The following is a 144,179-nucleotide window of genomic DNA, read 5'->3' on the forward strand; positions in this document are numbered from 1 at the left end:
CCACGAGTTCTCAGGAATGTCTCCTACCATAGCCAGTCTCTTGATTTTCATCTGTAAAGGGGTCTGGATTGAAAGGAGCTTTGCACCAAAGTTCAAAAGGTCGCCCACTCACATTTTTCCAGCCCACAGGCCGTTCCCTCCACAAACAACATTGTCCTATGTCACTGCAGCGCTTATCTCTTGTGGCTGTAACAATACCCCGAAGACATCGCTTAGATGGTTCAGGAGTTCACATTTTTTATTCAGTTCCTCCTTTGCCACCTGTGTGCTTTTTGGACCGGCTTCACATTCCCCGGGCCGCGAGAATGGGCTTGGCAGGACCAGTGCCTTCCTGATTGGAAGCTAAGGTTCCATGTGTGGTTGTTCTTAATCTGCGTCTCTAATCTGAGGGCCCCTGCCATGCCCTGCAGGAGCCTGCTCCTGGTCCCCCGGGGCTGCAGCGACTTCCTGCCCCCACAGACCTCGGGTCCCCAGGCCCCCCACCGCTGCCCACCCCGCGCTCGCTTCCTTCTTCTCTGTCCCCGGAGCTTGAGCCTGATGGACAAACCCTCGGAATCGGACTCGTTATGTAAGTTTCCTGGTCCCTGAGCTGGGTGACTCAGCATGAGGTGGTGGCCCGCTCTTTCCCAGCCTGGGGCAGCGCTAAGCAAGGCCAGGGCAGCGGCAAACGAATGGAAAACAAGACCAGCTAATGAGGTCCAGCTGAGCAGCCTTCATTCCCAGTGCTGTCTGGTGAGCCCCGGAAACCCACAGGAGCCCCTGGAGGGCTGTTGCCAGCGAACCCCTGGGTGGGATCCTCCATCTCCCTGCTCACTTCCTCTTCACTCCTCTTATCTCTCTGGCTGAAGATTACAGAAGGTTCACATTTGGGTTCCTCTTTGCCCCAAGTCTGCTACTTTCTGGGTCCCTGTTATACATTGAATGTTTGTGTTACCCCAAAATTCCTATGGTAAAGCCCTAACCCTCCAGTGTAATAGTGTTAGGAGGTGGGGCCTCTGGGAGGTAATTAGATTGAGATGAACGAATTAAGGTAGAGCCTCCGTCATGGGATTAGTGCCCTCCTAAGAAAAGGAGGAGACCAATGCCCTCCCTGCATCTCCACCCCCTATATGAGGATCCAGCAAGAAAGTGGCCACCTGAAAGCCAGGAAGAGGGTCTTCACCAGAACCCCGCTATCCTGGCACCCTGATCTCTAATCTAGCTTCCAGAACTGTGAGGACATCGGTTTCTGTTTAAGTCACAAAATCTGTGGTATGTTGTTAAGGAAGCCCAAAGACAGTCTCAACTGACCTCGGGTCCTAGGGAGGCTCAGGCAGGAAGTGAGGCTGGTGCATGAGGGTGTACCCTTGGGTGAGGCTCAGCCTGGACCCAACCTCTCTCTCTCCTCTGCCCCAGGTCCCAGGCACAGAGTAGAAAATCAGTTGGAAGGGCGCCTGGGTGACCAACCGAGGCATAGGTCATAATCTCAGGGTCCTGGGATCGAGCCCCAAAGATCTCAGTGGGCTCTCTGCTCAGTGGGGGATCCTGCTTCTCCCTCTCCTCCCTGCCCGAGCTCTCTTGCTATCTGTCTCTCTCTCTCAAATAAATAAATAAAATCTTTAAAAAAAATCAGTTAGAAACACGGGTTATAGAGAGGACAGACTTTGGCCCTGAATTTGGTCTTGTGCCTGGCTTGCCCTCATTTCTGTCTCCTTCAGGCATGTCGGTGAGTTTTCTTTCCTTTGCAGGACAGGGACAGGTGCTGGCATCCTGCAAATTACTGGACTAGGAGCCAGAGACCTCAGATTCTAGTACAGGTTTGCACTAACCAGGTGTTCAAGGCTAGATGGCAAACTTTCCTCTCTCTGTGTCCCAGGGACTCATCTAAATGAAACCTACCTTAGAATTGTTACTCATTCATTAATAAAAATTGTGTGCTGGCTCTGTCCGGTGTTGGGATACGGCTCTGAACAAGACATCTTGCTCAATAAACAAGCCCCTACCCTCATGGAGTCTGCATTCCAGAGTGAGGAGACAATTAGCCGGGAAACATGTAAATAAGATAATTACCGAATGTGGCAAGTGCTCTGAGGGAGACAAACAGAATTATGAAATCGAGAGTAACGTGGGGGAGGTGATATTTATTTAAGTCTCCCCCCACTAGCTGAGAAAAGGCAGCATTGTCAGCCAGGCAGAAGCTTTCCAAGCAGAGTTATGGGCTAACCAAAGGAAAAACGCTTTACAAAATCTACAGTGCTACACAGATACCCTGTTTAATGTGACTTAAACCACCTTCATTGCCTGTGGCTTTGCCCCCATGTTCCCGGATCAGAGTCTAGAGTTGGCAAGACTGGCTAGTGTCTGGAAAGCAGTGCTAGGACAAGTTAAGTCATGCAGGAGGCCAACATTAGGGATCCTGGTGGGAGAGTAGGGTAGAAAGACAAGTGTCTGGGAGATCGGCTTTCTTTGAGGACGTGATGATCCAGTCTCTACAGAGACCCTTCTCCTCCCACGGCCTCCTGTCCCCAAATGCTTCAGCTCTTTGTCACCCTTCTTCCAGCATGCAGCTGGCATTTATGGAGCACCTGCTAAGGGAAAGGGATCCTCCCCTCCTCTGAGCAGGAACTCAGGAAGTAACACCCCCTCCTCTATGTCTTAGGCCTAAGGAGGTCACTTCTCCCAGCTGTTCCTGTTTGGGTCCATGTTGGCTCCAGTCCATTTCATTTGTTATTTTGCTCTTCAGCTAGATTCCTTTTGGGAGCCAGTGGGGCTCCAAGCATGCTGTGTTTGTAAATTGATGCCATTAACCATCCAGAGGGGCCATCTAGGGGTTGGAATGTTTCAGCGTGTGTGTTCTCTCTCTCTCTGGACAAATGCCCAGAGGTACGTGGAGTGGTCATGCAGCACATCCCCCTCAGGGAATCCCAGTAGCAAAGTTCACTGACTGACCAACTGAGCCATCCTCAGCATGGTGGGCACAGTGCAGCCTCCTGCTTTAGATGCTGTCTGCGCACGTTTCCTTAGGGCCAGGAGCACTGGGCAGGGAGCCACAACATCAGGGATTCCACCTCCTGGGCTTGGGGCCTGATCTGCAGTGTTATACCTGTTAGTCATGCCCTTTGGGCTCTGACATTCTCCAGCTGTGTGACTTTAGGGGGACAGTGGTTTTCAAACTTTGGGCATCAGAATTCTCTAAGATCCAATGAAAGTCCAGAGTTCTCACCATCTGCTGAATCAGTAGCTCATTGATTAGAGGTGCAGGAATTTGCATTATTAACAGATGTTGAAAAGTGTTTCTGATTGCAAGTAAACTACAGTTTGAAAAACATGGCTGCTTAAAGTGGCTACCACCAAAGCGTGATTCGGTTAATTCCTCCCTTACAAGATTCATGGGGGGACACCTGAGTGGCTCAGTGGTTGAGCATCTGACTTTGGCTCAGGGCGTGATCCTGGGAACCAGGATCAAGTCCCACATCAGGCTCCTTGCAGGGAGCCTGCCTCTTCCTCTGCCTAAGTTTCTGCCTCTCTCTGTGTCTCTCATGAATAAATTAAAAAATATATAAAAAACAAAAAACAAAAAACCAAGACTCATGGGTGCTCCACAAGCCTTGAAGCCAGGCTTCCAGGGGGCATTCCTGGAGGCAGCATATATCATGACAATGCCTCCCCAGAGGGAGCCCTGGCACATCACAGGATGCCAGGGCCCAGAGCCTGTGCTCAGTAATGCTGATTGAAAGAATGAAGGGCCCAGTAATTTGGAGAGATGAGAAGGGGAGTTGGGCTAGACTACTAATACTAGTAGATGCCACTAGAATGCAAATTCTAGAAAAGTAGGGGCCATATTCTTATTATTTCCAGGGCCTTAGATATACTGAACATGCTGAACAAATTAACGGCACCACCTACTTCTCTCTCTCCCTTGGGTGAGAGAGAAGGTCCGAAAGCCCATTGAAGTAGACTTACCCTGTTTGAAGGAATTTCCTATTTCCCCAAATACCTAATTTAAATGACGATAGAATCAGCATTGCATGATTAAAAACCAAATTCAGATTAGGACATGAAGGTATTTTTCATACCTAGTGGCTGGGCATATCACCTGGGAATAATAAAATGAATCATATAATTTCTATTATAATAAGAAAGTATGGGGTAATTTATTTCCCTTAAACACCAAGACCAGAACAGCTGGGCCATTTGGAGAATTCACTAAATAACAAAACTCATAAAAAAACAAAGAAACAGCAAATTTAACTGACAATGCAAAACCATTTTACACCCGTTAGATGGGCAAATATTAAGCAATATGACAATAGGAAGTGACAATGATAGCATGTGGCATAATAAAAACGCTGGTAGACTGCTCATGGTTTTACCCCATTGTAAAAGAGAGGGCACCCAGAAGCACACTTGCACACTTTATGACCCAGCAGTTCCACTTATAGGGAGGTATTCAATTCTTGCACATGTACAAGAGACATCAGAAGAATGTGCATGGCAGCGTTGTTTTATAGGCAAAAGCCTAAAACAAGCAACCCAACATAGTAAAATGAAGTGGTAACTAATTGAGAAACCATGAGCATCACTTTTCGGTTGTAATACGATATACTTCATTATAAGTTTATGTAAGTTTTCAAATGCACCATCAACCGTAGAAGAATAAATAAACCACTAAGTGGATACGATGTCAAACTGTATAAGCAGTAAAATGAATGAACTCTAGTTGTGTACTAACAGATGAAATCCAACAATACTTTGCTAATTGAAAAAAAAAAAAAAAAACCCAAGGCCAAGAAGCATACATACATCATATTCCCCTGACAGAAAGGCCAATAACAGAGCAAACAAAGCAGGGTGTGGAATTTGCACAAAATGATGTTTTGTTATCGTTGTAGATTCTTTTCCTGGAATTCCCATCCCGTGCTATTTAACTTGAAAACTTCTCATTCTTTCCTTAGGATAAAACGAAAGTCACTTCCTCTATAATGTCTTCCCCAGTGGCTCCAGGTGACCCCTCCTTTCCTGATACATCTTTGCTTTACACATATATTATCAGAGCACCTGTGACACCATATTGCAAATATGGGCAACGTCCCAGCCACTTGTGTGCTTGTAACTGGTTCCTAACTTGCTCTTCATGGGTAAGGAATAATGTGTATATACATACATATGCACATAAATACATGTTATTTTCTCAATTTTTTATGCTGTTTAGAGTAGCTATAGATAGGACACACTTTGAGTTTTTACCTGCCTTATTAACATTTTCTTCATTAACTTAAGTCTGATAGTCAACAAAACAAATCAAACATTGATTTTTAGTGTTTGCTGATTTCCATGGTATAAATTCTTCCCATGTAGAAAATTTGGGGTTTTAACATAAAATCATTGAATGAGGAGCTGGACAGAGATGCATGGCAACCCCTGTGTCAAGGAAACCTCTTTTATGCTGTTACTCATTCAGTCCACAGGTATCTGCTGAAGGCCAAGTCTACAGTAATGTTCAGGGCAGGCAATGTCCTCAATCAGAAGAAAATTAATGGGGCTAGCAATAAATAAATGGAGGCAGCAAAGAACAAAAGGATCTGAGAGTGTGGTGAAGGAAATAAATAAGGTGGTTAGTGAAATAAATGAGAGGGAATGACCTAGAGAGACCAGTGAGGGCTTCTTTGAGTTGGTGACATCTAAGCGGTGACCTGAAGAATGAGAACAGGTCATCGTTTTAAGGAGCCAGAAGACTATTCAGACAGCAGTGTCAAAGCCTCCGAGGAGACAAAGAGCCTGGAGTATGAGAGGACGACACGAGGGCTGAGAGATAGGAATGTATTTGGTGTTTGGTGTATTTGGATACTGTCAGATTGTGGCTGGATTTTACTCTGACAGCAGTGGGAGCTCATGAAGGGAGTCTTGTAGGCTGGTTTCTGTTTTGGGTGCATGGCAAGAACTAAGGACGTGTTTAGCCATCAGTTTTGTTCCTAGGTCTGACCCTTAAAATAGACAAAATCACACTATTGGTTTCAGGTTGATTTCTTCTAGGGACACATGATCTCCCTTAGTTTTTGCCATGGTATACTGAGAGACCATAGTTTGGGAGACACTGCACAAGACGGAAGGGGTTCTCTACCTGAACCCCTTTAAAGTGCATCTTTTGACAAGTCACAGGGAGGAGCCTAGGAGGAGGGATCAGGTCAAGAAAAAGCAGAAGTTAAGGCAAGTTAACCTCACAGTTACTGTAGAAAAAGTAAAGGACTCCAGGACAATGTTCAGGTCTCTGTCTACACAGAGATGCTGGGCTTCTGAGATAAAAGGCTATTTTTTCCAATAGGGAATACCTGGTGGACAAAGCATTCTCTCCTCGGCTGCCAAAAATAGAGCTAAATGATGGTTTGTAGGCCCCAAATGAATACCCATCATATTCTTAAGTTGCTGTGGCGACCTGTCCTAAATCACACCTGTCTACAACAAACCCAAAAGATCCAAACCAGAGGTTAAAAAGTGGGAAAAAGAGAAATTCTTTTTTTTTTTTTTTTTTTGGAAAAAGAGAAATTCTTATCTTTTATCTAAAGACAGCCTTCCCAAAGTATGTTCTGAGGAATATTAGTCCCGTATAGTCATGTCATGACAAAAGATTTCCATGGTCAAATGGAACAAAAGGACGCCGTATTCCCATCTTGGAGACTCACTGTGCACATCTGAGAAGTCTTGTTGTCAAGACATCAGGTTAATATCGTTGAACTCAGTCTTTGGAAATAAGGCTGGAGAGCATTTTTGCTTATGACATTGTCTGCTGCACATATTTAGGGTAGCACTGCCTTTGGATACCTTCTCTCTTCAAAGGGAGGAATTTTGTTTTGTTCAGGATGGAAACTTCATGGAGGCATGCAAGAACAATCTGATACACACACAGCTGCCTCCAGCCTCAATCACCAGATTGGTAGGAGAGGAAGTATCCCCAGTGACCGTTGCTGTTCTCTTCCCCTCCAGATGTGAAGCTGCCTGGAGGCACAGTATTAGTTGAATGGGGCAGCATGGGAGCTGCTCTTTAATGGGGTGGTCAGGGTGGGGGGAAGAGGAGGAGGAGGAAGCTCTGGGAGTAGGTGATAGGCAGCCAGGAAAGCCCTGGCCTAGGGAGCATCAAGTGGAATATTCCTCTGGAAATCCTTTTGAACTAAGTGGATTTGAATGTTGCACCCCTGGTTGCCTAGATCCCATGGCTAAGTGATTTGGTCTTCATTTTCCAGAAATGATTAACATTGCTGTAGTCACCGCAGGTCAGGGGCAGTTTGTCTAACTGTGGTGATGGAAACAAGGAGGAAGCCTCTCCCTGAGTCCCTCAGCAAAGTCTGCTCTCCACTTCTGACTGTTGGTGAGAAGAGGAGGAGCATTAAAATATTCCTCTGTTTGCAAGGATTGTTCAGCCTTTTCTCTCTTTTTAAAAAAGATTTTATTTATTTATTCATGAGAGACACAGAGAGAGAGAGAGAGGCCGAGACACAGGCAGAGGGAAAAACAGGCTCCATGCAGGGAGCCCGATATGGGACTCGATCCTGGGACCCCAGGATCATGCCCTGAGCCAAAGGCAGGTGCTCAACTGCTGAGCCACCCAGCTGTCCCTATTCAGCCTTTTCTTAAACACTTCTCAGTGTCTTGTATTCTTTTAACGAAATGCCAAGTGGGGGCTAATGGATGATGTTTTCATTAGTCATTCTAATGAAACGGTAATGATGGTATTTTTATATGAGGAAACAGAGGCCAAGAGGCCCAAATCTTTCTGGGGCAGGAGCAGGGAAGAATGTGGTATCTTACCTCCTAATTCACTGGAGACCTCTGATGCCACCTGGCAAGTTGTCTGGGTCCCACATTTCACTTTGAATAAACAAGTTGGCTCTGACAACTAAGTGAGGTTGAAGACTCATGGCCCTGGGATGGAATGCCACTTACACAGCCGCCGCGTTGCAGAGGGGCCACTTTACCCCTCACCCCCACCCACTGAGCCACTCTAAAAGAGCATGGCTTTGTTTGGTGGTTTTAATTTTGTTTGTTTTCAAAAGCTTTTCTTCCTCCCTCCCTCCGTCTTTCCTTCTCAGTGAAAAAGGAAAGGACAACAAAATATCACTCCTTTGAGAGAGGCAACAATAGAAAGCCATCAGAATCTGCCCCTGGGAGTAAGGGGAGAGCTCCCTTTCCCAGGACACTGTGTGCATCACAGAATGTCAAAACAAGGAGCGAACTTCTCTCTCAGAGAAGATGGAGGCCCAAAGGTGAAGCTCCTGCTCAGGACTCTTAACCACAGCACTGCCTCCATCTACTCCTTCATGCTGGAAGTTGGAGCAGTATTTATTATGTGATTTCATGAGTTCGATGGAGCTCTCTCTGAAGCATAGCATCACATGATTCCTTTTGGAACCTTTAGCAGGATCCATCCATCAGCATCCTGGTGAGGATTTGGCCATCCTGGTCATATTCATGGGTTGAAGTAGGGATGAAATGGGCAGCCTGCTGAGAAAGGCTGCTTAACCTAAAACTAAAGATATTAAAAACGTGCTTGATGCTTTTCTGAGCACTGAATCACAATTAGTTTGCCAAAATTAGACTGGCTGAGACTTTTATGATGGACAGAGGGAAACTGAGCAGGGTGTGGAATATTACAGGCTTGGAGAAATGTACCGGAACTTGGACATCACTCAGAGCCCTGTGCAACTCCATGTCTCACGAGCCGATGGCCAGGGGTAAATTCTGGGCCTCCCAGCCATGCTGTGGAAAGTTGTCTCCTACGAAGGATAGCTATCATGTAATTCAGACCCTGCAGCTGAAACCAAACCTATCCTTCTTGTTCCTTCTATAAGGATGATCTCCTTATTCATAGTTTCATGCCATTTCATGTGAGCATGAAAATGTCTGTTCTAGATACTTTATTTCTTACTCTTGTGACAGAGGGATATTTTCTTTTTTTTTTTTTTTTAAATTTTTTTATTTATTTATGATAGTCACAGAGAGAGAGAGAGAGGCAGAGACACAGGCAGAGGGAGAAGCAGGCTCCATGCACCGGGAGCCCGACGTGGGATTCGATCCCGGGTCTCCAGGATCGTGCCCCGGGCCAAAGGCAGGTGCCAAACCGCTGCGCCACCCAGGGATCCCGGGATATTTTCTTATATGGACATTTTTATGATTGACAATGTTATCAAATATCAATTCTTTATAAGCCACGTTCTTAAAGTTTGTATGTAATGACAGAAACTTAATTATACCTGTGCAATGCTGATAAAAATAATGTAGCATATAGGGATAGAGACACAGAGAGAGTATGGAGTATAGAGATGTAGAGGGCAACAGCAAGGAAAGGGAAAGTGACGTGGAGAGACACTTGGAGAAGTTCTGCAAGAGACGGCGTGTGGCTGTTGGGGTTTCTGAAATCTCTAAATCTTGGCCAAGACTTCATGGAATCACATATGTTTTGTTTTCTCTGGATCCAGAGTAATGACTTGAGCTATGAATAGGAATGAGGAAGCTTGGGAAATCGCATTTCCCAGAATAGGGTGTGAGTATATGGTTCACAGCCTAAAAGTGTGTCGCCATGACTGGACACAATCATGCTGGTTAGAACACAACTTGACACATCTCTCACTTACAGTTATAAAGAAGGGTGGCCATCAGAGACATGAGGTTGCTAGGGACATAAAGATCGCCAATTGCTAATGTTGGGAGGATTTCAGAGGTCATCGGGTCCCTTCTTCTGCCTCCTAGCTCTCAGACAATGAGTGAATTGGTGAGGGGTAGGGGGATGGGGTTCTTGCCTCTGATTTTGTCCTAAATATACCAGAAATGAAGATGATATCCTGGCCACCAGGGTAATATCAATCTATTCTAGTGTTTAGTTTTAAAGGAACCCCAGTGTATGGATAAGCGTGACTCAGATTATTGAGGACGCATCATGTTATGTCTGGCACTTGCTGAGCACCTGCCATGCATGCATCTTACCTCAGTTAATACTCATAGAAGCCCTAATGAGTAATAACATCTGGAAAGGAGGAATAACTTTCTCTAGACCACAGTGAGCAAGTGGCAGAGCTAGGGCCTAGCACCAGATTTGTTTGATTTCATACTTTGAGCTCCTAACATACCATTCTATGTCCATTATGAAACTCCTAATATTATGAAACGGTTCTCTATATGTGTTGAATAATTGGTTTTAATTTATTGGTCAAAAGACATTTCCCTTACAAATAATAAGAGGTTCATTATTAGGGTTTCTAGATTAGCCAGTAAAAATAAAGAGTACCAAGTATTTTTGAATTTCAGATACATAAATAATTTTTCTGTTTAAATAATTTTAGTATAAGAGTGTCCCAAATGTTGCATGGAACATACTCGAACACTAAAAAAGTCCTCTTTGTTTTATCTGGAATTCAAATTTCCTGGATATCCTGTACCTTATCTGGTATCTATATTCATAATGAATGAGACCAAGTTGGTGAGTTTATTCCCTTTGGAGGCCGTTTGTGGCTCTGTTCCATGGCTGACCCCTCCCTACTGGGAACCTCTTCATCCAAGGCTGCTGTGAACCCCTTCAGTTCCATGATCCCTCAATGCCTATGTATATCATAGACTATATTCTAATTCGTTTATCTTAAAATACTTTCACTACTCACTGGTTGGTACATACACAAGAATATATATATAACAATTGCTGAGTCAAAGGTTATAGATCTGTTCCGCGTTGCAAGATAAGGCCAATTGTTTTCCAAAATGATGGTACAAAATTACTCTTCTATCCTCACTGCACATAGGGTGTTGTCAGACTTTTAAATTTTGCTTTCGTGGTGAGTGTGACCAGCTCTCTCACTGTGATTTCAATGTACAATTCCCTGATTTCGAAGGAGGTTGAACATCTCTTCACAAACTCACTATTTTTCTCAGATATCTGTTTGAATTCCATGTATGTGTTGGGGTTTTAAAGTCCACTGTTTTAAGGAAGATACTCAGAGATAGTAGCTCAGGAAAAGATTTAACAGAGTGAGCCCTGGACACAGTGTGTACATTGCCTCTTGGCCAGTAGAAAGCTGTGTTTTGTATAGAGCACTACCGGAAGCCTCAAAGTCCCTAGGGGCCTAACCACCACTCAGATCCTCCCTCCTGGCAGCCAAGTGTTGTGGAAAGAATTTACAAGCCAGACAGACCTGGACATAAGTTCTATTTCCAAGCTGTGACAACAAGTTAGTTTCTTTCTCTGAGTGTCTGTTTTCTTATCTGTAAAATTGGTAGCGAAAATGTGCCTTGCAGGGTTGCTGTGGGATCCAAAAAGATAACTGCCAGGTAGCTGCTCAATCAATGTTGCTTTTTTTCAGGCTTTTTTTTTTTTTTTTTTTTTAACTTAAGTAGGCTCCACACCCAGTGTGGAACACAATGTGGGGCTCGAACTCATGACCATGAGATCAAGACTTGAGCTAAGATCAAGAGTTGGATATTTAACTGACTGAGCCATCCAGGCACCCTTCTTTCAGGTTTCTTTGTACTCAAGAACCAACTAGAAGAAAAACACCTGCAGGCAATCAATATTCTGTTCCATTAGAATAAATTGCCAGGAATTTTGCATTTAAGATCTTATTTGTGTCAAAGATAAGCCCCAGGTTTTTCCTAAAATCAAGAGTGACTGGATTTTGGAGGCAATCTGACGGGAAGACTCCCTTCCGGGCAATACTGTGAATAGATCATCTGAGAACTATCCACCATCTCATCCTCCTACACCTTCAGAAGGAGACGCCACCACCATCTAGATATCGGACTCAGGGTTTCACAAGTGTTAGATAGTTCAGAGTTCTTCCTGATATCTTGCTTAGACTCTTGTTTCAGTATAAACTGCGTTCTTTTCTTTTAAGATTTATTTGTTCATTTTAGAGAGAGGGGATGAGCACACATACGCAGAGTGAGAGGATCTTCAAGTAGACTCCCCAGTGAGCATGGAGCCCAACTGTGGGGCTTGATCTCACCACCCATGAGATGATGGCATGAGCTGAAACTAAGAGTCGGCTGCTCAACCACCTGAGCCACTAGGAGCCCCTTTTCTTTTCTTCTTCTAGTGAGGGAGCACTGCTGTGAAACAGACATTTGAACTACACAGCAGCATCCTATTGCTGCATTAAAATCCCAAAAGCTGCATCATTGGCCTGGTTCACAAATTATATTATAGGAGGTTGGGCCTAGGCCTGACCTCTTAATTCACATGAGAGAAAACTAAGGGCCAGAGGGGTCCAGTACCTAGCTGAGAATATCACAGCTAGTCAGGGGCAAGAGCTGGGTTTCAACTCAAGTTTTCTGAGCTACAAATTTAGGATTTTTTTTTCCTGTTCCCTTTTACTCAGGATTTCCTTTCATTGGACATGTGTCCAAAGGTGACCCAGAATCTTTCAGGCATCTCCAAGGGCCAATTTCAAATGGCTTAGTTTGGGAGTCAGAAGACTCTAGTCCCAATCTTGGTCCTTTTCACAATAGCTCTTCTGGAGAATATGTGACCTTAAAGCTTTTGTTTACATGCTCTGCATAGGAAGATTCAATTTATCTGTGTCTATATATATATATATACACACACACGCACACATTATATATATGTATAATGGAGAGAAGAATTATATAGATAAAAATATATATAACATGAAATATAAATATTTTATAAATATTTATAAATAAAAATGTATATTTATAAATATCAATATAAAATAAAAATATATAAATATACTTTTATGGAGAGAGGAGTTCTTCTAACCAATTTTTAAAAAGATTTTATTTACTTATTTGAGAGAGAGATGGAGAACACAAAGAGGGGGAGGAGAGAGGGAAAGGGAGAAGCAGATTCCCTGCTGAGCAGGGATTTGGATATGGGACTTGATCCCAGAACCCTAAGATCATGACCTGAGCCAAAGGCAGATGTTTAGCCTACTGAGCCACCCAGGTGCCTCAACTTTTACCCAATTAAAAAAAAAAGTCCAGCACCTAAAAAAAAGGCTAAGGAATTCATAATTCATTCAGTCAGCAGATATGTTTTTTTAAGATTGTATTTATTTATTCATGAGAGACACAGAGAGAGGCGCAGAGACATAGGCAAAGGGAGAAGCAGTCAGTAAATAATTCTCAATTGCTTACTGTATGTGAGGTACTCTAGTAGGCCCAGAGAATAAAATAGAAATAAAATAAATATAATCCCTACTTTCATGACACATTATAGTGAGAGGCAAATAATAATCAATAAGCAAATAATAACACGTGAAATAACACCTATGACAGACTGAACGAAAAAAAAAAAGCAGGCTAAGAACTACTGATCTAACTAGACTTGCATTTCTCTCTGGTCTTTATGTTTTACCTTTCTTTTCCTGACAAAGTCAAACCCCTCTAGAAACAAACTCAGTTTAACTTCTCAGTTGTAATTTGAAAGCATGTCTTTAAGTCCCTAAGTCCTCTGACCCTCCTTCACTTGAATAGGGTGGCTTTGTGCAGCCAGGCTGATTAGATTAACCCTTCATTCCACCCTGCCTCCCAGGCAGGCAGGATAATTCCAGGTCTCTAGAAATGAAAGGCAAGTCTGTTTGGCCAGGATCAACAATGTACTTTCCCCTTGCAGCATCTCCCTCCTGATTACAGCTGCAGTTTGAGCAAGAATACATGATCTGAAAGCCCCAGAAAGACAAACTACCAAGAAATGTTGGCAAATTTTAGAAATTTGTGAATTCCCATAATGAGGATATTGTTCAGATTTTTATCTCAGATCAGGTTTTTGTCCACTGCTGAGTGGATTTTTATATGTGCACATCTATTGTTTAGACATGCAAGTGATTTATACCACCCCACTGCCCCATTTTCAATCCTTAATAAACTCACAGAACAATGTAACATTGTGCAACTAGAATTGTTGCTATTTTTGAATTGGTGCTGTCCTAAATTCACCCAAGGAGGTGGGCAGTAGTAAGAAGGGGACCTGTTGAAAGATTTTACAACTCAATGGCAAAGTTGAAATTTGAATCTAGGACATCTGATTTCTGGGTCTCTGCTCTCCAGGTACTAGATTAGATCCAACGGCCTTCCTCAGGTTACACATGCATGAGCACACAATATTATCAGAATGCTGTGGGGTCAGCTGATTAGAATTTTCAGTCCTTACTAGGGAATGTACCACACCACCAACTGAAAGGCCAGCTCTGATTTGGAGAAAAACAGACTGTTGATTAAACATGAATGCATGGTTGTCACACTTTGAAGTGAAAACAACACACAAGTAAATGAGGGGAAAAAGGCTATTGGGGAAGGTTGTGGATATCAGTTGTAGGGGGAATAGGAAAGATTAATATACAATTAAGGTTACCAGGTCACCATCTAAAGTCCTGTTGGTTGTCCTAATGGGCCTGAGTAATTTGAACTCAGCTGACAGCTTCTCTCATCCATTCCTTTTCTTCCCATCTTCATCTTCTACTCCATTTCTTCCTGCCATCCATTGGTATCTTGGGTCTGGTGGGGAGGTGACATCCCTTGCTCTTGAGAGACGAGCTCTTGGGGACGAGCTTCAGATCATGGTATTCTATCGTAGCAAGGAATTAGCTTTTGGGCTCTGCTTTGCACAGCATTGCCCTCCTCAGGTCCCCACTGAAGGCTTGGAAAAGTGTCTGAAAGGCTCAAACTGGAGAGAAAATCAGGCTTCCTTCCCAGGGAACTGTTGACTATTTCTGGAAAGCCCAGCCTCAAGGTTTATGCCCATTGCTGAGAAGGTATCATGGCACAGAGCAAAACACATTAGGGGCAGTGTCCTCACATCTCTTAAGTCTGTGCAGCATCAGTGCCTGGGCTAGGAAGTGGAGCAGGGGGCTGTCTTGGGCTAGAAAAGGCTGAAAGCCAGACTGGACAGGAGGCCCTTCCCTTACAGATATTGGGACTCAGTCAATTCCAGGATCAGTCAATTCCAGGATTTGAGCTCAGGCCCCCTTAGGCCTCATATTCAGTTATCTTGGGAAATGCCATCCATTGAGGATGCTTATTCCTAGGCAGCAAAAATGCTATTACTTCTATTTTGTATAGTTGCTATGCCTTCTATCACCCTTGGCCCAGGCAGCAGCGAGAAAGGGTAGGAGTCAGGCATTCGCCATTATCCGTTCACCTTTCTTGTATGCTCTACCTGCTAACGCAGCTCACTCTCACACTCCTCACTCCCCTGGCCCCACCCATATACACTCAAACCCTCCCTTAATTGTCAAGCCATGGCAAGGTTTAATTAAATGCTTATGTGCATTTTCATATACAGTCTGGTCTTTGTATCAAGTGTACTAAGCCTCAACATTTGCCTAGAGTAAATAAGGAAGTGCTGTTAGGAAATTCATTCCTTGTGATCTTAGTGCTTTCTTAAACTGGACCAGTACCTTTTGTTATTACAGTTGTTTTTTAGTGCAGTGCACAGAAGGCTTGCTTTTCTGACTCCTTCTTTTGAATGTGATTCTTTTGACATGCACCCCTAGTATAAATTTCTACCCTTTCTCCAATCAATGGGACAAATTCATGTGCCAGTTTAGGCTGATTCACCTGCCCAGTGCTGTAAGCAATTTAAATAGGGCCGCCTTAATAGCACTTCTTGGGCCCACTCTACTCAGGAATGTGGTCCTGGCACAGAAGCTCAAAATTTCTTTACGGATTTGAGGAGTGCATCAATGTAAGCAGACTTAGAGGAGGGGCGCATCTGCAGGCTTGGAACCCTGCAGACAAATTCCTGTCCAATGCCTAGGAAAGCCTGTTTTCTGGCTAAAGTTTTAGAGAGACCAGAAATTCTTGCAATGTGGGTTTTAGAAGCTGGAGCTAAGGGTAAAGAAGAGGGGAGCAAGCCATGTGCTCAGGAAAAAATCATAGGCGACATTCTTGAGGTTTCCTCTCCTTCTCACCCCTTATAACCAGTCTGTGACCAAGCCCATCAGTCCTGTGTGTCCTGAAGTCCCTTACACCTATTTACCTTTACTATCATCCCCCAGCCACGCCTCTACCTTCTCTCACGTGGTCAACCAGATAACCTCTTCCAGGTAGTTTTTGTGCATTTTCTCTTGCTGCTTTCTTATTCATTCTCCAGGCAGAAAATGGAGAAATCTTTCACAATGGCACACTAGATCGCAGCACTTCCCTGCTTGAATCTCTTCATCAGCTATCCACTGTTGCTGGAATTGCATCAAGTCCTATTCCAAGGCCTGCAAGCCCCACGTGTTTTAGTTCTGCCCACCCCTTGTCTTCCCCCAGCACCCTCTTCCGTGATCATTGTTCCACTGCCACACGGGAGAACATTGCCAGCTAAGCATTTGGATGCCTTGGAGCCTCTACTCCTACTGCTCTCTCTGCCTGGATTGCTCTTGCCCACTCCTTCACCTGGCTGGTCCATTTTTAGGTTGCAGGTATGCACTCGAGTGCTCCTTCTGTGAGAGGCCCCAGATGACTTCCTTATCTAAGTAGCAACACTTCCCATCCCTACTCCTCAGTTGCTAGCTCATCACCATTATTTCAATGCCAGCATTTATTATAATCTAAAGTCACTATCTTTATTAATCTCTTTCCTTATTTTCTTACCTTCCCACTCATAGAGGGACGAGAGACATTTCTATTTAGATCTGTGCTCTCCAGTACAGTAGCACTAGACTTGTGTGGCTGTTGACAACTTGAAATGCAGATAGTCTGAATGGAGATGTGCTTCGAGTATAAAATATACACCAGATTTTGAAGATTTAGTGTGAAAATATATTGATACATGTATGCTGATTGCATGTTGAAATGATAATATTTTGGATAATTAAGTTAAAGAAAATATATTCTAAAATTAATAACTTTGTGTTTTTAGTTTTTTTTTTTTTATTGGAGTTCAATTTGCCAACAGATAGCATAACACCCAGTGCTCATCCCATCAAGTGCCCCCCTCAGTGCCTGTCACCCAGTCACCCCCACCCCTGCCCACCTCCCTTTCCACCAACCCTTGTTCATTTCCCAGAGTTAGAGGAGTCTCTCATGCTCTGTCAATCAGAGAAGGACAAACATTATATGGTCTCATTCATTTAGGGAATATAAAAAATAGTGAAAGGGAATAAAGGGGAAAGGAGAGAAAATGAGTGGGAAATATCAGAGAGGGAGACAGAGCATGAGTGTTTTTAGTTTTTTAATGTGACTACTAAAATTTCTAAATTACTTGCACGGCTCACATGATATTTCTATTGACCAGTATTAATCCAGACCACCATTACTTTCTCCAGTGGGTACAAACATTTGTTTGTATTGATGGTTTCTTTGCTTTCTTTGCTTCCACTTTCTCTGAAATTTACCGAAGATGAGTGGCTTCTAGGATTGTCAACTGTTCTTCATTGTTTTGTTCTATTTATTGTTCTATACTAGGAAAAAGACAAAGAAAAACTCAATACTAGCAACATCGATGGAAGAAGCCCCTCCACCCCTTGGCCCCTCCCTAGCCCCAGCCATCCAGACCCTAGCAGCAAACTGAGGAAGGCAAACCAGGGATACAGTAGACTGTGGAAGGGTGGAATGGGCAAGTTTCAGCAGCCAGAGATCTTTCCTTAGGCCAGGACAGTGACATAAGCAATTCTCCCAGAACTGCCTTGACACAAAAAATAAATCAAGTAAACAAGGCAAAAGGTCACTGGGACCCATCTCCATCAATGTGGGCGTGACTCTCCCATAGCCTAGGAGCCAAGATGCTGGGGGAGGAAGTCTTCTCATTCACCAGTTCACATCTTTCTGCTTGTATGGTGGGAGGAACTGCAGAATTTGGAGAGTCAAAGTGGGGTAGGGGAAAGGATATAACTCTGGGAATTGGAAAAACCCTCGTGATTTTTTTTTTTTCCAGCTTTCTTTTTAATGATTTCTGGGGACAGAAGGGGATTAAAACTTCAAGTTATGGAAGAGTAAAAACTCATAGCTAACTCATCAGTGGAGTTCATCTGATTAATCCTGGGGATCTTAGGTCACAGTTCAGTCCAACAAAATTTGCTGAAGTATGGAGAGTTTAAAACAAGATTTGAGCCAGAAATTTTACCTCCATTCCTTGGATAGTGGGAAGGAATGAAATAGGGCGAGAAAGTGCTTTGTTCTGGGAATATAAAAACTCCCGGGGCCAATGGAGTTGCTCTCTTCACAGATCTGAGTTTTCTCTTAGCCTTACTTCTGGCTCTGCTCAGTCATTCATTCATTCCACAAATATTGGAGCCCTATTACATGTTAGGCCTTTTGTAGCACGATGCATTGAGTACAACATTGAACAAGATATACAAGATCTCCAACTTCTTAAAACTTAACATTCTAGTTGAAGAACAGACTGAAAAGTAAACAAAGCAATAGTGGAATTACTAGATTCTATGGCATTTACCTAGAGAAAATGAAAACACTGATTCAAAAAGATATATGCACCCTATGTTTATTGCAGCATTTTAGCTAAGATATGGAAGCAACCCAAGTGTCCATGGGTGGATGAATGGATTAAGAAGATGTGATATATACACAGTGGAATATCACTCAGCCACAATAAAAAATGAGACTTTGCCATTTGCAATAACATGCATGGATCTAGAGGGCATAATGCTAAGTGTAATGAGTCAGAGAAAGAAATACCATATGATTTCACTCATGTGGAATTTAAGAAACAAAGAAAAAAAAAAAAAGAGAAACAACCAAAAAGCCAGATTCTTAAATATAGAGAAGAAACTGGTGGTTGCCAGAGGGGAGGTGAAAGGGGGGATGGGTGAAATAGGTGAAGGGGATTAAGATTACACTTATCATGATAAGCACTGAGAAATGTATAGAATTGTTGAATCATTATATTGTGGACTTGAAACTAATATGGCACTATATGTTAATTATACTTGAATTTTAAAAAAAGTGAACAAAGCAAATGTAAACTAAGAAGTTCTTTGAAGCAATTAGTAAATGCCAGTAAGCAAGAAAGTCCTCTTTGAGGAAGTGACATTTAATCCCAGATCTGGAGAGAAGGATTACTCACTGCCTCTTTCACATCTTGTAGATTTTATGATGCATTTATTCAGTCATCAAACACTTACTGAATGTCTTTAATGGTCAGGCTTAGTGTTGGGTAGTACCAAAAAAAAGTGAGTAAGTCAGGAACTCTGCCCCAGAGGAATTCATCATCAAGTGGAGGAGACCTGACATGTCAACAAGAAGGTGATTGCAGGGTAATTTGATACAGCAGAGCTAGATGATCCCTAAGGGGCATTCCTATGTCTAAACATTCTACTGTCTAGTAAGTTCTTAACGTATGTTTAGGACTTTCCGGATGATCATTCTCTCCAAGGATCTTGTAATCTAACCTTAGGTAGCCAGCATGCGTATTTGATCATTTAAAATCTCAGAAAACAGGCTGTAGCAAATTATTTGTATATTTTCAGATCAGCCCCTATCTACTCAGAGATCATTAAGGCTTTTAAAAATCCAACAGGCCTAGCACCTCTTCCTTATCCATTTTTGGATCCCATCCAGAGTGTATACTACCTTTTCTTTCAGGGTCCCATTTGAAGGTCTGGAATCAGGATTTGGCCACCATTTATCCATTAAGGCTTGAGCAAGATGCTTCAAGTCTCAGGTACCTTGTCTGTATCTATATAAACTGAGGTCTACTCTGAGTTGCAGGGAAGCTGAGATATATCACACAGCAAAAATTAGTTGATCTTCCAGAAGCAAATGCCGTAGTGAGGTTTCTCTTGCTATGGACTTCTAGAGCTGCTGACTGTCCTCTGAGAAATCACAGATATTGCCTTAAGATCTTTAAGCAGGGAAGAAAATGCTTCATTTGAATCATCAAGTGGGTGGATTCCCCACTTCCTCCTTTTATCTCTTCTCTGTAATAACCTGTCATCCCAATCATTCTATGCCTCTGATTTTCTGCTGAAATTGCTTCCTTTAAATTCCCCAGTGACCTCCATTTTGCCAAATCCATATTCACTTGCATCTGTGGAGTATCAATATCTCTTGAAATTCTGTCTTCCTTTGGCTTTTTTGGGACACCCTTCTTCCTTGGTTCTTCTCCTGTATTTCCAGCCACCCATCTTTTAATCTTCAGATCTTTTGGCTGGCCTTTGAAATGGATGTTCCTCTATTCTCCTTGGCTTTCTCCTTTTCTCACTCTGTTCACAATTCTTGTCATCAATAACCAAGATCATAGGTTCAGCTACCATATAAACATGGACTGGGTTCTCAAAAACTGTATCAGGCTCTTATCTCTCATTTGACCTTTGTTAATTTTATTTTTTTTCTCATTTTCCTTAGCAATCTGTCTTAAGCTGCCTGCTAGAACTGCATTGGATGAACTCAATCCCTAAACCAGTGGTTCTGTTATCCCTGTCTTGGGGATTTGGCATTACAAAGAACCTGTGGGTTATTTGGATTTATGCTCTCTGTAATGGCTTTCATTCAATGGAGAAATATTGATCCCTTACTAGATCCTGGGCCCTGGGCCATGTTCTGGGGGTACACAAGGGACTGGGCGCTTAGAGACAGGTAAATAACCAGAGAAATGCACTGTAGAACATCATCAGATGGATAAGTGCAAGAGTAGAAGTGCATAGAAGATGCAGGACATACAGAAAGCACAGTAGAGGGACTGACTGGGAGACAGAATCTGAAGGGTCTTCCTTGACGTAGTGACAAGGCCTTCTAAGTGGCTTCAAAACTTATCCTTCTATTGAAGTTTTTTCAGGTCAGTTATGTGTGCTGACTAGCAAATTTGCAAAAAAAGTTGTTTAAATTTACAAGTAAATTTGTTTATCCAACTGAGTGTCAAAAACCAAAAGTGAGCATATAAAGCTTTAATATGTACATCATCTATGTTTTTTGGGTCCAAAAGTTTGAGTTTAGCTTATTTCTGGTTTTGCTTGGTAGACAAAGGAACTATTTATTTAATCATATATACCTTACAAATGTGCTATGAAGATTAAAGATATTAAAAATATATTATAACACATGTTGAGTATGTTATATATTAGAATATATTATTTTATATATTATTATATATTGTGTATCAAAACATATATATTTACAAAGATAATTATAGGAAGCATATACAGCCTTTTGTACTATAAAAATGCCACGATTGCCATATTTGCCAAGTTTAGGTACCATTCTTTTTTTAAAGATTTTATTTATTTATTCATGAAAGACACAGAAGGAGAGAGGCAGAGATTTAGGCAGAAGGAGAAGTAAGCTCCGAGCAGGGAGCCCAATGTGGGACTTGATCCCGGAACTCCAGGATCATGCCCTGAGCCAAAGGTAGTCGCTCAACCGCTGAGCCACCTAGGTATCCTTAGGTACCATCCCTTTCGAAAGACAAATGGGAATGGAATCCCTATGACCGACAAGGAAGGTATAGTATTTTCAGCATTGAGAATAGCATGTAAAAGGCATGAATATGTGAACCAAATAGCCTATCTGAGAAAAAAGAAGCAGAATGATATCGATGGGGTGTAAAGTACAAGGCAAGGGGAGATTTGGCAGGAGATGAACCTGGAGTGGTAGGTAGGAGCCCCATCATAAGGGGTCTGTAATAATAAGACCAATAATAGCTACAATGAACAAAGTACACTTTACCTACATGGCCACTAGTGCTTCATGCACCCTGTGTTATTATTCACATACTACAGCAAGTAACATGAGAGGCTACATATCTGGTACAGTTTAGCTGAAATTCAGTCCAAGGATTCTTAGCTTCCACAGCCTCCACACACATACACAGGTCGTTTGCCATACACCCTGCTACATGTGCATGACACTAAAATATCCTTATCTTACGGAGCTCTTAATGTAGCACAGAGTGGGGAAGCCTGGATATGATGGGTTGAGTGGGAAGGGGAAGAAGATGGCCTCTGCACCTGTTTGCAGGGTCAGGAACTAGAACAAAGCCACCTTCACCACAGCTGGTGGTGGGCTGGGTCTTGCCTACTAGAGCAAGCTGCTACCTCTGGGTGGTATGCAGTTCTGAGGTTAAGTCAAAGGAGTTTTTTTTCTGTAATAATTCTGTCCCTTGGCTTCCCACACCCTCCTAATCTATTTCCTTGCTGCCCTCCTTCTCTTTGCAAATCATCTTTAACACCATCCAAATTTGACCTCCTTCACTTCTCTACCTAATAAAATCCTCCTGCAGATCCTCACTGACTTCAGGATAAAGCCCAATTCTTCACACTCCTTTGCTGGCACACAAAATGCTTCCTAGAGAGCGTCTTGCCCACCCACTTTGGCTCTGTCTCCCACCTGTAAGTAGGCTCCCACACTACATGGTCTACTATCCCACACCTCTGTGTCTTGTCTTTTTAGGTCCTGAAATTCCTGCCTCAAATCCCTGCCCTAATCTGCCTGGGACTGTTTTAGAAAGCTGGATTTTCCCCCGAGCTACATACAAAATCCTCTCCCCCCCACACTACCACCACTACAACCGCATTCCTTGAAAATCTATCTACTCTTTAGGATGGTACACATACCACTTCCTCCCGGAAGCCTAGCCTAACTTCCCCAGGCTGGGCTAAAGGTCTCTCTTTGGTTCTCCCAGCATCCCTTATATACACTGTGCTATCTATGCACCTGTTATTACTCTCTTCTAATTGGGAGTTAAGGTCAACTCCTAGACTGGCTTCTTCCTAGTTACTTGTCCTTAGGCAAATTACTAAACTTGTTATTTAAACATGTCATTGTTATTATTCTGCCTATTAGTATTGCCCATCCATACTAGACTCTTAGTGCCTTGAAAGCAGTGATTTATTCAATATTTAGTATACTATCTGGCATTTGGTGGGCATTTAGTAGATATTTGGATCTATATCTCTCCTCTTTTTCATCGTTGATTTTGCCACTTGAAGTCCTCAATCTGATTTTTTTTTCTTTTTAAAAATTGAGTAAGATGAGAAGAAAGGGAAAAAAAGATATTTGCATTTACTTCCAGAGATTTCTCAGCCCTGGGCCGTAGTCAAGTACCCAAGGGACTGCAGGAAGATGTTATTTCTACAGATAAGAGAGCATTGGCATCCACCCTAGTCTTTTCCACTGGTCCACCTCCCTCATTCCTTGCAGAGAACCCTCCTGCTTTTACTGCTTCTCTGTCTACTCTTGGGATCTTTGAACATTTTCAAAGAATATGGTTGTAGCGGTGGTGGTATGGGGAAAAGAGCTTGTATGTAACTTGTATGTAGCTTGGGGGGGAAATCGACTTTCTGAGACAGTCCCAGAAGAGATTAAGAAAGATGAGGTTATATATTTTCCCTAAGGGCCTGAAGGCTTGGAAAGCTTTATCTGAACAGGAATATCCATCTGATCCTGTAAGGCCGAGGGAGTGCTCACTCCTGTTTTTGTTGAGCATTTGAAGTCTGGAGAATAGGGAGTTCATTCATCAGATAAGGGCTCAGGGTGGGTGAGGAGCTGGACTGGATAAAATATTTACTGTGACTATATCTTCTAAGCCAATCTAGTGTTAACTATGGCACAAAAGAATTGTTTAAATCCTGATTTGTGATTTTATTTATATAAAAGATCATGCAAAGATATAAAACAACGAAATAACTTTGAATGAACTGTCTTTATTAGACACAAAAGAAAAAAGTGCAGTTAAAAACATTTTAGATTTCGTTTGTAATTTTGTTTGCAAAATTACACAATAAAAAAGGTTTAGTTCAATATTTTGCCCACTTTTGCATTAACTTATCTGATATTCTTGATTTCCAAAATTTCTTTAATAATTCTGGCTATGATTGCAAATATATTTTCTCACTCAGAAGCTTGTTTTTTTTTTTTTCATTCTTTTTACAGTGTCCTTTGATGGACAGAATGGACATTTTCAAAAAGGCTGTGTTATCACTCTTTTCCCTTATGGATAGTTTTTTTTTTTTTTTAAAGTCTGCCTATTCCATGGTCATGACAATATTCTATGGTCTTCTATAAGCTGCGTTGTAGAAGAGAATGTCCAGATGGTTAATACACCATGAAAAAATACTCAGTGTCATTACTCATAAGGAAAAAACAAATGAAAATTGTAAAGAGGTACCTCTCTACTGGAAGAGCTAAAAATAAATAAATCCAGCAAAAATGTATAACACTGAATGTTAGAGAGGATGTGGGGCATCTGGAATTCTCATGCCCTGTTTGTGGGTGGGTACATTGACATAGTAAGTTAGTACAATCACATGGAAAAAATTTTGAGCATTATCTACTAAAGCCAACATATGCTTACCCTGTGACTTAACAATTTCATAAGTTAACACACAACAGAAAGGTATAGACATGAGCACCAAAACACAAAGGTGCTCACTGCATTTTTAGTCATCAGCTCAAAATTGGAAACAACCCACATGTCTTTCAATAGTAGAATGGATAAATGTATGTAGCATATATATTCAATGGAATACTATCCAGTAATGAAAAAAGACCAAACTATTATTGCATGTAAAAACATAGATGAATCTCATCCACATAATTTTGAGCAAACATAGCCAGACAGAAAAGAGAACACACTGTGTGACTGTGTATTTATATGAAGTTCAAGAACAGAAAAACCTGATCTAAGATGGAAGAAGTTGGGATACTAGTTATCTTTGGTGAGGGTGGGGTTGACTAGAAAGGGGCAGAAGGAAACTTCTAGGGTGCAGATAACATAAGCATGGCTTGATCTTGATAGTAGCTTTATGGTTGTATATATTTGTAAAAATTGATTCAGTGTCATTCAAAGGTTTGGACACTTCATGTCAATGAAAAGAGTTAAGGGAAAAAATGTTAGTTAATAAAATATTTGAGCTGTAACTTTTACTATTCATTGACAATAGAAGTTGAAAGAGTATTATTTTGCTGTATATTTGTGTGTTTGTGGCTTATTCAGTCATTCCAATGTTCACCTATTTGATTCATTTTGATGTTGTCTGCATGAAATTTAGAATTTCTATAAAATGTCAATAATTTATGAGAGCTGGGATATTTAAACTTGATATATTCCCAGAAAATATGAGGAGTAGGGTTAGAGGACCTCCATATCCCTTCTGGGCCTGAGATATAATGATGAATTGTCTGAGATTATGGACAGTAATAATAATATTATCCTTTGATTATAAAGGCAATAGGATATAATACTTATTTGAGGTATGTCTAATAATAATAGCATTGTCCTTGATTATAAAGGCTATCTTATGTAGAATATTTTGAAGTTTTTTTCAGGAGTGTTGATTTGATTTATATTGACTTTACATTTTTCTACATAAAATGTTCCAAATATTTGGATCTTGTGTTTTACCTTTCAAAGAGCTTTTCCATGTATTTGGATCCGCTTTCTGAGGGCTTAATATTCTATAGGAGAAACTGACCTTAAGCAAATATGTCATCATATTTTAGTCATATTTTACTGGAGTGCTAAGAAGGGGACATATAGTCTGATCTAAGGGGTCTAACCTAGCTTAGGGTATGTCAGAGAGTTCACTGGAGCATCTGACATCTAACTTAAGATGAGTTTAAGGTTGCCAGATAAAGTGGGGTAATGGAGGCCATTGAGATAGGGGGTTAACACATTCCAAAGCTGTAAGAATAGAGAGCTACATGTTGCTTTGGAAGGAAAAAGTAATCCAATGGGCCAGATAAGAGAATTTGAGGAGAGATCTAGGAGCTCTTCACTGTGGAAGGCCCTGTTTGCCTTATTAGGAATACTGGACTTTATCCTAGGGTAAGATGAAGCCATTGGAAGTTTTAAGCAAATACATTGATCGTATTTATATTTTAAGCAAATCGAACTGGAATAGGGACAATTCTCTCCTTTTCGTAGGACCTGTGGAAGAAGTAGAGTGGGAGCTAGAATGCAGCTCTCCAGGGGGCTGGTCCCTTACTATCCTAAGTTCTCTATTCTTTCTCAGTCTCAGACTAAAGTGAAAATGGGAACTTGGTATTAGAAGTGAAGCTTAAGTGCACAGCTGGCCTCCCTTGTTTTTTTTCCTGGTTCCTGGTTTCTGTATGCTAGACAGAGAGGAGGGCTGACTTCTTGTGTGGATACATGGCAGACACCTTTGCAGAGGAATCCATTCTACAGGGCTTACCACCACAGCAAGACTTTTTGATCCTTTTTGTTGATTTTATCTAGGAATACTTTTTAGAGAAGAGCTAAGAGCTCAAATAACGGATTCCCAAAAGGCCCACTTGAAATTCTGTGAAAGGATAAATGTCACCTTGAGGAGTTGTAAAAGTCCATTGGTCTATTGCCAGAACATAGTGCCAGGTTAATGAATTGGAAAGCAGAAATATTTTCTAGGACAGTTGGTTTTTGAGAGCGAGAAAAAGAAGGAGGAGGCGGAGAAGGGGTACAGGGAGAGGGAGAGGGAGGGGTAGAGAGAGAAGGAGTAGGAGAAGAAAGAGAAGGAGAAGGAGACAGACGAAGGGGGAGGAAGAGGAGAAGGAGGGGATGAAGAAGAAGGAAGAGGGGGAGGAAGTGTTATAGAAATGTCACTTCTTGAAAATTCACTCTATGCTCCCTGCTCCTACCTCTTCAGATCCACTAACTTCTGAAACCAGACGACTATGCCTGTGTTCCCACTATTCTACTGAAACTGCTCCTGCTCATCTCACCAAGGATTCCCTTTTTACAAACCCAGAAACTTCTTTCTGGTGCTCATCAAAAAGCAATTGAGCTCCCTAAACTAAGAGCTCAGTGTCATGAAGTCCTGTTAACTCTATATCCAAGATCTTTCTTCCTGCTACATCACCCATGTTTTGTTTTCAACCAAGGATTTCTCTATGCCACTGTATTCTTCCTCATAGTTACCAATTACGACTTTTGAAGCGCACATCTGATGAGCTCTCTTCCCTCTTTGAAGTCCATGAAGTCCCTGAAGGCTCCCTCTTACCTCCAGAATAAGGTGTCACCCTTTGGCTGTTGTTCATAGGGCCATCCACAGCCTAGTCCCAGCTTGTCTGTCAAGGGTCTGCCCCGGACACCCCCTCCATTCAGATGGGCCCCTCTGTCTACCTCCCTCTTCTCTGGCCCTTGCTATTCTCCTGTACCTCTATGGCTTCACCCTCTCTTCACATGTAACAAACTCTTCTCCAGTCTCCAAAGCTGTCCCCTCTCTGTGACTTTTCTTGATGTGTCAGCACCCCAATATATTGAATCATTTCCTTTGCTCCCTCTATGCTTTGTACCTACCTCTATTATAGCAGTTACTGCAGGGTTTTATGACTCTTTACCTCACTGTTTGTGTCTTCCTCTCCTAGGATCTTTCCTGATTCCTCATTGTAATCCCCAGGGTGGTGGCATTTGGTAAGGACCCAGTAATGAGTAGGTTTTAATGCTTCCTCCCTCTTTTATTTCTGATCCTTTTCAGTAAACTGGTTAAAGATGTAGACAAAGCTCGACTCATATTTTTCCCAGCTGAGCAAGTGCAAATGGACACAGCAGGCCCTCAGAAATAGTAATGAGAATGAAAGATCAAGGGCTGAGAGAACAAAGAACATGTTGAGTTTTTTTCAGTAGGGGTGACTGGAATTGTACCACCCCCAAGTGCCAGCTCAGAAAATAACAGTGATGCTTTACAGCCAGTCCCTGTCTTACACTTTGCAAAGTGCAGGCCAGCTGGTGTTAACAACATCATGGTGAGGGAGCCAAATGGTGTATGTGTATGCTGGTGGGAATGTTTTTGGTGAAGAGGGGAGGTATTATCTCTGTTTGGGAGGTGAGAAGCACGACTGGAATTGGACAACCGATCCTCTAATGCAGAGTTGACCAACTTTTTCTATCTGCAGATGGTTAAGTATTTTAGGCCTTCTTGTTCATATGCATAAGCAGCCATAGAAGATATAGGAATGAATGAGCATGACAGTGTTACAGAAAAACATATGGAGACTGAAATGTGAATTTCATCTATTTTTCACATGCTGTAAAATATTATTCTTTTTTTTTTTTTTGGTATTTTTGCCCAACTTTTAAAAAATGTAAAAAACATTCTTAGCTCTCTGGTCATACAAAAGCAGGTGTCAGGCAGGGTTTGGTCCACCAGTCATAGTTTGCTACTCCTGCTCCAGTGCCGAGTCCATCACTATACCACCCCAAGTAGCTTTAATGGGAGTGAAGCCATGTGGAGACTGCTGACTTTATGATATCATCATGGCAGCCTAAGCTCCTAAGGGCTTGCTGAGAGCAGGCTCCGTACATCTCCTCTCTTATTTATTTCTTACGACAACTCTGTGAGGAAAGAACTAGGAGCATCTATTTTATGTGTGATCAAACTGATCATCCAGCTTGCAATTGTGAGAGCCAGACTTTAAAGGCTATTTGGTTCTGAGGTGCATGTTCTTACCACTACACCATACTGCTTCCTATCGTGAAGTATCATTGCTGTAGAAATCATATGTGAGGGGTTGTGTTTTTCAAAACACAGACATTTCTATCCCAAAGTGGTTAATTTTCCAAAAGAAAAATTGGAGACAAAGAAGACTGAAGGACAGATGTGCTCACATCCTGCTGTGGGAAAATCGGTTCAGAATCCTCCAAGACTTAATAACTTTTCTGAACTTATCCAATTCTTTCCCCCAGGAGTTTACAGGAATGCGGAGTTAATCTTCTCACTTACCAGAAGGACCCTCCCCTGACTGCCTTCTGCTACCTCACACTACCACCAAAACACACACACACACACACACACACACACACCCCTCTTGGGTATGCATGCGAAACTACTGTCAAACAATCTATTTGGTATTAGTATTTAAAGAACAAATGTCAACCTCTGGTCACTTCCAGAAAGGGCCATGCCAGGTAAGGGCAGATGTGGGCAATACCTCCTGTAGGAATCCCTACCACACTCTGTGTATATTTTTTCTCCTCCTCTGCTTCCATAATTTCTCCTCCCAACACTGAGGGCTGCTCAAGGGTCAGGCCACTGTAACAGTGTAATGGGGGAAAGGGAGGTAGCCTGCAGCTGCATAAGTTCAGATACCTTCTCTACACTTCTGAGAGGTCTGCTCCAAGCTTTTCTTCTCTGCCCCTACCAGCCCCACCCTCCCTTTCCTCCCTGATCTCAAAACTAGTTCTTTAAGAGCTGGGGTGTGACTGTCACCCCCTCCAGTAGGAGCTGCAGGCCCTGGAGTAACAAGGACTCAGATTGTTAGTCCAGACAGAATGAAATCGGAGGTGGGTGTGGGAGCTAGAGGTTGGGCGAGGGAGATAAGAGAAACACAAAAGAGAATGTAAAAGATCTGACAATGAGTAGACTAGGTTGGGGCTGGAGGAGGGGTGGGGTCTTCTTCCCTGAGCTGACTTGAACCTTGCCTCCTCTTCCTGGTTTTCTCCCAGTTCTTCTCTTTCCAGCCTTAGAGGTCCTTGGAAATGTGCCACCTCTTGAAAAGAGTAGTTTCAATTCTTTATTAGAAATCCCCTTCTTGGCTCCTGGGCTCACTTGCCTTCTATTCCTGACTTCCTCCCTTTCATAGGCTAGTGAATCTTTTTGGAGCAAGGCTGGCGTGGGCTGGGGTTTGCTGCTCAGCTGTGGAGCCCATTGGTAGTCTCTAGGCCTATCACTGATCTTGATCTTGGTTCCTACAGAATCTACATGCCTGAGCTACCTCTCCTGGGTTGCTTTCAACTCAGTCTCTGCCCTCAGGTAAGGGTAATGGCCTCCAGTGGACACTGTACTGTGCAGCAGGAAGGAGGGTGGAGCCATGGGGTCAGAAGACCTGAAGGCCTTTGTACTCGGGCTTCTTGATGAGGATGGAGCAAGGTGATCTACATTTGAAAAACAAACTTAAAAAACTATTCCTCTCATCCAACATTACTAGAGCCATATTTGCTGATGGTAAAAAAACATAACAGCAATAGCAAAAAATAAAAATTTGGGGCAGAACAGAAACATACAGAAAAAAAAAAAAAAAAAAAAGCTAAGATCACCCATAATTCCACAACCTGGAAAAAACATCTGGCATTTTGTTTTTGTTTTTTTACTTTTGGCATTTTGATGTATTTCTGATGAAGGGTAGTTGGAAGAAGGCAGGCAGGCAAGGACAACCCCCCCCCCCCCCCCCCCCCCCGGCCCTAAGAGGAAATCACCCTTAAGAGAATCTTATACCACCCAGGAAGGAACCCTCCACCCTTCCCAAGTGATAGATGACAAAAACCTAATTGGATGACAGGCACAGGGAGGGTTAATCACATTAAAACAGTCTACCAACAAGCTCATAAAAACCCCTAGACTTAGAAATTCTGGTAGCAACCCTCCTGGACCCCCTTCCTCTTTGGGAGCTTTGTATTATCACTTTACTATTCACTCAATAAACCTGGCTTTGCTGCCCACCACTCTGCTTGGTCTACCTCTTCATTCTTTGAAGCGGTGTGACCAAGAACAGTGGGCACCAAAGGAAAAGAAATCCTATAACATTTCCTTCTATTCTTTTTCAATGCCTATTTTTGTTTCTGGCTCTGCCTAAAACATATGGTATCTACCATTTGATAGCCTGCTTTCTTACCCCATTGCCATCTTTTTTTTAAAGATTTTATTTATTTGTCAGAGAGAAAGAGCATAAGTGGGGGGAGAAGTAGGTAGGGGGAGAGGCAGGTTCTCCACAGAGCAAGAAGCCCAATGCAGGACTTGATCCCAGGACCCTGGATCATGACCTGAGCCAAAGGCAGATGCTTAACCAACTGAACCACCTAGGTGTTGCCATTCTTTCTTATTTCCCTGATGAAAATTCATTCAATGATTTGTGGATAGATATTTGCCCTCCAAGACTAAGACAGTGTTCTTATCCAGGAATTAGTTTTAAATTTGTATTGATGCTGTTAACATCCCCAGCTCAGCACTATACACACTCACACACACATACACGCACACATCTCCCCTCTGAAAGTTTATCAGGAAGGCGGGTGGATTAAACACCCTTCACAATGAGGGGCAGGCTCTCCAGATGGGATTTGTGGGCTCGGGGTGGGGTGGAAGGCCAGGGGTACAGGGAATTGTAGGCACAGGGGGATTGTTTACAGCTGCTCATTCCCCCTTTTGAAGTCTCCACATCTTGACCAGAGAGTTTCCTTTGGGATAGAGTGTGAACCACTTACCTGACAGCTGGGACCAGGGCTCAAACTATGTGGGTGTATGTTTTGATGCTCAAGCAAAACAATTCAACATGAACTCTGCCAAAGTAAGACTGGATTAGACAAGAGATTTTTAGCACCCGGAGCACCCTGGGAATGCTGACATTATTCTCCCACATTGTGGTTTATTTTGCTGGTTCTCTGGGCTGCTTTTAATCTGGCACACACTCCAGAAGAAATGCACCCTTTCTGTGGAGATGGTGCCAGAACAAAAGGCCACTGGAATAGCTTGTGTGCCCCCCAACATGGCACAGTCACTGGTAATATTTTGGGTTCCTGGGGGCTAGCATAGACAGGAGAATGGGGTATAAGTGGGCAGGACAGCCAACAGCAGCTGTGAACCCACCTCAAAGAAACCTGACACAAGCTGCAAGGGAGAGTTCCTGACGCATGGATGAGGGGTGAGTTTCTCAGCTTTGAGGGCCAGCAGCTGGACTCTACAAGGATTGATACCACTGGGAGTAGGAAAACAGTAAAAATAAGTGTAAACAAAGGAATAGAAGCAGGACCTGATTGCCTGAGAGGCCAACTATCAGTGCTTGGCCATCCAGAAGACTCTTAAACCACCAATTCAAAAGAAAATAGAATTTAATGTTTAATAATTCATTAAGAGAATTCATCTATTGCCTGGTGGATAAAGTGAGGTAGAGAGGAAAAGGTAATTAGGGCCTCAATGAGTGTCAGCTATTAAGGCCTAAATGGGTTCTGAATGAGCAGGAAGGAGACTTGAGAAAGGAAGAGAAAGTGGAGGATAAAAGGAGAGAGAAGAGCAAGGATGGTATCCATGTACAAATATGTATTAAGTATCTATTATGTCACAGGCTTTGTGCTACTGAGGACAGAGAATTGACACTTTCAGGGCACCTGAGTGGCTCAGTTGGCTAGGCATCTGACTCTTGATTTTGGCTCAGGGCATAATCTCAAGGTCATGGGATTGAGCCCCATGTTGAGCTCCATGCTCAGCAGGGAGTCTGCTTGAGATTCTTTCTCTCCCTCTGCCTCTCCCCTGCTCTCTCTTTCTCTCTCTCTCTCTCACACACACGCAAATAAATAAATCTTAAAAAAAAAAAAAAAAAAGAATTGACACTTTCAAGCCCTGCCTTCAAAGGATAGTGTGCCATAGAAGATTTGTTTTCTAAATCTCTATGTAGTAATTGCTTTTAAAGACCTTTGTTGTTTGGATTCCCCAGATGGTCCTAGGCTTGATTCGTGTGGAGTCAGATGTTATATACAGATTCTTGGGCTCCAGATACCATATTGGCCATATCTACAGGCTGGCTTCCTAGCTACTGTTTCTTTATGGTTGCTGGCTCTCCAGGAGGATATCCAGTCTCCATCTTTAGATGGAATGTGTTCAAGAACTTTGGGGAGGTGCTGCAATTCTATGAGGCAAATCAAATAAATGTCCTATATTCATTCCATTAGGGTCTGGAATGTTCATCATTTGCTTATTCATTTATTTGTTCATTCATGTTTTTTTTTTAATTTTTATTTATTTATGATAGTCTCACAGAGAGAGAGAGGTAGAGACACAGGCAGAGACACAGGCAGAGGGAGAAGCAGGCTCCATGCACCGGGAGCCCGATGTGGGATTCGATCCCAGGTCTCCAGGATCGCACCCTGGGCCAAAGGCAGGCGCCAAACCGCTGCGCCACCCAGGGATCCCTCATGTTTTAAACTTAGTAGTTAGACCTTATCCTTAAGGCATGGTTAGAAAGGATATATCTAGCCATTTCTTTTCCTTAGCCCTTTAAACCACAGGGAAAACTGATGACAGTCTCTTCCTGTGGCATAACTATCTGGGAAATAATTTGGACCTTAGACTAGATTAAAAAGGAGGGTAGAACTTGAATCGCTTAAACTGGGGACTTGCTTTGCCTCAAGGGGAAACCCCTTGGTTGAGAGTTGGGGACAAACATGGGAAATCTGCTTGGAGTTTCTTTTTTGGTCTCAGTTGGTCTTCAATGGCTCATGACCTGAGCAGTATCACTGAAGGGATTGGTACCACTATTGAATCAATGCTCTCCATGTTGTTACCTGCCTTTACCATCAAAGACTCTTGGGAGACCATGCTGAATTACAGAGATGAAGAGGATGCACCCTCTGCCTTTGGGTTGCTTACAGCTCGGGGGTGGGGCAGAAGGTAAATGACTGAGTGGAATTTGAAGCTGAATAAAGTGAGTCCAAAATTGTAGAAGAGGCAGTGGGCTATGGGGACTCAGAAAAGGACAATTTTATTATAGGGTAAGATTACAAAAAACTTCATGGAAGGGATATTCGGTTCAGATGGGTCCTTGAAGGATAAGTAGAAAAGACAGAAGGATGTTTTCTGGGATAAAGGAATTATAAGAGAATTACCTGGAAACCTGAAAATACCAATGTGTTCTGGGAAAAGCAACTATTCAGCGGTGGCTTAAAGGGAGGGGACATGCATGGAGTGCTGAAGTGAAAGTCATGGGAAGGGAGCCTGAGAGACCTACAGGAAGAAACTCCGTAACCTTCCCATGGATGTTCAGATGGGAGGCAGTGTGGCACCTTCAAAAGAACATGCTATTCCAAGTCAGGCCTCCCAGAGTCTGCCTCTCAACTCTATCTCATTATTGCTGACTGACCTTGAACAAATTATCTAATATATCTGATCTTTATTTTCATGATATGTAAATTAAAGATAATATTTTTAGCTCTCACCGTGCAAAGTTTAAATGTGATATTCAGAAAGTGCCAAACAAGTACATATGACAGGCCCTCATGAAATGTAGGTTATTCTTATTCCTTGAAGTGGGATAAATCAGGAAATGTAGTTGTCCATCAAAAGGTTTTCTATTCTGTCGTTCATTTCACAAGCAGTTATTGACCACCTCCTATGTGTTAGGTCCTGTGCTGGGTAATGCACGATGTCCAAGGTGCAAGCTCTAAAAGAGAGAAGAATACACTTGGGGAATTATACACAAAGAGGTCAGAGGTCAGGTATAGTCTGAGATAAGAAGTCTAGAGCAATCTTGAGGCTGTCTCAGACTGATGAATGAATGAGCATCCAGACAATGAGTGCCACACATGATATGCTGGTGGACATAAAGCAGGGTGAGGTCACTGAGGGGTGGCAGGGGATGGGGGAAAGGTGTCAAGGACCAGGAGGTATGTGAGCCAGACCTCAAGCATGGTTAGCATTTGGCATGGCAAAGAAGGGAGAAAGAGATGTGCTAAGTGATAAACCAAAACCAAAACCAAAACAAAACAAAAACACAGCAATGGAGCAAGGTGAGCTTAGGGTATTGTCTAGTTTGATTGTAGAGGAGGGATCCTGGGAGGTAAGGCTGAGGTGCAAGTTGAGGCCAGATTATGGAAGGCACTGAAAGGCAAGCTAAGGACTTCAATTTCCATTATAGGCATTGTCTTTTTTGTTGGGTGCGCTGCTCTGCCCCCCAGCCCCTGCACTGATTTATGCCATTTATTTTCTAGTATTTATATATTACCTTGTATCATTTTCTCTGTTAGATATATGTGTCACCTTATGCCCTAAGCAAGATTATAAATTCCAAAGAATAGGTCACATAAGATTTCCTAGCTTGATATGGCTCAGTGTGGTAGCATACCATCGAAGCTGAGAGATAAAGAAGGCTTGGGGATACCCCTGGAGAAGCTAGGAACACACTGTTGTGACAGCTTATAGAAAGTCCTAGCCCCACACAGGCACCATAATCAGCACATTTGGTCTCTCCAATGTTGATTTTAATGCTTTTGGTATTATCTCTAGTTTGAACAGTACCTCTATAGACCGTATTTGATGTCCTTCCCATCCATTAATATAGACTCCTCAAATATAAGTGGAGGGGACACTTTTCTCTTGAAAGATCTTAGATCTTCCAGATTCTTTTAGGTTTTGCCTTGCCCAGCTCCTTGACTTTCCTGAATTAAACAAACCAAAGTCTCACCATTTAATAAGAGCTACTATGTGCCTCTAACTCCCTTATCCTTTAGAGATCCTGTCCTTTGATATTACTGCTGTTCCTTCTCAACTTAATCCAAGGAGGAAATCAACCTGGAACCTTAGGAATCAGGTGACTGAGGGCAGAAAGCAAGTACTATGCAGAGCAAACATGGTTTGCCTGGATGTTTGCTTTAGATTAAAGAGTTACTGGGGATGGTATACTAACCTTTTGTTTTGCAGGCAGCTTTACTTTCCCGATAAATAGCTGTTTTTGAGTAGCAATTCCTCCATGTGACCAGTCAGAAAGATTCTTAAAACAGACTTTTCTTCTCTGTGGATCAACTAGAAAGGCAACAGTGATAACTGAGCCGTTGGCTCCAGTCACATATCAGGACAATGGCCAATCAGGAATGCGTGGGTTTCTTATCTATCCAGTACCCAGCTGTTTGTTCAATTTTCTGTTTCTTGAGGCCACAGACTTTGGTGGCCCAAGTGGTAGGGTCCTCATAAGAGTGTCTGCTGCCCCAGATACTACTTGAGACCCTCACAATGTGGCAAGTGCATGAATGGTCTCACTCATCTGGAGCAGATTACTTTGGTTCTATAGATACTTTTAAACCTGGTTTTCTATGAAACAAGAACATATAAACTGGGGTAGGAGTAAATACGGGACTGGAATGAAGCTATATCTAGTGGTTTCTCTAAGGAACAAGAGCAAAATCTCTCTTTCCCCACAGGAGACTGCTCACACTATTAGGGACTAGCAAGAGTCTGTAGCTGGTCAGTTGATTGGATCATAGCCTAGCCCTCAAGGCCCGGCAGATGCTGACTATCCTCAGATTGTTTTTTCTTTTCTCCTCTCCTTATTTTCCATGGAGTAAGACTAACTCTTTACATACATCCCTCATGGCATATACACGTATGCACCTTATGACAGTTCTCTCCTCTTGTCTATGTTCCCTGTGTTCATACTATTTTGTCTGCATCTCTTCAATCCCTACCATTCTTCAAGGTCGAATGCAATTTACTTCTTCTATGCAGCCTCCTCAGAATGTTCCCTTGTGTTTCCTCACAACTTTGTCTTGCTCCTTGTATCTTCATGCTATGTGGTCAGTTTTGTATGCTTGTGGGGTCTGTGAGCTCCAGGAGGGTAGGCACCATGCTGGATTCTTTTCATGCCTTGCCCACATTACCTAAGATAGCTCTCATTCCCAAGATCACTTATCTCCCCTTTGTCATTCACTTCTGAAATGCCCATGGCTACTTGCACAAAGTTGGTGATACATAGTTACTGATTGGTTGATTTATCTTTAGCCTATATTAAAGAGAAGACCATAATGATTAAAATGATAGAAGGCTTAGCATGATCCAAGAGCCCTATTTTAAATCCTTGAAAGTAAGCATGCGTAAATGCATAATGGACTTTGTGTGCATTTCCTCTTTCATTTAGTTGCTGACAAGGCAGTCTGGCTCTAGCCACTCTTATGCTTAGTTAGAACAATTCAATTAGTAAACATTAAATGAGTATCTGCTAAGTGCACCTCATTCTGTTGGATCCTGGTAATAGGGTCTGTGGCCTTAAGGGTTGAAAAGCCTTAGTTAGTTGCCAGTCACTTATTTCCTTCTTATCCCTGATGGGAAATGACCATGAGAGCTAAGAGCAGTAGCAGCAGGTTGTTCAGGGCAAGGAAAAGATAGGGAAGGAGTTCCAAGGGGTCAGAGCCTGGAATGAAGAATTTCAGTTTCCAAGAGCACAAACTGGTTGATGCTCACAGTAAATACCGTGGTCTGAGGTGACTCAAATGACCAATTATGCAAGTATCACATCAGTCACTAGAGCCAGGTGAGACCTTCAATGAGGGAGTCAGTCTGAAAGTCTTTCTGGGGGTAAACTAAACATTCATCAACCATGAAACAAGGTTAGCAAAGGTCCTTGAGAAAAGCTAAATATATCCAGGTTGAAGTGCTTGAAGGCATGAACTTCACGGAAAGAAAGTGCAAATGAGGAACCACTTATATGCCAGTGAAGGAGACCAGAAAGGACAGTACCCATGGCTGATGAATCACAATAGCAAAAGAAGGAAATCTCTCCAATGCTGATCTGCAGCAGCTGCTAAGCTATATTACAGTTTGTTGGAGTAGAAGGCGGGGTGGGGGTGGGGTGGGAGGGTGGGGGAGGTGGGGATTGTCTTTAACTAAGGCACTTGAGCCATCCTGGGGAATTTGAGATAATGGAAAACTATGAACCACATCAAAATTCTGCTACATCTAATGATGTATAGAAATGTAATGTTTTTTTCAAGAACTGGATAAATAGCTGAGAGTTACAAAAGCATGTCACCTCATACACTGTGATCAGAGCATGTAATGTCCAAGATGCCATAACTTGGTGACATAGCAGAACCCTTTCTACCGATGGTCCAGAGAAAATGCTGCAATCATTGTCAATGTAGATAATGTGTCTAATTTGCAAGGAGTTGAAGGAAGCTAAGATGAAGAGTAATCTTGCCCACTCAAGGGTGGCTCTCAAGGGTAAGATGAGCAGGAGGTAGGAGGTGAGGGAGCACTTATTGAGTACCTATTCATATCTTTTGTGAATACTGTCTCATTCAATACTTTTCAGTAAGTATCACCTCCATTTTATAGGTGAGGAAACGAAGCCTCATGAAATTTACATAACTCTAACAAGGTCATATGATAATAATTATTAAAGACAGGGTTCAAACTTAGGCCCCCTATTTCCAAAGCCTAGGCTCTTTCTTCTCCAAAGTGGTGTTTTCCAGCTCTCTCTATTCCCTTTGGGTATGAAATCCCAGCCAGGGAAAGCTTTCAGAGAGGGTCTAGTATAATTAGGACATAGGGGAAGAGATCAGGAGATCCTTGCTCATAAAACCTCCTGGGTCTTGGGCCAATCCAAAGCTAACAATAAACTAATACTCCTTCTAGGTCAGCTCAACATTTTTCTACTTGGAACTTCTGTTTTTTCCAAATTGGCATTTCTCTGAGAAATATATTGAACTAGGTGAAAGGTGGATGTCATTGCCTTTTTCCCTTTGTTTTTCATATATGATAACCTTTATGGTCACATCTCGGTCTCATTGGTCTTTGCCCTCAGTGCAAAGAAAGTGCATGTTTACCCAACCTTTATTCCACATGGCTCTGAGCAGCACATGCTCTGATCTGGACTAAGTCCACCTAGCAGAGGGTGGGTGGCCTTCAACTGACCCTTCCAGGAAACACCTGTCCTCCCCAGGTTCCCTTGGAGTCTGTGCTAATGGCAAAAGTGCTGGGATGGGGAAGAGTGGGCGGCAGCCTACTCTGCAGGAAGTCCAGAAACAGTCCCACAAGCTTCTCCAGGATGAACCTCAAATGCCTTTGCTTACTGTAAATCTTCCCTCTTCCGTTCTTCGATTACTTCAAGCATTGGCTGCACATGCTTATAACACATTTTTAATACTTGAGAGGAAAACAAGCAATGAGGATCTCATACCTCACCTCAAGACATATGAGACAACTATTTGGAGGCAGATGTAGATTCCAGGAGCAACTTGTCTTCTCCTTTACTCTTCTTGTCTTAAGATTGGTGTTCCTTAGGATTTTGTGTGGAATATCTTCTCTTCTTAGTGTTCTCATCCTCCCTGGGCAATCTCATTCTTGAGTATGACAGCAATCACCACTTATATGTGATGACTCTGAAATCTCTTCTCAGCCTCCGGCACTTACCTGTTCACTAGACACCTCTGCTTGGAAGTTCCTCAGGACACAGTGGCTGCTCTATAAGTCACTGTTGAAAGTATGACTATCTAAACTCTGAAGGTCAGGTAGAGGTAGGCCTCTGACTTTCTGGATTTTACAGCCTCTCTTTCATTGTTGTTGCTGTGTGAGGCAGTTTGGAATGGTGGATGGATTACAAGTCTCAAAACTGCGACTGTATTTAGACTCTGACCTTGCTCTGGTGTCTACATCTATTTATTTATCTGTAGGCAACAGGTCATCTCTGTGGTAGGCAGTACAGAGTTCCATCCAAGATTCCAGATCTGGTTCTGGTGCAAGTAAGCTGGAGGCTTTGGGCATGTCCATCCCTTTGCCTCATTGGGTCTCATGAGATAGTAGACCTCGATGATTTCTAAAGTCTCTTCTAACTTTACCTTTCAGTGTGAAGCATTCTAGCACCTCTGGGTAGAAACTTTTTTTCAGACTAACTAAGCTGATAGCTTTTGTTAGAAGGTGATATTACAAATGTCAGTAACTTGGCAAATTTCATTGTTTGTTTGTTTTTGTCCAGATCTCTCTGATTGAGGTTGAGAATAGTTGTTGGTTTCAACAAAATTCTAAATTCAGACTTCTGTTATAGTAGACGTACACATAGCAGGCTTGAAGAGGAAGGTGAAAAGAGCTCCATCCCACAGATGCTTATTTTTGACTCACTCATCCACTTTTCCTTCTTCCTGAACATGGACCCACAGAAGCATCTGTTGTCTGAGCGCACCTGGCAAGTGTGGGTCTGCAAGGGTGACTGTGCTTAAGGGAGCTGGACCTCCCAGGTTATAAGTGCTTGATAAAATGCCAGAAGCACAAATGATGTATATAAGTGAGTTGTCATCTTTCCAGGTATTCACCTTGGTAGCGGCATAGTTATTCTAAAACTATTTGGGTACTACTACTTATTTCTGAAAGTAAGTTAATTTAAATTTTAATCAAAGTAACATAAGCTTTGAGTTGAAACAAGTCAACTGTGCTATAAACGCTTGCCAACACAGTAGTGCTATAGCCTATCAACCACCTCCCCCATATCTTGCTCCCCAGAGGCAACCACATTCAGGTCTTTAAGCTCCTTCTTATCATATGTACTTCCATATTTTTAAATAAGACACTCATACTACTGTCACTTGATTAATAATTTGACATTGTTTTTAGAATTTTGTCACAGATGAGGTTTTAGGTCTCTTATACTCCCTTCTCCTCCTCTCATGCTTTCACTTCCTCCAACAGTGAATTAGAACTATATTCACTGTTTAGATTATTATGATCACTGAAAGATTGCTTGTGCTAAGCCAGGTAGTGGGCTGTAATTCCAACCTTTTGGTTTTTTCCAGTAATTCATGATTGCTGTTTCCTCTTCCCCACCCCCATCCTCCCTTTACTTCTTCTTTTGTTCATTATCTTTGTATCTATGCCTAAATTTCCCTAACATCTTTCAACATCCTTTCTAAACCAATTTCTACGTGGTCAAAATTGGCATCTGTGGGGGATGGAGATGATTTCTCATTTATCTTGAAGTCCGGTATGTGTACAGCTCCATTTTTTTCCCCCTGCAGACCTTTCTCCAGGGGGTCTCTGTCCTGTAGCTCCTCTTTGGCTTGCTCTTCTGACCCACTGCAAACATGTCCGCATGGGATCTCATTTCATAGTCATCTCTGGAATTTGTGTCATCTTTCTCTTATGTTGCATCCCTTATTTCCTGGATCCCATGCCTTCCCCTTTATCAGTTTATACCTCACTTCATTGGGACATATTCTCTAACAACTCTCTGAGGAAGTGTCAGTGTCCATAGGTAGTAAGTATTTTGAAATCTTGCTTGTATAAAAATGTCTGTATTCAATGTTTGCATTTATTTGGGACTTTTAGTTGAGAACAGATGAAAATAATTTTCCTTCAAAAAACTTTTTTTTTGTCTACTAGCTTCTAGTGCTGACATTGAGAAGTCTGCTGCTATTCTTAGTCCTCATTTCTTTGTAAGATATTTTTCTCCGTAGAAGTTTCTGTCTGTCCATTGTATGTTAAAATTCCATGACTATATACAATAGTGTGAGTCCTTTTTTATTTATTATGTTGGGCACTTGTTGGGCCCTTTCAGTTTAGAACTTTGTGTTCTTCAATTTCTTGTATTTTTTAAAATAATGTTGTCTCTACTCTTTTTCTTTGTTGACTTTTTTTTTTCTTTCTGGAATATCATTGGCCAGAAAATACCTTCCAGATCAATTCTTTGATTTTTAATCTACTTATCCATCAGTTTACACATTTTTATACATTTTGGGACATTATTTTCAACTTTTTTACATCTTCCACTGAGTTTATTGTATCTTTACAATATAAAAATTTATCTTTACAATAAACTTCTGCAATAAACCACTTTTTCTTATTCACATAGTTCCTTTTGTTGTTGTTTTTGTAACTTATTCTTATTTCATGAATATAACCTATATTCTACCTCTCTGAAGATACTAGTTACATATTCATGGAAGTTTGCTGCTTTCTGAATGGCCTCTGCTTCCTCCAGATTGTCTTGTTACTGTTTGTTATCATCTCCATCTTTCATGTTGAAGAGTTTTCTTTAGTGCTGATGTTTTCTTCTTGTCCGTTCTTATTTAAAGAGTGAGGTTTGTCAACTGTTGGATTAAATTTTAGGGTCATCTAGTGGCAACTGGGCTTTTTCACACACAGCTGGTTGTATTTGGAAAGCAGGAAATACAGTACAAAGACCAGGTCCTTGAAACAGGGGGCAATGCATTAGTATGGTAAAGTTCAATGCTTTCCCCTCTTTCATTTAGGGACACTTTGTTTCATTCTTGAACTTTAGAAATCATCAAAGAGATTAATAAGTGATTACCCCTTTGAGATAATTTCAGATGCTTCCCAAAACTTAGAACTAGTTGTGAGGTTGGGACTTTAGCTCACGGAGCCCAAAGAGCACCATCTTTGGAGATGGGCCCAATCAACTGGAAAGGATTAAAATAAAGATTACATGGGTATTATGACTACCCTCATGGAATTGGGATTGATGCAGTTGTGCCAAGCAAGAGTGGGACTCTTGTATAGATATAAAGTCCTGGTATTATATGATCTTTGTGTTTGACTTTCAAAGGAGCAGCTTCTTGCAATATCACTAAATGATTATTGCTATTGACTCTCTGCATTAGGAAGCTCTCTGCATTAGGACAGTCCTGGGCGAATAGAGAAATTACAGAGAGCACTGTCTGCAGATAAATTGAAATGTCTTCTCGATCTAAAACCGAAGAATTTTCAGATTTTAAGTAAAAGTACTAGATATATGTTTCTGCAATTTCAGCCATCACTTGCCATACAAATGCCTTAAAGCCATCCCAGAATCTAAGGGAAACACTTTTCTCTCTTTCATCTATTTATTCATTTATCCATCCAACCACCTATTCTTATCCTATCTACTTGTCAAGGCCAAGTCTAAGAAGCTATATTCAACTATTGAATTCTACTGATTTCTCCTTTTCCTGAATACCTGCAGCAGAGCCGTCAGCATCACACATTCTAGCATGTAGTAATTCATGACTTAGATTGTCCTCAGGTGTGGTCATAAACATACATGCCTCCCAAGCACTGAGCAGCTAATACAAATGCAATCTTCCCCATGAGTCCACTATAGAGAGCTCCGAGGACAAGAGTAAAGGGGAGAATGGGCGCTCTCAGGAATGGGCACCTGTACCTTTGTCCTAGTCAATTGCTGCCTATCAGGAATGCAGGTCAAGGGTCTTAGATCTTCCAGTTTTTGAACAAGAGCCAGATATGCAGATATTTACCTGATTTTAAAAAAATGATGGTTCAATTTTACAAAAACACTGTGCGGCACAAATACCATGGGTGATTCACATTGTAGATCTGTAGCCTCTGACATAAGTTTTCTTTCCATGACACAATGAGCTTCTTGAACTCCTTGTTTCTGAATTCCCCACAGCAGCTCATACAGGAACCAGCATGCAGAGTAGGTGCCTGAGAAGTACTTGTCCAACTTTCCAGAATACCACATCCAAGCCAAGCAAAATTATTGTCTCAACTGACTCTGTAGCCTGTAGGTAATACAAAGAGAATTATTCCTCTAAAACTTATTTATATATTAAAGCCCTCTCTCCTGCCCCTATTAAATCTGGTATGTTTTGATGTTTTGCCTGGCAGGCATAAATGAGATATTAGTGTGTTCTCTACCAAGTTTACATAAAACCACCCGTCAACCTTCTATTCTCTTATGCTGCCACTAATAGTGTATAAACTCTCTACCTCTTTCTTTTCTTCTCATGTGTCTTTCACTCATACTTCCACATACACAACTCGCCAGAAATTGCTGTCAATAATAAGGCCACAAGTAACCTCTTTGACGGCACACGCATTGGTGCTATTCAGCTCTGCCCATCCTCTCATCTGACTTGAATGGGTCTATAGCATTTGATGTTTTTGATTATTTCCTCCTTCTTGAAACTCCTTTGCTCCTTAGTCTTTGGGGCTCCACTTTCTCCTGAATTTTCTTCAATCTTCCTGGACACTTCTCAGCAGCCTCCTTTTTTTGCCCGATTCCTAACACGCCAAGTTTCTGCAGGTTGCATTGCAGGCTGTCTCTCTTCTCCTTCTACACATTCACCCTGGATGACCTTATCCTCTCCCGTGCCTCTTGCCCCACCCCCTTCACCCATGAGTGCTGATGATACCCAGTTCTACCATCTCCGCTCCGGACCCATCTAATCAGCTGCCCTCTGGCAGTGTCTGTCTCCATTGATACTTCACACTCACACGTCCAAGGCTGAGCTCATCATTCCCATCCCATCTCCTATGCTTCTCTTCCTGAATCCCCCCCTTCTCTGTGAGAGGCATGTCATCCATCTAGTGGGCCACACATGAATTCTGCAACTCCTTCCCAGTATCAGATTATCCAATAAGCACAAAAATTCATGCTTGAAACACCAAGAAAACAAAACCGGGGTGCCAAAAAATTGTTTTCAAAGAATTTAATGCTTAGTAAGTGTATCAAAGCAGCCATCCTAGAAAAAAACAGAAACTTTTTGGAATTCCTTACATCTATTTTACGACTAGATGTTACTTTTATTTTGAATGATGTTACAGGAGATGGGCATAACTTTTTCAGGGCTTAAAACCATTAGGTCCATGCTAGAGCTCCGGCCATCCTTACCTACTTCCTCTCCATGCCCAGTTGTTTCCTAAGCCCTGTTGATTTTGTCTAATTGACAACAATTGAGCCATTTCTAATGTTATCTTAGGGCTTTCACTGCCTGCTACCTGGATTGTTATAGCAGCCTTTAACTAGAATTCCCTTCCCATTCTTCCTTCATAGAGCTGTGTATCTGCTTCCTGTATGTCACTCTCCTTGCTAAAATCTTTCTATTGACACTGAATAACTTCAAGGGAAGTTCCAAGTACTTAGGCTAGTTGACAGGCACCTGTGTGCTCTGCTTCTCCCTTGGCCTCCTCATCTTCATGTATAGCTTCACCTCTAACCTTCACACTAGACTTCCAATGCTCACTTCACCTCCTGCAACCCCCACCCCATACCCCGAGGTCTGCATGAGAAATGAAAGAAAAGGCAGAAGAATCTAAACCCGTGGTCTCCAGAGAAGAAATTACCACTCTATCTCCATCTCTTAAAAGCTTTCAAAGGAGGAATAATCAAACATAGAAAGATAGACCCCAGCCATCATTTCCTTCTGCTCCTAGGATTGCCCCTAAGACTTTTGGTCATAGCTCTTGCCCATAAAATGCAGGTAGACTCATTCCTGGAGCCACACATAGAAGAGGGCCATTGTCTTCCTTCTCTCAATGCTCCTCTCAGTGAGAGCATCCTCACGTCACCAGCCACGAGCCAGCCCTCTCAGCTGACTGAACCCGTGTCTGCTGTAAACAGGGCTGGGGAGAACGCTCTGTGCACCTCCGGTTAGAGCTCAACCTTGGCTGGGGAGGATGGCATTACTCATTGGAGCCCCATCCTTTCTTCTCCCCAACATTGTTTGCCCATTTTCACCGGGGGGCTAAAATGGGGATGGAGGGGAGAGGCAAGAGGACACAGAGGAGTGGGGCTATTTGTTTTCTTCTTTGTGTTAACAATACAACATCTGTTCCCCAGCCTGGCAGCTGGACCAAAGTGAAATGATGTGAGTATTCACTGCCCTCTGATCAGGGGGTGGGGAGTGGGAGAAGGAAGGAGGGAGGGGTGCAGCGAGGGCCAAAGCCTTCCTGAACAATAACAGCCCCAACAGTAAAGAGAATATCTCCAACACTACTCGGCAGGCAGCCCACAGAACCCACAGAGCTGAGTAACTGGATGTTCCTGCTGATCCACATATTATAACGACACACTGCACAGTGATCTATGTGCCTTTTAAAAAGAGCCACACAATTAGAAGGCTAGTGTTTACCTGGTAAATACCTACCTTGGCTCATGCACTTTTTTCCCCCACTTGTTTTTATTTAAGTTCGATTTCCAACATATAGTATAACACCCAGTGCTCACCCTCCTCAGTGCCCTTCAGCCAGTTACCCCAACCCCCCCCCCCCACCTCCCCTTCTGCAACCCTTTGTTTGTTTTCCAGAGTTAGGAGTTTCTCATGGTTGGTCTCCCTCTCTAATTTTTCCAACTCAGTTCCTCTCCTTTCCCTTATAATCCCTTTCACTATTTCTTACTTACCTAAGAATAAGGTGGAGAGAGGTGGAGTGAGAGTAGAAAAGAAAAATGAGAGAACAGGACAGGCCACATTCTGTCCTTCCACAAGGAAGGAGCCACATTCTCCTGGTTTTCCTGCAACCTTACTCCTGGGTCCTCTTTTTCTGATGTCCAATGCCAGCAGCCTCCCCTTGTCAGTGGGCTGCGTCTCTCTGGTATCCCTGTTCACCCTGAGTGTTTTCATCTAGTAAACGCCTATTTGTGCCATCTAGATACTGACCCTTCCCAATGTACATCTCGAGCACAGACCTACTTCTTACATTTAGCCTCATCTATCCAACTACCAGCTTGTCATCGCCAATCAAGTTTCAAAAGGTACATCCGGCTAAGCATCCCCCAGATGAAAGACTGATGTCCTGTACCCTCCAAACTTGTTCTCCCATAGTCTTCCTCATCTCAGTTAATGCCAGCTTCATCTTTCCTTGAAAATTTGCCCTCTCTCGCATCCCAAAACAGAGCCATTGGCAAATCCTGTTGGATGTGCCTTCAGAAAGTCTCCTAGAACCCAATCACTTCTCCCCACCTCAACTAGCTATCACCTTGCTGTAAGCCATCATTAGTTCTTATCTAAATTATTGCAATAGTTCCTGACTGCTCAGCTTCCACCTGTGTGCTCCCTCCCACACCATCTACTCAGTTTTTAATGCAACAGTCACAGAGATCTTACAAAACTAATTTAGATCAGTTCGCTCATCTGCATCTGCATTACCCCCCCTCCCCCCCATGACTCTCCTTCTCACTCAGAGTAGAAGCCAAAGTTCTTGCAGTGGCCTACAGAGTTCTCTATAATATGGACTCCTGTTAGCTCTGTGACTTGTTACACTGTTAACTTTGCCTCAGCCTTGCTGGCCTCTGTTTCTAGAATATTCCAGTTATATCCCAGGCCTTTCCCTGAACTGTTCTTCTCTCTGGTTTTTGCTTATCTTACACTCTCATCTTTAGGACTTTATCTCAGAATTTCCTAATCTCCTTTCCTAGTTTATTTTTCTCCGTGACACATCTTACCTCACAAGTTTTATCTTATACTTATTTATTTTGCTGATTGCCTCCTCCCAGTAGTGATGCAAGCTGCATGAGGGCAGGACTTTTGTCTCTGCTGTACCCCTAGCACCTGGAACAGTGCTTGGCACATAGAAGGCACTTGATAAATATTTGAAGAGTGAATGAATTGGTGAATAAACAAATAAGTGGATGCACGACTCTGCTATTGTTTATGACAGAATGGTTAGACTGCTAGCAGCTCATCCCACACCGTCTGAATCAGTGGGAAAGTGTCTGGCAAGTGTTTATTCTAGGTGTAACGTTTCTCCACCCCGGGTAAAATGGCAGGCCAGGAAGGCAAGATAGACTCTCTAATCCTAGGGACCCATTATAGCTCTTAGGAAAGGGATTTTGGGTACCTCCATGAAGTACATGAACAAAGGCTTCCATTCAGGTTTATAGAGCTCATTCCTGTTCCTTTGTATCAACTGGCTGATTTTAAGGACTCTGGGCAAAGCCAGTAGATTACAGATGAAGGTGACATGGGAACAGCTGTCTCTCAGACACAGAAGAGGAGAAAGTGAGAGATGCAAGCTGTCAGGTCAGGGCGACATCTTATTCCTTAGGAAGAGACTGCACTTCTCTCTTGGCTTTGCTTCTTGACTTATCAGCTTTCCAACCTTTAAGGTTACCAGGGCTTGAACAAAGAAATTGTGATACAGTGAGTTTCCTTGTATTAACCAGGGTGCCTTATATTTGCACAGTATGCTGAGAGCTTCTGTCTTCATTCCTTGTGCATTTTCTGAGGCCCATGCATATGCAAGGAAACTGTGCTAAGTGTTAGTGATATTAAAGAGAGCTCTAATGTAGCAGTGTGAGTAGAAAATGTTAATGTAATTAAAGCAACACCAAAAAGCAGAAGACAGGTATTATTCCTTTTTCACAGATTAGAAAACTGATTTAGAGATTAAGTTGCTCAAAAATACCTGCCCAGGTATTAGAAAAGCCCTGGGGACTGGATTTGATTTCAGGTGTTCTGGTGCCCAATCCAGGGCTCTGACCTTTATATTGTATATTATTCAAAGGTGATTTCCCCAACATTGCATTAGCCCACACAAATTGTCACATTGATCTGTGGCCTCCCTCTACATGGTCCAGAAGCACCAAGAAAAATGATGTATGTGATATCTTTCTTGAAGTCCAACGGCTAAGGTTGGAGACAGGACCCTGACTTGTTTGATAATCCACTAGGGTTCTAGGACTCATGAATGTATCCCAGCTCTGCTACCTACTAGTGAGTGACACAGATGAAATTATTTAACCTCTTGAAGCCTCAGGTTTTTCCTTTATATTATGGGGACATAACCTATGTCAAAAAGTTGTTCCAGGGATTAGTGAATGTGTATTTGCAAAGCATTATGTTGGCTTGCTAGGGCTGTCCACACAAAGTACCACAGACCAGATGTCTTAAATAATAGAAATTTATTTCTTGTAGTTTTTGAGACTGGAAGTCCAAGATCAAGGTGTCGGTATGGTTCTTTCTTGCTGAGGTCTCTATTCTTGACTTGCAGATAGCCACCATCTTTGTCCTCCAAAGTCTTTCCTCTGAGCACACGTGCCCTTGGTGTTTTTTTTTTTTTTTGCCCTTGGTGTTTTTATGAGTGTCCTAATCTCTCCTTTTAAGGATATCAGTCAGACTGGATTAGGGCTCACCCTAACGGTCTCCTTTGAATTTCATCACCCCTTTAAAGGCCCTATCTCCAAATGCAGTCACATTCTGAGATCATGGAGGTTAGGGCTTCAACATGTAAAGTTTGGGGTGGGTGTGGGGGACACAATTCAGCCCATAACAAACACAAAAACCTAAAACACAGAACATTAAATCAACTAATTAAACTAAAGTCTAATGTCTTATTTGGATTGCTATTCTCAGCCTTTACTGCTTTCTAGAGTTCTATAATTCATTGTTGAATACGTACAGCAGCACTTCCCCTTCTTGTTTTAAACGTGTCTCTCTCAAGCCTCCAGAATGGTTCTTTGTCCTAGTGTTTTTATACTCACAGGTTTTGGAAGATTTTACTTACTCTCTTCATATCCTTTGTAATTTTCAAAGTTTGATGATAGCCTTGCTCAGCTCTTAGCCTTCCAGATGGAGTGGTCCCATGGCATGGCAGGAAGATCCTGGCCCAGGAGTCATGAGAGCTTGGTTCAAGTCTCCATTCTGCTGCAAGCCAGCTTTGGGCAAGTTTCCTCAGCTTTCGAAACCCCTGATTCTTTGGAGGAAGGTGGGGAACATGGACTCAATGCTAAGGCTTCATGTTCAGTGGTTCCCTGAATGGATCACTGTAGTTGAATCCCACCCCTGTCACTTTCTAGTTGGGTATCTTTGGACAAGTTACTTAACCTCTCCAAGCCCTCATTTCTTCTCCTGTAAAATGAGAATAGTAGTGTGATCTTGGTTCACAGGGTATCTATGAGCCTCATAGGAAATAGTGCAAATAACGATGACCCCTTAGCACAGTCCCCTTCAGTAAAAAACCAAACATATCCTAATTGTGCAAAGCCTCTTCCCGGCTTCATTCTTTCCTTTAGCCATCTTTCCTGTGTGTGTCTTTCCAGACTGCTAGCATCCAGATCCCCATGTCCTCTCTATTCCAGGTATACTAAGAGTTTTGTTTTGTTTGTAAAAAAGAATAATATTCTCTGTTTTGTATTTGGTTCATGATAATGTTCAGCAGTTTGTTTGCCCCTTTTGGCCAAAGCAATACACTCATCTCTGCTAGGTCATAAACAGAGAAGTTCCTCAGCAAATTGAATAAGCACAGCAGTGAGACTGCTCAGGAAGGACTCATCATAATTGGGATTTAAAAGTCAGTGTCTGCAAGATTCTTCTCACTGGGTTTTATTCTCATCCTTTTTATAGCCTTTTACTATAACAAAGTGCCAAATAATTTCTTTGTTTTTACATTTTTGCCTAACTTTCACTATAGTGTTAAAATATTAAGAGGCAGCAATTAATATTAGTTTAATATTAAGAGTAGCAACATTAACCTTGCAGTATTGCAATCATCTTCCTTTCCATCTATAGAGCAAGTGGAAAAATAGGTGCTGTGACCCCTCCTTGCTAGTTTAGGCAAATACTTAAAACTTTTTGGTCCTATGTGAAAGATTGACAGATATCTGATCCCCAAGTCCAAATCACAGATTTTTAAAAAAGATTTTATTTATTTATTCATAAGAGACAGAGAGAGAGAGGCAGAGACATAGGCCAAGGGAGAAGCAGGCTCCCTGTGGGGAGCCTGATACCAGACTCGATACCAGGACCTTGGGATCATAATCTGAGCCAAAGGCAGATGCTCAATCACTGAACCACCCAGGTGCCCCCAAATCACAGATCTTATATCTTAATAGCTCTTGAAACAGTTGCAGGAGGAGATTGTTGAAAGTAGCAGTAATAAGATGCAGACTCTTTTAAATCATTGACTCACTTTCAAACCAAACAAAATAACAGTTAAGATTCAGTTGGGAGAACATTTTTGTTGTTTCAGGTTTATTTTGCTTCAGTTGTTTTAAAAGTCAGAAAGAGTATGAAGAATTAATTCGGAGGGATATGTGCACCTCTATGTTTATTGCAGCATTATTTACAGTAGCCAAGTTATGGAAGCAGCCCAAGGATCCATCTGAAATGAATGGATAAAGAAGATGTGATATACGTGTGTGAACAGCACACACACACACAATATAATATTATTCAGCCATAAAAAAGAATGAAATCCTGTCATTTGCAACAACGTGGATGAATCTAGAAAGTATAATGCAAAGCAAAATAAGCCAGTCAGAGAAAGACAAATACCATATGATTTTACTCATGTGTGGAATTCCAGAAACAAAACAAGCAAACAAAAGGGGAAGAAAAGGACAACACCAGACTCTTAACTATAGAGAACAAACAGATGGCTACCAGAGGGGTGGGGGTAAGGGGATGTTGGAAGTAGGTAAAAGGGATTAAGATTATACTTATCATGATGAATACTGAGTAATATATGGAATTGCTGAGCCACTGTATTGTATACCTGAAACTAATATAACACTATATATCAACTATACTGGAATTAAAGTAATTCTAAAAAATTTAAATAAACTAATTTATTTTTTAAAAAAGGGAAATAAATATCAAAGATTTTAATGCTGCTAAAATGGTTTATCTAAGTGTTCTTTTAAAATTAAATTAAATTTTATTTTATTCTAAAGGTTTTATTTATTTGAGAGAGTTAGTGAGTGAAAGAGGGAGCGAGAATCTGAAGCAGATTTTGCACTGAGCACAGAGCCTGATGCAGGGCTTGATCCCACAGCCCCATGATCATGACCTGAGCCAAAACCAAGAGTCAGACACTTAACAGACTGAGCTACCCAGGTGCCTCACTAAGTGGTTTTATTTATTTTTATTTATTTATTTTCTAAGATTTTATTTATTTGAAAGAGAGCAGAACGAGAGAGAGAGGGAGAGAGAGAGAGCATGAGCAGGGGTGAGGGCCAGAGGGAGAGCAAGAAGCAGACTCCCCACTGAGCAGGGACCCCCCCCCCCCCAACATGGGGCTCCATCCCAGGACTGTGAGATCATGACCTGAGTCAAGAGTAAACACTTAACCAACTGAGCCACCCAGGCGCCCCTCTAGGTGCTCTTTAAAAATACTTTGGGTTGCTTTGTGAAAAGAAAGTATAAGTTTATTGCCTCTAAAGGGATGTCAAAGACTCATCTAAATTTGATTACCAACTGACAATCTGTCATGTATTTGAAGATAGCAGTTATGTCTCATGGAAGTTTGTAATTTTCTTGGCTAAATCTCTTCGCCTCCTTCAGCTATTTTTTATGTGACCGGGCTGCCCAGTTCTGGGTTTTTTTGTCTAGTTGTCATTCAATGTGCTTGTTAATCTAGAAGTGTGGCATCCAGAGGTGATTTTTATCACTTCAGATGTGGATTGACCTGAGCAAAACAAAGTGGTCTTTCTATAGCCCCTCTTTGGAATGCTATGCTTCCTTTGGCCCTGGCGACATCAACCATATCACAGTATTGACTCACAGTAGCTTGTGGTTACCTAAGAACTCTTAGAAGAGCTACTGTTATTTCCTTCTCTTGAACCAGAGTAATTATTTAAGCTTTTAATTTTGAAATGATAGATTCTCAGGAAGTTGCAAAGAGAGTACAGAGAAGTCCTAAGTACACTTCTTCTAATTTCCTCCAATGGTTACAACTTTCTTAAGTATAATATAATATAAAAACAGGGACATTGACATTGGTACAATGTGTGAGTGTAGTACTATGCCATTCCATATATTTCTTTTTTTAAGAGAAGGAAGAGGGGCAGACAGAGAGGGAGAGAGAGAGAGAATCTCAATCAGGCTCCATCCTGACTCAGGGCTCAATCTCATGACCCTGAGATCATGACCTGATCTGATATCAAGGGTCCTTCCCTTAACCAACTGAGCCAGCCAACTGTGCCCCCTACCTATCTTTTTGACTTAAAAACTCTGAGTTCATTAAATAACAAACCTTGTAACTACCTAAGTGTCTTTAGGCGGTATCCTCTATCATTTGTAATTAAATTGTGAGGATTGAATTTTTTGAGACCTTCTTGTTTCACTAGAACATTCCTCCCTTAATGTTTCTTAATACCTCTGGCAAAAAAACCACCTGAACGAACACTCCACACTCAGGGTTCCCCATATCAGTTCGTGGCATGACCACTCACTCACTTACCTAAATTCAAGTTCTTGGAGATGTATTTCCTCCTTCCTTTCACCTACAACTTATTGCCAATTTATTAGTAAATCTTGTCAACTTTCAAAATTTACCCTGAAGCTATTTCTTATCATTCCCACTATGACCTCCTTGGTCTAAGCAATCCTTATTCTGGCCTCTATCACTGACCTCTGGCCTCCTAACTGACCTCCCAGACCTAATCTTGCTACCCTTAAATCGATTCTTTACAGAGAGCATAGAGAGATCCCTTGAAGAAGCAATGTGAGCCATAAGCAGCCTTCTGGCTTTCCATATGATAAGAACTAAATTCTTATTTATACAACATTTATAAGCCAAGAAATCTTGGTGTTTCACATATATTAACTAATTTAATCCTTACAACAACCATCTGAGGCAGATTCTGGTAGGATTTTCATCTTATAGATGAGGAATTTCCATCAGACAGAAGGTAAGTGACTTTTCCAAGGTCATACAGCTAGTGTATGGAAGTCCCAGGATGAGACCTCAGGTAGGTCAGCTCCAGCATCAATAAAACCCTGTTTTACCTTGTGCCTTTTGAAGGAAATCATTATGTGCAGCCCACACTTAAGGGTGAGCGTTATGTTTCACTTCCTCAAGGGAGAATTAGTTACATAAATTATTTGGAATTCCTCTGCATAGGAGATTTATCTCTTTATTTATTTATTCAATCATTTACATATGTCACCATGGATGCAAAGATATGTATTTTATACCCTGGGTTATAAATCAATACTACTTCATCTTGTTGCTAAACTTATTCCAGTTTTTAGGGCACCTGGTGGCTCAGTCAGTCAAGCATCTGCCTTCAGCTTAGGTCATGATCCCAGGGGCCTGGGATCCAACCCTCTCTTGGGTTCTCTGCTCATTTGGGAGTCTGCTTCTCCCTCTTACTCTGCCCCTCCTGCTGTGGTCTCTATCTCTCAAATAAATAAGTAAAATCCTTTAAAAAGATTTTAAAAATTCCAGTTTTGGCCATTAGAAGTGATTTCATTCTATTCCCGTTGACATAGTCCCATTAGTGTGGGATTTTTGGTTTTTGTTTTTAATTTTGAGCACTTCCTTATTTTCTGACGCTACAAGATTGTTTCAAGCTTATCTTATGTATTTCCTTTCCCAGTCCTAGAATCAGCCATTTGTCCAAAGAGCTTTTTCTACTTTTTAAATAACATTTATCACTACTTGGCATTTTATGATATATTTGTGTGTTTGCTTTTTGTTCCTCTCTTCCCTGTCTATACTTTAAGTTTCACATGGACAAGAGCCTGTTTTATTCAATGCTGTAATCCAGCCATAAAACAGTGCTTAGCATATAGCACATGTTCACTTTGTTGAATCAATTTCTGACTGTGGGACCAGTGATCTTTCTGTAGCTTTGAACTTTAATTTGCCCCCCTCCAGAAGTTGGGAAAATGATACTCACCATTTACTTGTTTGGTGAGATTTTTTTCCTAAGATTTTTCTCATCTTTATGATCCTGATGACTCCTTACTTGATCAACAGTAAATCTAGGATAGCACTTCTTTTATTGCCTCTTCAATTTTGTATGCAAGAAAATAATTTAGAGAAGTTCTGTTTTTAGAAGAAAATGAGACTAGTGATTTCTCATCATGTCCATATTTTCTATATTGTGTAAATACAGTACCATTCTGAGCCCAGCCATGTTGCTACTACTGTTACTTTGTCTTTAGAATTCTCCTAAATGGTCTCATAACCAATCCTTCAGTTCATGGATAGCCAGGACTTGCCATGTCTGCTAGGACTTTCAAAACTGCAAAGCACAGGCTTCTGTGGCCATGTTGTAGTTGCCAGACACTATCTGCTAAGTCTAGAAAATCTTTAAGATGGTATTTGCATTCTTACATGGAAATTTCCAGGTAATTTTGTTACTTAAACTGTGGCTTTACTACTGAACTCTATTATGTATGCCCTCTTCTTAGTGATTTTCCTCTATGGTCTTTCTTTGCTACTCCTAGCAGCCTTTATAGAACATGATTTTGTACTTTTACCTAGGGATGTCTCCTCATTCTAGTAGAAAACCTGTTTGTTCACTTAAGTGAGTATCCTTTTGTCACGTTCTTCCTGGTTCTTACTAGATTTACTCTAATTTTAGCCAGAATTTCATCCTCTTTTGTTAGTAATAGGTCAGAATGCTAAATCTTATGGGGTATTTTGTCTTATTTTTGTTTTTAGTGCATTTTCGTAGGTATATTTTCTCTTTCTGCCTTCTGAAATAAACCTGGAACGTTGATAGCAATAAGGGGTAAGGAAAAAAGATAAAACAGGCAAGAAATATGTGAAACAACAGGGTAGGGGTTGACATTTTAGATAACAGCTAGGGAAGGCCCCACTAGAAGGAGACTTTGAGTAAAGTGTTGAAGAGAGGAGAGAGTGACAACCGTGTGGTTCTCCGGGGGAAGAGTGTTATTGACACAGAGAACTGCAAGTGCAAAGTTCTGAGGTAGGAGCAAGCCTGGCACTACCTAGAAATAGCAAAGCAACAATGTGGCTGGTGCCAAGTGAGGGAGAAGGAAATTAGCAGGAGAGGAGATCAGGGAGCTATGGGAGGAAGAGCAGGTCATATAGGTCACAGTATGGACTTTCTGTCTTTATACTGAATGAGTTATGAGAGTCCATTAGAAGTTGTGGATGTGAGTGTGTGTGTGTGTGTGTGTGTGTGTGTGTGTGTGTGAGGGTGTGTGCACATGTCTAGGAGCTTGCAACTGGGATAAAGCCAAAAAGGCAGACTAGGACTAAATTTTGCCAGGCATATCTATAGAAAGAGGTATAGATGATTACGAGACTCGTCCTTTTTAGTGGAGAGCTGGGTCATTAAGCAGAAGAGAGAATGCAGGTGTGCAGTAGTTGCCAGACTACCATTTAGTATTGAGCATACTGTGGGAATATATTGAACTATTGTCAACAGGTTTATTGATAATTTTTAAATTTTGCAGGTAGATAAACAGACACAATCAAAAGTCGTGAGTAAAGCTTGAGTCAGGTCTTTCGATTGCTAGCTCTGCACCATCTCTAGGCACTGCTTTCTTTAGAGATTTAGCTCTGATGAAAATTACTACCGGATCTCTTCACCTGGAGTTGGCATCAGAATTATCCAGAAGACTGGGCAGCCCCAGTGGCTCAGTGGTTTAGTGTCGCCTTTGGCCGGGGGTGTGATCCTAGAGACCGGGGATTGAGTCCCACATCAGGCTTCCTGCATGGAGCCTGCTTCTCCCTCTGCCTGTGTCTCTGCCTCTCTCTCTCTCTCTCTCTCTCTCTCCCTGAGTCTGTCATGAATAAATAAATAAAATCTTTAAAAAAAAGAATTATCCAGAAGAGAGATTTTTTGAAATATGCATATCCCTAGGAATACTGAGTCAATAGTTTTGGGGAGGGACCTACTATATGTGGTTGAGAAAGTTTCCAGGTGATTGTGATGTGCATCCCTGAACCAAAGGAAGAATTAGCCCACTGTAATTTTATGAAACACAAATTAGTGGAATACATTAAAAATCCCTACCTTAGCTATTTATGAGCAATAGAAAGATGAGAGATTCTTAGCTGCCTTTACATATAGTTTCCTCTCACTTGGGGAGAATATTACTATTAAAGATTTTTCATATTCAGAGAACCTGGGGCTAAAAATTGCTTTTGCACTATCTATGAACAATGGGCAAATTGGTCCTGAGCTTCTCTGGGTCCATTTCTCTCAATATATTACTCTAATAATCAGTGCCACAGCTCAGAGTAGTTTTTGGAATGTCTCTCCTGGGATGAATATATTTTTATGTTCTTAGTTTAAAAAAACATACTTGTTTAGGACTTTATAAATTTCAATTTTAGAGGGGAAGAAACAAAATCAGTTTGTTTTTTATTTGTACGTATTGCTAGACTGGCTGATCGATTCTTTGGGTGAACAAATAGCCTCCCTAGAAGGTTCCACATTCTTGATCTAAGAAATAAGGCCACAGAAGCTATTTTTATGTAGCAGCTAGGAGTTCAGGCTCCAGGTTAGATAATGCTGCACTTGCTCTGGCTCTCGGCTATGTATCAGCTTTGTAGACTGGGGTAACTTGCCTTGGCTTCATCATCTGCAGAAAGGGATAATAAAGGTATCCATCCTCTTGTATTTCACAGATAGTGTTTATGTAAAATGCTTAGCACAGTGCCTAAATCACAGGCTTTAGTGAATATTAACTCTCACCATGTTTCATAGATTCTGAGCCATGTCCTGGAATTGAGTCTCACAATGATAATTTCCAGATTTTTTTTTAAAGGATATATGAGCTTAAAATCAGTGCCACATTGGATTTGATGAAATAGGTATTAATACTTACTAGAATATACCATAGTCAGTGACTTTAGCAACACAAATTTACACATAACAGTTTATGAGTTAATCTCTAATGTTTTGTTTGAATAACTTGAATAGATCCAGAAGATATTTATTTGAATTAACAATTATGTCAATGTGTCTATGCAGTAATAATGAATACTTTCTTTTCAAAAATGTTCCAATATATCACCTCTTTATTAATTCCTTCCAAACAGCCCTAAATTGATGGCATTTTTCACATCTATAAAAATAATCTCTTTTTTAGCCGACAATGGCAGCCAAATATTATCTGAATCTACTGAGGATGGCATAATGGTCTTTGGTTGCAGCAAGATAGATTGCAGTCAGAGATGAAGGAGAAATGAGTGGAAGTACAGACAGAACTATTCATGGTGGGTTACCCTTGTCCTCTGCTCTAAGCTGACCTGACCCTAATGAAGAATCCTTGGAGACTCCTTGTAGCATCTGTTGCAAGAATACTGCTAAGGATATATTCATCACATTGCTCAGGGTCCCTCTTTTTATTTAGTTATTCAACAAATATCCACTGAGGCTCCTCCTAAGTGCTAGACTCTATCCTAGGAGGTACAAACCAGGTTCTTGTGCTCACAGACCTTAAATAGTGGGAGAAATACATGATAAGCAAATTATTAAATAAATAAAAATTTTCGTGTAGTGATTAGATGGTAAAAAAAAAAAAAAAGGGTGAAGAATACCACCTTGGAGATGGGGGAAGGAAGAGAGCTTTCAACTGGGCGGTCAAATACAGCTTCTTTTTAAGATGAGACTCTGAGCTGAGGCCTGAATGAGTTAAACATGTAACGATTTGAGCAAAGGGCATTCTGGGAACACACACACACACACACACACACACACACACACGCATTGCACAAAGGTCTTGAGTCAGGCATGCCCCTAGTGTGTTCAAGGAGCAAAGTAGAAACCAGTGTGCTAGTTGCTGAGATTGAAGGTCTGGAGAGGACTTGTGCATCAGGGTTTCTAGGTGGAGGGGGAAGTTGCTAGAGCTTAGAAACACAGTTGGGTTGCTCAGCCATATTCATCTTCTGGATCCCATGAATTGGATATCTGAACTCATTGCAATCCCTTTCTCCTCTGCTGCTCAAAAGCTCAGGGCCAGATCTGTGAGTGCCTAGGAACCTGAGCTTATATTACTTTCCCAGCACCATCTTGCACCCAATCCTGTGTGTCTTTTCTTTGTAACACTTCCTTATTGTACCTTATCCTGGTTTATTTTATCTTTCAGGTAAGTCACTTCAAATCCATTTGTGGATGAAGGTGAGTGTACCGTACATAAGTGCATAAACATGAGTGGAGGGACGGGGGTAGTGACATCTCCTTCATGGAGTCTTCAGAACAGCATAGATTTTTCTTATCCAGTTGATCTTAGAGGCTGGCTCCTCTATCTATGATTTCTGGCTCCTTGGGTTTTCACATGTGGGTATGGGTTTGCAGCATTCTTGTTCTATAAAGTCACAAACACTGAATTGAGGAATATGAACCATTGCTCCAGGGGAGATACACAGGGTGAGGTTGTAGGACCTCTGGTCACAACATTCTTATCAACCAATCAATACACATTCCTGTTTTGTGTGTTTCTGCTTAAAAACACCTGATTTAGTATATATTGCTGATTCATTTATATAGAATTCATGGCTAATAGCAGCAGAACTCATGCCTGAGCAAAGCTTATCTAACATATATGTTTTCTTTGTAGGGCGCATCCCAACCTTCTTATGCTTAAGAATACCAGACAGCACTTCGGCATTATGCTTGGAGATCAGGGGGATCCCTGAGTGGCTCAGTGGTTTAGCGCCTGCCTTCGGCCCAGGATGTGATCCTGGAGTCCTGGGATCGAGTCCCACATCATGGAGCATGAAGCCTGCTTCTCCCTCTGCTTGTGTCTGTTTCTATGTCTCTCTCTGTATCTCTCATGAATAAATAAATAAAGTCTTAAAAAAAAAGATTAATGCTTGGAGATCATTTAAACTGAAATCATTGACAAGAAGGATAAAAATGTGAAAAATATGTTCACTATAAAAACTGCAAAAAGGACACTTGCTTGGTGTAGAAGAGTTGAAGCAACATGACAGAGTATTGCCTAATTCAACCTTAGCTGGGAACATGTATGTCTAGCAACTCCTGTTTTTTTCCAGTCTGCAGGTGTTTGGGAATGCCTGGAATAGTGCTGGTATATTGATTTTGGAAATTACAGATAAATTTTAGCAGGGAGGCAATTTTGCAAACACAGAAACCAATGAGTAATGATTGACTGTAGTTTAAAAAAAAGTTTTGTTACGTTTGATATAGACCCGGATAATCCCAGTATTGAGATGCATGTTAACAAGTCTAAGAGCTCCTGATTCAAGTCCTAGTATGGAGGTTATTTTCACTGCTTGGAACAATACTACTGGGATCCCATACTACTGGAAACATTTGGCAGTTGACTTCGAAAAGCTGTTTCTCAATGGTTTTTCCTAAGGAAGTTAAGGAACCAGGAGGTATGATCTAAGTGGTCTGGTTGGATAAAAAAATTCCTTGAAGTATTGCGGTCAAGAGGAGAGTAAAAAATTCCAGCCACTTACATAGAGAGGCTCTTACTCTCCTGAGAGTCTGGACCTCCCGGGCAGCTGGCCTCAAGATGGTTGCCCAGATGGGGTGGAGCACAGGAACAGGAAGCTAGAATGGGGCTTTTCAGACTGTTTCCTCTTCTTGATCTTCCCCTGGCCCATGTTTGTGGTTTCTACCACTTTTCTTGGTATTGATTTCAGTTCTTCAATCATTCTTGGTGCCCCTTTTCCTCAACCCCCCTGGTCACTAAGTTCCATCTATTCTTGCCCTTGAATCTAGGTCCTGCTTTCCATGATCACACTGTCTTACTCCATGTTTCCTTCATGTTCTCCAAGCCCATTGGTGTCATGCTTAGTGTTTTTCTCCATCTCTGGCCTCAACTCCCTCTAAGCCAAATTCTTCCTAAAAGAATCCCTTACTCAAAAACCTTCCATGACTCCCTACATCCATGGATTTAAACTCAAACACTTTGACTTCAAACTCATCTCCCCCATTCGTTGTTCTTCCCAAAGTTATTACAGATGCTTTTTCTAGTCTTGTCTGTCATGGCTCCTTTACATGTGTTCATATACACTAGGCCGACTGTCTCCTTGCTATTTTCAAAACATAACTAAAATTTCCAACCACAAATGATTATTCATCTTGTACTTTTTATCAGATATACTTTCTTTCTATATCTACTATTTAAAATTATATGCAGGATTAATGACATGTTTCCCAATTTTCCCCAACTGTATACACTTTTCTGCTCCCTGAACTTTTGCAGCATTTTACTTTTGCCTCTAGTGAAGTTTTACATGTTTGCTTTATATTCATTATTTTTCTTACTGTTAGGCCTTTTATAGGAGACAGAAAACTACCTGTTTCCCAACACCCTTAAAGGAGACCTTGCACAGAATAGATGCTCAATAAATATTTATGGAACCTGAAGACTGTTCTTAGTAGCCACCATTCTAGGAAGAAAAGGAGAAAAAATGGAGGAATGCCACCAGGTGTTTGTACCTAGGCCACCTTAAAAAGCACATGATGGGTTCAGATAAAAATAAGGAATGTACTCCAAATCCCAGATATCTAAGAAGCCACTGACCATTCTTTTTTTTAATAATAAATTTATTTTTTATTGGTGTTCAATTTGCCAACATATAGAATAACACCCAGGGCTCACCCCGTCAAGTGCCCCCCTCAGTGCCCGCTACCCAGTCACCTCCACCCCTTGCCCTCCTCCCCTTCTACCACCCCTAGTTTGTTTCCCAGAGTTAGGAGTCTTCCATGTTCTGTCTCCCTTTCTGATATTTCCTACCCATTTCTTCTCCCTTCCCCTCTATTCCCTTTCACTATTATCTATATTCCCCAAATGAATGAGACCATATAATGTTTGTCCTTTTCCGACTGACTTATTTCACTCAGCATAATACCCTCCAGTTCCATCTTAAAATTCCAGAGAAATGTAAGTTAATTCCACAAATGCACTAGAGTCAAGTATCAAAAAACCCCTGGAAGTCTCAGGAATTTCCTTCAAAAGTTATGTAGAACTGCAGCGAGCATCTCTGGGTGTTGTGGTCTAGATAGGCCCTAGGCTCAGTGTTAGTCTAGGTGTGGCAAAGCCCACTAAGGCTTACCATAGTCCCTTTGTCATCTCCAGCCCTTGGCTGAACAAGAACTTGAGGTTTCAAGAAGATACACAGGCCGGGGCCTTACCATATGGTGGTAACCACCCTGTTATTCCTTGTCCAAACTGTCATCTAAGAAAAAAAAAAAAAAGAGGGAGTGAGAGAGAGAGATAGTAAGTACTTGGAGTGGTGTGTGATTGGGGTGGGTCACAGGAAATTCACTGTGAGTTCTCTCAAGTATAGTGAACAAAGAGGAAGGCCAGAAATCATTTTACAGGAAATAAAATAGCATACCTGTTTTATTTTAAAATGACTATCCTTTTCTATGTTAACCTGAGCCAAAATTGTCTCCATTCACTCACTCCAAACTTTATTTATTTATTTATTTTTGATTTTTAATTTATTTATGATAGTCACACACACACAGAGAGAGAAGCAGAGACATAGGCAGAGGGAGAAGCAGGCTCCACACACCGGGAGCCCGACATGGGATTTGATCCTCGGTCTCCAGGATCGCGCCCTGGGCCAAAGGCAGGCGCTAAACCGCTGTGCCACCCAGGGATCCCTTTTCTTTTCTTTTTTTTTAATTCCAAACTTATTTATTTAGTGCCTTTTAGTTTCCAGGCACTTTCCTGGGCATTAGAATACACCATTGCACATGATGATCTTATCCCTCTAAGGTGATTGGGGTCATCTGCCTGTGGTGATCACAGCCTGTCATTGTTGCCTACTGCCCTAAACTTGGTGATTCCCTTGGGAATATAAGACAATCATACTCAATGAACTGCCCAGGGCTTCGTGAAGGAGGGGCTGGCAGAAATCAGAGAAAGAACTTGGATATTAGCTCTTGACTGGTGCAATACTCTACCTCTTAAATGTCTGATCAAGGAGCTACACACCCAAGTGACTAATTCTACAAGGTAGGTGCCACTTTCAGCATACTGTGAGGCTTCTTTTCAGATTTTCTATAAGCCTAAATGTACATTTTTTTTGAGAGAGAGAGAGAGAGTGTGCTTGTAAGCAGTGGGGGAGGGGCAAAGGGAGAGCCAGACAGAATCTTAAGAAGACTCTATACCCACAGCTCAGATCTCATGACCCTGAAATTAAGAGTTGGATGTTTAACTGATTGAGCTGCCCAGGAGTCCCATACATGTACATTTTTCAAGTTATCACCTGTTTCCCCTACACCCTCCCCTCGGAAAAAAAAAAAAGATGGGGGGAGGGTATATATCTTCTTCACTATTTTGTTTTTCGTACTTCTCCTCACATCTGGCTTTTGCCACAACTGGCAGCAGAAATGCTGACCTGTCATGAGAAAGCCTTTCTAGGAGACACGTGGCTGAGCAGCAGCAGCAGCAACAGCAGCAGGAAGTACAGGAAATCTCATGAGATGGTCTGTTCTTGAACACTTGCCAGCTTTCTTCTGCAGTCTCATGAGGGAAAGAGAAACATCCTAGTTACTGGAGATGTAACTAGAACAGAGTCTCAATTCTCAACAGTTTGAGGTTCACCCATAACTGACAGAATGACCACAGAACACAACTGTTAGACTCCAGCCACAGCCTGTGGCCATGGTGCTGTATGTTGAGATACTTTTTATTCTAACGACTCCACACACCCAGGGAGCCCAAGAGTTAATACTGGCAGTGAACGGCATCAAGCAAGGCTTTCTCCGCAAGTGCTGTGATGTGCTGGGTCATGGTAAGATGTTGCTATGGAGTCCTGGGGAGGTCACGTGAGAGGGGAGAGGTCATGGTCTGTTTTTGTGAGGCAACAAGGTAGCTGCTAGTTCTAAGGGGAAAAGGAAAAAGTCTGGATCATAGACCAGAGCTGACTTCTCTGGAAGACTCAGGATGGGGACCCATGGTGGCTTGTGTACACTTTGACAATTTAGCTAATACACACAATGTGCCCTCTAGGATGAAGATATTGTTTCCAAGTCAGGAGCCTTCTGAAAGTTTCATCACTGAGAGAGAGAGAGAGAGAGACAAAAGAGGAAAAGAAGAGAGAGATAAAGAGAAAGAAACTTTCTCTGCCACATCTTTGGCAAGTGTTGTTTCCTGAAACAGCAAGGTCCATTCTAAGAAATGGCTGGGCTTCACTGCTAGGATTTGCTGAAAGCACCCTGTTAAAGCCAGCACAGAAAGACTGGCCGCAAGCCAAATGTTCTGACCTATCTAAACCGACCCAGGCATATGTCCAACAAGAGCACCCTTTCTTTTTGTTTTTGGCCGCCTTTTATCCTCTGGTACATACCTTGAGAACTGGAAATTCTGAGATGCTCTGGTTTTGTCTTACATACACCAAAAATGCTGGGCCAGGCATTTAGATGCTTAGAAAAGCATCTAATAAACCCAGTGGATGACTTCTTCAAGCAAGACTGGCAGTTCAGTCTAATTTGGAGGAAAAATGAGAAGCCGTTTAAAATAAGGCCAGACACCAGCTATGGGCCTTGGACCAACCATCAGTCACCAGAGCCTGGAATTCCAAAAACCCTCTGCCACTTCTCTTACCTGAAGGAGATCTCCTCCCTAGGCTGAAAATGTGAAGAGCAGAGTTGGATACTGCCAGAGGCTTGGTGGATTACAGCCCGGAATGGGACTTGCCAGTCAGAAGACTGGGACTGGGGCCCCAACATTGTGGTCGGTTGAGGATTATCGTCTGACTTGTCTACTGGCATGCTAGTGACATCCTCCACATGCAGGTGGTAGGGGTGAGAGCATTCCTGGGCTGCTGATAATTTGGATGGAAGGTATTAAATAACTGAATTATAAAATGCAATTGAAGATATGTATGCTCAAAACAATTTGTCTTTCTAAAGGAAGCTCAGATATTATTTTAAATGGATTTCCTCCTACCTTCTTCCCACTGCATACAGCTGTCTTGGTGATCTGAACCACCCTGCCCACTCTTGTTCAACCTACAATCAAATTCTAACAGTGAGAATTTCCTTAATAGATGGTTAATGAAGATGAGAAAATTAAAGATGTATTAAAACACACACACACACACACACACACACACACACACACACTATTTCCCAAGCCTGGGAGTGACCCACATACTTACGATAAGAAGGCTGCTCAACTTCTGCTGAGCAGGGGTGGGGGATGCAGGGTTTTTGTCACTACTCCTGGGCAAATGCTAAATATCCACTTGCCCTCCCCACTGCCACCACCTCTGAAAACAGAAAAACAGACAAGAAACCTTGCCACAAAGATTGCTTTCACACTGAACAGACAGATGTTTTCTAGCATCTATTAACCCTAGGGCTATTATTAGAAGTTGCTTTTTTGGTTTTATGGTAAAAGTCTCTTAAAAGTAATACCATAATCATAAAGACGTCAGAATAAAGTAGACATTTCAAGTCCCTCCTTGTGGCCAACATATTTCTAAACAACAACCAAAGTAATAATATTTTCTCCTCAATAATGTTGGCATTGTTTGATTCTTCTACATGCCTTATCTTACCTGATCCTTCGGAGTGGATGAGGTAAATTGGCCTGATTTTACCATCTTCACTTTACAGCATGGAGGAGTGGCAGATATGGAGGTGTGCCTCTCTACCCCCCCACCAAGGAAGGGACCGGTTGAGGGATGGGCAGTGGGTCAGCAGACAGCCTCATGCCAGCTCCTTTAGGGGTCCTCAGTGTCCAAGAGCTGCCTCACCTGAGTCACACTCTTCTCAAGGGGAACTGAGTCTTGAGGAGGAATCTGAAGGCCCAACATTTCAGCCCACCGCAGGATCACCATGATAGGCACTGCTCCTTCCAGAGCTCCCCACCAGCTAAGCCCAGGCTCTGTTACATCTGCCTTGCAGTGGAAGGAGAAGGCCTGAGCCTAACACCAAGTGACCATGAGTCCAGAACTGCTCACCTTGGCCTGGCCCCTGTCATATCTACCAAGTCATAAGTTCTACTGGGCCCAGAAATAATTCATTATAGAATTGAGATGGTACATCCGGGATTGAGCAAAGCAGGGATAGAGGGTTCAGGCTGCAGCACAGAGAGCTCAGCCGTCACTGTGGCACCTACCACCCTTGGGTCAGTGGCCCTCCCTCAGCTCACCTTCACGGTTGTATAAGTGGCTCTTTACAACATGCTGAAGGAGGGTAAAAAAGCTGGAGCATGTCTTATGGATGGACTGGCTTGGTGTTTGTGTGCAAGTTGAATGTTGGTGACAGCTGGACTATAGTCTCACTCAGGCCTGGCACTGAGGAAGAAGGGCCAAGAGAAAATTCTGCTAATGAGCAAAGCTTTGAGCAGTGCACGAGGTCATCCACACAGTGTGAGAAGAAAAGTGGTCTGAGATTAGAATATACATGGACTCACACACTGGAGTCTAATTTTCCCAGGAATGATCTCTGATGTCTCACCCAGACTTAAGAGTGAGGGAGAGAGAGATTCTATTTTCCTTCCCTTGGGGTAGGCACCTTTTGTCTCAGGATTGACCTAACTTCTCTCTGGAGTCCCTTCCTCATCAAAGGGTCCCTCACAGGTTGGGAGGCCACTCTCTCCTTTTGAGATGTGACGGTTCAGGATGATAGAGAGTGCACAGGACACATAGAGAACATTTCAAAACCAAATAGCTTCTGAAACTTTATCCCTAGCTCTGGGTTATGGCCCCTCCAGGCACAGACTTCTGAGAAACCTGGACAAGGTCATGTGATTTTCTGTTCCAGGCTTAGCTAATAATAATACAGACCTAAAATAAACATACCTAGGCATATTTGGACAGTACACTTAAATTTGCATTTATAGCAATACGGTCAAGTTTGGGGAGGGGTTAAGAGGAGAGTCCTCAATTAGCCACTTAATTGGTGGCATAAGTTAAATATTTCAGTTTATTGAATTTATTAATATTGCAGTTTACCCACAGTCAGATAGGGGAGAATGAAAAACTATGTATCTTTCAAGAAACTTATTTTAACAAGGGACATTTCTTTACCAAATAGGATCCCTTTCTTTATCATGGAAAGAGAGATCGGCCTAAAGAAGCCTTGCCCCTTTTGCTCCCTGATTCTGTACCCACCTCAAAATCCTTAAGCCATCAGGAAAACAGTCAAAAATGGCTGAGACACCCAGAGGATAATGCCCTTGTTGCTAAAAAATCCTTACAAAATTAAACTGGTACATCCACATGCAAAATAATGATGACGATCAGAGTAATCCCATTTAAAATAATCAGGCAAAACTGTTACCTGTGGTTTTAAATCTTTTATTTTGATAAGAAACACTTGGGGAGTTTTAAAAATATAATAAGACCTGGGCTCTGTTTCCTGAGACTGAGATTCAATTGTTTTGGGGAGGGAGCTAGGCATCTGCCTTCTTCAAAAAGCTCTTGGGAGGTTTAACATGCAGCCATGATAGGGAACCACTGACCTAGACCTTGACTTAGAACCAGGTATTTTCTATCCCCACAGAAGAACATGCATTTGGCAGGAGGGGGTCCTAAAGAGGCTGAAAGCAATCATCAAAAAGAATTCTACAGAAATCAGGTAAACCAAAGCCTATTTTTGGTGACAACCCACGAGTCTCCATATTCAACAAAAATTCTATGAACCTTTCAAAACACAATATTAAATAAAATCTACATTTCAAGTATTAATGCTGAATTGATTATTAATAATTCGATGATAAAATGTAAGGTTATTGTTTTACAGTGTTTCTGATTTGAATTCTGCAAATGGGAGGGCAAATTCCCTATTGAGTGTGCCAATTATTACAACAAAAAATGTCTACTGTCCTGCTGCTACTGTCACAGAGGGTTCCAAAGACAGTCCAGGCTGCCAATGGACAGACTACAATAGTGGCAGCCCAGTATGGGGAGAAGCATCAATCTGGAAGCTAGGCTACTTGGACAGTTGTCCTGTTCCTGACACAGAGCTAGTGAGCTATTTAACTGAGATTCTTTTTCATCTGTAAAAGGGAGGAAACAATAATTATTTAAATCACAGGGAAGGTAGCTGTGGGGCTAAATCAGATAAAAGTACTTTATAAAGAAGTGAACATTTATGTATAGTATCATTGTTATTCACTATGAGTTTTGTTATATATTTTTTAAAGATTTTTATTTATTTTTTCATGAGAGACACACACAGAGAGAGAGAGAGAGAGAGGCAGAGACACAGGAAGAGGGAGGAGCAGGCTCCATGCAGGGAGCCCGACGTGGGACTCGATTCCGGGCCTCCAGGATCACACCCTGGGCAGAAGGCAGCGCTAAACCGCTGAGCCACCCAAGTTGCCCTGTTATTACATTTTTATCCTTACACCTGTGTGAACCAGTGAGTCTTAGTCTTATTGTACAAAGGCCAGTTTGGGAAATTACCTTTTTAAAATTATAATCTACATTACTAAAGTCTTTATTTTGGTTATCATCCTATTTCAATAGCAAAAAACCCCAAAGAAGTGTCAAATAGGTGACCCCAACAAAATGGCCCTGAAAGTCTAAATTATCGTAAAGCGTCCTTCTCATTTATGTTATCCAACTATACTTCTTCTGACTCACTTCAAGACCCAAGGCAAAGTCAGTGATTTCAGTCCTCATGATCCCAACAGCAGAAATGTCCTTAGAGGGTTGTTGTTAGCAGCGACAAGACAGCGAACACGACAGCACTCTGTGAACTGTGACACTAGGCATGTGTAGGTGATGATGTTAGTGGTAGTCATAGAGATGATAGTGTTAATGACAGTGATACAGACCAATTGGTTAGCCTTGAATACATAGGTAAGGACATTTACCACTGGTCCCTACTCAAGTAGGAAATGTCCCAAAGGAGATAGGGCAGCCTCTGGAAAAAGAATGATATGAAGGCTGAAACTGATTGGTTAGTAAGTCTTATGGCTCCAGGCCTCTACCCCATCCTTCTCAAACCTAAGAAATGCCAAACAACTTTCAGGTGGTCTTCATTGGGTTTTCTTCCCCATATGCTCCTTTCTAGACAGTTCACTTGAAGCTTTGTTATGCCTGTCTCTTGTTCATCTAAGTCCCTCTTCCCACACAATCTCAGTGGGTTCCACTCTCTGGACCATAGTATCAATGTAAACACTGGTCAGAACTTGGAATGCAGAAAGGAAGGGGCATGGTAATGAGGAAGGCCTGTCTACTTGTCCCCAGGGATGTTTCATACATTATGTGTTCTTTTTTTTTAAGATTTTATTTATTTAAAAAAATAATTTAAAAAATATTTTATTTATTTATTCATGAGAGACAGAGAGAGAGAGTCAGAGACATAGGCAGAGGGATATGCAGGCTAATGCAGGACTTGATCCCAGGACTCTGGGATCATGACCTGAGCCAAAGGCAGATGTTCAGCAACTGAGTCATCCGGGTGCCCCAAATTATGTGTTCTTACAGTCCACTGACTGTTCACTTTCTAATGGCTAAGCTCTCCTGAGAAGGCTGCATAGAATTTTCCACTTTGGTGGGGAAGACAGATGTATGGAAGCAATATAAAACTACCCCAGGTTCTCTAAGCAGGTAGTTGCAATTTCATTTTGGTTGGAAAATAAAAAGACTTAATGGAGGAAGAGCAGTGAAGGCACATTGAAAAAAAATTCAATAAAAAACTAGACAAATGTGAGAGATGTATAAACCTTCCAAAGGTGTTCACTTTTTTTTTTTTTCCCCCAGATGGGAGAAGAAAAGTCTCATTAACCTGTGACAGTGCCTCTTCCACATCTTTTGGTTCTCTTCTTCTGGCACTTGCAAACTTCTTTTTCTAGTAGTTGGGGACTTTTTCTTCATGAGAGCCATGCCACCTGCCCATTCCTAGTTGATACATCTAGGATCAAAACAACTGTGTGTAGGACAAACCCTCAGTTTTTTGGATTGGGGTGGGAGATCAGAGGTCAAAGACTATCTACCCGTCCTCCAAGCCCAAGCCATGAGCTGTCTCATTGGGTTAGCACAGAGCAGCAAATGGCCATGAAGTCATGTCCATTGAGATTTGTCAGCTTTGTGGAACTTAGTCAGGGACATAACCGTGCTTGGCCCTGATGCTGATGGCCCCTCTCTTTTAAGGACACATGGTGGTTGTAAGGATGCTTACAACTTGCAGTGGGTAATAACACTCTATTTATCTTCATCATAATACTTGAAACTCAGGCCTTTTACAATAGGCTTTATCAAAATGTTTTTGTTTTTAATCTCTGAAAACTTTCCCAAACTCTATTGAGTTTCATCTTGCTGGCTTCATCTTGCCCTGTGTGTTCTAGCAGTTAGTGTCTGGTACTTCTTTTATAGCAAAACTTTCTCATGAGAGTTTTGGGGTGAAAAAGTAGACATTCTTCATGTTGACTTTTTTTTATAGGAAGATTAGGCAGGAGTCCAGGAATGTAAATAGACAGGCCCAAGAGAATGTTTCGTGTGTGAGCAGATCCCAGAGTGTCCTGGGGGATGGAGCTCCATCAGAAACCCAGTGAAGGCTTATTCTTTTCTTAACCCTCCTGGATCACTGCACAATGAAATGATGGCTCCAAAGAGTCTTTCCCACAGGGTCATCAGGCCTCTTGCAGCAGACTGTTCTGGCTTGCGGATGCAGGCATGATATGAGGCCATGTTGGAGAGAGTCGGCAGAAATAAGTCAAAGACAAGTTCTCATTTTCTTATGGGCACTTGTGAAGGCAAACCAAGAAGGGAGGTGAGGGGAAAGGGTGCATGGGTGGGGTCAGGGAAGTTGAGGAAAAGAGAAAGAATGTAAAAGGTATTTAGGGGTCGTTGGGCCTATTCACAAGAATGCTGTAATGTACAGAGGGATTGGGGGTATCTGTATGATCCTGAAATGGGCTCAGGTGGCCTAAGGACTAAAGTTAGCAGGCTGTACTATAATAAAGGTGAATAACTGAAAATGAATGCTATGAAGTATGGAAAGTTGAGTTCTCTTGTGAACTACTAGAACATTCCATAACAAAAGATTATCTTCATTCTAGCTTCCTAAAAGCCAGTGGATAAAGGAGTTGGGCTGTTTCACTTTGGATAGACTAAGGGAGGGTCAGATTTCATGAAGAAATATAAAAAAAAATAAAAACCTTGTCATACATTTGCTTAGGACAAATTAAAGGTATATGAGATGAAACAGCAGCAAAGAAAATTTTGGTTAAAAAAAGCGCACACACGCACACACACACACACAAACCCCACAACAACTCAGTGATGCAAAAAATTTATTTCATATTGTCCTGGTGGCTGGATTTCAACTCTGTGGGTCAATCTAGTGTTGAATAGGAAAAGCATCTGACCACAAAGGCATAGGTACAGTTACGTAAACACACTGAACACCATGAGATCCAGCTAATGTTGTTTCTATAATGCTACCCTTTCTCCTTTCTAATCTCACCAAGCCACAGCTGAGGCATTACCTTTTTGTAGTAAATGCTACATTTGTGACTGCCTCCTCCTTGGCCTGAGTACGCTGGTCTGGACACATTAAGCATGGTCATGTTTCCTGAGCAGGCTGCCCAAAAGGCCCACACTCTACTCTCCCCACCATCAATCAACAATGTTACTTTTGCCCATGTGCCTGTGTTGACTTACACCAAGTCCTCCCAGCCCTTCCTGCTGGGGGTGTGTGGCTTTGGCTGGTGGCATGCCCCCAATTATGCCACCCATCTTCTCCAGGTGAGGCCCTTCCTGGTAAGCCTGGCCCAGTGACACTGGGGTGGTGGAGTCCAAATAAAGAAACCATGTGAGCTGCAGCCTGGGAAGAAGTACCCTGTGGTGGGGGCTCTTCAAGGCCGTGCCGCTCCAGGTGTCCATCCTCTAGGAGATCAGCAAAGGGCACAACCTGCTCTCCTAGCTTCCTTGGAACAAATATATCCACCCAGATGATGAACTGGTTTTAGAGGGTGAATTGCAGTGTATCAAACTGGAAGGCACCACTGACCTGTCAAAGCTGGTCCCAGGGTCAGTCCTGGCTGTGCTCCACTCTGTGAGAGACAGTGGGAAGTTTCTGGTGGAGGACCACTGCTTTGCAGAACTTGCTCCTCAGAACCTTGCATCTCATCCTGACACAGACAGGTTTATGCTACTGGTGTCTGGTTTGGGCCTGGATGGAGGCAGGGGTGAGAGCCTGCTGGGAACCCAGCTGCTGGTGGACATGGTGACAGGGCAGCAGGGAGACGGGGACAGTGCAGTGCTGCCCACATGTTCTAGGTCATCCTTGCCAGGAACCTCCTAAGCACAACACCCAGAGTAGAGATACCATCAATATGGCCAAGACCTTAACCAAGAAAACCCAGGCATCCAGCATGGAGGCTGTCAAAATGCTGGATGAGATCCTCCTGCAGCTGGGCACCTTGATACCCATGGTCATGGTGCCAGGCAAATTTGACCCAACCAAGCACACTCTCCCCCAGCAACCCCTGCCCCCCTGCATGTTCCCCCTGGCCACTGCCTACTCCACCCTCTAGCTGGTCACCAATCCCTACCAAGCCATCATCGATGGAATCCAATTCCTAGGGACTCAGGGCAGAATGCAAGTGACATTTTCCAGCCCAGCAGCACGGAGGATCACTTGGAAATCCTAGAGGGGACCCTGCATAGTGGTCACATCAGCCCCACAGCCCTGAAATTAGGTGGCTACCCCTTCTACAAGACCAGTCCATTCATCTTTCCAGGGTATCCTCACATCTACTTTTGTGGGAACACCCCTGGCTTTGGCTCTAAAATCTTTCCAGGCCCAGAGGACCAGAGGCTGTTGTTGGTGGCTGTTCCAGACTTCAGCACCACACAGACAGCCTGCCTAAGTCTGCATAGCCCAATCTCCCTGCCCACCCGTTTCTCAGGCTTTGTGACAGAGAAGGACCTGGGGGGCCTGCGTCTGGGCCCCCAACTCACAGAGATCTGGGCCATCTGTTGCCTGCAACATTGACACTGCAGCAGCATTTGCTGTACAATAAAAATCTGTGGAAAAAACAGGTGGGTTGGGGAGAGGCAGTGTGGCACCAGTCCACGTGGCAGCTGAGGTGGAGACTGAGGACGTGGACTGCCAACACCCCAGGTCAGAGAGTGGAGGGACCCACACCCCAGTCGAATGCCGATGCCGCAGGGGAGCCCGCTGTTGCCGTCACATGCCCTGCAGGAGCTGCGGGCCGGGGCACCGTGCAGGTGGAGCTCGTTCCCGAGAAGGGCCCCTTCCTGGAGCAGTGGAATACCAGGTTTCCAGGCAGCACTTCAAGGGCTCTGTGTACAGACGGTACGAGGACTTCGTGGTTTCCCATGAGATGCTGCTGCAGACGTTCCCCTAATGCAGGACGCTGGCCGTCCCCCGGACAGAGTGCTGGGAGCCCACCAGGAGTTCGTCGAGGCACTTCATTGACCTGGTGGCCCGGCACCCCTGTTCTCCACGGGTGGCCCCGATGTGCAGAACAACTTAAGGGAATCGGCTCAGTGTGCTGGACACGAATTCATGCCCAGTAAGCTGGCTCCTCTGGACAAGGGCTTCCTCCCAGCTGACATCCAGACTCAGCTGTTAGCCGGAGCTCATTGGGAACATCTACAACAGCTTCCACGAGCTTCGCCATCTGGCCCATGTGGCCGAGTGGATGGCTTCAGGCGCCACGGACAAGGCTGCTGACCTTCCCATATTCGGGAAGGAGCTGAATGCTTTGGATGGCAGCACGCGGGGTCCCTCCAACGGGCCAACAGGAAGAGAATGAGGTGCTCTGGTCCTGTGTGAGGGCCCACGCAGAGCCCCGGGCCTGACTATGGAGCAGCTGGGACCCTACATCGTGGAACAGGAAAGCGCCACCCCGCCACCCCAACGATGGAGCTTCAGAGCTTCCTCTCCCCATCCTGCCTGCACCGGGAGGCGCAGCTGGTCCACAACTACCTGCCCCTCATCTCCCACATTCTCCTGCCTTTGTCAGCTCTCAGCTCCAAAGACACGAGGAGATAAGCAAGAAGAGTTACCATTTGCTTCTCTGACATCAGAATTATGCTTTCTACATCTCTTCCACTTCCTACATCTCTTCCAGCTTGGAGAACTGCAGCTCGCTTGAGCTTGCTGTGTATCTCTCCCTGGGCTCCAGATGTCCTGGTGTCCGAGATACCCACCCCCACTCCTGCCACATAAATCCCTTCCAAAGTGACTCTTGCCCACGTTTCCATCACACATACCCGGACAGGTCTGAGCTGAAATGGGGGATCCTGATGTGCTATTTAAAGAAAAAAAAAAAAAAAAAAAGAAACAGAAATCCCAGGAATCTTAAAGCTATTCATCTTGAAGACTATTCATGGAAGCAGGGAAATTTAAACACAGCATCCTTGAATATATACCCTCCACACTTAACTAAACTTGGGCTATTGTTTCCTTCATAATGACAATTCACCTCTGGGAGTTGGAGAACAAGCACTCACTACTGCTCAGTACAATCATGTAGAGCTGGATCAGGTACCAGGAGGAAATGAAAACAAAGCTATATTGTCAGGAAGCCTGAAGGTTGACCCAAACAAAGCAGAGCTCCAGAAAACTATTGTGGAAAATATTTCCCCCATAGCTGCCTGTGGTTGTTCAACCCAATCTTTAGTCAGACTGGGCTGGAAGAGGAAAAGTACTTATCATTTAGCAGAGAAGCCTACATGCTGCTGTCCATTTACAAGAAAAAGAACATGAAGAGGAAAGGACAGTGGTGTGAGCCACAGCTCATGAGAAATCCACTCTTCTGCCCCCACTGTCTGCTCTCTCCTTGAGTTGCTTTCCTGAAGAAAACATCCATTCAATGTAAACACACCTTTCTTTTAAGGAGCTCCTATAGGCTCATCTGCTCATTTGATTATCTGGAGGGCCATTGAGGGTAGGAAATTCTAGAGGCAAAAGGGGGCCCCAAGGTAGTGAACCCAGAATTTTTAGTAGTGAATGGTTGGGCTGGAAAAATTGGAAGTCAAAGTGGAATCCAAAATGGGCTCTGTCATCCATAAGATCACTTAGCCTTTCTGCTTCTCTTGATAATCATATGGGTATCCCAAAGTAGATTTCAATGCCTTCCTGGAGGGCCCAGAGGGTATTGTGAATACGTAGAAGCCACAGTTTTAACAAGATTAAATTTTTCTAGAATCTATCAGAGACTTCCTGGTCAGATGTTTTGTGGTATTAGTAAATCAATTCCTTTTCTGAGAATAGCAGGAGCTGTGGAGAAATCCTGCAAAGGGAAAAAGTGAAGATGAAACTATATATGGAATGACAAAAGGGACAGCATTTCTCGTAATGGGCTGGTTAGTTCATACACTTATTCATCCATTTATTCAACACATATTCATGGAACCTCTTCTATGTGCTAAGCACTGCAGCATTAGGGAGACATCAGGGAACAAAATAGAAAAGGTTGCTTCTTTTTTGGAGCTTGTAGCCTGGTAAAGGAGACAGACTAATAGGACAAAATAAATTATGTAACTGTAATTGTGGCAAGCGTCAGGAAGGAGAACAGGGTGCTATGAAAGCAAATAGCACGGGTGGTGATGGGTCAGAAAAATTTCCATGAGGAAAGCTGAGCCCTGAAGGATTAGCCAGATGAAGGGGAGGGGAGGTTGGGGAAATGATCTAAGCAGGAAATAATAGCACGAGTGAAGGGAAAGGCAGGTGAAAAAGTGAATCTCAAAAAAAAAAAAAAAAAAAAAAGAAGCCATCCATAAAGAGCAAATGAGCCAAACTCAACGAAGAGCAAAACAAAATGGAGCCAAACCACAGTGCAGCAAAAAATCTGTTCCAAAAAGGTGCCAGCTGTGGTGGGGAAGTGGGTGCAGGGCCCCTTCCACCCATCCTGGCTTCTGTCTCTCTTACATTGATAGCGAAAGGCATTGTGTGGGAGCAAATGGTCAAATCCTTCCCTACTGCATCCCCAAGACATTATCCTAAGCCAAATGGGTGCCATAAGTTTTTTTTTAATAAAATTAATACGATTATCCAATGACAGAATGGCAAAGGTGAAAGTGGGGATACAGCGAGAATTACTGAGCACCTCTGGTGTGGCAGGCAGCATCTAGGCATTTGTGTGCATTATCTCATTTAACAGTCAAGTAGCTCCACATGGCAGAGGATAGTACACATTTTATACTCCATGAACTGCAGCCCAGAGAAGCTCAGTGACCAGCTCAGAAAGTTAAAGATGGAGATGAATGGGCTCTACTTGGTGTGACTCTTATGTCTGACCATGCTCCCACTCTGCTTTGTGACCTTAGAAGAACTCGTGGAGGTCATCTGGTCCCAGCCTGTTATTTTGTAGAAGGAACTTGAAGCTCCAAAGGTTGAGAGACTCAGTAAGGCCTTGGGATTAGTGGCAAACGCAGGCCCAAACCTCTGGCTCCCATTGCTAATCCATATATCTTCCCTGTCTTTTACTGTTTTATAAACAAAGTAAAAACACACACTTGTGAGTTAACAGGATGCCAAAACTATGTATAATTCATCATCATTTTTCTTGACTTGCACCCTTTTCTTCCCTGAAAACTTTAGTGTTGAAAAATGTAGTGGGGGGGATCCCTGGGTAGCTCAGCGGTTTAACGCTGCCTTCAGCCCAGGGTGTGATCCTGGAGACCCAGGATCGAGTCCCACGTCGGGCTCCCTGCATGGAGCCTGCTTCTCCCTCTGCCTGTGTCTCTGCCTCTCTCTCTCTCTCTCTCTGTGTGTGTGTGTCTCTCATGAATAAAATAAATAAGATCTTTAAAAAAAAAAAAAAGAAAAAGAAAAATGTAGTGGGAACTTCCTCCAGAAAAAAAAAAAAAAGACTACTGAATGGTACAGTTTGTAATAAAGCAATCATACTTTAGTTTCTTTTTGAATTTGGCTGTTTGGATTTTTAACTGTATTAAAACAGGGCATGCTGGTATTAAACAACTGATTTGTGCTTTTTATATTCTTCTATATTCATCTAATAAAATGGAAAGTCTTAAATAAGGTACACTTAATTGATTGGCTGCTCTAATAAAATCTCATATCCAGAATAATATCTCGGTCCATACACTGAGTCAGTGAAACAATACTGAGGAACAGAAGGAGCATGGTAGCCACTGCCCCACCAGAGACTTCTCCAGGGGCAAGGACAGACTTGCTTCTAATTAGTTCTGCCTTTGAATATATTACTTCATTCTTCTGGCCTTGGGGTCTGCATCTGGGAAATGAAGACAGTCTATCTGATAGACTGTAGGATTCCTTTTAGATTTGAATTTCATTGGGTGTTGGCGGTACATTCCCAATTGGCCCACTCTCTCTTTCTCCTCAACAATCCCCAACCATCATTTTCATCTGCCCGTCACTTGACTTTGTGGGGTTTTTTAAAAATATTTTTTAATTTAAATTCAATTTGCCAACATGTAGTATAACACCCAATGCTCATCCCATCCAGTACCCTCCCTCCTTAGTGCCCATCACCCAGTCACCCCATCCTCCCACCCACTTCCCCTTCTGCAACCCTTTGTTTGTTTCCCAGAATCAGGAGTCTCTCCTGGTTTGTCTTCCTCTCTAATTTTTCCCCACTCGGTTTCCCTCCTTGACTTTGATTGCCTGCCCTTCCCGACTGGGTTTTACAAATATCCAGGGCGGGAGTGGGGTGGGGAAATCGTCTGACATTTTCAATTCCTGGGCCTGAGCGCCCCCTAGGCACACAGAGGTAAACTGGCAGCTCTGGGAGAAATCAGGGAAGCTGGCGTCTCAACTGAGGTCAAAGCACCAAATCCCTGCACTTCCCTGTAATCCTCCTGGCAAGAACTGTGGGGGTTTCCTGATTTGGGCAGGGAGGGGGGTTGGGAGACAAGTGTTGGGGGTGGAAAGCCCTAGCATCAGTCACATTTGTTGGGTCAGGGGGCTCTGCAGCCCTGTTACTTCAGTGGGCGGATGCAGAAGGCAAGGGGGTGAACTAGACGCCTAGCAGGTGCCACCCTGTGGAAATAAGTCAGGGGCCACACGGTGAGTGTGTCAGGGCTAACGAGCAGTCACTGGAAAAAATGGACGGTTCAACTAAATACATTCACAGAAAATGATCCAAAGGTTATTAATCATCTGTTATTTGTGTTGCTGGCATTATCTTCCTGTTTCTATAAATATTGTGCATGTGTTTCAACAGACTTTATCCTTTTGTATACACCATTTTTCCTGCTTTTTCCACTTCTGATACTGTTTTGTACACATACCTCTTATACCCGTAGCCCACATAATATTTATTTTAAACCTTTTATAACATAGCTCTACCACAGCGAGACACTTTTTGAGAAGTAGAGTATATTCACACACATATGTATGTGGTGTATGTGCGCCCCGTGTATGTGTGTGTGTGGGTGGTATATATGTATATGTTGTGAATAGGTGTGTGGTGTGTGTGTGTGTGTGTGTACTCTGTGTGTATGTTTATGTATGGTGAGTGTTTAAGAGTGTGATACAGTATGTAGATATGGGTATATGGAGGTGTATATATTTGTGGTATGTGTATTTGTGTTTCTGTGTGTACAGTATATATGTTGTGTGTGCGTGGTATGTGTCCCTGTATGTTTTTGGTGTACATTTATATGTTTACATGGTGTATATTTGTGGTGTTTATGTTTGCTTGTGTAGGTGTGAGTGTGTGAGTATACATTTGTGTGTATATGTACACGTATTTATGGTGTGCATGTTTGTGTCTGTATATGTGTGTATGGAGTGGGCCTCCGTGTGTGTGGGTGCTGTGTGTGTGTGTGTTCACCCTTGTGTGGTGGCTGCAGCCTCGTAGATCTGGGTCCTGGTGCCCTCTCTCAGGCCTTAGCATTTGTGCCAGAAAACAGAGTTCCCAGGTGCCCCGGAGGACTGCGCTTGCTGTGTAGGGAGAGTGGGGAAAGCTCTTCCCGTGGTAGGTGTTTGAAAGCCTGCATAGTCACCATGCCTGGCTGTGTGGCAGGCCAACTGCTTCTGCAGAGGATGAGTGTCTGCGGTTATCAGCAGAGACAGGACACTCAGGAAGCCACTATCACAGGCCCCAGACTGCTTGAATTCACGGAGGTGTGTTTTTTCTCTAAGACCGTATTTTCATTCTCTGTTAAAAAAAGGGGGGGGGGGAGGGAGAGAAAACATCTCTTGGGTGAATCAGTATATCATTCTCATTAGCCCTGTCCATTGATCAACATCTTGTGATCCTCTTCCAGAAGCAGGAAGGGGTGACATACACCCAATCCACCAAATAGCCTTTCCCCAATTTCTGGCCCCAGTTCCTTGTTGGACTTGCACACACAGCTCCACCTCACCCCACACCAGTGGGCACATCTCCTCCGTGTCCCTCATGGTCAGCTTCCTGCCATTCTGACCTGGGTCATACCCAGAAGGTGAAGATGCTTAGGCCACAGCATTTTGGGTCTAATTTTCTGTTTAAACCCACGATGAACTAACTCCTCAAACGTGTACTGTAGTAGGTGTGGCCAGGCACTAGGTTAGGCATGCAAGATAGGATGATGAGTAGTCTAATAGAGTGGTTAAGAGCATGGGCTCTGAATCAGATAGAACCTGTTCACTTCCCACCTTCACCCCTTACTCTGTGACCCAGGACAACCAACTTCCTTTAGGCTCTGCTGCCTCGTTTGTGAAACGAGTACTTGTCCCCCTGGATTGCTCTGGGGCTGGCTGGTGGGAAGTACACAGCAGAGTACCTAGAAGGTGACAGTCCGTACACGTTAGTTGCTGTGTGGACTGGCTCACTCAGCCTTCACGCTAGGCTCCTAGGCGAGGAGGTCTGAAAGCTGAGCACACATTTTCCAGTCATTTTTGCATTTTGAATTCCAGATGCAGACTGTCCTGCACCAAGTCAATGAACTCAGGAGAAGAAATAAAAGGCAGAACCTGTTCCCATTTTAGCTCTTTTTTTTTCTGGGAAGCGAAGTTGTGGAAATGTGAATTTTCTGTGCAATGGTGCTCTAGATTCCGTTTTTAGCCTCTTGAGTACTGAGAGGTAGGGGTAGCCCCAGCTTCTCGGTTCCAGCAGAGCTCCAGAGGTTCCCAGAGATGCTCACTCTCCCAGAGGGTCATTTTCATCTTGTCTGGGAGCCATTTCTGGAGTCCTGGTCAGGAGCCTGCTCCTTCAGCTACTCTACTAACTTTCTAAACATCTGATTCCTTGGTTAAATACGTTCCTACTTAATATAAATACAGCAGTTTCTGTTTCCTACCTGGAATCCCAATGGATGCAATTCTTATTACTTATATGCAAAATTTAAAGTAATAGCAACCATCACATATTGGTAACACCGTAAGTTCAGGTTTTTGCAGGTGTTATGTAATTCCATCCTCTCAGCAAAACCACACAGTCTGTAAGAGGCCTAATCAAGATGGAAACTGAGATCGTTCTGCCACCAGATGCCAGGGGCCTACTCACTGTACTCATTACACCCTCCTGTTCCTTCCCCTGAGGAGCTCACAGTGGACTGAGGATGGCTGTTTGGTAGCATGAGAAACACTGAGAAGAACTGGGGGCTCAGGGCTGTAGAAGCCTGGGAAAGAAAATGTCTAACTCTGCCTCTGGCTTGGAAGCCCAAGATGGCATCTGCTTGCCACCTTAGCAAGAGGTCATCATGACTTCTTATTCCTTGACATGTTGGGGGACCCTGCCTCAAAGGTCTGGTGGCCTGTTTCTCCAGTAACCATCATTTAGGGGTCCCCAGGCTGCATGTTTGCAAAGGGTCCAATCTGTTTTTGTGTCCCGCCGAGTCATGGCAGGTCTTGAAACTTGCGGATACCTTCATGGGACTGATTCCTGCGGGCAGCCTGAAGAGCTCGCTGAGCTGAAGGTGCCAGCGGCCTGGAGCAGGTGTGTGCACTCATCTTCAGCATGGCTCTCTCCTTCCTTGTTTCTCCTGAGACTTCCATGCAGCAACACCTGCTTGCTGAGAGGGTCTCCAGGTCGGAAACCTTGCCTTAGTCAGGTCTGTATGCCTGCCACTTAGCACATGGCAGATGCTCATCGCATGAATGAGTGAATGAATGAAGCAGCACCATACTAGAGCCCCTGCTTGCCTCAAATATGAGTGAGGAGCTGGCTCTATTCTCTTGGCTGGATGTTGGAGCAGGAAGCATAAGCCATACCAGCTTTTTCAGCCCTGGAAGAAGTGTAAGCTGGGTTCTGTTGGGGAGCGGGGGAGTAGCAGGCAGATGTAGGGCCTCTGACTTCTTGGCTCGCAGCTCCTCATTTCCAGGATTCACTACCACTCCTTAATTTCCAGGTTATGGGTCTTGTAAAACCTAATTCTGGAGCACATTTTCTAATTCTTAGCCCCTGGGCAATTGGCTCCTCTCCCTCTGCATTTGGTCCAGCTGCTCATGACCACCCTCAGCAGAGTGCTAGGCAGGGGTGCAGGGAATCACAGGAGATCCTGGCTCCAGGATAACCCGTAGATGCTGTCAGAGAAATAAAGACCACCATAGCTGTGCTCCCACAGAACCTGAAATACCATGGTATTTCATAGGGAGCACAAAAGGGGGGCTTGGGAATAGTGCAGCTTCTAGAAGATGAGATAAAAGGAAGGAAGTTACAGTAGAGATGATGAAGTGCTCTGAAAAAAATACCACAAATTACATGCATACAGTACTCGATGATTTTAAAACCTTTCTCATAAATAGTACATCAGGTCATCTAATTCTCACACTAGCAGCCTCGTAAAGGAGGCAGAGCAGACATTATTATGCCAGTTTAAGAAAACAAGCCTGAAGCTTGGGGTTAGGTCTTCTGATCCCAAATCCAGCTCCCTAGTGAAAATCAGGACCAATAAGACATAAAGTTTTAAAAACCAGATGTTTTAAAAAATCTGTCATCCAAGTTACTTGATTCTGATCCCTACCTGTGTAGGCAGGAGTTCAATCTCCTGAAAATTCCTCCTTGATAAGTTCTGGGAATCCCTAAGGGGCTCTTCACAGGTGTTCAGGAGCAAGGCCATTCACATAAGTTTCCCTCCTGGCAATTGTGCCAGGTCTGTTGGGCCCCACAGAAGCCACACTACCCTGGGCCATGGCCTGGGACTCAGCGACACTACCATCGCCTCTCTGGATCTGTATTCTTTCTACAATTCCCGGGCCTGGCAATTTTTGTTCATACCCATTTCAAGTCCACAGGCTGTCAAAGATATTATTTAGCGGTGAGTAGGGGACACTGGCTCCCTCTTTGTGGAATTACACTTCAGCAGAGGCTCCGAAAGCAGTGTTACTATGACTATGGTGTGATGCAGAAATTAACTTAATTGCTATGTCAGTTTTCATGTATCCAGGGTGACCTTGGGAGAGGTACTTTGAACAGCCAAGCAACTCTACTCTGCTCCATTTAGTAGCTACACTGCAGGGCTTTACTATGAGCCTGGCTCTCAGTCATTCAGGAAGTGAAGTGCATTTTTGGATAAACCCTTTGTAGTTCAAAACTGAGGGATCAAGCAGATTTGATAGCCCATTGTTTGTCAATATCTAAGTGCTCCTATTTGGATGGAGGGGAGCCCTCTGATATGTCAGGCTGTGTAGTTGCAGGTCCTAGAGGTCCAGTGGCAAACAAGACAGAGGCAATTCCTGCCCTCCTGAATCTTACATTCTGGAGGGTCAGGATCCTAGTGCCAGTTTCCTTCTTTATCTAGATGAGTTCTTTCCTGGGAGGCCTCTCTGCATTTTTTTTAATATAAATTTTTATTTATTCATGATAGTCACACCCAGAGAGAGAGAGAGAGGCAGAGACACAGGCAGCCTCTCCGCATTTTTTTCGCTCCCTTCCCACATTCCCATCTTGCGAATGAAACTTTTTTAAATTAATTTTTTATTCTGAGATGATTGTAGATTCATGTGCAGTTGTAAGAGATAATATAGAGAGATCCTGTGTACTACCTAACAGTTTTACAGCAAAACTGTAGCACAATATCGCAGCCAGGATATTGATATTGACACTGCAAAGATGCAGAATGTCTCCATGTTTGTCACCACAAGATGGACCTTTTGTAGCTAATTCCACCTCCTTTCCCATTCACCTCCATCTCTGATCCCTGGCAACCACAAAACTATTCTGCATTTTTATGATTTTTGTCATTTTAAGAATACTATATACATTGAGGGGTACCTCGTGGCTCACTTGGTTAAGTGTCTATGTTTGGCTCAGGTCCTGGGATCAAGCCCCACTTTGGGCTCCCTGCTCAGTGGGGAGTCTGCTTCTCCTCCTGCTGGTGCATGTGCTGTCTCTCTCAAAAAAAAAAAAAAAAAAAAAAAAAAAAAATATATATATATATATATAAATAAGTCGAATCATACAATGTGAGACTTTTTGGAATTGACTTTTTTTTTTCTCAGCATAATTCCCTGATTATTTGCATGTTCATGGAAGTTGTCTTGCTTATCAATAGTTCATTCATTTTTATGGCTGAGGAGTGGTCCATGATATGGTTGTGCCACCGTGTAACCATGGACCTGCTGCAGGGTAACTAGGTTGTTTCTAGTTTTTGACTGCTATGACTAAAACTACTTTTTTACAGGGTTTTGTATGAATAGGAGTTTTCATTTGGGGGGGTACAAATGCCTAGAGGTACAATTGTTAGGTTGTATTATAATCGCGTGGGTGGTATTATAAGAGATTACCAAGTCGTTTTCTAGAGTGCCTATACCATTGTACATGGCCACCAGCAAAGCAGGAGTGATCCAGTTTCTCCACCTGCTCACTGGCAAGTAAACTTCTGACTGACTACCCCACCAAATTGCCAGACATGCCCAGATAGTTCGAAAGCTTGCCAGGGCACAGTTTGAGGTTTTCATTTTTTTTTTTTCTAGCAGGATTTTTATAGTCTTTGTATAAATTTTATTTCTATCCAGCCTTTTCCACCATTTCCCTGGACATATCCAGACATGCCTGAAGCCTCAGCAATGGTCAGCAGAACACTCTGGCTCAAGCTACAAGTCCGTCTGCATAGAGTGAGATGTTTGGGGGTTTTATCCTCATACCCCTTTTAAAGAATGACCTCTCCTTATATCCCCCTGCTGTCAGGTAGTCCCCAGAGACCAGTGTGTATCCACCCACTTGAGGTGAGGGAGGCCCTTTTTAAGTTGTGTAGAAACCATCCCATCCATTCTCTTGGCATCTACGATGTGTCAGGCACTGTTCTAGGTGCTGCAGATAAAATACTGAACAATCAGGTAAGGCCCCTTGTTTTGAGAATTTTATATTATATGAAGGGAAAATAGACAATAAAGACACAAGATGATTTCAGATGGCAATAAATACTACAAAGACTCTAAGTAGAATGATATAGAGGCACATAAGCTTCTCTCTAAGGAGCTGAGCTTTCTTAGCATCAAAATTTCTACAGGCTCCTTTTTTCAAAGCTATTTCCATTTCTTTCACCATTTTTTATGATATTCTCACCATGTTTTCTTTCTTTTTTTAAAGATTTGTTTATTTATTTATTTATTTATTTGAAGAGAGAGCAAGAGAGCCAGCAAGCATGTGGAGCAGTGGGGAGGGGCAGAGGCAGAGGGAGAGAGAGAACCCTAAGCAGACACTCTGCTGAATGCAGAGCCTATTGTTGGGCTTGATCCCTTGATCCCAAGATCCCATGACTCTGAAACTATGACCCAAGCCAAAATCAAGAGTGGGGCATCCAATCTACTGAACCACCTAAGGGCCCCTCACCATGTTTTCTGATCCTAAGATACCATGGTTGACCTTTGCTATCAATAGTTCCTTTTATTTGTTAAGGATTCTTTTATAATTATTTCTTTGACTCAAAAAAATTACTCCAAATATGGAATATATGCCACAGAAACAGTGAAAAGACTTTCTTCCTTAATTTGAACACCAAGTTTCTATGAAAATAGCCAAAGATGGCAGGCCTTTGGAAGGCTCTGTTCTTGTCCATTCCTTGTTGTTCTATGAGTTAATATTCCCAGGTTCTTTCAAGTGAAGACTGTAAAGTCAGACTTCTCACATCTCATACCAATTCAAATAATTTTTTTAAAAAAGGTGTTTACATAGATATGCATCCACCTTGCTAGACTCAGCCTACCAGGAATTTCTTCTACTTGAGTCTACCATTTTATATATATCAGTCATCCCTCCCAGCTGCAGGTCATTTGTGAGTATGATAATGTGCACTTTCACACCAAATTTCATATTTAGGTATAGAAGAGGACACAACACCAATGACTGCCTGGTGTTCAATCTAACATAGTCTACTCAGCCTCTTGGGCTTATTTGTTCAGTGAGTTAGGAAGCCACTTTGGGTTTCCTCATTTTGCCGACAAGAGTATAATGAAAGCGTTGGTAAAATGTTTTGCTCAGATCAAGCTAAGTTACATTACCCGTTTGGTAATCTCACTAAAAAAAACTCAAAGGCGAGTTTGATGAAACTTGTTCTTAATGGTCCCATATAGGCTTCCAGATCTTTAGTACTGTTTGTAATATTACACCTTCTGCCTCAAGCAGTTAGCTTAGTCTTTTCTTATTCTTCCTGCTCTAAACACAACTAAAACAAAAATCTTTGCTGTTCTTAGGCTTTTTGCATGTTTCTGCTTTTTCTGACATTGGTCTTTTGGGTCCTTTTGTTTCATCCTTTGCACTCATCCTTTTAAAGTCTGAGTGCCCTGAATGGCCAAATTGTTAATTTCCATGTATTATTTTCAGCATGTTTAGGCACTCGTGTACACTTGATTGGATGACTTGTGACTATATGAATAAGAATATTTAAAAAAAAGAATATTTTTAAAATAATTTTCCAAGCCCCTTTAGGGTCCTGCCTTTTGGAATCATTGACCACAGAAGTATTCTCTCTTTTCTGTTTATTTTATAAAATTCGGTTTCCTAAAGTTTAGTATATGTGTGGCCAATTCTTTCCAGAATTCTCTTTTTAACTACTTCATCTTTAAAATGGCATAGTTATCTTTCACCAATCTTTAGAGGCCAGGTGTCATATTGGCAAACTTAGACTCTCAATATGCAGATCTACTTGTATATATGTGATTTTTCACAAATGGGGCATGGGTTTGTACTTTATATCCTTCAAGATTATAAGCTTCTTAGGGGCAAGAACCACTCTTCTCTGCCTTTTCTAGAAGAAGCTAGTCTAGTTCCGAGTAAAATGGCTCCTTCATTGGCTACTGGAATGAATTAGACACAAATAAACTCTCAGGAAACTGTATGATTCACTCACCATACGAAGTTAATGGATATCAACCAATTAAGTCTTGGAACCTGCCTCATCCAAGGATAATTACTGTTGTTTTGTTGTGGTTGATGTTTAGCTCCTTTTCCTGGTTAGTATAATAAAACCATGCTGTCTGCATTTGCACTTGGGCTATCCTCTTCAAATAGTGGCCTGATATTTCTAGAAAGTCTTCCTGCCTTGCTTATTTTGGCAGTGGAGTTAGAATGCAGAATTCATAGTCTTATCCAGGGATCTACAATGAATGCTTCTATGGCTTAGTTCACAACCAGCGAATAGGAGGGAGTAATTCTTCATATTAACTGGACTCATAAAAGATTTTCAAAGAATGTGTTGTCTGATTACCTGATTACATTTGTTGGGGGCTCCTCCCCACCAGACATCTGGTACTTGGGATCTTCTACAATACAAATCACATTGTGTCACTCTGCACTCAAAAATCACCTGTTTTCCCATTATTCTTAGGTGAAGTCTAAAGTCCTCGATGTGGCCCCTTCAGCCTGATGTGGTGCTGCCTTCCTCTCTGGCCACCCACTTTGCTCACCATATTCTTAGTATACTAGACTCTCTCATCTTCTGTCCCTCCAGAGGACTTTACCACAGCTGTTCCTGCTGACCAGAATGCTGGACACCTAGCTAATGCTTTCTTATCCTCTAGGTCTCAAGTTAAACATCGCTTTCTAACCTCCTCCCATTTCTAAATTCGACTCCTAGCTACACTCTCTCATAGCGTCTGCACTTTTCTTTTGTAGCATTTACCACAATTTTTAATTATGACATTTATTCAAGTAATTATAGGTTACTAGTAGATGCCAACTTCCAGGTCATCAGAGGCTCATTTGTTTTGTTCAGTGCTAAATGGCCGGGTGACAGGAATTCAGTTAATATTTACAGAATAGATGAAAATTTATAGTGTCATGGTATTGGCTCCCATGATTGTGATTGCTCCACTGAGCATTGTGCTTAATACACACACACACACACACACACACACACACACACACACACAAACATGTGTGCATATGAATATGTACTGTACTCAAATATACACATAGGTTTAATTTTATGGAGTAGGTTCTTAATCATCACTTTAAGATGAAAGTTATAGCAAACTCTCCTTCCTTTACAGCATTCCTTTAATATGCTGCACAGGCCAGCTGTAGGCAAATACCTTCTTCCTTGGATAGTAAAAAAAAAGGTGCAGGTGGGAGTCCAAGTGTGCGATCCAGGGCAGCATGTTCAGGCCTGCTTAGCCCAGTCATTTCCCCTCTCTGGGGTCCTCAGTTTCCTCACTGTGAAGTAAAGGGTTCAGATGACATAATAATTAGCATCCTTTCTATTTCAATGCAATATGATTCTAAAAGAGAAGAGGGGAAGGAAGGAAGGAAGGAAGGAAGGAAGGAAGGAAGGAAGGAAGGAAGGAAGGAAGGAAGGAAGGAAGGAAGGAAAGTTAACTTTTAATGTTGGAGGCTAAAGTAGTTGAATTTGTTTGGCTACAGGTGACAGAAAACCATAAATAATGGTGACTTAAGTAAGTTTCCAGATTATTTTTCTCTTATGTGAAGCCTAGACATTGTCCATCTATAGCTAGAATGGATACCACGCTCCTTCTGTCTCTTTGTTCTGTCTGGCATGGCTTTCATTGCCAAGGTCACTTCATGATCCAAGATGGTGGTTGGCCATCTGCTTACATTCCATTGGTGGAACTTAGTCTTATAGACACACTACCTGCAAGGGCATCTATCAATACAGTTTTTATTCTAGGTAGCTGTGGGGCTCCTACTGGTGAGGAATAAAAAGGGAACATGTATTAGAGGAAACATAACAGCCTTGCTAGTGGGGGCTTCCCAAAAAACGTAAATTAGGGAGATGTCCAAAACTTGCTGAACAGAGAAAATGCTGCCTACACAACATTTTCCAAACCACCTTCTGCCTAGAGGACTTTTTGGAATCAGTCATTTGTCTAGTTGCAAAATTGCTTCTCTTTTGCCTTTCCATTTCAGGTTTCTAAATTCTGCCCCTGGGTCCATTTCAAAACCTGTAATTGGATCATTTGGAGCTGACCTACTGTGGAGTGTCTCAGTGTCCTTGTCTATATTCATCTTGGAACAAACCCATCTTGGAACTCAGTTTTCATTGCAAAACTTGTCTATGCTTCTTATTTCAAAATCACTGTATCTGAAAAATGGTGACCCATCTCAAAGCCTCCTACTTTGTGTTGCCAGTTCAAAATATAATCTGTGTCCGGAAACCAGGATTCTTTGGAAATTGTTTTAAAAGATACTCTGGAAGGTCAGTATAAAACCTTCAGGATCATCTTCCCTCACTCCTCCCCCTTCCCCCAGCTCTCCTTCCTCTCTCTTACTTTGGAGTTTGTCCATAGATAATCTTCCCTATCTGCTATTAGCCTTACCAGAATTAATGTGTCAAATCCCACTGTAAAGTTGACATTGGGGTATTGATAAGCAAAAGTTATTCCTAAATGTTCTTATATCATCTTTTAGGCAAAGCCTAGTGTATTTTTAACTTCCATATAGTTCCTTTTTTAAAAAAAAAATTATTGGAGTTCAATTTGCCAACATTTAGCATAGCACCCAGTGTTCATCCTGCCAAGTGCCCCCCTCAGTGCCCATCACCCAGTCACCCCAACCCCCCACCCACCTCCCTTTCCACTACCCCTTTTTCATTTCCCAGAGTTAGGTGTGTCTCTCATGTTTTGTCACCCTCACTGATACTTTCACTCATTTTCTCTCCTTTCCCTTTATTCCCTTTCACTAATTTTTATATTCCCCAAATGAATGAGATCATATAATGTTTGTCCTTCTCTTAATGACTTATTTCACTCAGCATAATACCCTCCAGTTCCATCCACGTTGAAGCAAATGGTGGGTCTCTATCATTTCTAATGGCTGAGTAATATTCCATTGTATACATAGACCACATCTTCTTTATCCATTCATCTTTCGATGGACACCAAGGCTCCTTCCACAGTTTGGCTATTGTAGACATTGCTGCTATAAACATTGGGGTGCAGGTGTCTCAGCGTTTCACTGCATCTGTATCTTTAGGGTAAATCCCCAGCAGTGCAATTGCCTCCATACAGTTCCTTCTGCTGGCCTGCTCTGTTCAAACCAGCCCTGGAATGTTCCAGTGCTGTGAAAGGAAACCAAGTCATTGGTGGTCAGTGCATACCTAATGTACAGTATCCCATTAAGTCCTCTCCACCCTCCTGGGAGATGGGCTTTACTATCCCAGTGCTTCAGATAAGGAAATGAGGCAAAAGTAGGTTGAGTAACTAAGGCCTCCTCCAAGCTGGCCATTGGAATCAAATTTGCATGTGTCTGACTCCAAAGCCAAAGCTCTTTCTGCTGCTCCAACTAATTAGCTTCCTTATAAGAAGATTGGAACTAGTCAACCATATAACCTTGGATAAGCCAATTAACATCATCTGAACCTTGGGTTCCTTCCCAAATGAAGAAGTAGGTTTAGATGAATGTCAGAGTCCCTTTATCTCTAACATTCTCTCTGTTCCCATAGCTCTCTGGCTGGCTTATTCTGGAGGAAGAACTTCCACTAACCCTAAGTAACAGCAGCAGGAGTAATATCAATAATAACTATTTATTGAGTGCTTACCCAATACAAGGTGAAGATAACTTATTTTAATCCGTTTAACAAATCTGAATTCTGATGATCCCTCTTTCATATATGAGAAGACTGAAGACCAGAGAAGTTATAGATATACCCAAAGTCACACAGCTGATAAGTAGTAAAGACCCAAGGGTGTCTGTTTTCTAAGCCTATGCTCATGTGACTTCCATGCTGTTTGGAGGCGGGGGAGTGATGAGGAAGGAGAAGAGAAAAATGCTATAAGGAATGATCTCTTAGGGTAAGAGACATATGTACACCTGCCAAGATGATCCAAAGATAAGTCAGTTGGGATAAGAAAGGGTGCTTGGAAGAACCAGCTGATTAAAGCACCCCCATAGTCTCCTCAATTTTGTTTCCAACTCTTACCAGACATGCTCCTTACTCCCAGGCACAGAGTGCTGCCCAGGTAGGAACTTAGCTTGGGAGAGCCTGGCTTGGTGCCAGTCTTGCTCACAGAGGCCACTTAGACCCTAAGTCACTAAGCCTTTTATCTCATTGCTTTTTAAAATCTCATTTTATTACTAGGTCCATGCTTTTCTGACCTCTCTGAACTTTAGCCAAAATTGCCAGACCCCCAGCCCAAGCCCTACCATGCCCAGTACTTCTCTGGAGCTGCCTGAGTCTTAGTGTGCATCTGGTAAGGCTTACAAGAGGATGAAATCATCACTAGCCCAAATGGAAAAGGACAATCAGGGGAAAAGAAAAATGGGTTTCTGAAGAGTAAGTGGGGGTCCATTATGGATTAGTCTAAGCTGGTCAGGTGTGTGAAAAGGAGGGGCCAATTATGAAGGAGGGCCTGGGCAGGCTATGAAGGCTGAAATCTATAGGGTCTGAAAGTTCCCCAGCCTCTGAGGAAGTTGGGCAAGTCAGTTTTGCCAAAGCAGGTGCATGGCCTGATGGAGTACAGATATGGGCTTTGGGGCCATGTAGATCTGGATTCAGATAACTCGGCTAATTTCCCTTTGTGGCTTCAATTTATAGCCTCAGTCCCTAAAATGAAGCTGGCTGGAACCTCACAGGTGGCTTGTAAACATTAGAAACAATGTGCATGGTGCTTTAAACACACCAGAGAGACAGGAGGCAGGTTCTGTTATCATATTACTAAGGAAATAGCGTGAGAAAGGCTTTTTTCCTGCCATGAGCACTCAAGCAATCATCATCAGTTTTCATGCTGTTTTGTTTATTCAAAACTTGGGGCGTGACTGGTGAGTAAAAGCTGGCAATACTCAGTTGGGCACTGAAGTTCCAAATGAAGCAAGTCTCTGGAATTGAGGCTGCCAGAACACACCACTCGGAGCATGGGATATATAATGGGATCATACAGCTATTTGCATGGAGAATTTTTTAAACTTGCCTTTTCACCACTTCAAAATAGAGATGTAATTATTGCTTGCAGATGACTGTTATCGAAGAAAATAAAGGAATAATTCCCCCAAACCAGTAAAGGGAAAGGACAAATCAGCCATAGCATAAACAAAACAAAACAAAACAAAACAAAACAAAACAAAAGAAAAACCCAAAACCCAAAACAAACAAACAAAAAACCCAAAAACAAAACTACTCATGAATCAGGGCAGACATGTGAATAGTGACAGTGAATTGTAGGATGAGAAGTTGACCTGCCAAGCTGGGTGTTCTGGTCAAGAGCTTTGTCCCAGAATTGCTTTCAATTGCACCCCACTTAATTCTCAGAGATGTCCTAGTGTGGATAACACATTCTTTGGTCACCTAATCACATGGGCTATCACACACATTGATGTGGGAGGAGAGGGGTTACCTGATTACCCCAGACAACCCCAGGTGGAAGACATTTAGAGAAGGAACTTCTAGAATTTTGCTCTCTGAGCCAGGGCACTCTCCTTCATACTTTTTTACTTAAGCCCATCTGAGCACCATGTTGGCCCACCTGCTGGCTATGGCATGAGGAAGCAGAGACTAGAGAAAATAGGGATGTTTTGGGGGCGAATCAGGGAGGATAGAATAAGACCAAGGAATCAGATGATCGTTGGTCGGTTGTTTTCAGCATGGCATCAAATGGGAGAAATGAACTGAAGGACCGTGCTTGTCTTTCCGGAAGGCAGAAGTATTTCTTAGAGAGTGGACTCCATTCACCAGTGGCCTGGCTGGGTCTGAGTCAGTGTCCACTTTACACGCTCTCCAGGTTCCTGGGAAGTGCCCTGAAGGAAGTCGGCCGTTTCTGATCCTTGCAGAGCAGACCCTCTGAGGCTTTGGTATTTGTCCAAGCTCCACCAGAAGTGAGGATGTGTATACACACGTTTGGTGGACGGTGTGGGTGTGCCTCCCCCATCCAGGAAATGCAGTCAACTCCCTAACTCCGGACCCACCCAGCGGGCCCCCTGTGTTCTATTTTAAAAGCTCTAGGGTAGCCCGATCTGAGGTCTGTCTGGTGTGTCCATCCCATCCCCTCCTTGTTTACTGGAACATTGGGTCACCGCAGTGCAGCTGGAATGCAGTGTCTGGGCGAATCAGCAAGGCCGAGGCGGGCCCTACCAGGCGTCATGTCATTGCACTGTTTTTCCTCCCCTCCCACTGAGTTTTCTTGGAAGTTCTGAGGCTCAGCGTGTATCTCCAGAGATGCATTCCAAATTCTCAGCTGCTTGCAACTCAGCAAGTCTTACTGCCTCTCTTTTTAAAAGCAAGGTGCTGGGAAGCTTAGGAAGGCTCTGCCTTCTGCTCAGGACATGATGCAAGGGTCCTGGAATCAAGTCCTGCATTGGGCTCCCTGCAGGGAGCCTGCTTCTCCCTCTGCCTATGTCTCTGCTTCTCTCTCTCTCTCTCTGTCTCTCTGTCATGAATAAATAAATAAAATGTTTAAAAAAATAAATAAAAGCTAGGTGTCTTGCAAGGTCCGAGATGAATAAGTGTGAATACAAAGGTATTCAAGACTCCATGTGTTTGCTGCTGCCTGCTGTCACACCTAGTTCAACCAGAGTTTGCCCTCTTAAAAAGCAAAGAGGAGGGGCACCTGGGCTGCTCAGTCAGTAAAGCAGCTGCCTTCGGCTTTGGGTTGTGGTCTCAGAGTCCTGGGTTTAAGCCCCATCAGAGGCTCTGTGATCAGTAGGGGGTCCGCTTCTCCCTCTGCCCCTCCCCCACTGCAGGTGCACACTCTCTCTTTCAAATAAATAAATAAAATCTTCAAAAAAAAAAAAAAGAAAACAGAAAAAAAACAAAGAGGAAAATAGCCTCTGTATGAGATGCCTTTGTGACTTGATGTATTTGCCTCTGGTCTGCGCGTCTGTCCCAGCTGAGACCTCTGGGGGTGGCTTTGCCGCCCTTTTCCTTCCTGAGTACACCTACCCTGAATGCCAGGTGACTGATCATGGTCCGACTTCCTGTTTCCTTCCAACCTTCTGGCTCCATTATTTCTTCCCATTAGTCTTTTCTCTCCTCATCATGGTCACTCCATCCCTTCCTGGACTAGAGGAAATGATGGGGAGCAGCGGAGAAATAGCCGAACACATCAATGATGTAAAAATCATATTTGTCTCATGAAGAGTTAAGAAAGGTGTCTGTACCTTTTCTTAGATTTGGTCTTGGTTTTAAATGATATATTACTTTTTTAGCATTGAGCCCTGGTTCTTAAAGTGTGGTTCCTGACCTGCAGCATAAGCCTCACCTGGGAACTTGTTGGAAATGCACCTTCTCTGGTTCTAGCCCAGATCTGCTGAATCAGAAACTTCTGGGGTAAGGCACAGCAAACTGTTTCAATAAGCCGTTTAGGCGGTTCTTTCTAATGCATGCAAAAGTTTGTGGACACCTGGAATAGAGGATTGCCCATGAGACAGAGGAAGGAAAGTTTGAGATTTCTCTTTGATCTCCAGATGTCAAAATCAGTGTGAGAAGGACAGAGCCTATACCGTGCTCCTTAGGCCTGATTCATACACCTTGCCTTTCAAGCTGGGGCAGGTGTGGGAGTATATGCGAGGAGAAGAAGGACCAGGCAGTCAGAGTAGCCCTGGGTCATGCCTCTGGTCAGGGACCTGGAGGTTCCTGATCTTCCTCTTGTGTCCAGCACCCCTCTAACGGCATAAGGCCACCTGATACATGTTATGTAATGGTATAAAGATTCCATCAGGCAGCTTCTCATCTGCTCTCAGGCAACTTAGCCAACCATTAGTTATAGATAGAAATTGTGGAGCTTATTCTTTTCATATTTTTCTTAGATTAAATCAAGCAAATAACTAGAAACATGCTCTTCATCTGCCAATGCTCTCCTTACTATCTGTAGAGCCCCCAAGATTATGAAGAGAGTTGGGATCTATGTGTCTAGATCTGTAATGTCCACTTCAGCAATTCCTAGCCACATGCAGCTACTGAGCAGCTAAAATGTGAGTAGTCTGAACTGAGATGTGCTGTAAGTATAAATATACACCATGTTGCCAAGTCTTAACACACAAAAAAGTGTAAATTATTTCATTAATAATTTTTATACTGATTTCATGTTGAAATTGTAACATTTAAGATATATTGGCTTACATAAAATACATTATTAACATTAATTTTACCTATTTCTTTTTACTTCTTAAAATGTGGCTACTAGAAAAATTAAAATTACAAATGTAGCTTCCACTTATGGCTCGTGTTATATTTCCATTGGACAGTGCTGGTCTGGTTAGTCCAGGACTCTGGTAAAACACAAGGTTTTGAGTAACACTAGTGGGTATGCCAGAAGCAAATACAAAGGAGCAGGTATAAACTATAACATGTCCAGCGTGTCCAGGTGAGGCAATATAGCTAAAGCCTGGCAGCTAATATCCTGAACCTTGGAGCTAGACATACTGGAGTTGAATATGGACTCTACCACTAGCTTGGTGGAAGAACTTAATCTCTCTGAACTTCAGTTCTCTTATCTGTAAAATGGATTTTCTTGGTTCCTAACTCAAAGGGCATTCGTGAGAATTAGTTAAGATAATGAATGTAGGGCACCTGGGTGGCTCAGTGGTTGAGCATCTGCCTTTGGCTCAGGTCATGATCCTGGGGTCCTAGGTTCTAGTCCTGCATTGGGCTCTCTAAAGGGAGCCTGCTTCTCCCTCTGCCTATGTCTCTGCTTCTCTCTCTGGGTCTCTTGAATAAATAAAATCTTTTTTTAAAAAAAGGCAATGAATCAAAACAAAACAAAACAAAAAGGCAATGAATGTAAAAGGCTTATTATTATTCTACTAGTAAGTACGCAATAAATACTAATTTTCCTTATGACTAGAAATTCTAATTAATAATAGATGGTTCCTGATTATGGAATCTTCATTTCAGAGGGCCCTTAATATTGGGATAGATTCTCCTCTATTAGGAATAGTTTGTGGGCTATCTGACCCCAAAGTATGGAGTGTGGAGTATCTTACCTTTTCAGTACTTCTTCAGTTACAAATCCACAGTTAGCTATAGACCCCTCCCCACATAACTTATCATATGGTTCAAGGTCCTCACAGTGAAGAACTGGATTACATAGAAGACTGTCTCTGGACAGAGACCCCTGGCTTTTTATGCTTGCAAAACTCAAGTGTTTGTATGGCACAGATCGAATGGACTCTGAAAGGTAGTGTCCTTACTGAATAAGAAGAATGGAATCACCTCACTAGCAAATGTTCCAGGTGAGTACAGTCAGGGTTGGGCAGGAAACTGGAAGGGAACACTATAATCCTGGCCTTAAGAGTACTGACTAGCCCCTAAAGAACCTTCAGTTGGTAAGATAGAACAGAACATCTAGTTTAGATTTTTCCAAAGAGTAGACGGTTTTCTTGCAAGTTTATGTGTATGAAAGAAATGGGTGATATGTAAGGTAAAAAAGAGATGGAACAAACAAACACATTAGAAAAGGTGCCTGGCTTCATTATGAAAGACCTGAAGAGTGTCCCATGATAGTAGCATCTCTCCAGGTGCAAAGTCTCTGAGCTCCTTGGAGCACTGACGCCATGACAAAACCTGTAACAGTTATTAGCCACACACACACTCAAATACCTTGAGTTTCTGTCCATGGATACTGCTCAAAACAATTGCAAGAATGAAGAAGCAGAGATTATGCAAGGTATTTCCATCCAGGATTGAATATTCTGGATACCTGTTCTGGGCAGTGTTCTACCTTGAAAAAAGAAGAAACAGGGTGTAGATATGACATACTAGACTAAGGAAGGGATTAAAGAGCTTTGGTCTCTTTTTGAATCTTACTACTTAATTTGTCATCATTACCATCATCCTTGTCGTCATTATCGTCATCATCATCAAAACAGTGCTTCCTGCATGCCAGAAACTTTGCTAAGTGCTTTTCAAGGTTGAGCTCATTTAATTCTCCTGACAGATCTATGAGGTAAGCACTATTATTATGCCATTTTTAGGGATAAGGAAACTGAAGCTTACAGACGTTAAGTAACTTGCTCAAAGTTGCACATACCTCTATCTCTGGCCTTGCCAGGATGGCTATGCTCAATAAACAGAGAAGCAAATCGAGACTATTTTATTACAGATCCTAAAGGAAATCCCTAGATCAGAAATTATTTACCCAAATCAACCCTAAATCCCTTTTTATAAGAAATATTTTATAATGATGCATTTATTATCCTGAAATGAAATTTATAAATTATATAATCCACCCAAACACACAATATTTGAAAATCAATTATTTTGGCAGAAAGAGACATGACATGAACGTATATTATAATAAAGTACTATATATTGCAATATGTAAAGTATAATGAGATCATCAGATGCTTGCCCCTGTATATTGAATCACAAGGAAAACTTCAGCTACAAATGCTAATTATTCAAATACCACAAGTCCTGCTAACATTGGTGATATGGTTATAAGACAAGGTAAGCAACTCCTAGTAAAGTTCTAAACATAATAAAGTACAATTCTACATTGATTTATAGTTGATAACGTTCTGGGAAAATTCAGTGTATGCTAATTTAAAAAATGCAAAGAATACTTTGTGTTTTTATGTATGGTGGAGTTGAGTTCCAGATTATATAAGTTTTTCAACTATATCAATATCCACTAGGACATTCAAAAAGTAGGGCAATTTTTCAATGAGCAGGGGAAACATCCTAGGCATTATAAGACATTACAAAAACATCTAACCCGTATATCTGCCAAGAAAATACCAGTAATACCTCTGCCTCAATTATTGGGCTACCAGGAATATCTTGCAAATTTCCAAAATGCCTTAGGATAATAGTTCTCAACCTTATCTTCATATTCAAATTATCTGAGGAGCTTTGTTCAAATACTGACACCTGGACTGTATCTGCACTGTCTCTAATGTATTTGGTCAGGGCCGCTGTCTGGTCATCAGGGTTTTTTAAAACTGCTCGATTGATTTGTATTTAGTCGCCAACATGAGAATCATGCATTAGGGATAGTTCTGCCTCTTTGAGCATCTTTGCCATTAGCGGAGTCATATCACCACACTGTGGACTTTACAGGCTTTCTTTCTGCTTCATGGAGCTGTTGGCAGTTCAGATAGAGCCCAGGGGCTTCTTAACCTAAGGAACACCATCCTTAATTACAAAATGAGGGGGAAAACAAAAACAACAAAATGAGAAGCCCTGCAAAAACCAAAGTGTTATGGGGACCCGTGGCTCTAGAATCTGAAAAGTAAAAAAACCTACCTTCAGGAAACTGCAGGAGTTGAGTAAATGATTAATAATTTATTTCCAAAGGTAGAACAAGCAGAAGAACACAATTTTTAAAAAATCATTTATTTGTTTATTTGAGAGAAAGAGAGAGAGAGAGAGAGGCATGAGAGAGCAGGAGCAGGGGGAAGGGCAGAGGGAGCAGCAGACTCCCTGCTGAGCAGGAAGCCCTTCTGTGGCTCCATCCCAGGACCCTGGGTTCATGACTAGAACCAAAGGCAGATACTTAACTGACTGAGTCAGGTGCCTGAGAGGAGCATTATTTAACTAAATAAAAACCAAATTAATCAGTGACTGATTGTTTAGGAAATAAATTTATGCTACAATATGGCTAAGCTTCTTCTAGAACCTCTGGTCATCCCTTTTTTGGCTTGACTTGGGCCTTTACCTTCATAGGAAAAATAAACCTGTAATCACACTTCCTAGTCTGTTGGAGCTATCTGCTGAATCTTTAAATCAGGAATGGCAGATATATTTTATCTCCAGCACTAACTCTAAATGATTGGATATGTCTGCCAGGAATGAGATTTGAAGCCCAGTCCAGGTTAATGGAAGAGTGCTATAGTGGATTGGTTAGTGATACCTGTCATGCACACTGGATGGGGGAGAAAGGGAAGTGCCCCCATTCATCCCAAAGACCCTAAGGCTATCGTGGGGAAGGAGGCACATTTCTCAAAAATAACAAGTGAGCTGCTCATCCTGGTCAACTTTTGGAAGTTGATTGGATTCTATTCATCATCATCACCATTAGCATCATCATCCAGTGAGGTTTTATTGAGGCATACTTATGCACTTCACAATTATTACCTCATTAATCCTTCCAACAACTCTACAAGGTAGGCATTTGCATCATTCTGGGATCTTACAAATGGTAGAAGGAAGTAGTCTTCAAATCCGGGGTTGCTTGGGGAGCACTAAAGTCTCACAGTGTAATAAATAATATAGAGTGACACGTAGCTTTAGGTCATCCTGGAAAGCTCTAATATTCTTTATCTCATATACAAATCTTCAGGATTCTTGTTCAAATGGGACAAGATTCAACAAAATTCAAATGGCAGTACACATTTTTATATCTCAGCATTTTCCCATCATTTCCTGGTGTTGGATCCTGCCCACACATTTAAATGGAAAACTTGAAAAATATAGTAGAGATGTTCTGTTTAATGAAATTTTCTTTGCTTTGTGTTTTTCTTTGTTGAAAAATTTTCCAAAATGTTCATTTTCCTGCAACAGTTCAATGTAATAGAGTTCACTTCATTGACATAATTCAGCATGAAGAAGGGTACTGGCACATAAATAACATTTTTAAAAAAAGATTCATTTATTTATTTGAGAGAGAGAGAGCATAAGCGGAGGAGAGCCAGAGGGAGAGAGACAATCTTTTTTGTTTTTAAGATTTTATTTATTTATTCATTAGAGACAGGGAGATGCAGAGACATATGCAGAGGGAGAAACAAACTCCTGCAAGGGGCCTGATGGCGGACTCAATCCCAGGATCCCAGGATCATGAATTGAGCCAAAGGCAGACCCTCAACCACTGAGTCACCCAGGTGCCCTGGGAGAGAGAGAATCTTAAGCAGACTCCTGGCTAAGCAGCAGAACACAACAGGGTACTCAATCTCATAACCCTGAGATCGTGACCTGATCAGAAACCAAGAGTTGGATGCTTAACTGACTGAGCCACCCAGGTGTCCCACATAATAGATATTTAATAAATATTTAGAATGAATTAATCAGTACAATTGACATCTTTGTCAAAAAACAATTTTAAATTTTTATTGAGATCCAATTCATCATTTTTTCCTTTTATGGTTTATCCTTCTTTTGTTGGATGTAAGAAATCTTGGACTAATCTAAGATCACAAAGATTTTCTCCCATGTTTTCTTTTAGAAGTTTTATAGTATTAGCTTTTACATTTAGGTGTCTGATCCATTTAATTGATAATAGTTTTGATTATTAAGTTTCTTGTAGATCTTAGGGTTGGCTTTCTCAGCATGTCTGCTCAGAACTGAAGATGCAGGTGAAGGTATATAAAAGTATGGATATAATGTTCTCTGCCTGGAAACACGGTCTGAAAGGTGTTCTTTCAGACAAAATCTCTCACAGCAATGTCATATTTATTATTTCACTCTTTCTCAAGAAACAGAAAACTCTAATCTGGTCAGTGGTGTTATCTGATATCTTTCCATTTCAGAATAATCATGTCCAAACCTGGTAAAGGAAATATTGCTCAATACATTCCGTCCTCCATCCACTTGCCCAGATAACAGCCCTGAACACCAATCTCTAAAGTAAACTCCTTCATTGTCTGCAAAATAATATTCAACTGGGGCTCAAGGAACACACCACCAATCAGAGGCTGAGGTCTGTGGGTGGGAAGGGGAGAGAGGTTAACAGCCCACTTATTCTGGTTAACCTGTAGCTATTTCCGTTTCATGCTATGCATATTGCCTGAGCAGTATCTCTTTGTTTAGGAACCTTGTTGAGGGAGTTGGAGGAAAGAGATGTGATGGGAAGGACTTTTTCCTTTGAATTCATACAGCTTCTAAGATTTCATTTCTGTCTTTTGTTTTGTTTTGTTTTAAAGATTTTATTTATTTCTCCATGAGAGACATAGAAAGAGAGAGAGAGAGAGACAGAGAGAGACAGAGAGACAGAGACACAGGCAGAGGGAAAAGCAGGCTCCATGCAGGGAGCCTGACGTGGGACTCGATCCCAGGTCTCCAGGCTCAGGCCCTGGGCTGAAGGTGGCGCTAAACTGCTGAGCTACCCGGGCTGCCCTAAGATTTCATTTCATTGCCAGAATGGCAACCAAGATTTCTGTTTGTTCACAATTCCAATAGCGAACTTACATTATATTTATACTATATAATATATATATAGGAATATATATACTATAGAATATATAATATGTATTATATATACTATAGAAAATATAATATATACTATTTAATATATAATAATATTCATATATACTATATTTATATATACTATAAAATAAATAATAATATATTTATAAAATATATTTATATATAATTACAATTATATGGTATATATTATATTTATAAAAATATATATTATATATAATTACCTCTCTGACATTTTGGGAAGGTCTGAGGAAAATGAAATGGACTTTGTTGTATTTTTTTAGGTATATGAAAAAACATTTTGCCTACCACAGTTGGGCTCGTGTCCTTTACTGTTTAACAGATTCATGCACAAAATCACTCTCCTGTCAGGAATATCATCCCCCTGACCTTTGAAATTCTACTTACCTATTGATCAGGACTCAATCCAAGTCTTTTGCTATGAAACCAACTACTTACATCTGCTCAGTAATTTTTCTTGTCCCTAGTCTTAAAAAAAGAATGTTATATTCAAAAGAGCCAGGAGCTAGTAGAGATGCTGGGGAACACAGGAAAATGAGACACAACCCACACCTATCAGGGAGGTTATAGCACTAGTGAGGGATTCAGACACGCTAATAGCTTATTGTAACACAGTGCTTGATAAGACATGTGCATCAAGAGCTGTGGGAGCACAAAGGTTGGGTACATAACATAGACCGGGCTAGGCCAGAAAACAATATAGAGTCAAGGAAGATTTTCTGGAGGAGACAATGGCTTTGGTTGAGTTTTCAAATTAAAATGGTATAGAGTATCAATGGGATAGTACCAAGCAAAACTGTCAAAAGTGCAGAGACATGATAACATGGGAAATACTAGGTAGTTCAGGAGCCTGCAAACAGCCCCTCTCAGCTCACTAATTAAACAGGTACCCTTTCAACTGGTTTCCTTTAATTTTGTTTAGAGAGAAGTCAGGAACCCTGCGATGGTTGAATGTGTCTGCTCTTTGCAGTTGTCCCAAGCAGGTCAATTCCTGGCCCCTGACTCAGTTAAACAAATTCTGCAGTTACATGGACATGCTCTCTTTAGAAAGCAATTTAGAAATCTTAAGTGCTCTTACTTAAGCATGGCCCTGGGGGATATCACTCCCCACCCTTAGCAGTTTATCACAGGACCTCACATAATGTCTTCTCCCTGAGGGGTTCTGACAACTCCGTTCTCCATGCCTCGCTAGATTTCTAGTGATGTTAGAAAGCCTTAGAGATTGACTCTCCCAGGGGTCCCTCTTAAACCAGCTCCAAGAACATAGTATGTAAGAGAGAAATGTGCTAGTTGCAATATGAGTGAGAAACCAGATGATGATCTCTGAATACCAAAAAGACACAGAGGGAGCCAGAGCAATGTTAGGCTGTTGACGTATAAACTGAGCCTCACAGATAAAGACACAATTATTCCTAATTGCTTTAAGGTACAAGCCGGTCTGTCCTAGTAAATTACACATATACTTTGTAAGGGCAAAAATCTTGCCTATTTCTTTGGTGTCCTCTATGATTCTAGAATCATGTTTGAGTACATAAGAAGTTGAAAAAAAAAAACATTATGTTGGTTGGTGGGTTCAAATGAGCTACTAAGAGAGGCTGTATAGATTTTTAGAAAAAGAGCTTTTGTATCATAGAGTAAGATTGTTAAATGGCAGGAAGGAGTATAGTCTGTATGTTTGACCCTCTTCAATTCCTCCAGCCTGTTCTAAAGTAGCCTATTCAGTGGCTTCTTTTAATTTTCCACTCTCTCCCACTAGGAGGCAGCATTATTCCCTTTGCCTCTGGGATAGGGATCCTCTGTTCCATGATCCATAACACATGTTATGAATGTATTATGCATAAATACATAACACACGTGTATGTATATATTCCACCAATATGAACAGCTTTGACCTTGATTGACTGCAAAAATATTGCCTGGTGTCTTGGCCAATTGGCACCAAAGCTGAAGACAGAGGGTTCTGGAAAATACAACTCTCTTGACCTCCATCTAATCCAGAAGGAGCTATCCCAATAAAAAACAACTTTCCAAGAAGTATCTGCATGATAAATTGATTCTGCAAGGAACAATTGGCAAGTTCAAAGATTGCAGAATCATATGTCGGGTAAAGAGGGTTTCATTGGAGTTGGGCTGCTTTTTCCCATTGAGCTTTATGCAACCCTGGGTCCCTAGAGAGCTTCCACAGAAAATCAGTTCAGGGTGTGCGGGCTTCTAGGGTTATAGCTTTCTGTTTGTTTCATAGTGGCTGCAATATAGTGGCACTTGTTCTTATGCCAGCAGTTTGAAGCCTTTCACAAACTAAACATATAACACCCCAGTAAGCAGCCAAAATCGGATCCAAACATGTTTTTCCCAAGGCCCATATTTCAAGGATTACCTCTGTCAGAAGCGACAGTAAAACTTTAGGAAAACTAAACTATTTATTTTAATCGCTATTGTCAGTATGTCATTTATATGTTGTCTGGGTGTCTCAGGCTGTCTGGAAAAGATTGGTCAATCGATGAAGTAGAACTTCTCAAAGCTGATTATATTAGAGGAGTTCAGGTTATTTCTGAGTCACAGATGTGACAGCCAACACCAAGGACAAGGTCAGCCTCACTCAGACATACAGCTTCTGTTAAAGTCAAGTCTTGGGCTGGCCTCCTACTTAAGCCTCTTTAAGAAAGATTTGCTTTGACAGGTGACTTGGGTAAAGACCAAGATAATTGGCTACTACATGTGTGTGGGAGGCAGAGACCATGCAACATTTTGGAAGAAATCCAGCTTATCTTCCTTTGAGCCTTGTTGAAGTCCCTCCAGAGTTTTCAAAGGCGAAGTCAGCATTGTTCTTTCAATAAACATGTGTTGAACTGCTGTCTTGTCAGGGCTGAGTATACAAGGGGGTAGACATGGGGTTCAGTCTTGGCCATCACACCTGCTACAAATGGGCTTGTACTGTGCTAAGGGGCATAGGCAAAGACAAGTCATTTCCATATGATGCATTCATGAGAATAAATAATAAAAAGAGAGGAAACACTACTTTCAAAATGGAAATCAACATAACACAAAACAGAAACATTGATTTTTGGAGCTACTATAAGAATGGGAGAGTCACAAATGTATGTAATAAAAGAGATGCTTATAATAATGTAGATAATGGCCCCCATATAATATTGACATTTTAAAAATTACTATGAGATACGTGAAATTTAAGAAACAAAACAAACAAGCAAGGGAACAAAGAAGAGAGAGAGAGAGAGAGAGAGAAAGATAAGCCAAGAAACAGACCCTTAATTACTGAGAACTAACTCCCAGGTGGGGAGGTGGATAGGTGGATGGGTGAAATTGGTGATGGGGATGAAGAAGGACACTTTTTCTGATGACCGGGTGATGTGAGGAAGTGTTGAATCACCATATTGTATACCTAAAATTAATAAAACTCTGTATGTTAAAAATTTTTTAAATAAAATTACCATAAGAATGGAGAAGAAGGAGTTATTGAGCGCAGTTTAACTCTTTTCTCACTGAGAATTTGCAGTACTAATGACAGAGAAGATCTGGGGAATCACCTACCAGGAAAATGGTGGCCTTGCGTCAGGCAAACCTTACTCATTTACTCAGCAAATATTTACCGAGTACCTGCCCCATGTTGTTAGGTTCTTGAGATGCATCAATTAATTAAAGGGGAGAAGATTCCTGTCTTTACGTCCTGGCAATAACCAAGAAAAGCACTTCTTTTTAAGTAATAGGCAGAAATCTAATTGTCTTTTTTTAAGATTTATTTTAATTTTCATTTATTCATGAGAGACAGAGAGAGAGAGAGAGAGGGAGAGACATAGGCAGACAGAGAAGCAGGCTCCCTGCGGGAGCCCGATGCAGGACTTGATCCCCAAGACCTGAGCCGAAGGCAGATGCTCAACCACTGAGCCACCCAGGCACCCCAACATCTAATCGTCTCTTGTTGATGGGACTTCTAAAAGTTATAGGACATTATATCTCTTGATCCTGAAGTCCTATTGAAACAACAGTATCAGACAGTATGTAAAATAATGATTGCCCCAAATGTGTTCTGAAGACAAATTTAAATTCAGTGTGGGATAGTAGCACATCATGTTGGTAAACACTTAACAACTGGAGATAAATAATAAAAAATGAAGCCCTCACTTGTGGCATTTGCTTTTTTTTTTTTTTTTTTTGGTGGTGTAAATACTCACTGTGGCCATTTTAAATTACTGATGAGACGTCACTGAACAGATATAGGAAGAAATGTACACAATGGCTCTTGGGCCAGTGCAAGATGACACCAGCACATCACCTATGGAGGGCCCACAGAATAATGAATCATTCGAAGGAAAGGACCTGGACAGTCTCTGTACAAATGCTCCTTGTTCATGGTGTGTTGCAATCATTTCAGAGAGAGGTGTCACAAGTTGCTACAAATATTTATTTCCTTCAGTCATCTCAGATTCTACAAAAGCTTTTTGTGAAAAAAAGAAAACATTGAATATACACGAAAATTATTTTATTTTCTAACTAAAGCAAGATACATCTTCCTTCACATTTGGTACCGAAATATTCCTCTTACTTTTGGCCATGGGCAGCCATGCAGAGCATTGTAGTGAAAAGCTGATATTTGGGGACCTTTTTTATTTTTGCAGATTTAATATTGATCTTGAACTTGAAGTTTATTAAAGAATGTCTGTGTTTTGTCTGCATTTCCTATTTTATTAAACTGATATTTTTTTTCTTCTTAATTAAAATATTTATTGAGGATTGTTAAACAGTTCGTCTTTAAGATCAGCCAGGAGTTTTTGTCAGGCCCATACTAAGAGTTTGAGACATAGTTTTTCAGATGTGTTGCTTATACCACATTTTTCCACTTAGACTTTTGCTGCCTTTTTTTTTTTATGTGTAATACATTTTTATTCTGTGATGTTTGGCTCAACTACACTACAGCAAAGCTTTAATCTCCTAAGCATACATTTATTTAGATCATCAACTCAGAGACCATATTTGTATTATTCAGATTACTAATAGATATTTGTTTCGTTGTAGAATTTTTGCTGCCTCTGATCCCACAGTGTTACCCAATAACAAAGCAAAACTCTACTCAGGTCTGGAGGACACTTAGTTGCTTTACCAAAAACATGTGGAGGGATACTCACTCCTCTCCTGACAAACTTTGGTTCACTTCTTCTAGGTATCTGACCTTTTGTGCATGGAACATGATACTGAAATGTGGGGTGATATTCTGGTAAAGTAAATTTAGGGAACCATATAATGTAGAATTCAACCAAGTACCACATATATTCTAATTTTGGAAACCCAGTATGCAATCTGGGCTTAGCTTTAAAACCCTTATGCCATGATCTCTCTCTCTCTCTCTCTCTGCTGCTTGGACAGCTGCATGTGCAAGATCAGGGAGAACTCCGAGGGTCTTGTAAACAGCAGAGCTGCTGCTTGCAAAGAACTCTGGAGCTGCCATCTGGAGAAGAGTTGCCTAAGGTTGCTGCCCCAACCAGATGCATGGGGATTAATCCTCTGAGTTACTAGAGTCCATTTTTTTTTGCAGTAGAGCTTCTCTTATCCTAATATTCCAAACCAGAGCTTCTGGGACAATTATTCTTTTTTAAAGAGTTTGATATTTAAGTTTAAAAGAAAAAGATCAAACTATTCTAAATGGGCAAAGTCAAAACTTTGTTGGACTTCCTTGGCCTTATTTTGTAATTTAGTGTTTTTAAAATCTCAAGCTGCCACACAAGAACACTAATAAAATTCCTATTCTTAGAATTTATGAAGGTCTTAAACCAGTTTCACTTTCCTGGCCTCTAGGTCATTCGTAGTGAAGACAGAGAGCTCATGAGTCTCTTATAGAGTCTACTGGCTCTTGCCTAAATATATTCTTTATTCCCGTAGTTTTCTACTTTTGTTCTGAAATTCCCTCGTCCTGGAATATTTACTCTACCACCTTCTTCAAGTTCAGTTCAGTTCGATTTCTTCCAAGAAGCCTTTCTAAATTCTTCAAGGAATAGTCAATCTTTTTACTCTATAGTCCCATGTATTCGTTCATACTACTTATTACATTTGTATCTGTCTCTTCCCCAGAAGGACCCACACATGCACACAATGAAATGTAGCTTCTAGAAGGAAGGTTCTATTCCTTACTGTTGTCTTCACCATAACATAGTGCTCTGAATGCAATAAAAGTTCAATGCATTTGTAAATTTTAGTAAAACCATGTTTGGTTGCTGGAAGAGTTTGTTTAACCAGACAGGACCATCTGGTACCTTCTCACTCCTCCATTTATATGGAGTGAGGGTCCCTACAATATACCTTGTTCGTACATTAAAAAAAAAAAAATTCTAAATGCCTACTGTAAATCAGGAGCTGTGCAGAATGCTGAAGCACTGTGTACCCTGTTTAACTATTGTATGTCATCCACCAGGACCGCTGCAAACCACGTATAGGATGTACCTACTACGTGCCAGGCTTTCTGCAGATAACTCCTATCACTCTGAGTCTCTGGCCAAGCCTTCACTTTCCAGGATTTCTTCCTTTTCCAGAAAATATAACCTCTCAGGATCTGGGCAGCTAATCACTCATTTGCTACCGTTTGTACATCAGAATTTTTTACTTTCACAAACTGGCTGTTCATGTCTCTTTGGCTCGGAATCTGTGTTCCCATACTATTATTTATGATGTAATTTACAATCTATTTTACAGAATTAAATTCAATTCAATTTGACATTGTGCAAGAGATCTACCACACCCATTTTCTTTCCATTAAAATTCAAGAGGAGGTATGTAGAAACAATTTATTAAGGGGCCCTGGGGCTAATCCCAGCCCGTTATTTCACCATTTCCTTAGAGCTCACTGAAAAGGATGGCGGGGGGGACAGGAAAGGGGAGACTTGTTCTTTCCTGAGTGATTGTTTGACCAATCCACAGGGACCCCTACCACCCTACACCCATTAGGGAAGTAGCATTTGGAGGGTCATCGCATGGGCAGGGCTGGCTGTGTCAAGCTGTGATGAATGAGCCAGAGTAGGAGGTGGAAGCTGGCCAACAACAGGGAAAACATGATAAACGATAATCATTAGGACATGAGACTTTGAGAACAGGATCTGCATCTGTTTTGTGTACCCCAGAACTGGCACAATGACACGGCTTAGAAACTGCTCCCTAGTGTTGAAATGGATGTTAAATGAATGATTGAATGAATGAATGCCACATTCGTGCTTCCTTCTCCAAGTACTGTTATAAAAGGATTTCATTCATGTCTCCTCTGTAAATCAGGAATTTGGTGGGGCCTGCAGCCTCCTCCGCTGGAATCATTCTATTTACTCACAAAGGCCTCAAGGGGCTTGGGTAAAGAAACATTCTAGAGCCTTTTCAAATAGGTTAGTGCTCCCTTCTCCCCGTTGCCCTATTGGGTTAGTTTCAGGCTTCTTTGCCATCCTTCCAACATGTTAACAGCTTGATGAGAACAAGGATCAGCAGTATAAAAAAAAAAAAAAAAAAAGGATCAGCAGTATACAACTATGGCTAAGTGCTCTGCTTTATAGAAGTAATTTAGTCTCTTCAGAAGGGCAGGTGATATATCCTACCAAGAAAAAAAGAATTAATGAACTCTATTGAGGTATAATTTATATAAAGCATCCATATTTTTGCATATACCCCTTGTGGGTTTTTTTTTTTTTTTGTAAAACTGAATAATATTCCATTGTATAGATATACCACAGTTTCTTTTATCTATTCACTTGGTAGGTGGGCATATGGATTGTTTCCAGGTTGTGATTATAATAAATAAAGTTGCACTTGTGTACAAGTCTTTTATGTATGTTTTCTAAAAAAGGCTGTTCCATTTTGCATTCCCACCAGCAGTGTATGAGAGTTCCAGTTGCTTTACGTTTTCACCAGCAGTTGATATTTGTGGTAAGTAGAATAATCATTTCCTAAGGTGTTCATGTCCTAATCCCCCAAATCTGTGACTTCTGTGGCAAAAGGGACTGTGGATGTGGTTAAGGATCTAGAGATAGGAAGATTATCCTGGATTGTCTAAGTGGGCCAGTGTAATCACAAGAGTCCTTAAAATATATAAGGCAGAGGCAGAAGAGTCAGAGAAGGAAATGTGAGGATGGAAACAGAGGTCAGTGTGATGGGTTAACAGGCCAAGGAATGATGGTAGACTTTAAAAGTTGAAAAAAGAAAGAAATCACTTCTCCTTAAGACTGTAGAAGGAATGTAGTTCTGCAGACACCTTTGACGTTAGCCCCATAAGCCTCATTTCAGTTCTACGACAGCCACTGTTCATTTGAGGAAGGATCTTTTCTATAGCCTCCTGGGAATTACAGGAACTGCAGGGACAAGACCCTATATGGTAAACACTCTCACCAGATTGCACTCTGGCTCTCACTGACTAATGTGATTTTCAGGCTAAATTCTTAACTTCTCACTGTCTCTCCCCCACCCCAAATTTTCAGTTGCAGCTATAGAAACAACAGAATCATGTTGTCCAAGGGCTAAACTGCTAGTGTTTAAATTCTATATCCCTCATTTACTAGTCGTGTGATTTTGGACAAGTTCCTTAATTTCTCTGTGTCTAATTTCCTCATCTATAAAATAGAGCTTCCAGGACACTGACCCCAGATGATTGTGATAAAGATTTAATGAGCTAATACCAGTAAAGCTTATGAATGCTACCTAGCATATAGTAAGAGCTCAAAGAGCTCAATGTCATCTTTGGTTATGGGACAATCATAAATATGTTTTATTCCTACATTAGTTTTAGTAAAAAAAAGAAAATATTACTCCCTTCTTCAAAAATGTATTTCTATTCCTTTGCTCCATAAATAATGTTATAGTGTGAAAATAAAAGTTTCCACAGGAGATTACCCAATTACTATTTTATTTTCCTGTCCCGATCTGGTAGTTTTAGGTTAAATGGGGGAGAATAAGTCATGATCTAGCAGTATGGAAGGAGACCGAGTATCACTGATTGCATTGTCTTAAACACATGGTTTATCTCACTTATCAGTGGTTGAGCTGAGCCTTTAAACCAAATCTGTCTGGTTTATATGTACGCTCATTTGGCCCTCAGCCTTCTCAGTCCCAAACTGTCAGGAACCCTTCCAATAGTGAGACAACTGTGCAGTTTGCTGGTTGACATCAGGAAAGGGAGGAGAGGGTGACAAAAGGGGTTTCAAAACCAAAGATTGTCTTTTTTTTTTAAAAAATTATTTATTTATTCATGAGAGACACAGAGAGAGATTGGCAGAGAGGGAAGCAGGCTCCATGCAGGGAACCCGACGTGGGATTCGATCTGGGGTCTCCAGGATCACACCCTGCGCTGAAGTCGGTACTAAACCACTGAGCTACTCAGGCTGCCAAAAGACTCTCTTTTTAATAAATTTGACAAGTCTTAGAGAGACGTTTGTGATTCTATCCTTGTGGACCACAGCTCTCTGCACCTCTGTTATGGGACTGTCTTGTCTCTTTTATCTTGATACCTCAGTACCCAGCCCAGGGCCTGGTGAATGGTCAGCGTTCCATAAGTGTTTGTTGAACTGCATTGAATATCAACCACCCTAGCCCTGGAAGGACCTCAAGGAATCTGAGTTGGAACAAAGCTCAGACATAATGGAGCCCCAAATCCTGCTGGATGCGGGAATTCCCTCGATTGTAAATCAGAGGGCCGTCCTTTGGAGCATAGGATCTGGAGACAGACTTCCTGGTTCTGAGTCCTAGCTCCATTATGTCAAATTCTATAAACATGGGCAGATTATTTAACTTCTGAGTGCCTCAGTACTTTATAGAGATATTGTAAGATTTTAACAAGATAATATATGTAGATTGCTGAAAACAATGCCTGGTACAGAGGAAGTGCCCAATAAATGTTGAATATTATTTTTAATTATTATTAATGGCAGGAATACACTGAAGCAAACCTATCTTCTCATAATTTCCACTCATTGATCTCGACCTGTCTTCCCATGAAAACTTTCAGAGAGCCAAAGGCAGCTACTAGGTGCCTCCCGAGGCTTCTCTAAAGTTGTACATTCACACTTTTCTGCAATCATGTTTTCTGATTCTATGGGGCTTTCAAAAAGATCTTGTAGGTCCATTCCCTTGTAGGTTTCTAGTTGCCCATGGGCAGTGCCCCAATTGAACACAATCCTCGTTTGGTTTGTTCAGGAGGAGGGTGGTGTGGGCTTATTCATTCTTCAATCTGGACAGGTTTGTGGGTCTCTTTGAAGAGATGGGAGTTATGAAGCTCTGTATGGTTGCCTACCTAGATACCATCTCCTGTTATACCACACACCCATTCACCCTAAATCTCAGCTCTTCTCACTGAGTTACATTCTGTATGGTGTAACTCCTTCTTCCCCCATCATAGCTCTTGTGACACTCCAGGAGGGAACCAAACTGGGTTCAGGCTATTTTGGGTTTCTGCCAGTGCCACAAAAGCCAACTTCAATATCTGGAGGGAGGTAAGGGTTGTGTATCAGCAGGGCAATCCAGGAAATGCCTCAGACTCTCCACAGCAATCTTCCACACAGTGAACCTAGGGAGACCTGCCCTGCCCACCTAGCAAGGAGAACCTTGGGTAAAGTGGTTGATGTTCATTCTGAAACACTAGTCCCCCTCAGCATTTGCAGCTTCCACCCTGAACTGCCTGCCTATTCCTTTCATCTTGCCTCTCTGTTGCTGATTCCTGTTTGTCTCTCCAACCTCAGCTAAAACCTCAACTAAAACATCTATATTCAATCATTTACTTCTTTCTGTATATTTTAGACTCTACTACTTGACTCCCCTTCAGACATTCAGCACCTTCAATAATATTAACATTTACTGAGCATTTGCTATTTATTAGGCTAAGTGTTTTACATGCAATATGCCATTTAAACTTCACAATGACTCTATGTGGTAGCTAATGTTATTGGTCCCATTTCACAAGTGTAGAAAATGGGGCTTGAGAGGTTTAATATCTTGCCCAAGATCAATCAGTTGGTAGTGGTGGAACAGAGGCTGGTATGAAGTATCTCCGACTCCAGTGCATGGTGCCTTTGCCAACAAGAGCCGTTTAGTAATTAATAATCCCTTCCCACTGGGTATCTCAGGATTCAAATAGGGAAGAACCACTCTGCATTATTAAGTAAGGGATTTATTATGAAATATTAGATCTCACATAATTATAGGAGAAGAAGAGAAATGAAGGTCCAGGTGGGGAGTTGAAAGATCAGAGAGAGTCAGTAACACAGCCAAGCATGTCCCACTGCTGAAATGCAACCACAAAGGGAAGCTTATGGGAGGTCTGTGGGACACTCTGCCCCCACTGCCAAGCATCTGGTGACAGGCTTGGACTTTGGGGCCACTGTTGGTCAGCAAGGTCAGAGCAGAATATGGAACTGGTGACAGAAGAACAAACTGGAATCTGCCGTCGCCTCTCCATCTAGCACCACATTTAATCATGACGATTCAGAGATCATTGTGCTGCTTCTCTTCAGCCTTCTAAATCTCATGCATAACATTTTTTTCTTTGACAATGGTAGAATTGAACTATACAGGGGAGGGAGTTTGGTAAACATGGTTCCAGGTTAGCAAAGTTGACATGTGCAATCACCCCATGTGTCAAAGCCTGCAAACTTCTTCCCATGTACAACCCTTAACAGCAGCAGGGTACATGATCCACTGGGGAGCCCAGACATTACCCGGAATTCTGTGGGTACTAATAATGCTTATGTAATCCAATCTTCCATTGCCTTATTTGTAATTCAGAATTTAGTATGTGACCAAAATTCATTTTCTCTCTTTTTCTTATGTCAGAAGATTAAAAGAGGGCTTGCCATTTCATTTTTGACCACTGGTGTAAAATGAAGAAATGATCAAACAAGTGAATTTAAAAAAATTCTCATTACAGACAGGCAAGGTGATGAAGTTTTCAAGCATTTGAGCATAGATAACAATTGGCACAGGGTACGGATTCCATTTAAAACAAAAGAAAATAAAGTTTTAAAAAATCCTTCAGAAGTTGTATGCCAAGAATTCCAGAATTCCAGTAAAGACAAAACAGCCTTAAAGCACAGCACAAATCATCTCATTTGTTCACCAAGGCTCATCTAGCAAGGGCTGTAGCTTCTTGCAGGGAGAATTCCTGATTATCATTTACCGGTAGCAGCAAGGGCTGTAGCTTCTTGCAGGGAGAATTCCTGATTATCATTTACCGGTAGCAGCAAGGGCTGTAGCTTCTTGCAGGGAGAATTCCTGATTATCATTTACCGGTAGCAGCCACCACCACACCTGTTCACCATCACAATCCATTTGTACAGATAAATGAGAGTGCCCACTGGACAAAATCCTTTTTGGCTGATACAGAATAACCTGGAACCCTGAAGTTCTTGGGTCTTCTGTTTTACTGTACCCATAGCCTTGCACTGAATCCATGCCTCAGCTCAAGATCTAAAATATCTCTCTGGTTTTACTGTCACCAGGCTAACAAATTCTCTCCAGCAAGGATGCTACTTTTTCTCCAATGTGCAAATTGCCAAAGATATTTAGAGGAGAAAAACAGCTTGACATGAGTGCAGGTATATAGAGCAGAAGAGAGGCAGGTCCTAGGGATAGGCAGGTCAGCCTTTACCCTGATGCACCATTCATCATCTCACTAGACAATCATTTATTGAGCATCTACTCTATACCAAGCACCATGCTAGATGATGTGGATGCCATGAAGAATAAGATAGATGACTCATAGCAATTTCCAGAAAATGCTATTTAAAAAAAATGCAGCCATATTTTCCATGAACATTTGTGTCTGTTAAACCTTTGTCTGAGATTGTGAGTTGGGAAAACAGAGTGACATTCATTCCTCTCTATTTGCTTATTTCATGTGCCCTCTCCCCACCCCACTACAGGCCGGATTTGGCTTCAGCAGATTAGTCTGTCAGAAGATTGAAAAACAGTGGTGGCTTATGTGTCATCATCTATTTCCGCGTTTTTTTTTTTTTGCCATTGACTTTCTGAAAGACAAGACTGGGGGCAGCCCTCCCTCCAGTGGCAAAAATTGCATAAACATCAGTCACAATACCAGGTAATAGATCTCGCACATCTTTTTCATAGGCTCAAGTTGTAAGTCTCCTTGGCAAACACCATCCATTTATTAAAAATAAATAAATTACTTTAAAAATCCAAAAACAATAGAGATGATGATATGGATTCAAGGTGAGACAGAAGCTCTCAAAGCCTCTCAGAACCAGCAATTGCACTCAATCCGAGTGATCACCATACTGTTCCATTTTCACTCACACATTACTGAATGCTAGGGCCTTCGCAGCAGAAGTTGCAGCATTTGGGTCTTTCCTGAGGTTCTAACAGATAGTGCAGATGAACGTTCAATTAAATAGGTTTTCCAGCCTCAGCTGGACCCTCAGTGACATTCGACATTGCTTCACAAACTAAGTGCCTCTCCTTTTTCCTGAGATGGCTGTTTTGGGCCTTCTTCATTCTTTTCCAAGGATTGAACCCTCAGTTCCCTCACTTTCTACTTAATAGAAGATATGGAGAAGGAATCAGATGAAAACTCTTCAGCTTTCTGTGCATCCCTGTGTTCCCTTCCCTTCTCCTCCCTATTCTCATGGAAGAAGCTTCCACACCTCCTGTCCGAGCCGGAAGCTGTGTCCTCCATTCCTCCCTGTCCGTTCTGATTAGACACCATGCATTGATCAGCATCCTCTCTGTTGGCTTTCCACTAGTTTTTGACCTTACTTTAATCTCTCCTGTTTATTACCGCCATTTCTATCTATCCTGTAGAATCTTCCAGCTCTCCCTTCTCTCTCTCCTTCTGTCCATAGATGCACTTCTTGGAAATGTGTTTTTGTTTGCTGTGTACACATTCTCAGTTCCTTCCAACTCATTCTGGTCTACTGAAGTCTGGTTTCTGCCTTCATTACTCCACTGAAACTGGGGAAGGTCTGTGTTAATCACACAGGATGTAACTAATGTCCCCTTCCCCTGACAGCCCACTGTCCCTTCCAACCTGCTCTCTGGGGCTGATTTTTCTATACTTTTAGATGGATCTAGAATAGGTTCATGGTTTTTCTGACCACTCCTAAATAATAAGAAAACTTCTGGTCACTCAGAGCTTCACAAATAACTTCATTTCCAATATTAAAATGCCCAGCCCTACTTTTACTTGAGGTTAAATCTTCTCCCCTCTCTGAGCTCAGGGAACATCCAGATGTGAAACTCCTTTGGGTAAAGGAGCTGTAGTTGACTGTTCTTCTTACTCTGTTGACAATTTCATGGTCCCCCTTCCCTACTCCCAGACTTAAAAGCTGCAGGTTCTGCTCCCTGGAAGATTGAAGTACACAAAGCAGGGGTAAGGGTCAGGAATGATATTACTTGGCTGGCAATGATGGATTGCCATTGTTTTTCTCTGGGTACAGCAGGTATTTCAGTCTGGCTCCCTCTCTTGGGGTACCTTGTGGATTCTTTGAAGTCTTCATTGCAGGGCTCGCTAGCTTGTAGTTCCCTTGAATGGACATGTTCCCTTGTAGTTCTGGCTGGCCACTAGAATCCTCTGCCTTCCCTCTGTGACACTGTCCTGGGTGGGGTTTAAGAAACCTGCCTGCCTCTTTCAGCCTCTTTAAGTCCTTGTATAGGGTTGATGAGCTAATCGTCTTTAAAAATAAAATTTCCCAGACACCCCTTTGCAAGCACAATATTGGTATTTAACACTTCACTGTGAAAAATGAATGTCTCATTTTAATACTCCCTTGCAAACATATCTCAGACTTTATCTTATTCCACAATAACTAGTCCTTACTTCTGGAAATGCTTTGTTTCCTTTATTTTGAAAGACAGCACAGTCTCCTGTCTTTCCTTTTTTCTGGCTGCTCATTTTAATCTCATTTCCCCTTCCTCTGGTTCTCAGGGGCCAGCATCAGCACCTGCTCTGTTGTCCAAGCCTCTTAAAGGGCTCCTTCACTACTCCATCTCCCTAATCCTCCCCGATCCAGGTCATTACAAGTGGATCTGAGTTCCCAAACACACACTTCTCTTCATCCCTACTGCCCCTCATGCAAGCCATCATCATTTTCCTATGGATATGGCACCACTGGTCTCTGTTCTCCTGGCTTACCCTCTTCCAAGTGATCTCCATGTTATTGTCATAAAGATCTTTTTATCATGTAAAGGTGATGGTTCTGCCCTTAGAACCCTGCTTTCACAGGTTCCCATGCCCTCCAGATAAAGCTCAGTTCTGGAATGGCTCCACCTCTGTCTCTTTCTCATTGCTTCCTATCATGGTGCCCCATGCTCTGTGCTTTTCTCCTTCTTTGCCGCTCACCAGGTCCTAGCCTCTAGGCCTCCACAACGATTTGCTGCCTCTTCAATTTACGAAGATGCTCACCTCTCTACCCACCCTGTGAGCCTACAGTCTCATCTACCTTTTCACTTCTTCGAGGGAGGCTTCTCCAAGTGCTTTATGCAGGTCAGTTCCTTCTGCTGTGTGTTCCTACCGAGACTGGATGGCTTCCCTACAGAGCACTTACCAGTTTTTCTTGTAACTTCTTGTTGAATTGATTTCTCTGATGCATGGTGCACTTTGAGCAGGCAGGGACTGACTCCCCACTGCTATGTTAGGTAATCCATACCTTATCAACTCAGTGTATGAATTAAAAATGCACAATCACAGAAAACGGGAAATGGAGGCAAAAATCACCATAATTCCATTACTCTAAGAGGAACTTTCTCATTTTTGCTTATTTCTTTCTGTCCCTCACCCCCAAAATTATATATACTTTTAGAAAGTTGCAGTTGGGGGCACCTGGATGGCCTAGTGGTTGAGTGCCTTTGGCTCAGGTTGTGATCCTGGGGTCCTGGGATTGAGCTCCCCATGGGCGCCCCATGGGGAGCCTCCATCTCACTCTGTCTATGTCTGCCTCTCTCTATGTCTCTCATGAATAAATAAATAAAATAATAGATAAATAAATAAATAAATTAATTAATTAATAGTTGCAATTGTTGGGGTGCCTGGGTGGCTCAGTCCATTAAGCATCCAACTCTTGATTTCAGTTCAGGTCATAATCTCAGGGATGTGAGCTTGAGCCCCCTATCAGGCTCTGTGCTGAGCATGGAGCCTGCTTAAAGTTCTCTCTCTCTCTTTCCCTCTCCCTGCATTCCCATAACTCACTTATGCTCTACCTTAAGAAAAAAAAGTAGCAATTGTTAAAAAACACATTCAACTGAGTAAAATTTAAAGATCTTACTGGTTTTATTCAATGATCTATGAATCAAATAGCATCCAATGCAGTAGTTAGAAAGGAGCTCAGAAGACCTATGCAAAGTAAAAGAAAAAGTTGTTTAGGCAGAAGGGAACAGGAACAAGGAAGTTACACTAGGCAAAAGAAACCAGATTGGTTATTGCAAGGTTACTCTCCCTGGAGGGAATAGCAGGGGTTTATCGGGCAGATGACCTACCTAGTGCTGATCAGGAGATTCCCGATTGGCTTGTTTAAGACTCCATTTTTGGGAGAGCTGAAACTGTCATTAAGTCTTAGTGACTTGGGGCTTAGGATAAACAATTCCATTTTGGGTCTGTTGTCTTGTTTTTAACATAGTCATGAGACTCATACAATTTTGTACCGTGTTTCTAACATCAAGCTTTTTTAAAAGTTTTACATAATGAAACTAAACTTTGCAGCACCTTGTCCTACAAGTGGCCCTGGAGCTCTGACCTCTAGGACAATGGTAAGCCAGAGCGAGAAAAAGAATATGTGAACCACATTACTGCATTTATTCTAAGTCATGTCTGCCTTTTGTCAAATCCTAGGCAAGCAGGTGTGGACTTCGTGTATGCAAGAAATTAATCTGTAGATGAATGCAAAAATACGTTCAGCCTAGCAAGCTGCCCTCCTTTGAATTTCTTCTTAAACTCATTCAGAGGATCAGCTTATCCCAGTTAATTTTTGCTACTTGGATTTTCCCAGGAATTTCTATTTAATTGCCTACAGCTGACTCTGTGGGCTTCTCCGGCCCAGAGTTCAAATTCTGATTCAGATTTGATTTGGTATATACTTGTAATTTTTTCCTTGATTGGTCATTTGCTTTCGAATATAGTTTATATGTATTTAGTTTTAGAAAATATATGTGTTACATATTTTTGAGAGGTTGGGTCTGGGGTATTTTATATATTTTTAAAATTTTGACTGTATATTCACAATTTTAAAAATTTGATACTGCTAAGACAAGGTCTTTATGTATGTATATTCATTTTCTGACCATTATCTGATATTATAAGATCTGATATAAAAAGAAAAAATATTTTCTTTTTCAGTAGATTCTTTTTGGTTTTTGGTGTAGATGATCATATCATCTGCAAATAATTTTCATTCTATCTCCTACCCCCATTTTATTTCATTGGCTAGAACTTCCGCTACTGTCGAAAGAACAGCAGGATAGTCACATCCTTATGTTCTTTCTAGCCTTTAAATGTACAGATCCTTATTTTTTTTCAGTGTTGCATATAGTATCAGATTTGGGGTCTATGTTAATGTTCTGTTACTCATTGAAGAGTTTTCCATATTTGGTTTAATAAAAATTTTGGGAAGTAATTTTTACGAAAGTTTAAGTCAAATTCCTATTGGCACCTGTCAAAATGACCATATAGCCTCAGCTTTGCTTTGCTTTTTCTTTTTTTCTAAATATTTAATTTATTTATTTGACAGAGAGAGAACACAGGCAAGAGGAGCAGCAGGCAGAGGGAAAGGGAGAAGCAGGTTCCCAGGGCTTGATCTTGGGACCCTAAGATCATCTGAGCAGAAGGCAGATGCTTAACCAACTGAGCCACCCAGGCACCCCTGTTTTGCTTTTTACTATCAAATAACACAATCCTGCCTGCCCATAGTTCTAATCCACAGACCCCCTTGTGACTTTTATTGCTTAAGTTTCTCATGAAATTTTTTACTTCTAATTTTTTTTTTAGATTTTTATTTTTTTATTCATTAGAGACACAGAGAGAAAGGCAGAGGGAGAAGCAGACTCCCTGCAGGGAGCCCATTGGAGGAACTTGATCCCAAGACCCTGGGATCATGACCTGAGCCAAAAGCAGATACTCAACCACTGAGCCACCCAGGTGCCCTACTTCTAAACTTTTTAACACTAGGATTCACCATAAGTTCTCATCCTTATCCCCACCAAAGATAGCATAAAATAAGCAGAAATAAACAACTTTCCAGTGAACAGTAACAAATCAAGTGCTCTCCAGCTATGGGATTAGAGCATTCTCCCATAGAATAATTTTAAAATTCAGTAACTTGAGTAGGTTATTTTATTCCATGCATAGTTAACCTTCTAGATATATTTTATTTCTGTCATTTAAAGGCATCTTAAAGGTATAAGCTTGCTCTCCTTTCTCTAGTCTATGTTTCATTTTTTTAATAAAGCCTCTATAATCCCCATTGTAATTTTATTCAATATTTATTCAGCAAAAACATTTTGAACACCTGTTTATCATACTATGATAGACTCTGGGAAAACAGGTGACACTAACACAGTCCTTGTTCCCCAAAATGTTGCCCAGCATTGGAGGTAGCCCACAGGGGGAATTCAGGACACAGACAAGAAAATCATGGTGTCAAAAGGGTGTGGTAAATTATTCAATAAAGGTACAAAGAAGATATTTAGGGAGCATAAAGGGGCACAGAATTCTGACCTGGGGTGTCTGGCAGAGGGGTAAGGGACCACTTGCCTGGATGCTGCCACTCAGTTGAGTGGATATCATTTGAGATTACCTGATTACCTACCAAACCACAAGTACTTGAAGGGTAGCCATCCTTTTGCCCCTGTATAACTGAAATAATTCTTCCCCACTGTTTTTAAAAAGCCACCTTAGTTATCTCTTGACGAGGCTGGCTATAAATCCCAGTGTCTCCAAGGTTGTCCTATTTTGTAGCTATTATCCCCAGCAAATTTCTAAGAGTTCCCCTTCATTCTCAGAGGTCCCCCAGCTTGGACAATGAATGACAAGTATCCCTTCTATCTGTCTTCTTCCAGCTTTAATCAACCAAAATTCATGGAGGAGTTGGGTTTTAAAGGCAGATAATAATAATTTTTGTCAGCAATTTCACTATATGCTAAATTTTTAAAAAAGATTTTATTTATTTATTCATGAGAGACACAGACAGAGTGAGAGAGAGAGGCAGAGACACAGGCAGAGGGAGAAGCAGGCTCCATGCAGGGAGCTCAATGTGGGACTCGATCCTGGGTCCCCTGGATCACACCTGGGCTGAAGGTGGCACTAAACAGCCGAGCCACCCGGGCTGCCCACTATATTCTAAATTAAATCAAGTTTATATTTTTGTAAAGGTAATATATATAAGTTTTAAAAAGCAAATAGAATTACAAGACCTGTAATAAAATAATAATAATAATAATAATAATAATAAAAATTCCTTGCCTCAATCCTTCACACCCATGTTTTTTTGCCGCAGGGGCAATATCTTTTAACTCTTTGCTACTCTTTTTATATTTATCACTATTTTTCTAAATAGTATACCATTTCTTGATTTTACCATTTAATATCTTCTATTGACTTCTGTTATGGAATGAATCTAGTCCCTCTAAAATACATGTTTAAGTCCGGAGCCCCAGTGTGACTATATTTGGAGATAGGGCTCTATGTAAGTAACTAAAGTTTACTAAGTAACTGAAGTCATGAAGGTGGGGCCTGATTGATGGGATTAGTGCCCTTGTAAGAGGAAGAAGAGACACCCTGGTGTCTCTGAAAGCCAGGGCAGAGGAAAAGCCATGTGAGGACACTGTGACAACGAGGCCATCCTTGAGGCAACCAGAAGTGGAACTGGCCCATACCATGTTCTGGGATTTCCCAGTCTTCAGAACTGGAAGAAATAATTACCTATTGTTTAAGCTACCCAGTCTGTGGTATTTTGTTATGAAATCCTGAGCAGACTAAGACAACTTCCTACTATGAAAAAGAGACATTAGTTTCTCCCTATAACCTCCTTCCACAAAGACATACCTCACACACATCTCACATACACCCCTTACACCCCTCACATGCATATGGCCATGCACGCACACACACACCTCACATATACTTCACACACCTTGCATACACAGCCTCCCAACACACACACATCATATATATGTATAGAATTATACATCACACACATTCACATATACCGCAAATATACCTCACACACGCCATGTCCGTATTCACATACACCTCACAAACCACTTACACACCACATATACACACCTCACATATACCCCACACCACACATACATACACACTTTCGTAGCTTCCCATTTCTTACCTCATGATGCCTTCTGTCCTATTTCCTTTGTTCTTGATAACTTATGTGTAATGTGGTTTTCAAATCTTTTACCTGACATATTAGTTGTGTTTCAGGATAAAGATCACATGTTTTAAACCCACCATGCTTACCCAGAGGCTCTCATCTGTACCATTATATTTGCCCTGGGTCTACTCTCCACTCACCAGTTGTGCTAACTTGCTGAGATATGGCGCTAAAGAAGCACTTGTGCCACCTCCTTCCTTGCATGAGGGGGTTTCTTATGATCATCAGCTGGCTTCCTCAGTCCTGGTGATTTTCAGGCCTTGAACTTTGCTCCGTGTTGTGTGTGTGTGTGTGTGTGCGTGTGTGTGTGTGTGGCCTCTTTAAGTTTTCCTTAAGTACACCTTAAGCTCAGCGTCTGCAGATAAAACTTCTCTGTGATGTGGATTCACTCCCCACTTTGACCCAGTAATGCTTCAGAGAGGTATATGAAAGTGAGCTTTAAAACTTCCACCATATGGGGGGCACTGTTCAAATGTAAACATTCTTATTATCAACAGTAACAAAGTCAAAAAATGCATAAACTTTTAAATTATGTCATCAAGATACTATTCTCAGCATCTTTAATCATTGGACTTCAGACTGCATTTTCAACTACAACGTCAGGCAGGGAAATGCTCTCACTCTTGGTTTCCAGGATACAACGTAGAGAAGACTTGCTCCGTGTGTTAAATGAATAGATCCCTAGTTCATCTAAGGGTCATGATTTCTTCTAACTCAACTTTCTCCTTCTGTAGTGGTCATATGAGTTCTGAATAGCACCAGCTTTTACCTTTATATATATATATAAAGTTATATATATATATATATAATAAGGCATTTCCAATGGGAATATGAGGTTTCTTCTCAAGTAAAGAAACTAAATGCCCTACAAACTCAGAGTATAATCCCAGCTTCAGAGATTTTCAACAGGAGTGGTATTACGGAATATTATTTAACTGAACTATACAGCAGTGTTACATGGACACAAATGACTTTTCTACCGAATTGATTCATTCATTGAGAAAATTACTTATTTAATACTTCCTAAACCCCTGACATTAAAAGTAGTGGATGAAGTAGCTAACATTATATAATGCTTACTATATTCTATCATGTTATATAACTCATTTAATTCTCAAAATGATCATATTAAAAAAACTAGTAGTATGATTTCTTTTTTACAGATGAGAAAACTGAGGCACAATATTGGTAGGAAACTTGATTAGTCTACACCAGTGGTTTTCAACAAGGGGTGATTTTGACCTCCCCTTACTTCCAGGGGACATTTTGCAATGTCTAGAGGCATTTTAAACTCTCATAATTGATGGCAATGGAGAGCTACAAAATCCAGGGATGCTGCTAAACATCCTACAATACACAGAATGGCCCCACAACAAAGAATAATCCAGTCCAAAATATTAGTGGTGCTGCTATCCAGAAACCTTGATCTAGGTCGATCAGCATATGGCATTCTCCTGGCAACCGTTTCCTGGGTAGTGATGGACACATGACTTACTCTGCCCAATCAGACTAAAGAAGAGGGATTTGGGAAGAAGCTACTTTTCATTCACACCCTCCTGCTGAGTATGAACAAGAAGCCCAGAGCCTGATGTCCAGTGGCAGCCATCTTATTCTATTGAGAAGAACCAACCTTCCAATGAAGCCAGTGCTAAGGATAGCAGAATGGAAGGACAGAAATAACCTCTGTCCTTAATGACATTACTGAGTAGCACAGGAACAAATCTCTCCTGGAACCCAAGTTATCTCTGGACTTTATGTGATGCAATACATTTAAGCCTGTCTGAGCTTGGTTGAGTGGGCATTTTCTGTTTCAGGCAGCTGTTAGGGTCATAGCCAACTCCTTTTGCTAATTTCGGGCAATATCTTGAAAAGTTCTGCAAAGTCTCTTTCAGAATCGTTCAGCTTCCTCCTCAGAAATTTACACTTCTCCCTTCTGGCTGCACTTTGTCTTAGATAGAGATCAGGAGGTATGTTCTTAAGCTTGGTTCTCCTGTCTGAACAAACGTACATGAAGTAGAAACTTGTTGACAGGCAGTTAGAATCCAATGCCATGTGCCAATGAAGAAAAAAGGGAAAGCCTGAGAGGGAAAGTGCACTCTGTGTAGAAATATGGAATACTATCTGCATGGGAAAAATAACAACAACCCAGAAATGAGTTGTTGAAGTGTTTGGTAAAGACAGTCTTTTTATTGATATTTAGTTAATAGAAAGAATGAGCCACAGTGATTTGGAGGAGGTGGGCTTGGGAGTGGAAGCCATTCCCAGGTACCCCAGGTGACTTGTGATGATGTGTTGCGGGAACTGGAAAAAGGTGACCATTAAACATTATATCAGCTTCACATTCTGGCATTGGAAACTAAAGGAGATGGTAACCTACCTTCCCTGTATGGTATCCACACTACACCCTATGGACTCTGATGGTGGCAATTTCCATTTTATATTCTAGAAGCCACAACCTGTTATTGCCCAAGTAGCACTGAGGTACTCACCTCCTTTTATATCATTAGGTACATCTGTGAGAGGGTGAGGAGAGAAGGGAGATAGTAGCTCGACCTTAGCACCCTGAGAACACTGTAAATGAAGTAGGTTGGATGACTTTCTTAAGCACCTAACCACCTTAGGGAGTGTTCTGGAGTCTGTACAGATAGGCATCACTTTTCTTTCTTTTCTTTTCTTTTCTTTTCTTTTCTTTTCTTTTCTTTTCTTTTCTTTTCTTTCCTTTTTTCTTTTCTTTTCTTTTTTCTTTTCTTTTTTCTTTCTTTTCTTTTCTTTTCTCTTCTCTTCTTTTCTTTTTTTTTTGAAAGAAAATTTTAGTTCAGTCTCTGAACCCTGGAAAATGTAGTCATTTCAACATAATCTACCAAAAATAATACATTTTCTTATGGTCCCCAGAACTTGTTGCACATGATATCAATGTGCAATATCAATATTTTCATACTGAAATGGACTGTAACTGGTCAGTAAGCACACACTTTTCCAGGAGGGCTCCTTTCCTTCAGACCTTTCTGATTTGCACAGAACCCCCCCCTCCCCCCAAAAAAAACCATATAAGACAGAGAAGCCAGGCAAGATACTTCAATATTCTGTTTCCCACGCCCCTCCACAACACAGCAAGAAAGATGCAGTCAAAAGCGGGATGGGTCATTGGGTGCTGGAGACTCTGAAAAGTCCTGGAAACACCACATGTGCCCTCCAACGTTACCAGACTTTCAAGTTCCCTCTGGAAAACTGTCTCAGTTCATGGATTCCTCTCCTTACTTAAATGTTTAGCAAGACCCCAGAGTTTTCTGTTTTTGTCTTTTCCTTGATCCCTCAAATTAGATTTGATTTGATAATTCTTTGTTCTGATATCCAGGAAGGGTAGACTTTGCTAACGTGTATATTCACCATTTCTGCTGAAGGGCAGACACATGATCCAAACCTCTCCTGCTGAGCCTTGCCTCTGGCCTGTGGCCCATGCACACTCATTTCACAATAAATCCCTTTGTTGCCACATCAGGCTCTTTCCCTCTGAGAGTGAAAAGATACTGACTCAAAAGTCTCCTCTTGCTAGCAGAGAGTCTCACCTGTGGTTAACCCTTGAAAGCAAGCAATTTAGTGTTAACCAAGTGGCTGAAGCAGCAAACACACGGTGGCATTTTTCAAACTGCAGATCAGGACCCACTAGAGGGTTGTGAAACAAATTTAATAGAGTATAACCAACATTTAAAAAATGCAAGAGAAAAAAAAATGCAACAGGGTAGAACAGAACTGAGGAGGAAGAAAGAAAAATATTATAATGCCCTGCCTGTAATAAGGGTAAGTTTTATTTGGTGAAACTGTTCTTTCAATTCTATATGAATGCATGCATTATGTCATGATATAAAATGCATTTCTTACTGTGGGGTTGCAATCAAAATTATTTGAAAACTACTAAAGTGTTAAATTGAAATTTGATTCCACTATCTCTAAAACTCTTGTCATTGGCAGGTGGCAAGTCTATTGTTCCCTAAATAGGGAACAGGAGAGAAATACTTTTTGGTTAAACCCAGTGACTCCTAAAAAAAAAAAAAAAAAATTAAAAAAAAACAAAAAACAAAAACAAAAACAGTGACTCCAAGAACCTACATTTCTCTTAGGAGGTCTGCTGTCACATGTTAACAGGAAAATGCTCCGTAGTGCAGCCACTTTGCTCTCCTCTTCTTCCCACCACCTTAGTGGAACGCTTAAGAGGAGCAAGCACCAGAAACTGGTAAGACAAGTCAGAAGCTCAGAACAGATTCCATATGCTTCTGAGGACATTCACTGAAAAACATTGTGACATCTGCCTACAAGATTGAAAAGCAGCAACTGTCATGTAATAGTCATGGAGCAGAGCTGCTTGGACAGAGGGGAACAGAAATTTCTTCCATCTATTACCTGGGCATTTTTCTTCATGCTTCAGATGGTCTTTTTATGGTGGTAAAATATACTCAACACAAAATTACCATTTTAGCCCTTTTTAATTGTATAGTTTCATTATCTACTTCACATTGCCATGCAACCATCAGTACCATCCACTTCTGGAACTTTCTTGTCATCTCAAACAGAAACTATACCCATTAAACAAGTCTCCATCTGCTGCTCCCTACCACCCTTGGTGACCACCATTCTACTTTGGGTCTCTGTGAATTTGGCTTCCCTAGGTACTTCAAATCAATGGAATTCTGATATTTGTCCTTTTGTTTCTGGTTTATTTCATGTAAAATGTTCTCAAGCTTTATCTATACTGTAGAATGTCAGAATTTCCTTCCTTTTTCAGGCTTAATAATATTCCATTCTATGTATGTATACTCAGATGTTATGTTAAAAATACTTTTTGCTTTCTCCTGACATTCACTGTGTAATGCACATTTTGGACCAGCAGCAGAGGGAAGAATTTTATGGATCTATTACTGTCCATAAAAGACCTGGAGATAGTGCATCAAAAAACCCACAGCCAAAACTATCTGGTGGCTGACTTCTCTGGCACTCATTTGTTGACTCTGGGAGTTTTAAAAGATATGAATGACGTGTCTATGTGTATGTGTGTGTGAGTGTGTGTAAGAATGCCAAATTTCAAAACCTGTTGACATGTTCCCTTTAATCCTTATTCCCAGAAGTAGAACCTGGCTTTCCTTGAAAACAAGCTGAATTCTCTCTCCCGGGGCTGCATTTTAGCATCATGATCAGGAAACAGAAGAAAATGAGCCTGTTTGATTCCTCTGTTTCTCTCATTCAAAAGCCCTCATTATTTTTAATGCAACTTTACTATGATTTCTGGAGCAGACTTTTTTTTTTAAGATTTTATTTATTCATTCATGTGAGAGAGAGAGAGAGAGAGAGAGAGAGGCAGAGACACAGGCAGAGGGAGAAGCAGGCTCCACGCAGGGAGCCTGATGTGGGACTTGATCCCGGGTCTCCAGGATCACACCCTGAGCTGAAGGCTCAACCCCTGAGCCACCCAGGCATCCCGTGCCACTGCTCTCTTTTCCTCACTTATCCAGGTTCTAAATGATTTAGATGTTTGGTAAGAACGTGACCAGGATGTTTTTACATAATGGAGTTAGAAATGAGGCTGAGAATAAAGATGGCAGAAAACCTTCATGTTTAGGTACTTGATGTCATTATACTCCATGATTCAATGACAGATTCAGGTGTAGAAAGCTACTTGGGTAGGAGACATACACAAGGCACAATCCCACCTGTGTCTGTGAGGGCTGAGCTGTGACTGTAGACCTCAGCCTGCATCCATGAGCCAGTTCAGTTCTGGTCACCACTCAGCCATGCTAACAATAGCTAACGTTATGAGCTCTTACTATGCGCTGGCCTATTTTCTAAATGCTTTACACACATCCCATCTCTTAATCCTTACAGCAGCCCTATGACAGGTTCTATTATGATCCCTCTCTCACAGATGAGGACAGGCTGAGTAATTTGTATGAAGTTCCATAGCTAATCGATGGTAGACCTGGGATTCCAGCTCAGATGGTGGCAACCAGAGCCTATACTCTTCAGCACTCTTCTGTTCTGGCTTCATTTACTTTTTCAACTCAGAAGCCTAACTTGTGATCAAGCTGAGTCTTACAGATGGATGCTCCAAAAGATCTTACTGGGTCAATCCCTCCAGAGAGTTACTGCAGACACATCTAGCACACAGAAGAAATAGAAGAAACACTGCTGGTCTCTTTCTTTGTCATTTCATCCTGGAGGTAATGTAGCCTGAAAATAGCTCATTGAGGCATTAAAATCATTAGAATCACTTCTTAAAGTCCACCAATTAACAATGACTTTTTGAATACCTACCAGATGGCCAGCAACCATGCTGAATGCTATGATGTATACAAAGAAGTAAGTATAACATGGTCCCTTTGTTAAAACCAGCCCCTATGAACCTATACAAGGTAGTATAAAAGTTTTCCAACACATAGGTATTGAGCAGTAGATGGTCCATTCAGAGAAATTTCTATATGTTAACTTTTAATTTATGATGCTCCCACATTTTCTCCACAAGTTATCACCCATCTTTGTCTCTAGAGAAGAAGTTGGTTGCTTCCTACTTCTTCCTATGTACTCCTTGTCAATTTCTTTAAGAATTAAAATATTCCTTTGGAGATCTTCTTAATTTATGTGCCTTATATGGCATGGCAACCAAGGGCCAGATGAGGCTTAAAACACAATATGGTCACTGCACACAAAAATAAAAACAGCCCCACTTAAAACTAATCAGCACCAAAGAGGAAGGCAAGGTCAATACAGACATTTCCTCCTTTTCCAACATGAGAGAAATTCCTCCCAGTTTTCTTGGTGGTGCTTGTTTCTGCTCATTTTCTGGTTCATTTCATGTGACTTCCCGTGTGTCTTGTTTGTGTTAGGCTCAGAAATGGAAACCAGCTAAGCCATTTTAACTGAAGTCAAGGCTTGCATGAACCCTACCTTTCTTGGAGATGCTGGAGTCACTTTGGAAGAAAGGACATAGCACACATTTCACTAGGAGGAGAACTACAACCCCTTTTTAATTTAGTGTCTGCTGAAACATGCTGACAGAAACTCAGCGCCTCCAAATGGCCTGGAGATTACACATTTTTGGGGTTGAGAAAGACCTCTCCTCCTACCAAGGTATATTTTCTCTAATGTGTCTGCATTCAGACCTGAATCTTGGCTTATATGCTTGGAAATCTGTTCATCCCACAGCCTTGGACTATATGCCAACCTAGGGAATCCCTGAAAATAGTATTTTTTAGTATGTTTTCAGCATCCATCAAAACCTGTATAAACTAGGGTGTTTATGAAAAGTGCAGATTTGGGAATTCTACTAAATCTTAAGGACTCTGAATCTAGAGGTAGGGCCCAGGAGTTGACTTTCTTTAACATCCCAGGGTGCCTTTCCTTTTCCCTTAATCTATCAGCCCCTGAAGGGCAGTGGGACTTCAGCCAGCTTGGACTTGGGAACAGTAACAAGCAGCAGAGCACCCCTTTCAGCAGGCAAGAGTGATGGCTAGGGAAGGGCCAGGAGGAAGCAGTGACCAGTGCCCTCTGGCTCTGAAAGAGCTCCAGGCAAATGCCAGAACTGGAAGCAAAGTTAGGATAAAAAAACAACAACAACAACAACAAAAAAAAAAAACCCACACCACAGTTTGATTATATATCCCTTTCTCAGAGATCCACTGGCTTTTAATTCTCAAACTTAATATGAAAACCAGATTTCTTACCACATCTCAACACACTCTTCAATATCTACACCGCTCTCACCTCTCTTATCCAAACTGTGCTTCACCCAAAGAGATCAAATGGAAAGTTTAGTCCAGGAAGAGAAGTGATGTAGAGTTGCTGGGGAGCCACTGGTTGCCATAGGAACCCTGCCTGCTGCAGAGTCTGAATGGTTTTCTGTTTGCTGATGTCCAGTTCTTTGGGGCAGGCCCTGGCATCAGCGGGGCCTGGGCACTGCATCCTGTGTCTCCCGTTTCCGGCATCCGGCCCAGTGGCATCCACCCCAGCAGGTCTCTTGGTAGCAGGCAGGGTGTCCGGGACTGAATGCTTCCTTCTGACCTCTTGTCCCACTGCTGCCGCCCTCCCCAGTTGGGAAGTGAAGGGAAGCAGAGCATGTTTCCCAACTCTTTGAAGAGAGAGTCCTTGTTTTCTCTTGCATTTTATTCTTTCTGCCCTTGTCATCCAAACACGAAGCATTGGCCATGTGCCTGTCTCTCTGCTGGCCAGCTGTCCTTGCCATTCTCAGTTCTGAATTTTTATGTATCTCATGAGGCTTGCAGAGTTTGTTTGCACCCAGTTTGGCATACTGGGTGAGCCTCTGTCTCCAGTTGGCTGTCTGAAGTATTACTTCCAGCAGCTGATGAGAAAGGCTGAAACGACAGCCACCCGAATGATCCAGGGAGACAATCCATGGCTTTAGCCTGTTTAAAAGGCTTATTAGACCCAATTTAGGAATGATCAAAGTCTCTAGATGCTTAGCTCATGCTGTATATGTAGTATAAGCCACCATGCTGTAGGCCTTCATGCCCACATACCAATTCCTCCAAATGACAACTCTTTTCACATCTCTAGGCCTTTACATGAACTATTATTCCTTCTGCTTGGCAAGTCCCTGCGGCTGGTTTTTCCTCGGCTAACCAAGCCCTGATGTACTAGTCCTACTATACTCCCTAGAAGTATGTCAGGCCTCTTTTTATTCACCTTGAACCAGATACATAGGCCTTGTTGCAGTTAGTAAAACAGGGCCTTTGCACATGCAGACCCCCTGTCTGGAATGGCCCCTTTTACCTGGCTCTCTATGGTTAATTCATTCTTATCTCTTACCTTTTTATCTACTATCAGCTCCTCAATGAGACCCTTCTTTTTTTTTTTTTTTTAAATTTTTATTTATTTATGATAGTCACAGAGAGAGAGAGAGAGAGAGAGGCAGAGACACAGGCAGAGGGAGAAGCAGGCTCCATGCACTGGGAGCCTGATGTGGGATTCGATCCCGGGTCTCCAGGATCGCGCCCTGGGCCAAAGGCAGGCGCCAAACCGTTGCGCCACCCAGGGATCCCCAATGAGACCCTTCTTGATTCTTCCAATGTGCTTCCTTCTCGCTCCCTATCTCAGCACCTTCGTCCTTCCTTCCTGACATGCCATACTTTGTAATATTTGTTTACCTTCTAGTGCCTGACTCTTGACTAAGTTGTGAGGACCAATGAATCAGGAACTTTCAATGTTTCCATCCTCTCTGAACTGAGAATGCCTTAACACACTGTTTGGTGCATAGGGTACTCATTAAGTATTTATCGAATAAATGAAAGAGTGGCTTATTTCTGCCCATCCTTCCAAATTCCATCCAGAAGTCAGCTGCCTTCTTGTACAAATATTTTCTGACTAACCCCCCTCCCCACACCCACACACACACAGGTTCACCTCAGGTCTGGGTAAGGTATCTGCCCCGATGCTTTCCTACATGCCGGGGCCTACTTCCTTTGGCTGTATTATAGTGTCTACTGTTATGTCCTTTTCTGCAGGCAGATGGTGATCTAGAAAATGATCTAGAATCTAGAAAAATATAAGACACATAGAGATTGCCTGACTTTACCAATGTTGGTTGAATGAATGAATGAATGAATGGTTAGGGGTCATTTCAGAGATGCACACAAAACTCAGTGTGGTCCTACTACCTGGCTCAAAAAGAGACAGAGATAAGTTTCAGAAGAAAAATCTTACACAATTTGGTCTCATCTTTCCTGGTCCTTCACTTTACCTGATGATATTCCAGTAACATAGGCAAGCAATGATCCAGTAAGGTCTCAGAGAAATTAACCGAGTCCCAACTGTTTCACAACTGAAATGATCCTATCATTTCAGGATCCTATGATGCTCATTCCCTAGTATTGAAACCTTGAGAAGGGGTTGAATTTCAGGCACCTCTCTGGGCCTCAGTGTTCTCATCCATAATGAGAAGGATGGAAAAGATCATATCTTCCAGCCCTGATGTTACGTGATTTAAGAAAATTCAAGGTAACTAATATTGGCCTTGGGGGATCCCTGGGTGGCGCAGAGGTTTGGCGCCTGCCTTTGGCCCAGGGCGCGATCCTGGAGATCCAGGATCGAGTCCCACGTCGGGCTCCCAGTGCATGGAGCCTGCTTCTCCCTCTGCCTGTGTCTCTGCCTCTCTCTCTCTCACTGTGTGCCTATCATGAATAAATAAAAAAGTAATAATAATAATAATAATAATTTCTTTAAAAAAAAATATTGGCCTTGGAATGCTTTGAAAAATTCTCAGTATCTCTGGGGCTTACTATGGGCACTTTAAGGCCAAAGAGAATTGTGGCTGGGAACCTCAATTTTGGGCATATCAGGTTCACTGCTCTCCATCAGAGCAGACAAGAGTCACCTTCTTCTCCATATCATCAAGTGGGCTGTGGCTCAAAGTATTAAGAAAAAAGACCAAAACTTGGTACCAAGTATATGAAGAGAAGAGAGGCTCTTAGGACATGATGTGGTCTCCTTGGTTGAGCAAGGAGGGGATGCAGTTGGGGCCAGAGGTGGATGTGAATGTCTCAGAGAGTACACTGCAGGAGTGTGGCTGGACAGAGGGGGAGGGCTTTGAAGGCTGGAGAAAATGTGGTTAAAATGCGTTGAGAAGAAGAAATAATGAAACAAAGGAAGAAGAGAGGAAGAATAAGAGGTAGCCAGTAAAATGTAGCTCAAAGATCATGAGCCCAGCAGTCAGAAGACTTTATATTTAGCTCAGGTTGGCCACTGACTAACTGTAAGAACCTGGACAAATCTCTGGACATCTCTGGGCTTCAGTTTTTGAATCTGTAAAAATGGAACTAATAACAACCTTCAACTCGGGACTATATCTTTCAAACTAAAATAAACTTATGGACATGAAAGTGCTTGAAAAGAATTCTTAAAAAAAAATGAATGAAAGCAGAGATGATTGGGTCAAAAGGGTTAAGAACAGTTATGGAATAATACAGCATAAAGTGCTACCACATTAAAGAAATACTACCAGGAATTTATAACTCACAAGGAAATAGATCAAAGGGGTCAGAGAAAGGTCCCCCCTCTCTCCCGCCCCCAAAGGCTTGGTCATATTTTTCCAATTGTTTAAAAGAGAAAAATTAATACATGTTATCTTTATTTTACCCAAAGGTGACTTACAGGAACTGAAAGGGTTGGGTCAGGACAAGGGGTTGATGGATCAAAACATGCCTTTGATGAAGCTAAGTCCCAGGTAATTACAGTCCTGGAAAGTTTCCCTAAACTAAAGGTCATGGGCTAGGCTGTCCCTCACTCATCCACACACCATCCAGGGCAACAGAAAAACCAACCAACCTACCAGCAAGACTCGAATCCAGAGCTTGAAAAGAGTGGGGAAGGAGGTGGGCGGGAATGCAGCTCACATAATGGACTTTGAAAGAGGTTGAAAAACCAGATAAGAAAACTTACCAGATAAGAACGTAACTTTAAAGACAAAACTGTGACAAGTAAGAGCAGACAGTTGCTGTTATGTATGCTCATTTTAGTTAAGGCTCAAGTCAGAATCCTTCCACAGATGAATAGGTCAGACTTCTAAAGTTGGCTGAGTCTATCTTCAGAGCCCCTTCTTCCATGGGGTGCCACCTTCAACCCTGGCCAGTATCCTGCTGCCTGGTATGTCCCATTTTGCTCCCAGCCTTTGTGATAGGCCTGCCTGACCTTCCTTTCTGCTACAGCATCTCCATCAGGACTCCATATTGCTGGCAGGCCCCCTAAACCTCTTACTGTCACACTCACTCCTCACTCTAGATATAAACTTGCTAAGCCATCCAAGCCAAGCATCAGGCAAGCCTTGCTTATATGCAAGTGGCCCACGGCCAGAGGTAGCTAGCCCACCAGGGCCAGCTTTTATGCATCCTTTCTGGGGCATGAAGTTTCCCTGTAATGAACTACATAGCAAACACTTAGCCTTTGCAGGCCAGATGGACACTGTCTCAGCTATTCAACTCTGCCATGATACAAAAACAACCATATACAATATGTCAATAAGTGGGCATGGTTGTGTTCCAATTAAATTTAATTTGTGGATCTGAAATTTAAATTTCATATCACCTTCATATATCATGAAATATTACACTTTTGATTTTTAAAAATAAGTTAAACATGTAAGAAACATTATATACATCACAACAACATTCTTAGCTAGTGGATGTATGAGAACAGGCAACAGACCAGATTTAGTCCATAGGCATAGTTTCAGTATCCTGCTCCATAGCTGCATTGTCAGGGATGGCTCTTGAGTATGTGAGACATGGATATTCTGAACTGAGATGTCCTGAAATATAAAATCACCCAGACTTCTAAGACTTCATACCCCCCCATATTCTCAATAATGTTTATATTGATTACATTGTTGAAAAAATGGTAATTCAGGTATCTTGGGTTACATAAAATTTATTGTTAATTTTACCTGTTTCTTTTCACCCTTTGAAAATGGCTACTAGAATATCTACACTTACATATGTGACTTGTGTTATGTCTTTGTCAGACAGCGAAGCTCTCAAGGCAATGTCTGGGTCTTTGCTGAATGAATCCATGGCCAATAGAGCACTGGTGCAGATAATCAGGCCCAGCTCTCCCGTCTCATGAGTGACAACCTGAGAGGTGAAATATTTCCCCAAATCTCACAGCTGGTTGCACGAGGACCCTGATCATCTTGTACTTTAAGTCCGTGGCGTTTCCATTACATCATTTTGACCCAGGCAAGGTATTCTAGTGTTGAGCAGAGAGCAGGGCCCCAAAAGTCACAGAAAGTAAATATCTTTCTATTCTGGTGGCCCCAGGGATTGGGATAACTTCCTCTCAATCTTTCCCCTTTACCAGTTCCACTTTTTTCTCAAAGTCTGGTCCCAGGGCCACTGATCAGAATCCTAAACGGCATTTTAAAAATACAAGTTACAGGGGTGCCTGCGTGGCTCAGTTGTTTAAGCCTCCAAATCTTGATTTTGGCTCAGGTCATGATTGTGAGATTGAGCCCTGCATCGGGCTTCACACTGGGTGTGGAGCCAGCTTTAGATCCTCTCTCTCCCTCTCGCTCTGCACCTCCTCCTCTCATTCTCAATCTCTAAATAAAATAAAATAGAAAAAATAAAATAAAATAAAATAAAATAAAATATAATAAAATAAAATAAAATAATACAGGTTACAGGACTCACCTCCTAGAGATGCAAAATTAGCAGGTCTAAAGCCAGATCTGTGAGTCTGTATTTTGACAAACCCCTTAGGGTGACTCTTAATGGACATTAACCTTTGAGTTCTGCTGCTCTTAGATTGGCTCTTGATCTATATGACACAGAGAAAGTTCCTTTTATATGGTAAGAAAGTAGACAAAAAATTAGAATGGGCTGAAAGCCCTTATTTTCCAAGAACTATGATCTCCTTGAAAGAAAGTACTCACATAAGTAACATAATATGCTTGAATCCTGGAAACTCTTGGGTAACTGTTGGGTGATCATGCACACATTCAGGTCTTCTTTGCACACATTCAGGTCTCTCTAAGAGGAGTAATTTTTTGCCTATTAGGCAGCTCTTGGGTTTTTTAATTCCTTGCAGATTGTGTCTTTCAATATTCTGCACAACATCAGCTGCACATCGGTTCACAATAGGTTTTGAATAATGTTTGTCAAAATAGTCACAACTTAGGGGCGCCTGTGTAGCTCAGTCCATTAAGCATCCGACTCTTGATTTCAGTTCATGTCATGATCTCAGGGTTGTGAGATTGAGCCCCACCTTGGGCTTCTGTCAGGCTCTGTGCTCAGTGTTGAGTCTGCTTCGGATTTTCTCTCTCTCTCCCTCTGCCTGACCCACTGCATGTGCTTTCTCTCTCAAATAAAAAAAAAAAAATCCTAAAAAGATATTCACAATGTATGTGCAGGGAATGAAGGCTTAGCCATTGCTCATCAGAGTTGTTACCATGGTTGACAGGTCTGCATTTCAGAATGGGCCAGAAATTCAAGCCAACACACGGCAGATTTTAAATATGAGGGAAATGAATTTCCATTTCTTTTTCCACAGAAGCATCTTTAATTTTGAGATCTTGCTGGTAGTAATGGCACAAGAAACAAATGATAATATCTCTGTAAGATACATATCATTTGAAAGAGTGCCCAGTGCAATCTTCATCTTGTATGTATTTTCAGATTAAAGTTAAGGAAAGTAATGCACTTATGAGAGAAATAGCCATACTCCATCTTGAGATGACAAGCAGAGATCTCCAGTTCTGACCCAGGAAAGGGCTCATCCTTTCTAAGAAGACTCCAGTTCAAAGCACTACTGCAATGTTAAGTGACCAATTAAATGTTGGACACTGTCAGATACAAACTACAAAATCTCATCTTAGCCTTGTATAAATCCACTTGAATCTATCACACAGAATGCTTCAAGCAGTTAGAGTTATCTAATACCAATAAAGAAATAGAAATGTTCCAGGAAGGAAATCAAGCAAAACCATTGATTTATATATTTGTTCATGCATTGAACAAACACATGAGTCCACTGTATAATCCTCAGGAAATAAACGCAGATTCTGGCCTCAAGTGCATATAACCTAGAAATAGAATTATGAAATGCTTAGTGTGACTAAAACTCTAATAAAGAAAGTGAAAGGTACCATATGAAGGATCTGAGGGTATACAGTTCTATGGTTATAGCACAAAAGAGTGAAATCACTTCCATCTGGGGGGCATCAAAAAAAAAGTCTTCTGGGGGGGGGTTGTTAACCTTTGAGTCAGTCATAAAGGGTAGATTATTGGCTCCGAGGAGGTAAGGAACAGGTAGATAAAAGGGAAGGGTCATGGGAAACTGCCTAGAACAGTTCATTGCCTGCAGTGTGGGGTCAGGAAGGGAGATAGGAAATGGCAGCCTTACGGAAACACTGAAAACATGGCATTTTGGCCTGGAAAGGTGAGGCCTTAGAGCAAGCTGTGATAAATCTAAAGAAAATTAAAAGTATATTTGAGGGTGAAATTGGAATTTAGAGATGTTATAGCATTAAAATTAAAAATTACTTTTTATTTATTTTTAATTTTTTTTAAAGTGCATTTTTTAAAGATTTTTATTTATCTAATCATGAGAGATACAGAGAGAGAGAGAGAGAGAGAGAGAGAGGCAGAGACACGGGCAGAGGGAGGAGCAGGCTCCATGCAGGGAGCCCAATGCGGGACTCGATCCCGGGACTCCAGGACCATGCCCTGGGCCGAAGGCAGACACCAAACTGCTGAGCCACCCAGGGCCCCCAAGATTGCTTTTTAAATACTGAAAACAGTAGCATTAGTTTAAATAAAAGGAAGCATATAGTACGAACTGGCCTACTTAAAACCATTTACTCAGTACTGTGCAAGCAGATTTAGATTCAAGAGGAATTTAATTAACTTCTGGATAACAAGACCCTAATGATTATTGAGAGAACTGAACAATGTTTGAGGGATACCAGCCCCAATCTTTTTTTTTTTTTTTAAGACTTTATTTATTTATTCATGAGAGACACAGAGAGAGAGAGGCAGAGACATAGGCAGAGGGAGAAGCAGGCTCCATGCAGGGAGACCCATGTAGGGCTTGATCCTGGAACTCCAGGGCCACGCCCTGGGCCGAAGGCAGGCACTCAACCACTGAGCCACCCAGGTGTCCCAAGAGATCAACCAAAACCTTAATGTAGTTAGTGCATCACATAGAGTATGATTCTCCCCTAAAACATCTCAGCCCTGGAGTGTAATTGGTTAAAAGTTAGCTTGTGTTTTGGGTTTCAGACAGATCTGGGTTCAAGTCCTTTTCTGTAGCATGCAAGATATGTGATCTTGGGCAAAGTATTTTGTCTCTAAGTTTCAGGTTCATCCGTAAAATGGTAACAATGATGCCCATTTCAAGGATTATTGCAAGAACAGCCATATTATAAGAAAATGCTTGAGAGGTGCTTAACAGGATACTAGCGTTGTATAGTAGATGTTGGCTGTTGTGGTTATTGCCTGAGTTAAGTGGACCATGGGCCCAATTTGGGGTGACATTTCTTATGGTCTGAACTTAGGGCTTTAAAGGACTAAATAAGTATGTCCAAACTTGCTTTCATAGGGGGCCTTCCAGGTATGTGTGTTGCATGTAATACACTCAGCAACAGATCCAATGGCTCTCCCTACATGTAGCATCTAGGGTCCTGGTTAACATGTGAATTTGATTTTAGGTATCTAAAGTCTTCAACCATTGAGCTCAAGTGTCCACACAAGACTAATCCTGTCTTGTGCCCAGGGCTGGGCTGAGACTTAGGTTTCTGAGAGTAAGAGCTGAATAAATTAGCTATGAGAGTGCTGGGGCCAGGCTAAAACAACATGACCTGAGTGAATGAGATATTGAGCCAAGTTTGAAATAACAGGGAACCATGGCTGGCCTGGGCGAAAAGAGAAAGTTGAAATTGTTTGTAGGGGAAAAATACCAAAGTACACAGCTCTGGGGAGTCAAGGAAAACAGGAGAGTAATGGGTCGGTAGGTAGAGACAGCCAAAACTGGAGGCCACAATGATCCTATCTGGAAAGCTAAATTCTGTCACCAAAAATTTACTCAGAGCTGGGCTGTGAGGCACTGTCCTATCTCTAGAGAAATGTAGTGGGCAGAGAGCAAAAAACCTCACTATAGTGACTCAGTAGGGCTAGAGCCAACTCTCTCCTCCCCTTGTAAGAGTTCTTTTGTCATGAGTTAGATAATGTCTGAGAAAATCTGTTGTAATGGAGCAATGGGACTCTCCATGACAATATGACACTGGGACCCCTCAGGACTCTCCAGGGCCACTCTGAGCTCATTTCTCAGAACAGCATCCACCCTTCCCAATGAGTTTCCCTTTGAGGATCTGTCACCAGTCCTCGGAGAGCACCTCCAAAGAGGCTCCCTTCCCTACCCCCAGTCCTTCCATCAAAGAAGCTCCCTTCTCTTATTTTCCTCCAACACCTAACTGGGTCCTTCTAGAAGGCTCCTCCCCAGGCTTCCCCTGAGTTTACATTTCTCAACTGTTTTGAAAAGAAACATTAGCACTTAGGAACAGTCAAGACTTGAAAGAAGTCAGATGGAGTCATAAAGAATTGTGACCTTGGATAGTGGTAATAATAACCACAGCTTTAAATCTTCCTGGAGCATTGTGGCTCAGGTCTCTGGAGCCCTCACCATGGCCATGGCACTGGTGACAGTAAGAAGCGCCCATGACAGGTCTTCTTGGCAGCCTGGCAGTGCAGGGGAAGAAATCCAAGCATTTCCTTGCTCTTGTATTTCTTTGAGGCCTCCCTTATTTTTCTTCACTCCTGCCTTTTGTCCCTGCCCATGTCCCCACAACCATCCCTCTGCCTGTAGAATTTCTTCAACATCCCGAGAACTTCCAGTATGAAATAGGATCAGGAAGGTGGTGAGACATCATATTTAAAATCTTCTCAGAGCTGAGATGTCCTAGAAGTTCAATGAAGTATTTGGGGCCTGATAGAATGAGTGTTTCCATTAAATCCTTCTAGACACTGGCACCAGAAATAAAACCCAGACTCATCTCTTCTTCTTTAGCCTTCCTTCTGGGGCTTTGTCCCCAACATCCAATAACTAAGGAACTTACAAACTTCCAATTACATTTGTCATGGTTACACCTGTCTCAGAGACCTACTGTGTGCTAATCCAGTTTTTTCCAAACATGGTATATAGGCCAACAGAGATGATCTTGCTGGTCCACAAAAGGAGGTAGGAAAGGTGGTTGCTGCCGTAGAAGGGTAGGTTTTACCAGTAACAGCAAGAGGGGACAGAAGGCAGGGGAGAAGGGAGTTGAGTAGCCAGCAGTTCCCAGCCAAGGAGAGGGGACTACGGTTTCTCTTCAGGCTGTGGGTCCACTGGGTACCCCTGCACTTAGTGTTACGCACACCCATGCCCAAGGCTTCTTTGCTCCTATCTGAATTTTCAGGTAGGACTAGACCAGTGGGAGTCAATAGGGGCCAGAACACCCTGGTGCCCTGCTCTGAGGCCCAGGCTCTGTGAATTAACTAAGGCAGAGCTGTAAGCACCAGACTACATCCCATAGAGGCAGAGAAGTGCAAAGATGCAGAGCAAGTCTTGGGCATTGGATAGCAGCCCTAAATCCCAGTCTTGAACCCACATTAGCGAAACAATCTCAACTCACTTGCCCTATTTGAGCCTCAGTTTCCCACCTGTAAAATGGAGGAGACAGGGTACTTGAGCCACCGAGTTATGAGAATTCAATAATTTATTTCTGCCAGGGTACATAGTTAATACTCAGAGGGTAGTAGCTGGTGTCAGCTGGTAATATGCCAAGGACCCAAAAATGTGTCTTCTAAGCTGCCCCAAGCATACAACTAATTTAAAACATTCGAAAATATTTTCATTATCTGAATCATATGGTTATACATACTCATCTGAATAGTTAGCTCCTTGTTTTGAATATTATATAGCAATCTTTGGAAAATGAAATAAAATATCATTCTTTTCTTTCCTTTTTTTTCTTTTTATCCCTTTTGTAAAAAAATTTTTTTATTGGAGTTCAATTTGCTAACATATAGCATAACACCCAGTGCTCATCCCGCCAAGTGCCTCCCTCAGTGCCCATCACCCAGTCACCCCAACACCCCGCCCACCTCCCTATCTACTACCCCTTGTTCATTTCCCAGAGTTAGGTGTCTCTCGTTTTTTTCTAGACAAGAATTCAGCAGGGAGTAGATGAGGAACCCATTTTCCATCACTTTCCAAATATTACCAGGGAACTCAACATGTTCCAAGACTAGATTTTGGAAACTGCTTCAGAGGCCCCATTCAAAGAGAAGTTTGTTGGGCTAAAGTCACTTTCATCATTTTGGTTAGGAATCGACTCTTAGTGACCAATCCTACCAGGGATAAGTGGTAAATAATTTTTTTTTCAATCTTTCTGATGCTAAATTCTACAGAGTAGGAATTTTAAATCCATGAATCCTGCTAATGCTAACATTATGACTACTAATTATTTTCATAGCTGATGTTCATTGAGAGCTTACTAAGCGCTGGGTGGACCTGTCATGACTGTTTTGCATGTGGTCAGGAACAACTCTGAGCCTGGCACTATTATTAGCCTCTTTCGACAAACAAGGAACTAAGGCACACAGATGTGGAGAAACTGACCCTTGGCCTCCCAACTCCTAAGTGGAGAGCTGGGACTCAGCCAGGCAGTCTGGCCACTGTGCTCAGACGTAACGCCTCATCATCCCAGGAAACTTAGGACCCTGGGTCGAGTATATGTAAACTGTTTCATTTTTCGCAAGGAGGAACTTATTTTCACAAATTGCTTAAAACTACGACTCCATGCAAGATATGGAAAACTGGGATGTCTGGGTGGTTCAGTGGTTGAGCATCTGCCTTTGGCTCAGGTTGTGATCCCGTGGTCCTGAGATCGAGTCCTGCCTTGGGCTCTTCCTGGGAGCCTGTTTCTCCCTCTGCCTGTGTCTCTGCCTCTCTCTGTGTCTCTCATGAATAAATAACAATCTTAAAAAAAAAAAAGATATTGAAAACTAATAGCGTTGTTTTGTTTCCATGGTTTTATGTTGGCATTTCTCTTTTTTATGCTTATTTTTTCTTATTTACAGAAATGATACTGACTTTACACATAAAGTGAAACTATAGTGTTTTCTTCTGGAGCAAACTGGTTTAAGTAAGAAAATCAGCTTCAAAGACAGTGATGAAGTCTTTCGCAGTGTCACTAGCTGTATGTGGACATGGTTGGCAAAGGGCTTGTGGGTCTGGGACTTGCTGAGCATCATACAAGCCCTGCCACCATCTCTGGTCAGTGGAGTGGTATGTCCCTGGACAGGTCCAAGTGGCAGATGACACCCAGCTGAGGCTGGGGTACAGAGGCAAGCTCTCACCCTCCCCGACCTCATGATCCTCTGGGAGGTCGGTCTCATGTCTTACTTACATTCTTAGTCACCTTGTGACCAGCTTTTCTGGAAAATGTGGCCAGAAGGGGCTCCAACCCCTTCTCGGGATTAACATGCTCCCGCTTTGCTAACTCTCTTTAATGTTTTTATTCAAAATATTTATTTCAATACTGCTCTGAAAGGGCGAACGTTGTTCAGGTACCGCCTGCCCCACAGCTGATTTCTAAAGCTGCCAAGGACAAGAAAGGAGAGAATATCGCTGAAGACTTTTAATAGGCTCAATAAACATCATATTTAATGATTCTTTTAAACCTTTAAACCCTGCCCTTATCATTGGCCTGACCACTTTTCTATTTTTTTTTTCTTTTTAAACCTGCATTTTGTAAGAAAATGGGGAAAGGGAGCAATAGTGTGGCCTGGAAAACCAGGGTGTTTACTGCCTAAAGGAACCAGAAGTTCGCACAGGCCTGGTTGGCCCAAGAAGTGACAGCTCAGCACCCGGAGGGGAGGGGGGGAAGGACTCCCCTCCGGCAGCCACCTCCCCCCACCCCTTCCAGGACAGCAGCAGCAAGGCAAGAACAAAACATTTTTTAAGCGATCTGGCCAGAACTGGTCCCCCGCCCTGCGCTCCCGGGCCAGAGCAATCTTGCCTCCCCGCGGCGAACCTGCCCTGCCCCTGCCCGGACTCCCACTCCCTGCAGCCGCTGCCAGCTCGGCTCCCGCCGCACCCACAGCAGGCCGGCCACGTGGGCGGGAGGGTGAGGAGCCCAGCACGGGAAAGACAGCTCAGCCGGCTGGCCCCTGCCCCTGAAGGAAACAGGCAGGGGCAGGGAGGAAGACAGACTGTTCCCTGCAATCTGATCACCTCCGGGCGTGCACCGAGGCCCAGGGGCGAAGCCGGTTAGGCCAGGCTGGAAAACCGAGCGGTGGCTGTTTCGGGGCAGATCAGAAGCACGTTGCACTGAGGGGAGCACTGGGTCTTACTTATTCTATGTGTTGGCAAATTGAACACCAATACAAAATAAATTTATATATATATAAAAAGAAAGAAACACGTTGCTGGAGAACGGGGTGGGGGATGGGGATGGGGGGATGGAGGGGTGGGGGTCAGGCGGGCCCCGAGCGTGCACTGCAGCGAGGCTGGACGCTGGGCGTGGGGCCGGGCCAGGGCCAAGCGGCCCCGGTGGGGGCAGAAGGACTGTATATAATGCTCTGTTTGTGAGCTGAGATTCCAGCTCCTGGGGTGGCCCCTGGCAGCTGTCTCGGCCTCACAGTGAGAAATCTGGAACAACAAAACCGTGGGGACAAAGGGTCTCTGGCCAGAGGGGCTGAGTGCTTCACAGGGCCAGTAGCCCTCCAGTGCTGGGGACACAGGTCAGCCCCCCAGGAGGCTAGGGCCGAGCTGTCCAATGAGGTTTATGGGGTTTCGGCTGCATGCACTCTGCAAGGCTCTCACTGCATATTCCATCGAATTCGTGTCACGGTATGGAAATTCTCACCGAATTGGAAACCCAGAAGCAAATGGCCTTTCTTCCCCAGGTTAGGGACGCCCAGAGTTGCCCAATTTCACATCAGTGCGGTTTGTTTGAAAAGGAAATTAGAGGTCAGATGGGAATTTTGTCACTAGGAAACCAGGGGAACATGCACCCCTTTAGCTTCCAGCCCAGGCAAGGGTGTGGGGACCGCAGGGTCTCCGCGTCTCACCTCTGAGCCACCACCTATGAGCTCCCCACCTCCCGGTTCAGCCTGGGGGCTCCTCCCACCTGCCCAGCCTCCGCGGCTTTCCCGCAGCCGCTACTCTAGCGCCATCTGGTGGCCGCCGCTGCTAATTCACGGCTGATCCGGATGGAATTTTCGGAGTTAAAGCGGCTAAATCAGAGTCACCTGGCTCAGCTGTGTGAGGTCCACCTGTCCTTTGGCTCTGCCAGTTATCTGCACATTATTATCACTCTTCCCCTGTTTCCGCAGGATTGGCCAGTTCTCAGCTGCTTCATCTCACTAACTGGCCTCTGGTGTTATTTTCATGGGGCCCCCAAATCAGGGAGATCTTGCTCTGTTTGTTACAGTTTTGCCAATAGATCAACATTTTCATTTGAATTTTTTTCCATTTTCTAGAGGGTTCTTCTCTCCCTCTCCTCCTAAGAGTTTGGGACATGGGACGTGTTTCTGAGAGTTTGGTTTTAACCCTGTGAGAATGGCATAAAACTGCATTTTGTTCAAATTTGTCGCTCCCTACCAAGGCTCAATCTCGACCCCTCTGTCCAGTCACAGGTGAGTTCCTTGCCCTCCTGGAAGCCCTCCCTGGGAATGCAGGTGAGAGACTTCACTCTGCTTTTGACCAGGACGCTCAGTCTGGCGTGTGACTCTGATCCACAGAGCCGGAGCAAGCCCGATGGGTAATGAACGTGGAGGCCAAGCTTGAGCGAGAAGGGGTTTGTCCAGAGCAGCAGCCTCAGATGCACTTGGAAGGGTAAATGCCCATTGCAAAACAGGAGGATGGCCAAGGCCGGGACCAGAGGGACAGGGTCAGGCCAAGGCCATAGGGCAAAGCAAAAGCCAGAAAGAGGAGAGGCGTTGGGTCTGAGGAGGCCATGCGAGATCTGGGGGAAATTATGAAGAAGCTCAAGGCTCTAATCAGAGTCCTGCTCCATGGCACCAGTTCAAGTGAACAAGTTGCAAGTCTGCAGGGCTGGCTCAGATTCATGGGGCCAAACGTACTCCCCAGATGTCTAGTTATTGTTTCTCCAAGGAGGTCTATCAAGACCTCATGTAAATAGAACCCCCCTGTAAGGCACCCTCAGGATGCAATGCCCACAGTGGGTACAGTGCACAGGTATCTCCGGGCCCTTTATCACAGTGATATAGTAGGTTGGTCAATAGGGCCTTCATTTATATAGGGCTTTCTGTAAATGTTAATTTTTTTAAACATTTATTCATTTTCATTCAACCAGCGTTTTTTAGTGGCTACTAATGTGCTACGTAGTGTTGGGTAACAGAGCAGCAAGGCAAGTAAGACAGCTCTAGACTATACTGACTTGCAGTTGTGGAGAGAGAACCATATACACAGTACAACTGGGACAGCATTATCTCTCAGTGGTTTTACAGAACCTCTGTGCAGTACCTGGGGAGGACATCCCTATGATCACATGGCCAGAGTGGCTGACTTTCTGGGACTCTGTTTTCTTTCCTGTAGAATGGTGCTTGGGGAACATTAAAGCCAATGTTGTTGGTAAAGTGCTTAACATTGTGTCGGCATACAGTAGTTGCCTCATAAATGCTGGCTATCCGATGATAATGATAAAGTTGAGAGTTCAGAAACGTAATAGAATTGGCCCACAGGGGCAGCCCAGGTGGCTCAGTGGTTTAGCGCCGCCTTCAGTCCAGGGCCAGATCCTGGAGACCTGGGATCCAGTCCCATGTTGGGCTCCCTGCATGGAGCCTGCTTCTCCCTCTGCCTGTGTCTCTGCCTCTCTCTTTCTGTGTTTCTCATGAATAAATAAATAAAAAATTAAAAAAAAGAATTGGTCCACAGTTTTCCACAGGTAGTAATGGAGAAAATGTGAGCTCATTTTTTTTGTTTTGTTTTGTTTTTTATTTTCACTATTTTTTTAATAAATTTATTTTTTATTGCTGTTCAATTTGCCAACATATAGAATAACACCCAGTGCTCATCCCGTCAAGTGCCGCCCTCAGTGCCCGTCACCCAGTCACCCCCCCCCACCTCTCCTTCCACCACCCCTAGATCGTTTCCCAGAGTTAGGAGTCTCTCATGTTCTGTCTCCCTTTCTGATATTTCCCACTCATTTTTTCTCCTTTCTGTGGGCTCGTTTTGATTCAAAACTCAGTACCCTTCCCTGTACACTTCACTGCCTCTTAAAGTACTGTCTTAGAGACAGACATAACAGCTGGGTGGTTAAGTGCTTTCAATTGCTTTTCTGCATAAAGTTGATATGAAAAGCTGTGATTTAGGAGGTAGACAGGCCAATGACTGTTGGTCACCAAGTACCAGTCACAGCTGTGATTCTTCCTCCACACCACCTTGCACCTGAATCAGAAATCACACAGAACATTTAGAGGCATGAAAGGGAGCTGTGAATTCAATATACAGAAGATAGATTCTCCTTATTCCAGGCACTGAAGTGAGTGTCAGTTTGGATGAGAAATACACCAGGATCAGTGAGGCCACAGCCTCCAGAAAATCTTTCTCGGCAAGTTCCTCTTGAGGCACAGGAATCTGTGTCTTTAAGACTCTGATGGTAAGCAGGTTTGAGAAGAACCGAACTAGACACGTCCCGGGGTTGGGGGCGGGGGGGTGGCGGTCTGTGTGTCTATGGGCCCAGCTTCTCCAGGGAAGGAGGGGTCAGTCGAACTCCAAACAGGGCTGGGAATGAAAGGCAACTGAACCACGAAGGATGGAAGTCAGCAAGAAGCTGTGGACGCCAAGGAGTGACTTGAATTCCGGCTGCCCAGGAGGGTGATGCGAGTCTGAGCTCTGTGGTGCTGCAGCCCTCCTTGGCCAGCTCATGGCTGCTGGCAAAAGACTAGTTCTTGTAATTTAGAAACAGCAAAGAGTACTGTGTGGATGGAGCAGATGGATCTAGGTAAATCTCATCAAGAATTCAGCAAGATCAGAGCACCTGGGTGGCTCAGTGGTTGAGCGTCTGCTTTCAGCTCAGGTCGTGATCCTGGGGTCCTGGAATCGAATCCTGCATCAGGGTCCCCGCAGGGAGCCTGCTTCTCCCTCTGCCTGTGTCTCTGCCTCTCTCTGCGTGTCTCTCATGAATAAATAAATAAAATCTTAAAAAAAAAGAATTCAGCAATATCAA

General features: G+C 42.2%; 3 long non-coding RNA genes and 1 pseudogene across 9 annotated transcripts; 2 read left to right on the plus strand and 2 right to left on the minus strand.

The window, feature by feature from the left end:
- Positions 1-252: 252 nt before the first annotated feature.
- On the plus strand, positions 253-58,577 carry LOC140635808 (uncharacterized). 2 transcript variants are annotated; one of them, XR_012033128.1, is made up of 3 exons: positions 253-568; positions 57,854-57,885; positions 58,325-58,577. It is a non-coding gene; the product is annotated as an uncharacterized lncRNA (long non-coding RNA). The 2 variants fall into 2 exon arrangements; XR_012033127.1 differs by lacking the exon at positions 253-568 and adding an exon at positions 577-732.
- Positions 33,300-43,507, minus strand: LOC140635809 (uncharacterized). The gene is made up of 4 exons (XR_012033129.1): positions 43,047-43,507; positions 42,572-42,838; positions 35,245-35,360; positions 33,300-34,002 (listed from the first exon to the last, which is right to left on the minus strand). It is a non-coding gene; the product is annotated as an uncharacterized lncRNA (long non-coding RNA).
- Positions 58,578-60,420: 1,843 nt separating the features above from the next.
- On the minus strand, positions 60,421-67,791 carry LOC140635810 (uncharacterized). 6 transcript variants are annotated; one of them, XR_012033135.1, is made up of 6 exons: positions 67,296-67,791; positions 63,858-63,968; positions 63,647-63,708; positions 63,302-63,521; positions 62,094-62,211; positions 60,421-60,920 (listed from the first exon to the last, which is right to left on the minus strand). It is a non-coding gene; the product is annotated as an uncharacterized lncRNA (long non-coding RNA). The 6 variants fall into 6 exon arrangements; XR_012033133.1 differs by having other exon boundaries at positions 62,094-62,218; XR_012033132.1 differs by having other exon boundaries at positions 62,094-63,181.
- Positions 67,792-70,220: 2,429 nt separating this feature from the next.
- On the plus strand, positions 70,221-72,445 carry LOC140636072 (DNA polymerase delta subunit 2 pseudogene; annotated as a pseudogene).
- The last annotated feature ends 71,734 nt before the right edge of the window (positions 72,446-144,179 follow it).

This window comes from Canis lupus, chromosome 6 (genome assembly GCF_048164855.1).
Source record: "Canis lupus baileyi chromosome 6, mCanLup2.hap1, whole genome shotgun sequence".
NCBI classification, from domain to species: domain Eukaryota; kingdom Metazoa; phylum Chordata; class Mammalia; order Carnivora; family Canidae; genus Canis; species Canis lupus.